Raw genomic sequence first — 121,896 nt, forward strand, 5'->3', positions numbered from 1 at the left:
TTTTTTTTACAAGTGTGTGGTCGCGTTCTAGTCAACTTGTATTTGCCGTACTCCCCATGAACTGTTATTGCTCAGGTTACTCCCTGAAGTCACCTGACCTGTTGCTCACTTCAGCCCAGCGTTTCCGCCAGGGGGGCGTCTGTAAGAAATTAAAATCAATGTTTATATGGCGTTGGCCCCTTATTCAGCTCGGAACGCTCTGAACTCGAGCCAAGGGCGTTCAAAAAAATAAATAATTTGAGAGAAGATCGCAAGTTTTTATCGCTTGAAAAGGAAAAAGGACAAGGACATCCCTCTGTTGGAGGGGCAAAGGAGTCTGGTGGGATTATTTTCGCCGCCAGCAAAGCACGTTCCTGTGACGAAAAAAAATAAAACACTGCAGCATCTTCCAAGGACCATGCCAGGAGGGGTGTACCTGTCGGCAGGGAGACGTAAAGAGATAGTATAAGGGACGGCGCAATTCAAAGTTGTGTGTGTGTGTGTGCATACGTAAAGAGATAGTAGGCTCGTTTAGGATGAACGAGACCTGCGCAATTGCGACCGCCGTCTTGCTAGTGCGTTGCATAATGGTTAGTAATTTTGTCCGACTTGCTCTGGAGGCTCGACTGCATGAGACGTTGAAATCTCGCGGGACAAAGACGCCGGCAGCCTTGAGAGCGAGGCGGAGCAGTTCCTCTCCACAAGCTGCAGAAGCGAAATGCTTGATGGGAAACGACTCGCTGGTATCTCGAGCTGAGCGCTCATTGGTGGTTTTTACCCCGTGCTGCTGATGAAACTCTCCAATTGGCTCGGCAAAGGTTTGTTGTTTTGTGTCAGTTTTACTTCACCACTTCCATTCACATTTTTCATCATTGTTCCACAACGTTTATCATCATGAAATGAATATCTATATATTTTATACTATACTTGCACTGCTTACCGTTTTCATACTTTATATATCTTAGCATATTCATACACACTGTTCATACTGCTCTCAGGCTGCTGTGTATATGCATACCCCTCACTCTTTATTCATCATTCAATTCATTCTATATTTTATTCTGTCTATTGTGTACATTATTTTTCACTTTACTGCTTTTTGCACTCCTGGTTAGAAGCTAAAATGCATTTCGTTGTCTCAGTACCTGTAATCTGTGCAATAATAATAAAATGTAATCTAATCTTGAGCAGGAACAAATGTGTTTACTTAGTACATATCTGACATTAACAATTAAACACATGTGTGCATTCTTTATAAATGCAAACCGAGTCAAGCCGACTCCGAGCTGTCCGACTTCAGGCGAGCCTTTTGAGACCTCCCCCGGCTGCAATCGGCTATTCTCGTCTACTTTCGAGGCGAGCCGCAGCACATCTCAAACAAGCCTACTATCTATAAGGGACGGCTCAATTCAAAATCCCCCCCCAGCTCTCGGGGTGGACGCCCTCTCAGCCCTGGTCTGGCGGAAACACAGCTTCAGCCCTTTATTGGTTTCAGCTTGTCCTGGTTTTCTGCTCGTTTTTGTCTGATCTTTTAACAGTATATCAGTGTATGTCATAAAACGTGTAGCAGTTATGTTACAAACCAAATGTATTTTCAGTTAAATGTTCCTGACTCCTGCACTGGTTCCACCTTGCTCCACTCCATCCTGCCACACACTGCTTCTGTGACCTATGATGCTCCTACACTCCCTTTAAGTGTAGCCCCCCCCCACCTCTTGTTAGTGCTCTTGGGGTATCTGTCATACTTACATGTGTAGTCGTCATCCATATTTAGCAGCCTGACATCTTTTCCACTCATTAAATCATTAACCAACAGACTCCATGACTGACGTCAGCGTGCAGGCCCCACACACTCTTGTGGTGTGTGAGTGTGTGTGTATGAGACACTGCAGGGTCCTGGTAGCTCGCTCACTGCTGATTGGGTCGAGAGGATAAGAGTGTGTGAACTCTGTGCACATTCCGCGGTTGCACCCTTTAAGAGGTTTTTTTTTTTTCATGAAGCGACACATATTAGGTGTTGAGACAGATCTTCACATGGGTGTCTTAAAGGGATTAACATGACACGCCAAGGCTGAACAGCAATAAAGAAGGGAACAAGTGGTGTGTGTGTGTGTGTGTGTGGTGTGTGTGTGTGTGTGTGTGTGTTTGTGTGTGTGTGTGTGTGTGGTGTGTGTGTGTGTGTGTGTGTGGTGTGTGTGTGTGGTGTGTTGTGTGTGTGTGTGTGTGTGTGTGTGTGTGTGGTGTGTGTGTGTGTGTGTGTGTGTGTGTGTGTGTGGTGTGTGTGGGTGTGTGTGTGTGTGTGTGTGTGTAAGAATAAGGGTGCAGGGCAGACTACTGTGTGGGGTTTTGTGAGTGTGTGTGCGAGTGAAGAGAAGACAAAGCGGGAAGGTTTTTTTGAGAGGGAGAATACGGTGGCCCTGAAGTGCAAGTCAAAACGTAGGATTACGTATGGTAACCCGTGTTATATAAGCACAGCGGAGCCCTCTACTGGACTCTGGGTAGTCCCCTCGATCCTATCTATGCACGCATTCTTTCACTGAGACTCATACCCATAGCCGGCCCCCTGGGCGGGCCTACCTGAATGCGCGCGCATCCACTGCATAAGAGGCGGCCTCGCCCGCTCACTGCTATCCCTTTCTCTTTTAGCTGAGCAGCATAGGCAGCAGTGCTCCATAAGTAGAGGGCTCCGCTGTGCTTATATAACATGGGTTACCATACGTAACCCTACGTTATATCTCTCACAGGCAGAGCGGGTATGCCTGCTGTCCCGCTCTTCTTCCAATTGATCGCAAATCCTAACTCGGTTAGATGTAGGATCAATTGAGCTGTATGACACATTGCCCGTTCCCTGGAGCATAACAATGTGGTCGTCTAGGTAAAAGAATACTCTCATGCAACGGCTGGAGTGCCACCTCCACGCACTTGCCTGGCTGCACCAGTTCCAATAACCGTTTCACAGTCAACATCTGGAACGTTTTGCGTACAATCTGGAGATTCAGACCACGGAGATCCAGAATGGGCCTGAATTCGCCTGTTTTCTTGGGCACCAGGAAATACAGAGAATAATGCCCCTTCTCTCTGAGGTCCAAGGTCGCACCAAGGTCTGAACCTCTGTTGAGAGAAAGCCTATCTCCCTTCGGGATGATAGCTTCGCCTCTTTTATGCCTGTAAACGGGGGAGGGGTGCTGGAAAACTGGAGTGAGTTTCAGCATCCTGTCCATCCACTCCGTTAACATGCATCTGCGTTTCCACTTCCCGTAACACTGCAGGGCTCGACATTAAGGACTGCCCGATGGCCCGGGGCCATCTAGTATTTAGCTCGGGCAATGAAGCCTCACCTGCTGGTTGCCCGATCGGGCAATCTATTATGCCAATATCATGCAGCTCGCGGATCCAGTAATGAGTGACCCGACAGTAAAACTAAAAATATCTATAACTAATTTAGGTAGTTTGAGAGGTAATTAAAATAGCTACGTGTGATATTCTAACCTGAAGTGTGTGTTTTGTCCGCTCACCGCTGCATGTGATCATGCAGAGCTGCGTGTCGACTCGTCAGCAGCAGCTGATCTCTCTCTCCCGTCAGATTAGACTTCACTCGTGTTTATGTCCATATCGATCAGATCCAGCTAGTTCTAGCTAATGATAGGACTACCTGCTTATTAAAAGACACCTAAACAATAAGTGTCGCTATGCAACTGGGTGAGGCCGCAAAGTATAGCGCAGCATTATGCATTTGTTTACATGCCCACCGGAACCCCGAGGCATTACCAACAGATCAACGCACAATCAACCCATACAGGACATCTCTTTCTCCACATTACGTGTAAGACATTAGAATTGACTATTCTTGTCTGTCACATATGCTTCTTGTCTGTCACATAAGTGGCGCAACTGAAGCGGTATTGCGCTAAAGGGAAATCATTTTGACCGGACACTTTGACCGAAGAGATTTAGATTTACCGGCTAACGGGAACTCTGACGTCGCCATTTTGTGTGCTTCGCGGATGCGCTCGGCTTCTCTCGACTGCTGCTCGGGTCTGCTCGGTCAGCTTCCGGATGAGGAGGCATTCGTTCGGCCAACTTACAGTAGATAACATTACAAACATTTTTAACAGGGGCCATAATAGTGTAAATAATGTTTGTTTAGGCAGTTATAACTGAATGTAATGTTTTCTACTTTTTTACATCTGGGAAGGCATTTGCCTTCATCAGATGAAAAGTGTCTTGACCAACAACTTAAGTATTTCTTATAGCTATGCAGGGCATGCAAGCGAGCAAACACAAACAAGAAAAAAAAAAAAAACAAGTGAAATGAAGAATAAAATTGAAATTGTACAATATAGTATTGTGGTGGTTCATCTTATAATTCAGTCTAGACTCTAGAGAATGCACCAGACAGCATCTAAGACCTGCAAAAATCTAAATGTTCTAGGGGGAGGCCCCCCAAACCCTTCGTGCGTCATTTCGTCCACGCGCATTTTTCAGGGCAATCTCTATTGGGCTCAGGGCCATCTGTAAATTAGCTTAGATGGCCCACAGGGCCATCTCCCAAAATCCTTAATGTCATGCACTGCACTGTGTCATTGGGGATGTGCCATTAATTGTGGGGCCCCAGCAATAAAGCTGTGATATTCCCTGATGACCCGTCCCGCCGCAAAATCTCCCGTGAAGGGAACATTTGCCCATGGGGGGTCGACACAGAAAGGGCCGACTCTCTACCGAGGTCTTTGAACACAGCATGGCGCACTCCCTCGGGAGCGTGCGCTCCGCCATGATGTTTTCACCCGAACAGTGAAAAACATCAAGCGGAGCCTGCTTTACTGAGGTCTTTGAACGCAGCATGGCGCACTCCCTCGGGAGCGCTTGCTCCGCCATGATGTTTCCACCAAAAAGCTAGCTAAAAAAAGTGGAGTCTTCACACTTGGTTTTAATTGTTTCCTAACCCTGTTACGCCTGCCATAATGTCCCTGTACCCGCATAGCGCGGTTTATCACTCTAACCCACGCATGCGCACTAGCTGCCTCCTCTACTGGAGATACAACCTGGGCAGCGAGTGGGGAAACTGTACTGAAAACATTACGTGGCTGTGTGGGTGTGTGGAAAGCAGAGACACTCAAACTGGAATACATTTGATCACTTTTATTGCAAAAGGATGATGTTACAACAAAAGGATCATAGAGGGAGGAGGCAGGATTTGCCCTCGCGTCCTGGCCGGAGAATTCCCCTCTCCCTGCCGAGACGCTTCCTCCCGCCGCCAGTCAACTCCTGGAGGATGGAGCTCCCCACCCGGTACCCCTCCGTTGCGGTGGCACCGGAGTGCGGACCGGAGGAGGAGCCCGACGGATTCTGTCAGTCTGTCCCTGCGGGGGTCGGCCCCGACCCAACACCTCGGGACGGACCGCGGAGGCAGAGGGCGCTCTGGGGACTCTCACCCGACGCCTCTCTCTCTGTCTTACCACCGCTGGACGCACTCCTCCTTGCGGAGGGGCCTGAGGGTGAGCCAGCAGCAACATGCAGCTGAGCCTTCTCTACTTCCAGGCGGTTGAAGCGCTGAGTGACCGAGGCTATCGATCCAAGAAGCCCTCCCATGGCAACGGGGGCCCCAAGGAGATCATCCCGGTCTTTCTTAGCCAGGGCGGTCAAACCTAACCACACGTGACGCCACGCCACGGTGGTCAGGGCCATCACCCGACCGGCCGGTAGCCATGCCGTGGACCAGATGATTCATCTGGCCCACGCAGCGGTCCGAATAATCGCTCCCGTCCTCAGACGGGGAGGCGGGAGCATCCTGCTGAGGGGAAATCAGCGACACTCCTAACACACCCAGATTATTGGCCGCCACCGCCATCTGCACCCCGAGCTTGAATATCTTATAGAGATACTCATCTCTCGGTCACGCGGCAGCGGGGGCAGGGGCCTTCTCTCCTCTGCCCACCCAGCTGCCTGCGGAAGCAGATGCGCCACCAGGCTATCCTCCAGCGGGGGCACACTGGAACACTCCGTGTCTGAGTGGCCCTCCGCCTTGAGGAATTCTGCCCAAGTAGCCACCGTAGCCTTAGTTTTCAGTGGCTGCCGCCACGTGGCTTCCATACACCGTCAGATGTCCAGCAGAGGGGGTGAAACGAAGGCCGGCTGTGCTGGACGGCCCGTGCCGTAGAAGCCCTGACGCAGGCGGCTCACCGGCCTCGGAGGTATCGGTGGGGAAGTGGCAAGCTTGCACGCTCCGCCGCCATTACTGCCGAGAAGTCCTGACGAGCCGACCTCTGCTGATGGCCTTCCTGGCGGTCAGCGGAAATCCCGGACGACGAGCTGTCATCATCATCGTCCTCCTCTCCGATGCCTGGACCCGTCCGGGCTGCTGGAACGGCGAAGACGAATGGCACTCCCTGCACGAGGTCCTCCATCTCCACCACGTCGAGCTCTGGGTCTTCCACCGGCGAGACGTAACACCCCTCGAACACCGCCACTCTGTAGAGGCGGCTGGACCGGGTCAACATCCGACAGGCGCTGCAAGTTGCAGATGGAGGCAGGTTAGCTGCTGCGTGGTCAGACCCCAGACACTCGATGCATCGAGTATGGGGATCATCACTCCCGATAGAACCCGGACACGAAAGACACGGGCGCTCCTCAGGTGAGTCCATATTCAATTTGTCCGAAGAAAAAAACTGTTTCTTGTTCTTTCTATCCTGTTTATCTCTCTTCTCTCGCTGAAAGAGAAAGGGATAGCAGTGAGGGCGAGGCCACCTCATATGCAGTGGATGCGCGCGCATTCAGGTAGGCTCGCCCAGGGGGCCGGCTATGGGTATGAGTCTCAGTGAAAGAATGCGTGCATAGATAGGATCGAGGGGATTACCAGAGGTGGGAGTAAGTCCTACATGTGCAAGTCATGAGCAAGTCTCAAGTCTTGACCTACAAGTATCAAGCAAGTCCCAAGTCACTGTGGTGAGAGTCAAGCAAGTCAAGTCAAGTCATTGCTCAGGTCAAGCAAGTCAAGTCAAGTCATACAACATTCTGATGAATAAGCCCAATTTCCACATTTAAATCAGTTAAAAGACAGTGGTTATGAAAATGGATTCAACCCAGACTATGATCTTCATTACATACACAGTTAATCATTTGAAATCTAATTTAGACCGATCACAATCATATTAGATTAATATTAACCCTAGAACTGCAGACAATATAGCTAGGACTCAATCAAAAAGTCTGTTCAAAAAGGCAGAATTCCAGGTAAGAAAATCATATGGCATTTGCCATATATTACATATTTAATTTAAATTTCTGTTAACACTAGAACCGCCAACAGCGTCAGCACCTACATAGATATCATTTTCACATCATTTAATTTGTTCCTCTTCATCATTTATTTTATAAACAAAGTAGGACGATTTAAAACTCAGTTAATTGGGTTAATTTAGAAATTGCTTCAGTTTATCATCATAACAGATCAAAAAGTTCAGATTCATTTTACAATAAATCAAGGAATGATGCACTTCTACAAACATAAACAACATAATTAAAACATTTAAACAAACTACTAAAAGTAGATTAACTACATTATTCAACAGTTTACAGTAACTTCTGATAACAACACAGGGGAATATAAACGAGGCATCTCTTTTCCTCTCTCTCTCTCCTGACAGCCCGTCAGTATCGGGGTTAGTCAAAATGTATCCCTTGGCGGTTCTAGTGTTAATTTACCGTTTTGTCTTCTCTTTGCAATGCTTAATCGATTTGAAACCAAGTCTAACGTAGCTTAAACTTAGCTTTCTAGCTAACACAACACATGCACGTACCTTTCTCTGTGGTTTTTTTTGTAGTGACGAATGAAGTTGGATGTTGTGGTGGTCGTGTCACTGATCGTTATGCTGCAGACCCTTCATACCGCTGTTCTCTTCTTATTACCTTCATCGACAACATAATCCTTGAATCCAAACTTCACTATTTTTGGAGTAAAGCTAGCCGCTGCCATGTTAACTGATGGCGCGTTTCCACTGCAGCGGGTAGCCCCGTTTAAGCGTCCTTAACCGTCCTCAAGCGGCCAGGCCGGTTTTTGGTGGCGTTTCCATATAGCCTAGTACCGGCCAGCGGGTACTTTTTCCCTCTTTTTCCGGCCTCATAAAATCGTGGTTCCCTCAGACCAGGGCCAGGGCTGAACTAGTGACGTCAACACTCTCGACTGCTGATTGGTCAGAGAGAATCGTCACAAGATTGCGCGCGAGTTCATCCCTAGCGTCGCATATATATCTAGAAGCAAGCTTGCAGCATTTTTCTAAACAGCATTTTGTAAACGGATGAGCTACAAAAATGGCTACGTCTAATAAGAAAAGCACACCGTGGTCGACCGAGGAGGTGACGACGTTCCTACATCTCATTGGGGATGATCAAATCCAGCGGGAGCTCGACGGAACAACTCGAAATGTGAACAAAAACAAAGCCGATCGCCCCGCCTACACTGCGTTGCTACCCCAGGTCCTAAACTGTAATGGAAATGCGCCACGGCCTGAGCCGGCCAGCGAGGCAGCCCGAGGCCAGAGCGAGGACGCCTAGGGACGCTTAAACGGGGCTACCCCACTGCAGTGGAAACGCGCCATGAGACTCCTGCCTTCTAGTGGGTTGCCAGGTTTGCGCGCATGGCGCTATAATCACGTTTTTCGAAAAAACTAGACGTAATATTTCACTACAAAAACAAACGCAAATATTTAATTTTAAACAGTCAAGTCCTTTCAAGTCATCTATCTCAAGCTTAAGTCAAGTCTCAAGTCATGAATACCAAGTCAAAGTCAAGTATGTTATCAATGTTAGTCAGTGGTGTAGTGGGCGTTGGACGCGGGGTACATTTCACAGTAATTAAAATAAAAAATAAAAACGATTTCCTTAAAAAAGTATGATTCATACTGACCCCGCGGTCACTGACCATAGTCACTGACACACCCACGGTGAGCCAGCTCGCCGCGCCTGCCGATTTTGCGGCAGCTCTTTCCCTCAAGAACACTACGAAAAAGCTCTATAATGGCAGGCTAACATGTTTTACTTGACTTATTTTCTAAAAAGAATATCATTCACAAGAAGAAAGAGGCTAGCAGCACCGAAGCTACAAGTGAAGCTGCTAGTAATACATCATCAGAAGAGCCGCCTAAAAACGTGGATAATGCTAGCTAACGTGCACGTTAGCTGCGCAAGCAACGTTCCACTGGCTAGCTCAAGCTCACCTTTCCCAGAGGTATGGACGGAGGAGATGTGGCGGAGGAAACAAGAGGCATACCCGTGGATAGACTGCAAAGCTGGGAAACTGGGCTGCAAAGTTTGTTCATCCATTTCGGATTTATCAGTCTTCAAAACCCAAGGTGTGTGTGTGTGTGTGTGTGTGTGTGTGTGTGTGTGTGTGTGTGTGTGTGTGTGTGTGTGTGTGTGTGTGTGTGTGTGTGTGTGTGTGTGTGTGTGTGTGTGTGTGTGTGTGTGTGTGTGTGTGTGTGTGTGTGTGTGTGTGTGAAAAGCAGCGCTGTCTGCTTATTTGCAATGTAGGCTAGGCCTAATCAGAATAATGTCAAGTCCAGATTCAATGTTGTTTGCATAAGTATGGTAGGACTAAGCATACCGGTAGTTGCTGTGGACCTGTCTGCCCGTTTTGTGAGTGCACTGCGCGCATGCGCACTTGTGTGGCATTGTTTGGGATGACCTAATTAAAATAGCGTCCCCCCAGTAAAAAAAATCCCCACTACACCACTGATGTTAGTCAAGCAAGTCTCAAGTCAAAAAATATGCGACTCGAGTTTGACTCGAGTCCCCACCTCTGGGGATTACCCATAGAGTCCAGTAGAGGGCGGAGCCTGTGAGAGATATAACAACATTTCACAAAATGCTACGGCATTTCACAAAACCCTTCAGCATTTCACAAAACGCTACTGCATTTCAAAAATTACTGAAAGGGTATTCCTTTAGGGAGAACACTTCTTGTTTGTGATTGGACAGAGCCAGCCGGAGAAGCACTGCTGTGATTGGTTGTTTTGCTGCCAGTCAAGAAATTACACTCCGTGATTGGTCAGCACCCGACAGCGCCACGTATTTCCTGTTTGGTAGATACCAACTACAACAAAATGAACATATTTTACCATGATTTAATTGTAATACAGAGCCGAAGTCCCTCCCTTTCCGGTGGAACTCCATGGGACCTTATTTCGTAAAAATTATGTATTGAGTCAATGGCGAGAGAAAAGTTATCTTTCGATCCCGTTTGAAGTGTGCCATGAATTACACATATGATGTTTGTCAATTTAAAAGATAATTCAAGAAAAAAAAAGTTTGTCGTAAAACTGCAAAGTAAGTTTATTTTTGTGTGAAACCGCTCCATGAACTACATCTCTGGTCTCGCACAATACACGTCACCAACACCAGAATGAGGCGAAAAGTATTACACGATGTGAAAATCATTACACGTCTGGGCATGTTGAGAGCTGCAAATACACAAAAGGGGAGTTAGTCGGTTCCGTAAGAGCCAGCATGCGGGACCGGCTGTACAAGGTTTCGGTGAGTGTTAAACGAGTGTAATGTGTAACATTAATGTCAGCTAGCTAACATTAGCTAACAAGGTACACTCCCGTGTTTTGTTTTAGCAACTAGTTTTCTCGTTAAGAACTGCGTGATTGCTGTGTATGCTTTGGATACCATTAGTGTTGTCAAGGACAAGGTACACAGAAAACTAGTTGCTAAAACACCTATAAACATCCTGGTCAGTAGCAGAGATTGTCTCTAAGATGTCTGTACATTCAAAGGAGAAGTCCTGGGTTTCAAATTTCATGTAAAAGTCATTCAGTTCATTTGCTTTTTGCAGGTCATCAGAGGTACAGAGTTTTTTTAGCTGGAGTCATATTTGTGATTGCCTTCATAGTGTCCCAAAGTTCCTTTGAGTTAATTGTAGAAAAGTTCTGTTCAATAATTTCCTTATGTCTCCTTCTAGCTTCTTTTATGATCTATGCAGTCCTTACCTCTTTAGTTATGGTTTGTTGTTGGGGTACACAGTTATTTCTTTCTGAGGTATCACATTGTCAACACAGAAGTGTGCTTTCATGTCAATTCGGCGAACATCTGATACATTAAATGATCGTGAGGATGATGATTACAAATCTTTTGTTTGAGCCGGGCTGGATTTCCTGATGAAAAAACATACAACATTATTTTGTTAAATAAAAACATGGTGATGTTTTGTAAATGATTACATATCTCTTATTTATCATATACCTGTACTGTAGATCTATCAGCTGTTTTCCAGAGTTCCAGTGTGGCAGCTTTTTAATCACTGCTCCCCCTGGTGGATCCATGATCCATTGCAGCTGGTTTCATTATAATTTTATTTATTTATCAAGGGGGCATATCAAGTCATGCGGGGGGTTTTCCTTTGCCGCCAGGGATTTTGGGCCCCATGAAAAAGATAATCACATTGGTTACTTCAACATTATTTTCTTAAGGTTCTACAATTGTTTGGGCCCCTGTCAGTCACGGGCCCTTAGAATCGTCTTAACTTTTCACCCCCTTACGGCGACCCTAGGTGGGGGCATAGTTTATGGGCGCTGTACGCAATATAGGTATAGTTCTGTTAAGATAAGATAATAAGATGTACTTTGTTGATCCCAAATCGGGGAATTTTACTGCCTATGCCCAGGGCCGGCCCTGAGATTCTCTTCTTCCATTCTTTCCAACTCAGTTTAAAGGTCCCCTATTATACTGTTTTACATCAATATTATAGGTCTCAGATATATACAAAACATGTCTCTGAAGTGATTGGCTCTAAACACCAAACAGATCATTGCAGCATCCCATAATCCCCTCTGTTTCAGCCCTGTTTCAAAAGTGCTGATTCTCTGTCTGTTACTTTAGATGAAAGTAAGGAGCCCCTCCCCACGCCCCTCTGAGAGAGATTTGGTTACAAAGAACTCAATGGTGCTCTAGGAGGAGATTCAGGTGATAAGGGGGGGGGGGGTTACCTTGGTTGGTGATTGGCTAATGGTTACACAAGCCAAAAAATCGTTATGACATCATAAAGTGGCCAAAATCTGATCAGCTCATTTTCAGACAGGTTTTTATATAAATGGACACACATGTTTATGTATAAAAGACATGCAAAAGTGGATTTTGCATAATAGGTGACCTTTAAAATGTGTGCAGATACAGCTGAATAGTACCAAACAGGAAATACGTGGCGTTGTCGGGTGCTGACCAATCACGGAGCGTAATTTCTTGACTGGCAGCAAAACAACCAATCACAGCAGTGCTTCTCCGGTTGGCTCTGTCCAATCACAAACAAGAAGTGTTCTCCCTAAAGGAATACCCTTACCCTTTCCGTAATTTCTGAAATGCTGTGGTGTTTTGTGAAATGCTGTAGCATTTTGTGAAATGCTGTAGTGTTTTGTGAAATGTTGTTTTGACTTGCACTTCAGGGCCACCGTAGAAGAAGGATATATTAAACAAATATATAGAGAGTTGTTTTTGAGCTGCGCCTTGGTCCAACCATTTATTTTGTCTTGTTTTGAATTGTGTTTTCACATTTTTGCCTTTCCCTGCTACCTCTCCTTGCTATTTCCTTTTCCATGGTGTGTTGGTATGTTAATCATTTCTAATAATAATGAGTGATAAATAAAAAGTAAATGAATTGCAATGAATGACTTAGTAAATACAAGATAGCAATAACAAATACATTCAAGAAAGTAAGCATGTACACAATCTGAGTACTTCTCCCATCTCTGATAATATCAGACTCTTAAACCTATAAACATAGGATAACATACGATTTAGATGCTATCTGAAACAACGACCTGTCTGAGGACCTAATATTTTTCACATGATTGCTTTGTTTATGATGAACAATAATTGGGTAGTTGTGTATCTGTTGAATCTCTGCTTCACAGGATAACGTTGATCATCATAGAACATACAGAGGAGCTAACCTGTCTTTCTCTGTGTCTCAAGTATACACACATAAAATGAGGTTAAAGCCAACATGGATTTCTAAAGACACTCATTATGTCATAGTCCCTGACCCTAACCCATGTGCAGGTCTGTGTGTGCAGGAGGTGGGACCAACACACTGTGGCTCTCAGCAGCAGAGTGGACATGTGGAGCCCCCTGTTGGAACATGAAGGAAACAGTGAGTGAAGATAAAATGAACCTTAATTATTTATATAATTCAGTTTTCACTCTGGTTTTATATTGTGTTTTTAACACCAGAAAAAGGTGTAATCAGTAACTTAATCTGAGAATCAAAATATAAAAGTGAACCGGATTACTTTTCCTGATTACTAACCTGTATCATTCTGTATTGTAAAATGTTACATTGTAATCCTTCTCGTAATCCCCCACTTTTTCTTTTTTAAATGTAACAGCAATCTGATAATGCATTTGTATGTGACTATCAGAGAATGCAGTTACTTTTGCTTTTGTATCCTGATTTCTTGTATTTCAAACCTGAGCAATATAAGGCAAATAACCATCAATACAAACATATGTGTAGATACTTTCAGGACATGATTTGAAAAACCCCATGACGATTATGCTTGAAACTTTATATCCTGAACTCTCCCTCTGTCCTGTAAGGTTTCTCTTCCTCTACAATCTTCATCTACTTCATTTATCATGTCTCTCATTCCCTTAATTTTCTAATTTCTCTTTCTCATAGAAATAGTAACATGATACACATTTTGAGCTAGATCGTGTTAAAACCTGTTTAAAATAAACTAAGTGAATGCCTTTTTTCTTCATTCTGGGAGCTGGAGGTGAGATTGTTCCGTTTTCGGTTCGCAGACGGTCAGGATCATGTAGCACAAAGAACAACATTTTTTATTTATATTTTATTTCTTCTTTCATTCCACCAAATTAGTTACAATAATCTGGGCATCATTTAAAAGATGAATTCACATTTTTGTACATCAGCTGGGCAACATTTGCAGTAAATGTTTAAATAAACGTCTTCATAAAATATGGGCCGGTCTATATTCTGCTGTAATAACATGTCATCACACATCCCCCTGCTTCCTATGGACTGTAAGCACTGTTGTGATGTCATATTGAGTTAACATTGGGCATCCTTGTCAAAGTTAACATGCCTTTATAAATGCTTTATCAACAGTCCTTAAACAGAGGGCTGTGACATGGAGACATAAGAAGCACTTATTCAGAGAGGCTGATTTAGAGTGTCAGTGTGTACAAAACACCAAACCAGACTCATTATGTGTCATCCATTTGTAAATGTGTACACTGTTCTTTAAATATGTCGATAAAAGATCCCACACTTTAAATATTCACGAACCTGAGCCCTCCAACTCTCTAAACATGATTCAAGAAAAGATTAAGAATAATTTATAGAGATCAAAGTAACCCCCCCAGTCTGTCCTGGTGAGAGGAACCACCCTGAGGGAGCTGAGGGCCATGATGTCAGCAGAGAGGCTGTACAGTGGGGGGGTGGGGGGGCTGACAGATCCTGACCCGTGACATCACTCGCATGACTTAAATAAATCCTGGGAAGAGGTACTGCAGCAGGAGGACGACCCCCACCACCATGAGGCCGCAGCAGAACAGCACCAGCCAGATAGGAAAAGATCCTGGAGGTTATGGAAAACAGACAATAAGGTCAGTAGGTCAGAGGTCATGAATCATGGCTGCTCATTGGATGTCGATGCAGGACTTACTTCGGTTGGGGACGGTGTGTATCTGGCAGCGGCTGTCCACGGCGACACTCAGCATGGCCGTTTCATTATTCCCTTTGATGTCTTTGCCTTTCAGCGAGTCAGGCAGGAAGGCCAGATCTGTCACCACAATGCCGTGTGACTCCTGCACGTAATACAGCTTCTACACACACACACACACACACACACACACGTCACACACACGTCACACAGAAGGCTTGGTTTACCTGACTTTCAGATGTGTGTATGCACTGTGTTTACCTGCAGGGAGAAAGCGATGTAGATAGCCACTGACCCTGTTACAGTTCCAAGGCCGAGAAATGTTCCGGAGTCACTGTCAAACAAACGGTTCAAGTTCAAATGTGAGCTGGAAGTTAAAGACCTTTCCAAACAAAATTACACTTTAAAGCAGTGGTTCTCAACTGGTGGGTCGCGACACACCCGTTTCGAGTGGGTCGCAGATGTGTGAGTGAAGAAAAAGAAAGGTTAAAAATAAAAATAATGTTTTTTTTTTTTTGGTTGGAAAAAGGTCAATCTTTTATTTTGAAGGCCCGATTTTCTAACGCTGTGCATGCAGTAGGCGTTGGACTGGAAGTACCGGAGACCATGAACGGTTTTGAAAACTTCTGTCACGTAGTGATCATCTTCTCAATAAAACATCTTTGCTGATGTTTTTTCGAGTCTTCTGGCCAATCAGAATCAAGATTGTTGCCGGAAGTCCCCACGGAGAATAACTTAGCGGTAGAACTCTTCTTTATACATCCATGGGTACAACTTCAGATAAAAATGAACACATAATGAAATATGACCCCCGGTTTGATGATTGACAGGTCACAGAACAATGGGAGCTATCTACCCTTACCCACAATTTAAAGTAATTCACACAGACTATCTCCTCTTTGCTCTTCTCTCTGTGAGGAGCAGCAAGTTCAGCTGTCAGAACAAAGTGAAAAACAAACAATATTAGTAATATGTCGGGTAGTAATAGATTCATTTATTTTCTTCTCAGAGTGTACCAGAATGCGTAGTTTATATGTTAGTAGTTCTAAAAATCTCCATCTCATTAAACCTTTTTTAAAAGCATACTTTAGTTCTGTGAAGGGATATATGCACTGTACTTCACTTTAATTAATATTGTATGCTGAAAAGCGTATATATTATAGCACGATTTTTTGTTGAATAGATTTGAGTCGTTGAAATTTTGGATCGCGATTTATTGGCAAAGGAAAAAGTGGGTCCCGAGGCCTGACCAGTTCAGAACCACTGCTTTAAAGTATAGTAGATTACACCATCCTTCCCATAGTGTCCAATTAAAAAGACTTCAGCTAGAAATAACATTCCTCACTTTCCGACTCAGGTAAACACTCTAGATCAGAAATGTACCCAATAAACAAATAGGACATATTGTGCTCATTTTCAGGGTCAATATTTGTATTTTGTGCTTTTTCTGTGATGTCACTATGTTAGGAGAGTAATCAAACGAGTCCAATGGAGGTGTTTCAGGCGGGGGGGGGGGGGGAACACAGACCTATATAACACACTACAGGAAAGGGGAAACCCCAAAAATAATAGGGCTTCTTTAAAGAATGTCATTTTAGAGTAGATAGTAGATTTTGTTGGTGTGTTCACACCAGAATGCTAACCTTTTGCTAAGTGCCATAACAAACACGTAAATGCTAAGATGACATTGAACACAGATTGTGGCAGGCGACTTGTTCATAATAAGAACTATAATTCTAGTGACTGAGTCGTGTCTGTACACCTCTCAGCTCATATGAACATGTTTCAATGAGTCCATAAACCCATCAGTCACCTGACTGCCAGACTGGAGATGACCTCAGAGCCGCAGGGGGCCGTCAGCATGGGCAGGAAGCTCTTTCCGTCCCACTTGGTGAGGTAGCAGGGGGGGGGTTTTCTGTCCCGTTTGTGGGGGATCTGCACGGTGTAAAGCCTCAGGGCGTCTTTTTGGTCTTCTACCTTTCCAAACCTGAAATACATTAGAACACAATCCTGTATAGTCACTGTCAAATCCTTCTGATGGATATGCCCAGAACAGCTGGGATGCTCTGATTTTTGTACCTGCATGCCATGTATCGATAAGTCTTCTCTGCTATTTGAGGTGTGGTCTCCAGCCAGTTGAGACCCATGGCCAGCTGACTGCCGCTCCACACGCTGCAGGAGAAGTCTCTGCCCACGGTCACCAGGTGCTGCGGCACAACACAAACAATAACACTGTTATCATCGTTATTTGGGTAGGGCTCAGCTCATCGGCAGTGCCAGTCTTTATTGGATATTAAACATCAAAATAGTGTCACCTTGTTCCCTGGACTCATATCCAAGTCTTCAATCTCCCCCTCATGTGCTTTGAAGTCATACTTCTTCTTCAGGGATGGAAACTTCAGAAGGACAGACGGACAGAGTCAACACATCGATGCAAATGTCCAGGAGGGGGGTTACATTTTAATTATAAATTGAAAATGGTTTCAAATGGGCTTTCAATATTCATCATAGAAAACAAAAGCAGGGTAAGTTGTATTCTCTTCATCACAACTTACTTTCCGTGCATGTAAGAAAGAAAAAAAACACAACGCATCTTGCTTAGATATACCAGGTATCACACTTGATAGCATGTAGCTAATGTGAAAATGTAAATGACAGTTGTATATCTTAACAATTCTATATATTATGATTCATAAATCATACTGTTGTTACTCAATATATATTTGTTAGAAATACTCATAATATTCAAAAGCTATAAATGGCTCCAATTCTTATTTAGTATAATTGCATTGTTTATATTTGCCTGTTAGTGGCCTCCGCCTGTAGAAAGAAACCCAGTGAAGACACTGTAGTGGTGACAGAATGTGGGCAGTGTTTACCTCCCACACCCGTATGTGTCCATCGGAGCCCCCCGTCAGCAGCAGGCTCAGGTCGGGGCTGAAGCGGACCACCTTCTGGAGGGGGTCCTTGGGGTTCAGGTCTGACTGCACCTCAGCCAGCGGAGTCACAGAGATGTGGGACGTCTCGTCCTTCGTGTCCGACTTGTCTCCAGATGCTGCCGCCTCATCCTGTCCTCTTCTGTCTCCTTTCCCCCCCCGTCGCCGGGCCGTCCCCTCGCTGTTCCCTGCTGCACCGTTTATTAAATACAACAAGTCAGGTCGACAGACACTATCAAGCATTTCTTTTGTTTTTCAGGTCTTTTATACGTTTCCTCTTTGCTTTGGTGGCAAAGAAATTCTTACTTTATTCAAACAGTTTTTATCTTATCATTATTCTTTGTACAGAAGAAAAACAGCATGTGTCTCAATGGAGTATGAATGGATAATCTGTTCATTTACAAGGCAGATGTATTTACTCACAACCTTGGCCTTACTTGTAATGTTAGGACTGTGACCCTGCAGTTGTGTGATTATATTGGATATGTTTCACCTTACTGAATGTCCCTTTTTGCTGCTGCTGAAACCTAATCAGCCCATTTAATGTCACCTGAGATACTATAACTGTACTCATAGTTCTGAGAAACTCCCTCTGGTGGGAACACAGGGATTTTAGCCTTTACAGACCATTTACATGCACAGAAACCTATGTTACACACTACAGGAAATGGAAAACCAAAAAAGCATAACAGGGCCTCTTTAAAAATAAATGCTGTATTGCAAAATGAAGATGCACACATTTGTGACTGCCATCAACAAATAAAAAAGTTGAACAAACATAATGCATGATATTATGTAGCATGCTTTTTGATGTGTGTGGTATACGGGTTATATTTCTGACCGTAGTCCTCACCCTGCTTGGACGCAGCGCTGTCCTCCTCTCTCTGCGAGCTGTGTCTGAACCTCATCAGGCTGCAGCTGCCGTCCTGCCCCGCAGCGATCACTCCGTCCCCCACCGCCAGGTTCATGGTGGCACGGGTGTCCGTGTCGTGAGCGTGGAGCAGGCTGGCGCTGTACTGCTGCTCTCCAACCAGCTGCAGATCCAGGAAGTGCTGGAAGAACAATCAAGAGTAAATACTGCAAACTCTCGCAAGGTCATCCAGATTTCAAACACACACTCAGAATAACATGTTACAGTGTTGACACTTAAATGTTACTTGTGTGTTAAAAATGTACTGTATACTTATGCAAGTTACAGTACATGCATAAAATACATATTTTGTTACGTCTACAAGAAAAACGTTTTGTGAGTAATTTCAGCTTCATTTGATAGTTGGAAGGTGTACATATAATTAGTGTTATTCTTATACTACTATTTTATTATTTACTTGGTTATTAGTTTACAGTCACCGGGGGAACTGGTCAGTGCGGCTTGTATCCGCCACAATGTGGTTGAAGAAATAGTCAAAACCTTGACTTAAAGGTGGGGTAGGTAAGTTTGAGAAACCGGCTCGAGATACACTTTTTGTTATATTCCATGGAATGCTCTTAACGTCCCGATAGCAATGAATATCTGAAGTGCTTTGACAACAAATCCATAAAAAGTGGAAGCCGTAGCGCTGTAAAAAGCACGACCAATCATCTGAGCCGGCCCGGCTAAAGTAACTGGATGGCCTACCTGCCTGTCAGCCTTCCATCTGTGCACAAACTTATCTCGTGCCCTCATTGGTCATGTGTGTGTTGGAGGAGGGGCTCTGTAAGGAAGTGGCAGATTTTTTCCGGTTGTGTATTTTCAAATTCTAGCTCACTCGAGCCGGTTTCTCCAAAATTACCTACCCCACCTTTAAGTAAAAGTAGTAATACTACAGTGTAGAAATACTCTGTTACAAGTACAAATCCTGCATTCAAAATTGTACGTACGCACAAAGTATTTAGAATCCAAATGTACTAAAAGTATTCCTTATGCAGAATATCTCTGGATTAATTTGATCATTTTGCAGCTGGTAAAGGAGGACTAAATCTACTTGGTTACTTTCCAACACAAGTTGAGTGTGTGACTGCTTAATGAAAACCTGGTAATATACAGTCAAACTAAGAAAATAGTTATACTGATATAGAGAGTAATTATTTATCCATGTGTACTAATTGTATCTTTTTGTCATTTGTAATTATTGATAGAAAGCTGTTTGTTAACTCTTACTGAGTTGAGCTTTGCTACAGAAAGCAGTCATTAGGAGTTGTTTTATTTGACAGTGAATTCAGTGTGACTGAGACCTGGCCCAAGGTCAATATTTGAAATGACATCTCAACTGTTGATGTTGTCAACCGCCCAAAACCTAAACACACCAGACTGTGCAGAGTTATCAGAGGAGTTTAAAAAGGGCCGGTATGAACTGTGCAAAGACATAGTCAAGAGAAGAGGCAAAAGCCCTTTACACTAATCAATACAATTTAAGAAAAACATGTTCAAATATGCAAATGGAGAGAACAGCTTCAGCAATTTGGCTGCTTATGCAAAGCGTTTGGAAAAAAGCACAAATACATAATGTGTAAAGGTCGATTTCCCTGTGTCTGTCTATGTGCATGTATCGGGCATTGCATTGCATCGAGCTCTCAGGTTCATTGTTATACAGTTGAACCACCTAAACATGACCCGCAGTACTTACCACAGCATTCTTAATGCCCGTCTTGGAAGCCCCGCCTCCTCCTGCTGTGATCACCAGCCCTGTTTTGGGGTCCACTTTAATGGTGTATAAGGGAAAGGGGGCTCTGTACAGATCTGGCACCCTCCTCCTACCCATTGTTGCTGTGCACGTCACTCACACTTCTTCATAAAACTGCTGCATTCAAGCACACCTGCAGGAAGACAGAGTGTTAGTTAATCATGTGTCCTCCATCGACTGGGGCGGAGAGTGCTTCAGCTCTGGAACAGCAAGCTTCAGGTTTATTACGGAGGCCTACAGTGGGGTTTACAACACTATCTTAGAACTGTTCCATACACATTTCAAGTCATTATGAATCCATAACATATTAGCTAGAGGAAACAAGATGATGGTTCCTGAACGAAGGAATCAATGAAGCCGAGTGTGTGTTAAATCAACATGAAGGCTAAATGCAAGAGCAATTGATCCAAGCAAGCCATGTGCAAAACGCACGAGGTCTGTCTTTTGGAATTTCAAAAAATGTGAATAATTCTTCAATCGACAACAAATTAATTTGCTGTTTTAAAAAACTACTTTGAAAACTATTTTAAACAAGTAAAGATTCTGGGTCTTGCTTTGCCAGTTAGGAGTTCTGCTGCAGTTTTTTTTAAATAATTGTAATACTACTGATATCTCTTGGTTCAAGCCTGTCTGTAGAAAGTCATGAGAGTTCAAGACATCTTGTGGGGCTCTGGGGCATAGTGGTAACTGGCAACTGAATATGTGTCGCCGTTTGATGTCTATGTCTGGACCGCTGCGTAAAGAGGAGGGTTTCTGCCCGTTACTTCTCCTCTGTTTTCTTGTCCCAGTCTGAAAAGCAAACCGTATGGAGTTTGCTTTTCAGCCCAACTGTATACAGTTAAATCGACCGGACTTCTTTCTGCAGATGTGAGCGTCCTTAACAACGGTCAATAAGTCCTTGCTGCACATTATCCCTTACATGTTTCCATCTTAAGCTTTGCTAGTTAGTTAGTTTCGTAACGGACGTAATGTAACAGTTAACGGTTGTAGCTGTTCTCAGACGCGGAGGGATACTGACTTGTTGTGAAAAGTAACTACACTTCTACCCGTGGTATACGCTCATCATATCACGGCTAAGAACCAATCAGATTGTTACATCCATAACATTCTGCTACTTAGTAATTATTTATCTATTTCCTAATATATCATTCAAATAGCTTGCATATAGACTCTTATTTCACTTCTTTTTTTTTTTAAACTATTCCTTTCTTTTTGCAGTTACTTTTAATATTTAATATTTACTTGCACTATATTTTTCTGTTTTTCTGTAATATTGTGTTGCACTGTTGGAGAAGCCTGTGACTTAAGAATGTCATCGACATAACTACTCTGTAGCTATGGTTGTATGACTAATAAAGAACCTTGAACCTTGAGATTGCTTGATTTGACTTGTCTGTGTTATAATTAGTTACAGCCCTAGTCTAGTGTAAAATAAAGCTATGAGAGTTGAACCCGAGTAGTAAGACTTGGAGTCTGTGGGGATCAAAATGAATCAGATGGGTGATCCCCAATATTGATATCACAATATGTGGTTTATAAATGGAGGAGTACAAGTCAGCTGTTTAGTTGAGGGTGGTCCCACTGATGTGTTATGAAAAGTCACACTGGAATAGCTGATATTCTGCATTCGGAAACTTGATCCATACTGGAGTTTTTTAGGCTGATTTATATTAAGAGTTCATACTTCTATAATAATTCATAATCAGATGAAATGCTTTGAATAAACTCATAACCAAGATAAATATCAGATAAATAGTGACTGTTGTGTTGCACTGCATTAGCTTCTGCTTGACCTGATCAACTGGGAGAATAATCCTATGACATTCTGTGACCATTAATGTTAATCAGGGAGTAAACAACAATAAATGCCTTTGCAAGAGAATGTAAGATATATTAAGGAATAAGGCTACGTGATTTTAAATGACACGTCTTATTTAGATTTGTTGTATCTCTTTGCTTTATGTTGAGCAGCTTTCCTCATCGAGCTATGATGCATATGAGCTCATTGTAGTGCTCAGCAGATAACATAACAAACACTGTCAACACCATAGGGTAAATACGAATGTAACACTATAAATATAAAAGCATTTGTTTTCCACAATAACGTAAAAAAGCGTAATGACACCCGTTAAATGTGTCAAATACGATATAAATACCGCGTACAGTAAGCTACTGGCTGCTATTAGCTCCTGCCGGTGGTTGATAAAGATAATGAGTCCCCTACCTGTGCAATAGGCTCGGTTCGTCTTCCTTTGTTATCAGACAGCTAACTTAGCACCCAACTGTTGGATTTCATATTGGTCTGTCAATGTTAAAGGCTTATGAAGAAGGGGAACATCAAGAGGTTCTGGCTACATGCTACCTCCACTCAACAGCCACTTCCTGACCTACACGTCAGCAGCATGCAGTGCGTTCTGACGTCACCACAACATTGCAAAAGTTGTATTCTTCTTCAGTGGTGTTAACGGCAGCTGGGATCTTTTATGTTGCGTTGCTGCCATCTTCTGGAAGTAATCCATCACTGCAGCCTCTCCATTTAGATCAGGGGTGTCCAAAACATTTTCACTGAGGGCCGCATACAGAAAAATATACTAAGGGCCACTCAGGTCAGGTATTATATTGCCTCATAAGTCAAGTTAAAAGTTAGCAAAATCAATCAAATGTAGGTAAATAATTCTTGATAATTTAATATGCTTAAAAAATCAGCCTACATCCAGCCAGTGGCGGCGCCAGGGTATGGCTGGGTAGGCTACAGCCATATCAAGAAATGGCTTAGCCCCACCATGAAAAATGATGTTAAAGTAAGCAAATTAAATTAAATAATAAGCAAAATGCTAAATGTTGAGAAAACGGCTTGCGAAAATATACGGGTCGTGTCCACAACACAGAAACTGATCCTAAAACAAGTGCACTTTTCTGATGGTCGAGACCATTTGGGCTTATGCTAGAAGAGGGGTGCAAGCAAGTAGTGGGGGAGTTTTATACACTAAAGGTGTGAAAATTCTCTGGCGTTAGAATTTCAGCGCGGATCAAAATGCCTCCGAATGCAATTTGAATAGACCTACAGCCAATCAGAGCAAGGAAACGTTGGGTCCTCGTCATGCCTTACTGATTGAGATAAATCGGAACCGCCATTCAGTATCCCCATTGGATCTTCAACGTGTAGGCTACTATCATACGTCACGTTCACAGTGATCCCCTTTTTATTTACTACAAGACAAATGTGCCGTTTTATTTCATACAGTTCCATTTTGATTGAGACAGGGAAATAATTTAAGCCTCACGCGTGGCGTTTCACTGTCAAGGGGGGCGATATAGCATGTATGTAATTACATTGCAAATACTGACTTGAGCCCCACCACTGTATGGGTTAGCCCTACCATTGATTACCCAACACAAATACTCTGGCGCCGCCACTGCCTACATCACAGCTTTCCAATAACGTTTAATTTATTTAGTTACAAAAAGTGTTGGCAGCTCATTCTTTAAAACAGAAGCTGGTGCTTCAAAGCCCCGTATAAAGGGGGGAATACGCAGAAATAGAAACGGTATATTTCTAACTTGTTATGCAAACTAAGATTTGTTAGAAAACGTTTTCAACTTTAATTGACTGAATGTATGATGCTTATTACAACTGACATATGTTGAATTGTAACGAAGGTAACTTCGACGCTGTGGACTAACGGCTTTGGGCCTTGTATATTGCACGTCTTTTATTTTGAAAAGTGTTCCCCCTCCCGTTCTTTCTGTTACTCCTGATTATGTTCACCTGGTGCCCTGTGTTGTCTCCTCCCCCATGTATTTAGGCTCTGTGTTTCCTGTTTGGTGGAGGCTGGTAGTCTGGGTGAGATCCTTGTGGCTGGTGACTGTGTTCACCTGGGCAGCAATATTGAGGCTGTACTATCCTGTACCACAGCGATGAATAAATGCCCACACCGGGTTATATTTGAATTCTCTGCCTCTGCCTCCTTGCTTGGTCGGGCCGCTCAACGGTCAGCTTCACATGAATACTGTATAATATATTTAACATTATATTTAAGAAGTATAAGACAAGCACAAGTTTCATGTGTGGGACATATTCCATTATAGCCTACTTTTAGAATTAGCTGCGGGCCGATAAAAAAATTACCATGGGCTGCAGTTGGCCACCTGATCGTATGGGCACCCCTGAGTTAGATCCCATTTCCAAAGTGGTGCCTCTCAAACAAGTCAAACAACTATATAGTTTTATTTCACTCTACCCCTGAAGCTTTTTATTGATGTTTATGTTAACTTAATTGTAGTTACCATCACTTATCTTTCTGCCCCATAATACTGTAGGTATTGAACTATTGGTTAAAACCAATACAACTTTTTGTATCTACTGATACTTGTACTTTACTTGAGTATTTCAATGTTATGCTACTTTGTACTTCTACTCCACTACAATTCAGAGGTAAATAGTTCACTTTTACTCCACTACATTTATTGAATACCTTAGTTACTTTACAGATGTGGATGAATAATGTGAAATATAACCAAGTGTTAAATCAGACTTTAGTTCCACCTGGAGTAAATCCACCAGCTACCCTGCAGTATACAAAGTCATTCAAACTAGCTGCACCTTTACCAGCTTTGAGAACACTTTCATGATCAATCATTATTATCCAAACACATCATATTACTCTGAAATAGACCAATCTGCATAATGAGTAATATTAATTTTGGGACTTTAAGTATATTTTGATTTAAATACTTTTCTACTTGTACTTGAGTTACATCTCCAAAACAGTTAAGCATGAATTCCTAATCTTAGAAATGGTAATCATACACAAGGGTCACTTCAACAAAATCTAATGGCCTTCAGCAATGGATGGAATGTAATCATGGAGACTTAAAGTGAATTTGTGAGACCTAATGCTCAGATCGTTTCAAAACAGTCTGAGTCCATTCTCCAGGAGCATTTTTTGTATTTAAACCAGTTTGCAGTGAGACCTGATCTTGTAGGATATGTGTCTGCAGAAGGCAGTAAAACACTTACAGTGGGATCATGTATTTGTGCAGCAACCTGTGTGACACCAGCTCCTCTCAATAACACCACGCTGCCAGTAGGCCTGTATTGATTGTTCCAATGAAAGCCTGTGAACATCTGATCATTACGCAGATTGTTGGCCATCGACCAGAAACATTTCATCAGCATCACCTCCCAGTTTCTGTGTCCCAAACACAGTGTCAAGGTCACACTGCTGAACAACAGAGTATGACTTGTCAATTAGTTCATGAGAAAAAAAAGCTAAAATATTCAAAAACATTTCTCTTAATATGTCGGATGTGAAATGCTGCAGCACACTTTAATCCAACACACAATCTGTCTCCTCCCTTTGTGTCCTGGTTCCTCATGTTGAAGCATACAGTTTATTCATCATGACGTGCGGGCTGTTCTTTGTGGGAATCCCACAGTAACAACATTACAGAATTCCAGAGGCAAATTAATTACTGATGATGTACTGAGACTCAGGCTTATTCAACATGGTCCCCAGACTGTAGTTGACATGTTGCTATCATGTTGTTTATCCTCTGTTGTTCAGCAGTGTGACCTTGACACTGTGTTTGGGACACAGAAACTGGGAGGTGATGCTGATGAAATGTTTCTGGTCGATGGTCAACAATCTGCGTAATGATCAGATGTTCACAGGCTTTCATTGGAACAATCAATACAGGCCTACTGGCAGCGTGGTGTTATTGAGAGGAGCTGGTGTCACACAGGTTGTGTTATGATTTCTTAAGCCCCGAGACTAGGATAAACTGAAAAGAGTACAAGGAAGCTTATAAAAGTGAACAGCATTTAATTAAACAAATGATGCAGCGATATACAATGACATTTGCGAGTTGGAGGCTCCCCCCCTCCCAGCTGTTGGTTTCAAAACGTATGGTTTGCCACATGCTAACCTTTTAAGGTATGTAAATAATACTGAAAACAATGAGTTCTTCATCTGAACATTGCATGGTACATAACTCATATAAAAAGTAGAAAATACAAATAGTAGGAACAATACATATTCATCATAAATATTAAGTTTTTCATTGTGCATAACTTCCAGCTTAATCCTTTAATGTCACTTCGTAAAATAGCAGCAATTAGCTTCGGAACACATCTAATTCCCTCCTTTCACATCATAAATCATCTTCATACTGTATCTGGTGTAAAAGCACTTGTTCTTTCACAAAATATAAGAAAGATTGAACTATCTGAAAATAGAAAAACATTACTCTTTATTTAAACAATCTAATCCTCTTCAGCTTTTGCATCCACCCCCTTTTTCAACTAATGTCTAGCGCCATTCTATCGGCCTGTTTTTATCTAACTGTTCGTGTCATTTTTTCTGCTGTCTATGGGGTGTTATGTAAGTATGGTTGATTTAAGATTGAGTTACAGCCCTTTGATTGTTCATTAGATTTTCTAGTAACATTTCATACTTTCACATGTCAAACACATGCTCTTTCATTTGCACTTTTCTCTTTAAATCTCACATTATTTTCAAGTTAAACAACTGAACTGCTGAAACAATTTCATAACATTCATCTGCTACTTAGTAATTATCTATCTATTATCTAATATATCATTCCAATAACTTGTATATAGACTCGTATTGCACTATTCCACTTTCTCACTTTTTTTAGAACTATTTTTCTTTTTGTATTACTTTTAATATAATATACTTTAATATTGCTTTAATATTGTCTGCTTATCTGTATTATTGTGTTGCATTGTTGGAGAAGCCTGTGACCTAAGATTTTCAACGACATAATTACCCTGTAGCTTGTTAGTTTGACAATAAAGAAGAAATAACACATTCTGTTAGCTAACTGTAAACTTTATTTTCTCCAAATTATCTTTCATAAAGTTAACATTTTGAATGCTGCGTTCAGTTACATTTTCAACATTACTTTTACTTTTCCTATACTTAAAGTGGACCTATCATGCAAAATGCACTTTTGTACGTCTTTTACACATGAATATATGTCCCCGGTGTGTCGGGGAACTCGCCAAGTGTCAGAAAACACAACCCTCTCTCTTTTCCTCCATACCCAAATCTCTAAAAACGGGGCTGCAACGGATCTGATACAGACTGATGATACAGATTTCAAAATTCTCTGACGTCAGGAACGAGGAGCTCCGCCTATATGGGCAACTCTCCACCTATCAGGAGGAGACAGCCACGGCCATTGCTGCTCGAAAGCGCTGGAGACGCTGTAGTACATATGCCAGGCCTGTAGGTGGCGCTGTAGTCTGCCACAAAAGCAGCGAAGAAGACTTCTCACAGATTCAGCCCTTGCAAAAACAGGGCTAAAAAAGAGCAAATAGAGCGAAATGAGGCATGGCTAAAATGCATGATCTGTTTGGTATTTTGAAAAAAAAACTTTGCAGACATGTTTTATATAGGTATGGCCCTACAATATATTATTCAAATATAGCATGATAGTTCCACTTTAACTTTGTGTTTAAACCACATGTGTGTCTTTTCTTATCTCTGTAAATTATAAATGGTGTGCTTATTATTTCTAATATTAATGTTTTCCAAATTAACTGTAGACCTTCTAATTTTCCAGTGCAACTTCAGAATCGTAATACTTGGCCTGTGCAACTGTTACAAACTAAATAAAACTCCAACATCTTCAGGTGAACTAAATCACATATTTCAATAGCTCTGAATTTCTGATGAGCATCTGTGTTATTCCTAAATAAAATCCTTGAAATCCTTTTTAAAATCTAAATGAACTACTCCTGTTTCTGGTAAAAAAAAAACACACACTAATGTTATGGATGCAACAACTACTAAAGTCATGTGTATCTGTCCTGTATGGTATATCATTCTCTGCTTGGATCGTGTGCAGAAATCCCATCAATTGCACCTGGCAATACTGCTTCTACCTGTCGTTTAATAAGCTGAAAAAATGAGTACAGTATTCCAATATACTGTCATCAAATGTCTTTCTATTATGAATTTAAATTACCCTTGTAAAACTAGTCTTGTGTTCATTTCTATCCCCATAATGACCTAAAAATAAAGTCTATGGCTTTTACTTCTAATTATTTACCAGGCTAGAGACAGGATGTTGTCTAAATTAAATTCCTTCTCATTACATTACTATGTTGTTAGCTTAACTTAACTGTAATATGTTCTTTCTACATTTCAAACCTAAGTTACTCTAATATCTTTTAAAATATTACAAAATGGTTTCATTATCACATGTCAACTTCTTTGGTATTCCCATTCTGGAATTACATCTCTCACAGTAGCCCCTTGGCCACTGATTCTGCATCTGTTTTGCCTGTTCAAAATGCAATCAATATTTAGAAACATGTCAACATTCAGCAAACAGTATGTTATCCCCAGATATGGAGCAGGTTCATTCTAAAACTATCATTCAATGGTCAGATTGAACATCTGGGTTAGGGCAGCAGGTTTCTTTCAATCCCTAAAATATTGTTTTTAATTTGGCAGCGTTGTTGACATTATACATTATACACACTCCCCCTTTTTACACATGAATACATGTGTAACATAATCCTGTAATGGGGAAAAAACGTTCAGGTTATCGTTTGTTATAGGGACATACCAAAAATTATTTACAATTTTACATCCATTATTTTTCCACTGTAAACACTCCAGTGCAATGAAGTGTTTCTCTCCGTCTTTCAGTCCTAAAAGAAACAGAATCTTCAGATTTTAGTTTGAGTTTCACATTTGCAAACCGCCACCTCCTGTGGGAGTAAAATAGCATCAAGTAGATTAGAAACGGGTCACATGTGCGGTTTCCCCTTTTTGTGGAATTTTAGGAAACCTCTCATTTCCCTTGGAGCTCCAAAAACATGCTTGGTTAGTTATTGTTTTAGAATCATGCAGTTACACTGATCACATGCAGACATACATTCACACTCACACTGTCAGGTTGTCAAGTCAGGTTTGATCAGTTACACCCCAGAGTCAGTCATTGACAGTGCTTTTGTCACACTGTCAGTCAGGGTCAGAGGTCATTTGGTCTCGGTCTTTTGGCCATGTCGTGCTCTGCAGAGTCTTTTCAGAGGTATTTCAGAATAGGCAGGTATCCTTTTTCTACAAAAACCTGTCATGCGGAGCGCCATTCCTTATCCATTCACGATTTCAACTATCATTTTCAAGATGGTTCTAACTTTTCATTGGGACATCTGCTTCCCATATTTCCTGAAACTTGGTACACAATTCACTTCCTTATAGTACTACTACTGCAGTTTATTTGTATTAAAAATGTCTAATAGATCTATTTCAGAAACTTGTGTAAATAACTATTATCTTGAGTCAAAACATTATTAGGATCTGTTATGTATTTCATAACTCATTATACTCATTTATCTTCAATTCTGGTCTACTTAAAGACCAATTGAAACCCCTTTAACAGTACGTGGAACCTTGGGTGTCTGAACATGTAACAATTACTCCCTACTTTATCAAGGATTTAAAAACAGAAGTCATTTCATCAATGGTTTGTAGTCGAATTTTAGGAATTTTCACTTATGGCAGGTATGTTTTTACTTTAAATAACATCTCTACATTTCAGGTCATCACTGATTAAATGGATGACCATTAGGAGCTGGTGGCGCTTGTCTTTTAAACTCATACTCTGGTGCCGTGCGCTCCCTGTGAAGCAGCAAGTATTTAAAACATCTGCAGGGTGGGTTGAGCGATAGGGCTGTGCATCTTCACTGGTCTCACGATTCGATTCGATTACGATTATCCTGTCAACGATTCGATTCAATTCGATATCCCGATGCATCACGATGCATCACGATTCATACCAATGCGTTGCATCCTCAATTTTCTATATTACTGCACATGGCTTATTGTTCATCAATGCATACATGCAGTAAATACATATGAACTCTCTTTTTATTATTTAGAAAGTGCTTCAGAAATCAATAACATAAATATCTTGACATTAATTTATAAACCAAAATAAATGAATTGTATAGGTCTAGCCTCCCTATATCTGTGTGTGAAGTTGTTCCATCCTCAAAAACAAAAAAAGAATGCTTCTGCAGTCTAGCTGCAGCTTCTAGCAACAGTCTTCGGTTAAAAAGGACACTGAATGTCCTGAATGTGGCATCACACACAGGACTTGAGTCTGAACGTTGTAGAGTTATATTTGTATTTATTCATGTTAGCAAACTATGGATAAGCTTAAAATGGGAATAATTTGGGTAAAACTGTGAGCTGCATTTGGGGCCTGTTGACATGTGTTTTGAGGACAAAGGAAGATGGGGGAAGGTGAGAGCATGTCCTGATTTGCATTCAACTTAGATCTAGCTACAGTGGTTGTGATATTAAGGGAGGTCCCTTGGGTTTCTCTGGTGGTTATCAACAGTAGCAGTTAAGTGAATACTGTTCAAACAATACCTGTGTTTGTGTTTTGTATTGATTTCTCTGTTTTATCCTTTCATAAATGTAAGGACTACAAATGGCTATAAACATTCTGGGCTGGTTGGAGTAAACAGGGTTTTATTGCTCTGTGGGGGAGGTGTAGGTATGCAGGCCTTGAGACCTTTTGTTGGAAAGTGAGCCTGTTTGGTTTCCTGCTGCGTTGCGTCTCCCAATGAGATGACCTGAAAAGATGACCAGCTGACCTAACACCAAACCCCTCCTTCTTACTCTGGTATATATCCGGTGGATCCCTGGCGTTCGGCCTCTTCTTCACATGCTGCCCTCGGGTGAAAGTAGCTCTGCAGTATGCGGACCAGGGCAGGAGTAAGCCGGCATTACTCCTTAAGCATTACAATATAACTGTAATATATCATGTTGTATTGTAATGATTGTATTGCATTGTCATATTGCCATTAAAGTAGATTAATTGTTTACTTGGTGGCACTGGATTTCTTCCTGTATTATAACCAGCTTCATAGGAACGCGCGGAGATTTGAAAAGCGGATCAGATATCCCTTTTAATCTCTAACAAAATGGTGACCCGACGTCTAGAGATAACGAAGCTGAGGAAGAATTCAGACGCTTTCAAACATCTCAGACAATCAGCAGGACTCTGCAACTTTGCAAATAAGGTAAGCAGACGATGAAAGTCGCCTGTCTGTAATTGGATACGCTAAAACTTTAGGATTGTCTGTAGGCGTTTCACAGTGTTTTTATAGTTTAAATGGAATATACAATGCATATTTTACTATGTTAGGAAAGTTATATACAAAACGTAAACGTTGATCGACAGGTAGACGAAAGTCCTGCGTGACGTAAAATAGAGCAGTTTGGCGTGGATCTGCAGGTAGATTATTCCTGAGTGGCGTAGAGATGGTGCAGTTTGTGTGAATGCGAGGTTTGAATCCTGCACGGCAAAACCTGGAAACTCGATAAATCAGATCGAGTCGCCGTTTAAAACTGGGGTTTAAATAACAGACCAATGCTAAAAGCTTAAAGCCAGAGGTCTGTTATATATTAAACCAAGGTAGAGCGTTTCCCTTTGTCTGGAAACTTCTGCTGCTGCCATCTAGTGGCTGAAAGGGGGTATCACACCCTTGAAACTTCTGCTGCTGCCATCTAGTGGCTGAAAGGGGGTATCACACCCTTGAAACTTATGCGAGCTTAGAGTTTAATCATTACATTGCTGGCCGGTATTGAAGACGGGAAGCACGTTCCCAGTATATTACAACGACAGCACCAGGAGATGAGTAAACTCAAGAATCTGTAGAGTGTAAATACATTGTGCAAAACACATTTTACACTCGAACTGTTTGCAAATGTAGACAATATAAATAAATGTTCAGAAAGAAGACATAGGCCTACACTTGATTCAAATTTCATTACTGTGATCCGATTGGTGTGCTCTGCAGGTTTACTATTGTTCGAAGTAACAGTGGGATTTAAAATGAGAGAAGATATGGAGATGTTCTTTCATAGTGTGTGGAATATGTGATGCTGGAAACATGTAAGTATTTCAGAGTTGTGTTGGGTAAATATGTAACAATGGATGAAACAATTTTTGGAGTGAGTTTTTGTAATATCATAAGTAGACATTAATTATGTTGTTTAGATGGCATTTAACAACTAAGACAGATAGTATGATTAGAAAGACACAGAGTGGAAAGGGTTGGATTTATTTAACATCAGTGTGCTAGACTTCTTATAGGTAATGTGTACCGGGACCTGGACTCCCCCTCTGAGTTAGAAAGGCTTTGATCCCGACCCTCCAAGCAGACAACGAGACCTAACCCAACAGGAGACTCCTCCTTCTCCATCGTACAGACAGAGAACCAGAGCTGAACCAACAACAACAACAAGACTACATCAAGACTGCAGCCAGAACTATCTCCACCTGTGGCATCCAGAACCAAACCAGCATGCTGACATACAGAGAGATACTCTCATCGGTCCCTCAAACAGGACATGAAGTTCCAAACTGCGCCGCGAGATTTGGCACAATAGACATGAGAGCAGAATCCGCCCTCCATAAAAACAGCAGAGAGACTGTAAAGGGGGAGTGCAATAACAGTGGCATGATGGGGCTGCAGATGTGACTGGGCCAATGGCTGCCTACAAAAGTTACAGCGGATGGATTCAACAGCTGATGGACTGAAGAGAAGACAGAATCAGAGGAGTTGGCATGGTCGATTAGAAGTGAGGAGGCCGGGGTCACGGCTTGAGAAAACCAGGGGAGGAGGAAAGGAGAACGGGAATGAGTGAGTTACACATAAACACACTTATTCACGAAACGCACATTTAAATAACTTGAATTAACTTCATAAATACGTAAAGACAGAAAGATTTATTAATCATTTGGTAAATTAAAAATAGCAGTAAAGAGGAAACTTAAAGTAAAATGATAATCATCCTAAAACACACTGACAGAGTAGAACCATATTCTTCAATATTTTCATCATGTTAACAATTCATTCTTTAAGACATTTTTATTCACGTGTGAATAAAGTAGTGATCTCATTGGTTACAATATTGATCACCATTAAAAGGATAGTTTTAGGAACCACTCTATAGGACAAATCTTTGTTTGTATTAATGGCTAGTGCCAAGCCACATATTAAATTCCAATCTAAAGTGTTGATTTCACCATTGTGGCATAGTTATTACCATCCTTGATAAAGGAGGGAGTAATTGTTGCATGTTCGGACACCCAAGGTTCCACACACTGCTAAAGAGTTTAACATCGTTTTTTAAGTAGACCAGAATTATAATGAGCTATGAAATGCAGAGCGACACAGATCCTAGTAATGTTTTGACTCAAGATAATATTTATTGTACAAAAGTTTCTGAAATAGATCATTAGACATTTTAATTAGTAGTGGTACTCGAAGGAAGTGAGTTTTGTACCAAGTTTCAGGAAAAGTGGGAGGCGGAAGTCCCAATGACAAGTGAGAATCATCTTGAAAATTATAGTTGAAATCGTGACATATTTTTGTAGACAAAGGATACTGGCCTATGCTGAAATGTCAAAGTCTCTGCAGAGCACGACACAGGGCCAAAAAAGACGGAGACCAACTGACCTTTGACCCTGACCGACAGTGTAACTTGACAAGGCACTGTGGATGACTGACTCTGGGGTGAACCTGACCAAACTTGACTTTACAACCAGACAGTGTGAGTGTGAATGTATGCCGACATGTGATCAGTGTAACTGCATGATTCTAAAACAATAACTAACCAAGCATGTTTTTGGACTAACATATTATTTTGGAGCTCCAAGGGAAACGAGAGGTTTCCTAAAAATTCCACAAAAAGGGGAAACCGCACATGTGATATTTTCCTCTCACATGAGTTGGCGGTTTGCAAATGTAAAACTACAATCTGAAGATTCTGTTTCTTTTAGGCCTGAAGGACGGAGAGGAACACTTCTTTTCACTGAAGTGTTCACTGTGGAAATAATGATAATAATGTTCGTTATGTCCCTAACCAATTACCTGACAGTTTTTGTTCCCCTCCCATTACAGGCTTTTGTTACACATGATTTCATGTGTAAAAGGGGGGAGTGAGTATAATGTATAAATGTCAACATGGCTGTAAAATTCACAATTTAAATTTTTCTTTTAAGGATTGACAGAAACCTTCCGCCCCAACCCAGATGTTCAAACTGAGCATTGAATGTAATTAACCTGCTCCATATCTGGGGATAAGATACTGTTTGATGAATGTTGAGATGTTTCTAAATATTGATTTGAATTATAGCAGGTAACAAAGAAGCAGTGGCCAAGGGGCTACTGTGAAACCGAAGAAGTTGACCTGTGATAGTTAAACAATTTTGTAATATTTTAACAGACATTAGAGTAACTGAGGTTTGAAATGTAGAAAGAACATATTACAGTTAAGTTAAGCTAAAACATAGTAATGTAATGAGACAGAATTTAATTTAGACAACATCATGTAACTAGCCTGGTAAAGAAGTAAAAGCCATATACTTTATTGTTTAGGTCATTATGGGGATATACATTTCATCTAAATTTATAATAGAAAGACATTTGATGACAGTTTGTTGGAATTCTGTATTCATTTTTTCAGCGTGATAATATCTAAGCACTGACAGGTAGAAGCAGTATCACCAGGAAATCATTCACTTTGTTAGCATCGTGATTTTGGTTGTTTTTGAATCCATAACATTAGTGTGTTTCTTTACCAGAAACATTAGCAGTTCATATTAGATTTGGATTTTAAATAGGATTTCATTTAAAAATAAACACGGATGCTTGTCAGAAATTCAGAGCTATTGAAATATGTTATTTAGTTTACCTAAAGATGTTGAGGTTCTTATTTAGTTGGCACAGTCCAAGTATTAAGATTCTGAAGCTGCACTGGCAGATAGGAGGTCTACAATTAATTTGGAAAACCTGTTCACAGACGGCTGTTGTTTCAAGACACCCCACCAAGAGGCTCCAAGTGGGGCAAAACAGCTGAGCGTAGGCTTGAGGGAGTTGTATCAGATTTCTCCACACAGGTCACTGGCGCCAAAAGGGGGACCCGAGAAGCACGAGGACAAAGTGGCTCAACCCCAGGCTCTCCGACCCCGACCGAGTGACCCAGCGGACCTCTTATGCCGTCTGCCTGGGAGAAAAGGGGGACAGCTCGTACCACGGGAGCCAGTGTGCGGCGGGGAAACCACCTGCTAGGACCAGGGGACGACATCAGGACGGACGTGGCCCTGGCAGACGTGGACTACTCGGAAGCAGCAGACTGGAGGAGCAGGACCCTGGAGACATCCTTACAGCAGACGACCCGGGAGGCATCATCAGCGGGCCGGAGAAGGAGGACCCTGGAGACATCTCTACAGCATCGACCCGGAAGCCGCCATCAGCGGGCCGGAGGACGAGGAGGAGGAAGACATCTCTCTAGCAGGCAGCCCAGAAGCTGCCGTCAGCGGATTGGGGGACAAAGACACGGCAAGCCAGGACGGCACAGGGAACTTTTCGAGGCAGCAGAGGAGTCTACTTCGCTCTGATCAGTTCTACCCGTGAAGGGCAAGCTGCATCTCCCCCTCCCTATTAGCTGTCCTTGTGGGCTATTCCTCCGGGGGGGGGGGCTGATGATTCTAGCACTCAGCTACCCCCTCATGGTTCCTTCACTGCCATGGAAAGTGGTGTTCGGTCTCCATGAAGGTTTCAAGTGCTCTAAATACCAGCTTCGGATGGATTTACGGACACAGTAGAAAAGAATGACAGTGGGTATATTTCAAAATGCCTTGTCTAAGTTTATCTCTGGAGAAGGAGATAAAAAGGGGGATTTGTAGAGTTATATTTGTATTTATTCATGTTAGCAAACTATGGATAAGCTTAAAATGGGAATAATTTGGGTAAAACTGTGAGCTGCATTTGGGGCCTGTTGACATGTGTTTTGAGGACAAAGGAAGATGGGGGAAGGTGAGAGCATGTCCTGATTTGCATTCAACTTAGATCTAGCTACAGTGTTTGTGATATTAAGGGAGGTCCCTTGGGTTTCTCTGGTGCTTATCAACAGTAGCAGTTAAGTGAATACTGTTCAAACAATACCTGTGTTTGTGTTTTGTATTGATTTCTCTGTTTTATCCTTTCATAAATGTAAGGACTACAAATGGCTATAAACATTCTGGGCTGGTTGGAGTAAACAGGGTTTTATTGCTCTGTGGGGGAGGTGTAGGTATGCAGGCCTTGAGACCTTTTGTTGGAAAGTGAGCCTGTTTGGTTTCCTGCTGCGTTGCGTCTCCCAATGAGATGACCTGAAAAGATGACCAGCTGACCTAACACCAAACCCCTCCTTCTTACTCTGGTATATATCCGGTGGATCCCTGGCGTTCGGCCTCTTCTTCACATGCTGCCCTCGGGTGAAAGTAGCTCTGCAGTATGCGGACCAGGGCAGGAGTAAGCCGGCATTACTCCTTAAGCATTACAATATAACTGTAATATATCATGTTGTATTGTAATGATTGTATTGCATTGTCATATTGCCATTAAAGTAGATTAATTGTTTACTTGGTGGCACTGGATTTCTTCCTGTATTATAACCAGCTTCATAGGAACGCGCGGAGATTTGAAAAGCGGATCAGATATCCCTTTTAATCTCTAACAACGTCTGAACACAGCAGACAACAGGAGTATTTACAACAGCATATAACAACTAAAATACTGCATGTGGGTGCACACTTACATTCTCTGTCTTACTGTTGCATAAATCCCATGAATGTATGAGATTAAATTAGCTTCATTATATCTCAGTGATTAAGTGAATAATAAAGTTTTTATCAGGTCACTATCAGCCTGTCACTCATTATTTTCAGGGAGGGGGCGGGGTTTGGAGGAACGGAGAGGAGACGGTGATCGCGGAAGGTTTTTTCCTCCTGCCTTCACAAACTTTACACACGTATTTATCGTCTGAAAATTGCTAGAGGACATTCATACTTTGCAATCCAAGACTTAATTAAATCCACCAAAAACCTGACATGATTGTAACGCGATTATTTTTGAAAAACATAAATCCCTGTGCCGCAGCGACACGGAGTGATTCAGAGCGGGCCCTTCTGCTGTTGGTTCTGGACTGGTGTTCTTGTGTTGGTGGATAAAGCAGACTGCTCCGTGTTTGGTGCCGCTGTGCGTCACGTCTGTTCCCTGATCTCTGCGTCACCGACCGATTTGATATTAAAGTGACAGAAAAAAAAAAACGTTATAGTAAAGCCGCGGCCGGAAAATCAGGAAGCAACGTTACTACGCTATAACCGATTATCTTCCGTCACTGCATCGAGACCGAATCGTCCACGTCCGCATCGCAATGCATCGTAGAAACGATTATTTTCAACACCCCTATTGAGCGACCCCTTCTCCCTGAACGATATTGGTTGTCAATAATATGCACCATTCCAATGAGTGATCCAAGGCCCCTTTTTCAAAATGTAATTTGCAATCGCTCTTTGCCCAGTGTCTTTTAAAACTCTACATCTTGGACGACAAATAAATGTTATTTCCACCTTAACAGTTCTCCTATGGTAATAACTATGCTACAATGGTGAAATCAATATTTTAAGATTTGGAATACCATATTTGGCTTGGTACTAGCTCTACCTTTAACATTTTCCATACAAATAAAGATTTGTCTGATCTTATAGAGTGGTTACTAAAACTCTCCCTTTAAACTGTAGATTAATACTGTAACAAATTAAATCACTACCAAATTCACACATGAATAAAAATCTCTTAAAGAATCATTTGTTAACATGATGAAAAGATTGAAGAATATGTTCTACTCTGTACTCTGTACTCTTGACTCCAAAACACCCACTGCTTAAAGTGTAGTGAATATTTCCATCATGTCTGTCCCCCTTTATCCCTCAGTGTGTTTTAGGATTAGTTTCTCATTTTTCTTTAATAGTTTCCTCTTTACTGCTATTTTTAATTAATTCATGGTTAATAAATCTTGTCTTTACGTATTTATCAAGTCAATTCAAGTTCTTTAAATGTGGTCCTTTTTTATGTGCGTTTGTGAATAAGTGTGTTTATGTACAAAACTCACTCATTCCGATTCCCTTCCCGTCTCCTGGTTGTCTCAAGCCGTGACCCCGGCCTCCTCACTTCTAATCGACCATGCCAACTCCTCTGATTCTGTCTTCTCTTCAGTCCATCAGCTCTTGAATCCATCCGCTGTAACTCTGTTAGGCAGCCTTTGGCCCAGTTACATCTGCAGCCCCAATCATGCCACTGTTCTTGCACTGCATTGCATTTCATCTCCTCCTTTACAGTCTCTCTGCTGTTTTAATGGAGGGCGGATTCTGCTCTCATGTCCCACACTCTGCTCTTGTGCCAAATCTCGTGGCTCAGCTTGGAACTTCATGCCCTGTCTGAGGGACTGATGAGAGTATCTCTCTGTATGTCAGCATGCTGTTTGGTTCTGGCTGCCACAGGTGGAGATAGTTCTGGCTGCAGTTCTGGATGCAGTCTTGTTATTGTTGTTGTTGTTGTTGTTGTTGGTTCAGCTCTGGTTCTCTGTCTGTTCGATGGAGAAGAAGGAGGAGTCTCCTGCTTGTTTTAGGTCTTTTGTCTGCTTGGAGGGTCGGGGTCTTAGCCGTCTGACGCAGAGGGATAGTCCAGGTCTCGGGACGCATTACCTATAGAAATTCTAGCACACTGAGGTTAAATAAATTCAACCCTTTCCACTCTGTCTTTTTCTAATCATACTATCTGTCTTGGTTGTTAATTTCCACCTAAACAACACAATTAATGTCTAATAATGATATTACAAAAACCAGTGTAACATATTTACTCAATAACTCTTTCAGGAAACCATTTTCTCCTATTAATTGAAATACTCACATGTTTCAAACATCATATATTTCACACACTACGAAAGAACATCTCCATATATTCTCCAATATTGTAAATCCCACTGTTACTTAGAGCAATAGTAAAAACCTGCAGAGCATACCAACAGACCACAGAAATGTAAATTGACTCAAGAGTAGGCCTACTTTCTATTATACTTATTACTTTTCGTGAACATTTATTTATATTATCTTAATGCCTTGTCCATAATCCACACATGCAAATTGTTCGAGTGTAAAAATGTGTTTTCCTCTATGTATTTATACTAAGGATTCTTGAGTTTACTCATTTCCTGGTGCTGTTTCTAAAAATGTTCCATTACTTATTGTTTTGTTCCAGCTTCTGTCAAATCAGTTAGAGCGGGTACACAATGTGTAAGATGGTACCAATATATTCCTGTTTTAATTTTTACCCGGAGTGCGTTTGGAGTGCGTTCTACAATTTCCCATGGTCCACTCCATTTCTCTTTGGTTTTTTACTTTTACCCAATCACCTGGTTCAACAGAAGTCTCTGATATTTTCTCTGCTGCCTGAACCTGTGTAGACACAACTTGGAAAATATTCGTCATGGCCCTGGCATATGCTTCCGCCTCAATTTTTCTAATATCTAACACTGGTTCTCCTCTGTATTGTGAGGTGCTAAATTCTGGTGGATATTGCCGGGAGGAACAGTCTCTGCTCCAATGTCCCATCTGTCCACATGTAAAACACCCATTGTTCCCTCTTCTTCTTGGGTGTCCCTACAATCCTCTGCTTTTACCATTGGGACCTCCCCTTTGTGTATGCTGTATGGATGTGTATACACAGGGGCGCCGCCAGGGATTTTGGGCCCCATGAAAATATATCACATTGGTTACTTAAACATTTGTTTCTTAATGTTCTAAAATAGTTTGGGCCCCTGTCAGTCACGGGCCCTTAGAATCGTCCTAACTTTTCACCCCCTTACGGCGCCCCTGTGTATACAGGTCAGTGGCGGCGCCAGAGTATGGCTGGGGTAGGCTCCAGCCATACCAAGAAATGGCTTAGCACTGTCACAAAGTGAATAAAGTCAGTATGTTAGACAGTGGGACGGATGGTTAAACCTTTTATATAATTGTTGCATGTTACATATAGTGTTGTTATTTTAATGTTGTGCGCTATTTAGCGATGAACTCTTTTTATTTACATGCTTGTTTAACCTCCTCAACGAACTGTCACAACAAAGACACAGACACTGCTGATTGACAAACCGGCACCCAGTGAAAATCAGCGATCTCATTCGCCAGTTGCCAAATCCACTCCCCCATAAATACGCCGACTACCTGCTAGACGGCAGCTATTCTTCTCTTGACAGTTGCTGCCTCACCTCGCCGCAGATCGGACCGGATCGGATCCCTCCTCCTCCTGCTCCTCCTCACCTCGCAGAAAATCGGACCAGATCGGATCCCTCCTGCTTCTCCTCACCTCGCAGCAAATCGGACCGGATCGGATCCCTCCTGCTCCTCCTCACATCGCAGCAAATCGGACCGGATCGGATCCCTCCTGCTCCTCCTTACCTCGCCGCAGATCGGACCGGACTCTCCTCTAACCATCGGATTCAACGCTGAAACAAACTCCAGATAAAGGGAAGTGGCTATTTCTCCTGCTTTTGGGCGTCTAGTTTTACGTCACGAAAGTTACATTGTTGTCTCCTCCCCTGAGTCTCCTTTTGTTGTTTACCGAGGGCTCCGCGACCAGAGGCTGACGGACAGAGTGCGGCGGGCCGGCAACGTGGAAATCCTGGCACTGGATTTCCTGGAAGGGACTTGAACCTTGCACTTCTGCCTGGCAAAAACCCGGAGTTGAGTTCGCTTCCAAGCGGACAGGACTTTCAGGATTTTATCAGCCCCTGCTAGAACTGTAATTCTTAAGTAACTTGTTTATATTTATTGAACATTATTTTAACCTTACGTTATTTTAAGTATTTATCAAAGGAGTGTTTTTAAAGTAACTTTGTACAAATAAACCATTTTACACCTATTGTGCTGTCCTTCTCGCTGTATTGGTGTGGCCGGGAATCCGAATCTTTTAATATAAATTTGATGTTAACAGGCCTCACTAGGCTGTTACATTAGTGGCGTTGTCGGCAGGATTCCTTTTCCACACCATACAGTGCAGAATGGCAGATGAAGAATATGAAGCTGCAAGGCCCAGTGGGTCATCAGAAAATGGGGGCAGGCTAGAAAATAGTCAGCCTGTGGTAAATGCAATGATGATGCCTTGGTTTATGGGTGTCCCATGGATCCCAAAGTTCAATGGTGACCGAAGCAAGATGTGTTTTTCTGAATGGCATGGGCAGGTTCAGGCAATGCTGAGGGCACAAGGGTTAAATGAGGAACAGAAAATTGATTTTATTTTTGGGGCACTTGAGGGTGACGCAAAAAGGGAGATGCGGCTGCTTGACCCCACCAAACTCTCAAGTAGCATAGCCATACTGCAGGAGTTAAAGAGACTGTATGGACGTGTAACCCCAGTAGCCCAGCTTCGGACGCAGTTTTTCAAATGTTACCAACAGGAAGAGGAAACTGCTGCTTCTTTCCTCCTTCGGCTCCGTGAACTATTCCACCAATGGGAAGAAGTTGAACCGGCTGGCTCAGCCCAGGATGAGAGGACTATCCGAGACCAGCTTGTCCTTGGTTTGAAGCCCGGTATGGTACAACAGGAACTTCAACGGCAGGTGCGTAGAAATCCTACAATGTCCTTCCGTGAGGTGTCTGGTGAAGTTAAAGCATTAGAAACTGAACTAAGGATGGAGTCTGCCTGTGCATCACGTGTTTCAGTGCCACAGCCACGACCGGCCATGGCACCACCTAGCCTGGAAGAATGGAGAGAAACAGTAAGAACTGAACTCAGGAAAGAAATGAAAGACCAACTGTCCATTATTACAGAGACTCTTACAGAAGAGATCAGACGCCAACTCTCACCACAAAATGCCCCAGTTGGGCACAGAGACTCTACCCCACCCCCTAACAGACTAGCTCAGAGAGGCCATAACGCATCCTCCCCCAGGCAACAAAGGTTCGAGTGGGACCAACGTGGCCAACCTATTTGCAGAGGCTGTGGGCAGGCTGGCCATATTCAGAGAAACTGCCAGCATGTAAGGGGGCCGTTAAACTAACAGCCTCAGCCACTGAGAGCCATGTGGTTGGGGAGGAGAATCAGGGAAACCAAGCAGACAGGCCCTCTATTTTTGGGGAGTGCCCAGGGGTTGACATACTAGTAGCAGGAGTAAAAATTGCCCTGCTTGCTTGATACAGGCTCACAAGTTACGCTGTTTAGTGAAACTTTCTTTCAGAAATGGTTGAGTGGAGAACAGAAAAGAAACCCACAAGATCTGCACTGGCTAACGCTCAAGGCAGCCAATGGACTAAAGATCCCCTACACCGGGTAAGCCATCCTGGATTTCTCAGTGGGAGGAGTCACTGTGCCAGGAAAAGGAGTCATCATTGTCAAAGATGAGTGTCTGAAGGCGGAAAGAGGTAGGGATGAATGTGATTTCACACTGCTGGAAAGAACTGTTTCAGGGTGTCCACCCCAGGCTGACTGCATTCGGAGCCACCATGTCCCAACAAGCCAAAGGAGAGTGGGAACGTGCCTTTGCTGTCTGCCAAAAGGTGTCACAAATCGATTCCTCGGATGGACCGGTGGGAGTGGCCAGGTTGACCCGCCAGGAATCAGTGGTTGTGCCTCCAAACAGCGAGATGGTGCTCTGGACACAGCTGTATGGGGCGGAGACCAAGTCAGATTTTTGTGCCCTGGTGGAAGGACCAGAAAGAGATGACGAGTGGCAGGTAGCCCGCACCGTCGCCTGGGTGGTGAAAGGACGGCTCCCCATAAGGGTATGTAACCCAAATCCTTACCCAGTCACAATACCCCAACAGCGCCCGTTTGCTAATGTCTTCCAAGTTGAACCAAGCCAGATTCGGGGAGAAAAGGACCTTGTACTGAAAGCCTCAGACCCAGGTGTAGTAGAGGTGGATGTTCATGTGAACCGGGTCCCCGTTGAAGGCCAGCATCCAGTCAACCTGCTAAAAGGGGAGGGATTGTTGACCGAACAACAGCAGAAAATTGACTCCCTGTTGCAGCGATGGCGGGATGTCTTTGCAGCAGGGGATGAGGATTTTGGTCAAACTGATGCAGTCCTCCACTCCATCCCCACAGGCTCTGCACCACCTAGCCGGGAGCGCTACAGGCCAAGCCCACCAACCCTCTACCCTGAGTTGAGGAGCCTCATCCAAAACATGTTGGACACAGATGTTATCAAGGAAAGCTCCAGCCCTTGGGCGGCACCCATCGTATTGGTAAGGAAGAAAGATGGATCCTGGCGCTTCTGTGTCGATTACAGAAGGCTCAATTCTCTGACTCACAAAGATGCCTACCCCCTGCCAAGAATTGAAGAATCCCTCACAAGTCTCAAACAAGCTGCTTGGTACTCCACTCTGGACCTCGCCAGTGGATTTTGGCAGGTGGAAATGGACCCAAAAGATCGGGAGAAGACGGCATTCACCACCCCCATGGGCCTCTACGAGTTCCAGAGGATGCCCTTTGGCCTTTGTAATGCCCTAGCGACTTTCCAAAGACTAATGCAGCGCTGCCTGGGAGGACAGGTCCAGGAGTCTCTACTGATCTATTTGGATGACGTGGTAGTATACTCCCCTGATTTTGACACCCACATTGAACACCTGGAGCAGGTTTTCGAAAAGCTGGCTGCCTGAAGTTGCAGCCCCATAAATGCCACTTGTTTCGGAAAAAGGTCACCTACCTCGGACATGTCATCTCGAAGGACGGAATATCCACAGACCCTGAAAAGACCGCCGCTGTAAGGAACTGGGCAACCCCTTCAACCATCAAGCAGGTACGTACGGTCATTCCTTGGATTTGTAGGATATTACCGTAGATTTGTGAAGGGCTTCTCCAAAATCGCTGCACCCCTTAACGCTCTCCTAGTAGGTTCTGCTAGCATGCGACAAGGGAAGAATGCCGTGGATTGGACTGCAGACTGCCAGGTGGCATTCGATGCTCTGAAGACTGCGTTGGTGAGTGCCCCAGTTTTGGCCTTTGCCGACTTCGCAAAGCCATTCCATCTCTACACTGATGCTAGCCTAGGAGGATTGGGGGCAGTGCTATCACAAGTACAGGATGGCAGGGAGAGGGTTATTGCTTATGCCAGCAGAAGCTTACATCCCACTGAAAGGAACGACAAAAATTACAGTTCATTCAAACTGGAGTTTTTGGCCCTGTCACTGTCACTGAGAAATTCAAAGACTATTTGTGGGGCAACAAATTCCTGGCTTTTACAGACAATAACCCACTTGTCCACCTGAACACAGCACACTTAGGTGCCACTGAACAGCGGTGGGCAGCCCAGCTGGCAAACTTTGACTTTGACTTGAAATATCGCCCTGGCTCTGCAAACCAGAATGCTGATCTTTTGTCCATGTTGCCACAAGACGCAGAACCCACCCAGCAGACCCAAGCAGAGACAGCAGTGGTGGAATTGGAGGACACCCCTGAAACTGAAGACCATTGGAAGCATTGTCAGGAAGGAGACCAGGCACTGGTCCAAGTGAAGGGGTGGGTGGCAAGAGGACACTTCTCACTACCTGAGGAAAGGAAAGCCAGTCAGCCTGCAGTAAAACGTCTCTTGCGAGAATGGAGCCGGTTATACATCCAGGAAGGTGTGTTGAAGCGGAAAACCCAAGAGCGTCATACTGGGCTGAACCTCTCCCAAATTGTGGTGCCCACTGGCAAGACACAGGAGCTGTGGGAAAAGTATCACCAAGCCTCAGGACACATGGGCATAGCCAAGATCGATGCCCTGCTGAGGAAGACTTTCTACTGGGTAGGGATGGGAACTGACCTACAGACATGGGCGTCCAATTGTGCGAGCTGCACCCAACAGAAAAAGGGCCCAGAGGTAAGAGCACCTTTGGTTCCTATCCTAACATCATACCCTTTGGAAATTGTCTCAATCGACTACCTGTCTCTAGGCCGGCATGGCGACACTTACCCTTATCTATTGGTTATGACCGACCTTTTCACAAAGTATGGATGGGCTATCCCTACAAAAGACCAGACGGTAGCCACCACAGCTCGTGTTCTCTGGCGACACCTCATCCAGCCATGGGGTTGCCCAGAATGTATCCTGTCTGACCAAGGGGGAGCCTTTGAGTCAAACCTGGTAACACAGCTGTGCAGCCTTTATGGGTGTGTGAAGGTCCGAACCACACCCTACAGGCCCCAAGGAAACTGGGCCTGTGAAAGATTTAACAAGACTCTGTTGTCTCTTCTAGGATCATTGAGCTTGGCGGACCAAGTACACTGGCCAGACCACTTGCCTTCTCTGCTCCAGATGTATAACAATACCACTCATGAGACGACTGGAATGACCCCACATTTTGTAATGTTTGGCCGGCATGCCCGCCTGCCTGTTGAAACTGCGGTGAGAGCACCACCAGAGACATGACCTGGTAGGCTGGGTACATCAGCATAACCTGACCTTGCAGAGAGTCTACAAACAAGTGGCAGCAAGCACCAAAGCAAACAGACTGCGAGACAAGGACAGGTACGATCGGAAAGCAAAGCACCTCCCCTTGTTACCCGGAGAGCGGGTGCTGTTGTGAAATTTCCGCCGCAGAGGGGAGGGAAAGTTGGCGCCCCACTGGCAGTCCCAACTCTATGTTGTTCATGATCAACTACGCCCCGGCCTGCCAGTTTTCCAGATCAGGCCAGAAGGAAAAGAAGGCCCTATTAAGACAATCCATCGTAACCATCTTAGGTCTTGCCCTTTCGATCCACCTGAAGTACCACATCATGCCCCAGAGATTGAAACAAACTCAATCTTCCCCAATTCGCTACTTCCCAGGCCCCTGTTGTTGCCTTTGACCCTTGTGCCCATAGCAATTGCTCCTCCCACAGGTCCCGTAGGAGAGGACCCTGTGGCCCCACAAGAGCAGAGAAATACATCACCCCTACGAAGGTCTCAGAGGCAAAACAGGGGTAGGCCTCCAGACAGGTATGGACAGTAAGATTGTCGGGACGACAACTGTTAAAGGGGGGAGGAGTGTCACAAAGTGAATAAAGTCAGTATGTTAGACAGTGGGACGGATGGTTAAACCTTTTATATAATTGTTGCATGTTACATATAGTGTTGTGATTTTAATGTTGTGCGCTGTTTAGCGATGAACTCTTTTTATTTACATGCTTGTTTAACCTCCTCAACGAACTGTCACAACAAAGACACAGACACTGCTGATTGACACACCGGCACCCAGTGAAAATCAGCGATCTCATTCGCCAGTTGCCAAATCCACTCCCCCATAAATACGCCGACTACCTGCTAGACGGCAGCTATTCTTCTCTTGACAGTTGCTGTCTCACCTCGCCGCAGATCGGACCGGATCGGATCCCTCCTCCTCCTGCTCCTCCTCACCTCGCAGCAAATCGGACCGGATCGGATCCCTCCTGCTCCTCCTCACCTCGCAGCAAATCGGACCGGATCGGATCCCTCCTGCTCCTCCTTACCTCGCCGCAGATCAGACCGGACTCTCCTCTAACCAGTGGCGTTTCTAGGTGTACAAAACTGGGGGGGCAGAAAGAGGTCGGGGGAGAGAGAGAGAGGGGGGGGGGGGGACAGAGAGGGAGGAGAGAGAGAGGGGGGACAGAGAGAGGGGGGGAGGAGAGAGAGAGGGGGAGTGTCAAATTACATACTGAAGACCACAGGAGCAACACTGTGAGCGCATACATTTACGTACACAGCGTGGGGATGTCATAGTAATGCACCTTCATACATGGAGTAAAGGTCACCATCACAAAGTAATTCTTAACAATAACAACAACCGTAATGCTTTAGCATTAAAACACCATAGACTGTAAATATAAGGAAAACACAGACACTCATCATCGAGGTCACAATATCAATCGATCCAGCAGAGGCAAAACACAGAAGATCAACAAAATATATGACATAAATGAACTTACCAAAGCTGAAGGCTCACTTGAAAAGAAAAGCGGCACGGCGGTCCTTCCTCTGACAGAATGTGTCTATCACTTTGGGGATGAAGTCCTGTAGTTGCTGGATCAACTGGCTTTCAATTGAAAGCATGGCCAATGCGTTAAGTCGCGGCTGTCCCATGGTGTTGCGAGTGAAAGTCTTTATCCTTTTGAGGGTGGAAAAGTTCCTCTCTGACTCGGATGTCGTCATCGGAGTTGTCACTATTATTTTGACCAAAATAACAGTCTCAGCAAACGTGTCCTCCAAGTTGTTCTCGTGAATGGATTTCAACAGAGACAGGGCAGTGTTTCCAGTGTGAAGCTCACTGTGGCGGTAGAGCGTGGTCAGCTCAGACTTCAACTTCTCCTTGTTTCCCAACGCAGGCCACAGTTTCACGGCGCAGTCAAGCTCAGGTGTAGGAAATGACAGGACATGCTGTGGGAAGAATGAGCTGTCAACAAGCTTTGCAGCGATCAAATGGTCACTCTGTGAGAACCTCTGTTCCACCTGTGAGATGACTGTGTCACAAGCCTCCTTCATCACCGGCGCTGTGCTGCTGACTCGTCGGCCTGGCTCGTCTGTTCCATCATGAGCAGTGGCGGCCAATGCATCAGTTTTCTGCCTCATTTTCTGAACATTTTCCTTGAAACGGCAGAGCGCGCTGTTGATCCCAGGTGCATCGATGCTTCGTTTTTGCAGAGTGTTGTATAGAACATCCACTTCTGGCATAAGCAACGAAAAAAACTCCAGGAGCTGCATAAATGCTCGGTCCCGCAGTTTCTTTGACAGGCCGTATGCCTCACTTATGGTGACCGCATCCCATCCTGGTTGTGCGCGTATATGCTTCATACACTGAAGTAGTGCATCTCGGGTCTCCCAAACCGCGTTCACAGTTCTGCTTTTAAAGTTCCATCTCACAGCCGGTGGCCGTGGGATGCGTCTCTGTGTTGCCTCTGCAAGAGCTGCAACACGTTTTGGAGCACCAGAGAAAAAAGTGGAAAAAGCAGTTAGATCTGCAAAAAACACCTTCAGGATGCTCATCCTTGCTGAACACAGTTGCTGCAGGGTCAGGTTCAGTTGGTGGGCGTAGCAGTGAACAAACTGAGCGTTTGGGTACGTCTCCTTCATCACCGTCTGTACCCCGCGCACGTTACCGCTCATGACGGCAGCCCCGTCATAGGTCTGAGCGATTAGCTTTTCTTTCAGCTTCAGGGGTTCCAGAACAGCCTTGATGCTGTTAGAGAGACCTACACCAGTTTTGTCCTTTACTTCCACAAACTCCAAAAAACGCTCTGTAACTGTGAGGTCAGGCATAATGTATCGCAGCACAATCACCATTTGCGATTTACAGGAGACATCGGTTGTCTCGTCGGCCTGAACGGCAACAAATGATGTGTTGTCCACTTGCTTGGCTATTTCCTCCCTGTACACATCATACATGCAGTCCAAGAGTTCATTCTGTATGGTGCTTGATGTCCCTTTGAAAACAAGCTGAGCTTCGTAGTGCCGTTGAAGCCTGGAATCGCCCTCACACTTTGTCTCGAAAATTGACCTGAATATCCCTGGATTCAGAGAGTCCGCCGACTCGTTGTGGCCCCGCAGTGCTGTCTCACATTTCCCACACAGTTTAATACAGGTGATGATCCGACCAAGCACGTACCTGTTTTCTTCCACCTTCCTATTATGAGAATCAATGCCGCGTCTGTAGGCGCTGTCAATCTGAGCTGCAACATTCACCCTTCCAAGTAATCCCAATTTTACGGCATTTTCCAAATGACTGTTGCTGCTCTCATGCTTCATTGTCCTCTCCGAAAGATGCTTTAAGTCCTTGTAACCTGTCCTCGACCAAGTACCTTGATCTTCACCAAAAAGCAGGCAAGGAAAGCAAAAGAGGGAATTCTTCTGGATGCTCGCCGTTAGCCATTTCTTTTTAGCAAACCACTCAGCGTTAAACCCACGTTTAACTTTGCCCGCAGTCTGGACCATTTGGAAATCCGGTGGATGGTGGGCTAAGTGTTTCAAATGTGTGCTCCAGTAAATGGTCAACTTCATTCATTTTCTTTCAGTTTTTTACTTCTTTTAATCGCTGGTGATGTTAGCTATATGCTGCTCTCTCCTCTTATGTCTCCTCTTCAAACTACACGTGACGTTTCGCAGCACTGCACACGTGAGTACTTACAGCCAATCAATTCTGAATTATGTGAGATGACGTATGGTGGGGATGGGAGCACTATGCCCCTACGGTCATTATTTTTTTGCCACACACATTAAATAGAAAAATACTCTGAGCATGCGCAGTGTAGTTTTTACAATCACCGTTCACTTAGACTGTGAGAGGGAGGGGCAGGATCGGGTTTTGTCCCACATGGCTCTAAACAGCTCAAAACGGCACTCTAGACACTAATTAGAAGAACACAGACTAAAACAGAAATGTACAGACGAATCAGATTATTAAACATGACCTTAAAATATATTTTATATGTTTTTTTATTTATTTTTTAGTATTTTTTTGTAATCATTATTTGTAATACTTTCTTCTGACACTAGGTGGGGCTGTGCCCCACCTGCCCCTAATGACCCGCCGCCACTGCCTCTAACCATCGGATTCAACGCTGAAACAAACTCCAGATAAAGGGAAGTGGCTATTTCTCCTGCTTTTGGGCGTCTAGTTTTACGTCACGAAAGTTACATTGTTGTCTCCTCCCCTGAGTCTCCTTTTGTTGTTTACCGAGGGCTCCGCGACCAGAGGCTGACGGACAAAGTGCGGCGGGCCGGCAACGTGGAAATCCTGGCACTGGATTTCCTGGAAGGGACTTGAACCTTGCACTTCTGCCTGGCAAAAACCCGGAGTTGAATTCGCTTCCAAGCGGACAGGACTTTCAGGATTTTATCAGCCCCTGCTAGAACCAGGCCCGGACTGGCCATCGGGAGGACCGGGAGGTTTCCCGATGGCCTGGCCTGCTAAGTGGCCTGCTGGCCTGAGGACTTTTTTTTTTTATGTAGGCCTATGTATTGTGAACGCAACGCTGCGCAAATGTGGGTCTGACTCTGCCTCACAGAGGGTGACTGGCTGTCTTCATGATGTGGCCTGCCGACATGGCCACTTTCATACAGATCATACTAATGCCCTCGATTGGTCTCTGTGTGTCATTCAAGCTCGGGAGGGTGTGTGTGTGTTATGTGTGACGCGAGCGAGTGAGATAAAGCATGCGCACCGGTTACGTGTATTGTTGTTGTTGTTAGCATCTGGTGCTAGCTAGCTGCGCTAACGGATATAAGGAGCTTTTTCAACAACAAGGTGGAGGAGATTCCTCTGCTGTCAGACTGAGAGACTGATAACTACAGCTCAGGTGAGGTAAAGGACTCTGAGTGTTTAGATAGTTAACTTAGTCTAAGTTATCCCAGTGGGTCTCAAACGGTTTGGTCACCATTTATGTAAACACATATTTCCATTTGAGGGGGGAGTGATTAGTAAAATATGCATGAATAATACAAAAAAAAAACGTTAACTAGGTGAAAAAAGGTAAGAAACTATTAAAACTTGTTGAGAGCTAAAACTAGTCTTTGCTTCTGCCTCAAAGAGGAGCAGGAGGGAGAGGGGGGAGACAGGAGAGGCTGGTTCAGGAGCACAGACACACTCACAACTATAAATGAACCAAAAACAAATAAATAAACAAGTTTCAATGTTTTTCCATATTGGATATGGTATGTTATTGGTTATGGCCATGTTCTTATGATTTTATGATTATTTAAATGTATTCAGTTATGTTTCATATGATATGGGTGTAGTCTCTTTATTTCCTCCTCAAAATGCACCAGATTGATGCATTTAAGTCCAACATTAAAAAAAAATCTTACCGGGGGAGCATGCCCCCGGACCCTCCTATAGGAGTTGAGGTCCACCCCCACTTAAAATATGTTCACATAGGTTCCTAAATAGATTTGCAATTTTTTTTAAATAGTAACCCATGTCCATATGTTTATTTTTGGGTAGTAGATTTAGAGGGCTATCACTACGGGCAGCAACGCTGTAAATATTGACAAATAAATCCAGCAAAATGGCACAAAAAACTGGTAGTGGCCTGACTGGGTGTATAATTCCCGGCCTGACTTATTGTCCCAGTCCGGCTCTGGCTAGAACTGTAATTCTTAAGTAACTGGTTTATATTTATTGAACATTATTTTAACCTTACGTTATTTTAAGTATTTATCAAAGGAGTGTTTTTAAAGTAACTTTGTACAAATAAACCATTTTACACCTATTGTGCTGTCCTTCTCGCTGTATTGGTGTGGCCGGGAATCCGAATCTTTTAATATAAATTTGATGTTAACAGGCCTCACTAGGCTGTTACAGCACCACCTTAGACCCACCATGAAAAAGTATGTTAAAGTAAGCAAATTAAATGAAATAATAAGCGAAATGCTAAATGTTGAGAAAACGGCTTGCGAAAATATACGGGTCGTGTCCACAACACACAAACTGATCAGCAAGTGCACGTTACTGATGCAATATGGTCGAGACCATTCGGGCTTAGGCTAGAAGAGGGGTGCAAGGAATAGTCTAAGTAGTGGGGGAGTTTTATACACTAAAGGTGTGAAAATTCTCTGGCGTTATAACAGCGCGGCCGCGGTCAGATCAAAATGCCTCCGAATGCAATTTGAATAGACCTACAGCCAATCAGAGCAACGCAACGTTGGGTCTGCGTCATGCATTACTGATTGAGATCAATCGGAACCGCCATTCAGTATCCCCATTGGATCTTCAACGTGTCGGCTACTATCATACGTCACGTTCACAGTGATCCCCTTTTATTTACTACAAGACAAATGTGCCGTTTTATTTCATACAATTCCATTTTGATTGAGACAGGGAAATAATTTAAACCTCACGCGTGGCGTTTCACTGTCAAGGGGGGCGATATAGCGTGTATGTAATTACCATAGACTGTATTTTTAAAGGTAATTACATTGCAAATACTGACTTGAGCCCCACCACTGTATGGGTTAGCCCAACCATTGATTACCCAACGAAAATACTCTGGAGCCGCCACTGATACAGGTGCTTGTGGCTGCTGGTTTTGTGGACATTCTCTGGACCAATGTGTCGGCTGACCACATATGGAGCACCCTGTTCCTCTTATTCGAAAACTTCCTCTTCCTCTTTGTTGACTTTGTATGCAGTCTGCAGTTGAGCCTGGCTCTGAGAATGCTCTTAACTTGGAATCTGTTAACGGCATATTTCTTAAATACTTGGATGGAATTATTACATTATCAAAGATGAATTACTAATCCACTGAATAGTACCTTTGTACTCCTTATAGACATATTCTATGTGTAATGCTTCAATGTGTCCACTAGAATTTATGAAAAATGTTATGTGGGTGCTTTTAACTGTTAGAAATCAAATGGAATTTATAATGTAAAAACACATTAATTGTAATGCATGAGTTCAAACAACAGTGTATCAAATGTATTCTCGAGTCTTGAAATAATATGATGTGCCATGTATTTTACGTAAAAATATGAATTGAAATGTAACTTTTCTAACGTTCCAGAATGTATTTAAATGTAATACATTAAATCAAACACCAGTGTGTTTATACACACTAGAGTTTATGAAATAATACCATGTGTAATGAATTTTAACTTTCAAATCTGAGAATCTGAAAATACGAATACTAAAAAGTATATTAATTATGAAAGATTAGAATGCACACAGAGTATCAATGTACACTAGAGTTTATGAACAAATATTATGTGTAATGCTTTTAACTTTTTAAAATCTGAATCGAGTTGGAAAAATATGAATAATGAAAATATAAACAGCGTATCAATGTACACTAGTGTTAATGAAACAATATTAATTTCATAAAATGTGTTGACTACAATACCTCAATTAAAAGACCAATGTTTTATGTATACTATAGTCTTTGCCAAAATAGGCTACTATGTCATTTCATTTCAAACCTTTATTTAATCAGATTGGTCCCATTGAGATCATAGATCTCTTTTTCAAGGGAGACCTGCAGCATATAGGTTCCACATGAAACATAAAACAATAAAGGACATCATACATTATATTTACAGGATACATTTATATAGTTATAGACATTTACAAGTGCCCATAGTATCAACGAGCATTTCATTTAGCCTAGCTTTAAAAACATGCAGAGGAATGAGATTGCTCAGTTTCAATTCTTGCTGAAGATTGTTCCAAGCAAGTGGAGCTGCGCACATAAAAGCTGTCTTACCTAAGACAGTCCTTGCTCTTGGCACATCTAACAATACTACATCATGCGATCTCAGACAATAGCTGCTTGCAACTCTGTGTGTTATCAGAGAGCAGATATAATACGGGAGTTTACCCAACAAAGCTTTATAAATAAACGTGTACCAATGACTGAGCCTCTTTACAGTAAGCGATGGCAAACCTGCCTTGCATACAGGGTACAGTGATGAGTAAGTGCTTTACAATTTGTGACAAATCTCAGTGCACTGTGATAGGCGGCATCTAACTTGTTCAGGCAATAGGCAGGTGTATTCATATACAACAAATCACCATAGTCCAGCACAGGTAAAAAGGTCACAGTGACTAGCCTTTTCCTGGCTTCAAAAGAGAAACAGGACTTGTTCCTGTAAAAAAAACCTAGCCTAACCCTCAGCTTTTTAAGCAGATTATTGACCTGAAGTTTAAAAGTGAGACAATCATCAAGCCAGATACCAAGGTATTTATAACAGGTAACCACTTCAAGTACTTGTCCTTGCATAGTAACAATATCTAAAACAGGCTGAGGTGTATTTTTAGCTTTTGAAAATAGCATTACCTTGGTTTTTATCAACATTTAAAAGAAGCTTAAACTCAGCGAGCTTGTGTTATGGATTCTAATTTAGAATTTAGAAATCACATGTAATCTTTATCTAAATGGTAAAGAATGTATTAACTAATACTTGAAATTAAACTCCAGTACATAATCGTAGTTCTGACTAAAATGTGTTATGTGATGCCTTTTTGAATTATTCCTAATGTGATATGCAACAATTTATGCCCCGGCCACACGAGGACGAAAACGGTCGTTTGCGTTACTGTTTAGTGTCATATAGACCGTTAGGCCACACGAGGACGACCGAATACGGCACTAAACGACTGCGTAAACGATAACGGGTCCCAAGGTGGATAGAACGGCATACGCAACGCTCTGGGGGGTCCAACGGCTCCGTGTGTACGCCCTATACGATCATGTTCTGATAATGATGAGGCAATAGCCCCGCCTCTCCCCACCTCTGCTGCTCACCCCCGCGTCAAAGTAAACTGCACACTGAATTCAGATTATTTATCTTTCTCTCGATATGGACCTAAACGCGAGTGAAGTCTAATCTGACAGGACGGAGACACGCAGCTCTGCTTACCTGCAGCTCCTCCCGCTGTGATGCGGCGGTGAACGGAGTAAAACACACATTTCAAGTCAGATCATCACCCTTAGCTATTTTAATTACCTCTCAAACTACCTAAACTAGATATAAATATGTTTATTTTTACAGTTGGCCGGGTCACTCATTACTGGATCAGCTGCTGCATGAAACAGACACTGGCGCTGTCCGAAGAGAGGGAGGAAAAAGAGAGGCTGCGTGTATTTTATTATTATAATATATAGATTCGTTATTCATTTGTTTTAAAGCTCAATAAATAACAAAGAAGACCTTTGACCGGCACTTTTATAATTTTGTCGGAAGGTTTAAACTTTAATACACGTTGACTGGCGAAAAACTCTGCCCGGTTCCCTCGGCCTCCACCGCGGAGAATAAACAGAAGGTCAACCATGACAACCATGCTTCTTCGCTGCTTTTGTGGAGGAAGTTACAGCGCCACGTACAGGCTCCTGCATATGTACTGCAGCTTCTCCAGCGGTTGGAGCTAAACGGAGCGGTCTCGTGTGGACAGACACTATCCGGATGACTATTGCGTGTGGACGGAAGCTTTTTTGCGATTGCGTTTGCGTTAATCCTATGCGTTTAGCCGTTTTCGTCCTCGTGTGGCCGGGGCATTAGTACAACCAGCAGTGCGCTGTTGTAATTCTCACTTCCATCCACCAGAGGGAGCTATAGTAAATCTAACTCCTATTTAATAGAAATAGATTTTAAAAATAACTTTTTGTAATGGCAGGAAAAATACAGTAATTCTGTTCAACTAGCTTAGCAATTATAGCATCTAATCACCCGTGAACAATGGAAACAATAAAACAAAAACACGCCAAAACACATGATGAACACTGATTTGAACAATCAGCCGGTCAATTTGGATAACTTGTACTCCAAAAGCTGACTCAATACACTACACAGTAGTTTAGTGATACAATAATCATTTTAGCAAACACAAAATTCCGCAATGTACCACACAACAACACTATTTATACCAACTATTCGGGCTAACTAAACCTGGTTTAGCAAAATGGACGCTTTTCCAATTTAAAGGGCCCATGTCATGCTTTTCCGGTTATTACCCATCCCCTCGTGTGTTATGAAGGTTTGTATGCATGTAAATGGTCTGCAGAGTCAAAAACCCTCAAAGTACACCCTGTAGCGAGTAAAACTCTAACACAGTCTATGCTGCCCCAAAACGCCTCGTTGGAGATTTCTCATTTTCCATTGTTTTCTTCCTGGGTACTGTGACGTGTGAATACCCAGAGGCCACACCCTCTGCCAGCATTTCACCAAACAAAGCTTCCCAAATCTTTCAGCGATTCATGCCGGATATGTACAGCGTAGGGCACTGAAGAACGATGCTGTTCCTTTGTTTGGACCAGTGGGAGATTCGGGTACACAACCTGTAAGTATTCATTGTTGTTTGTGTATTTATGATGTTTAAAACAAACAAGGTATCTACCACGACTGTTTAAATGGGTAAACGTTTTTTGGGCTGCTAAATTGGGATTGCGGAGAAATGCTCTCCGCAGACCCTCTCACAGCGTTATAAACCTTTTTCTTACTCAATATCAAGCCACACTTATTGTTTTTGCTTCGGCTGTGAGTGTTTGGATAGAAACAAATTAGTTCACACAAATTTTTTTGCAAATACACTTTTTTACAGTGGCAAGTGAAAAAGTATCTAAAAAATTGCATTTGCAAACAAATTTGTGTGAACCAATTTGTTTCTATCCAGGCTGAATCAATTCACCAGGGGCCATCTTCAGACTTAAAATGGTTTGTAGTAAGACCTGATCTTGTAGGATAGTGTGTCTGCAGAATGCTTTAAAACACTTACGTAGTCATGGCGCGGAGACCTGCAGGGCAAAACGGTGGGTCACGTATTGTAACCCAGTTATATAAGCACAGGCGGAGCCCTCTACTGGACTCTATGGGTACTACCTCTCGCTGAAGAGAAGTGTTGGATGACTGGAACGGGAGGCCTTATATACGGTGGGCTTGTGCACGCATTCGGGTAGGCCCGCCCCGGGGGCGGCTACAGTTATAAATATCTCAGTAAGTGAATGCTCGCAGTATGGTTGAGAGGTAGTACCCATAGAGTCCAGTAGAGGGTGGAGCCTGTGTGAGACATAACTGTTCCAACATGGCGACTTACACTGGGAACTTCATAGCACAAACTCACAAATGTGTATAATTTGAATTTTTAATAACCTATGCATGTTCAGATCACCTGTCAAACCGGAGAAAAAAAGATATATCAACAGAAGGCAAGTCTTAGACACGTGCGACCCACATACAGCATCCACTGCCACATATCAATCATTAAAAAGGCCCTCCACAGCTGTACTTCGCTGATGTTTAACATGTTTCTAGTAGAATCTATCCCCATGTAGCCTACTGCTCATGAAATTGTACAACAGTACTGACAGGACTTTCGATCTTGGTAGGTCAATAATGCTGTTTAGGAGGTTAAAGACCAAGACTAATCTTTGTCAAAGCAAATATAAGTATTATTAGCTAATGTTGTTTGCTAGTGCAGTTAGCCATTTTAGCCGAGCATTGAAACAGCGTGTAGAGCAACCATATCTTACATTTTACTTGGTGCATTAGAGTTAAAATGAATTGTTGTTTTACAATAGTCGTCAAGATTAACCGTTTTTGTCTGTTTGAATTTGCTAGCTTTGAGGAGAGCATATTAATTGTATGTTTTGTAAGATAGAGGGGTACAGTGACGTGCCCATACCCAAATGGACCCATTGGTCCATAATCCGAGTAACGTAACGGCTCCACGGATTTGGACCAAAATGGGTCCATTTGGGTATGGGCACGTCACTGTACCCAGGAAGAACACAATGGGAAAAGAGAAATCTCCAACGAGGCGTTCTGGGGCAGCATAGACAGGTATTTTCTGTGTTCGAGTTTTACTCACTACAGGGTGTACTTTGAGGGTTTGTGACTTTGCAGACCGTTTACATGCATAAAAACCTTCATAACACACAAGGGGACGGGTTATAACAGGAAAAGCATGACATAGGACCTTTAATAAAACAAACGCATGTTAAGTGAAGCTTATTCATTCATGTATTATTGACAATTCACGGAATGTGGTCCATTGATGTTTAAAGGGAGATGTGGACATCCTGTCAAGTTAGTTACAAAAGAAGCTGAAGTAAACAACGGGCTTAGATATTTACTTTCAAAATAAAAGCATGACAGAGAGTGGAATTTAAAATCTACAGAAGTGTCTAATATAATATGACATCCTTCCAAGCTTTCTGTAAAAGCTTGTTTGGTCTTTGAGATTATCCCAGCCTTTTTTAATGCAGCCATTGTTGAGTGTGTTTACTGTGGCTTTAAAGTGAAAATAAACATTTTTACATTAAAAAATGCAGGATAAACGCTCAACGCTGAAGCCCATTGTATTATGTTTAAAGCTTTCGAAAGGCTAGTAGGCAACTATTGTGATCAGTTTTTTTGTATGATTTCCATTTTCAAGATCAAGAATTAATGTTTATGCTCAACTCTGCCAAAATGTTGGGATCACCAAAACTATTCTCATTTAAATTTCAGGAACATATAACTTATGCATGATTGTAATTAACCTAACAACAGTATCCAATAATAATGTGTAATGCTAACACAGATTATCTTGCAAAACATGACTAGTTTTTCAGAAATATTTATTTTTATTTCAATTATGATGATAAGATTCGTTTTCATCTCAATTAGTCTACTGTATCCAAATTGATATGTTATATAACATAGCCTTTTACATGAAAATGCGATTCGAAGCCACTGATTCACTTTTAAATACATTAATATTGATAAGTACATGTTTTTTTATATATAACTTACTCGTAAAAAAAGTGAAAGTGCTAATTTGTCTTATTTTGAAAGTGACCGGAAGTGGTGCTTGAAATGCTTGTAGCTAGACGGCGAAGCGGTTTCTTTTGCGGAAAACACCCAGGACAGAAGCGGGACTCGGTGTACACGTCGAGGCGACTTTTTAAAAGCCTGTTTTTTTATTATTTCGTCAAGACTATTTCATTTATGTAAACCTGGCTGCTTTTTTCGGGAGTACTGAGGGAATCACCGCTGCACGAGGGAACCACCGTCAGCACCTAAAGGAGACGACATCTGTCTTCACATGGTGAGCATCAGCAGCCTGTAGATAATGGACATGGCTCTCACAGCATCTGGAAGAACGGGGACACATTATCCCCGTACAGCATGTCAGGTGAATGAAATTAGACACCACCATTAGAAACATTCTTATTGGACAAGCCGAAGTAAATATTAAACATAATCACATCATTAATAGTCAAATATAGCCTACACAATTTAAGGCTTAAGGCAAGCATTAAAACAGGTTTGTCGGATAAGTCAGTGGCATTGGAGACAGCTCAGGAAATGAGCTTATTGTGGAATTGAACAGTGCGGACAGTGAAGTGTTTTCACAGCCTGTGTATTCAACACAGCGCAACATGTAGCTAGGTAGGCCCGCAGCACAGAGCCCGGTCCATGTGACAGACCCTGGGAAAGCTGCTAATATAAGGAAACCTATTCAATTCCGCATACATATGACACATGCCAGCTCCAAACGTGTGTTTTTAATGTATTTATTTCTGCCAGCTGCCACACACGCCATTAAAATATGAAAATAAACAGCAGAGCAGATTTTGCCATGGATGCTGGCGTGACTGTGTCTCTGCAGAGAAGAAGGGCCAGCTGCAGGGATCAGACTGCTCTACCTGATCATCAGCTGCTGTTGAACATATGCCTCTGTTTGTTGAGAGATTATGGTGAATGTATTCCTTATTTGTTCTCTTTTATGCAGGCCATGTGAAGAGGGACTATGGAAGGCCAAAATGCAATAAACAGTCCAAAACAGAGGAATGATGGAGACAGAGGGAGTCGTAGAAACAGCAACACATTCGATCCGATTCTAATGAAATCAACAACTCTTGCTGCACAGCTGCCTTGTATAAAGGTGGAAAGGAGCTGGTGAAACGTTCATAGTTATAAAGCTGAATGAGGAAACTAGAGGTGCACATTATTAGGATCACGTTGCTGCAAAAATGAGTAGGCGTACTGGATGTGTGCATATGACACAGGACTAACTGAGTCAACTGAAAGCGCTGGAAGGAGTGACCACAGACGTAGCTATGTAAGAAGACTTCTCTCCGATGCACGGGTCCTGACAATCAGCACACTACTGTGATTCATGGCACATATGTGGTACCTCAGGGGGATACATCGGTTCATTAGCAGAAGAGAAACAAGCAGATGATGAATACATGAGATTTCTCAGCGTTCGTCCTAAGACAAACAGGTTTCCATTTTTTTGATTGAAGGAAGCACGGTTTGAATGGGCACCATGCCTAGGAACCGAGCCTTTTCCGAGCCAGAGTACTCTGCGGAGTATTCTGCAGACTGCTCTGTGACGCTGCCCTCTGACCCCGGGCAGGCGGTTGGGCGAACCCATGAGGTCACGGTTCGGAGCTCAGGATGCTGCCTCTGCCTGCCGCGATTCATGCGCCTCACCTTTGCACCTGAGTCTCTGGAGAACCTCTACCAGACCTACTTCAGACGGCAGAGACACGAAACCCTGCTGGTGCTGGTCGTCTTTGCCGCCCTCTTCGACAGCTACATCATCGTCATGTGTGCGGTGGTCTACACCACTGACAAGCTGGCTTCTGTTCTGGTGGCATCATTGGGACTGGCGGCCGATATTGTCCTCTACGTGCTGTGCCGCTTTGGGCTGCTTCCAGACCGCATATCGAGGCGGGTGGTGCCCTACGCCCTGTGGGTGCTCATCGCGGCTCAGATATTCTGCTACCTGGGACTAAACTATGCCCGCTTCCACCAGGCCAGTGACACGGTGGGCTGGCAGGCTTTCTTCAGCTTCTCTTTTTTCCTGACTCTGCCTTTGAGGCTGACACCCATCGTGCTCATCACCACTGTGTCCTGCGGGGTCCACACCCTGGTTCTAGGCGTCACCATCGCCCAGCAGCAGCAGGAGCACATCCAGGGGGCCGCACTCGGCAGACAGGTAAGAGTGGGATGGGAGGAAGGGAGGTGGTGTGGAGAGACAGTAATTGGTTGTCCTGAATGCTTTTACTAGTGTGACCTCATGTAGCGAGACCTCCACTCATCAAGAAGTAGGAATACAGTAGAAAAAGTTTCACATTTAGGATGGACTAATAGTTTTTTGATACCCAACTCTAGGAATTATCAACATTGATTTGTTTGACAAGTCATTTTATAATGACGTTTTGCCTTTATTTGATATTATGATATCAAAAGCGACAGGTAGGAAAGTTGGTGAGGGAAATGACATGCTCGAAAATAATGAAATACTAAGTACGTTGCTAATATATGGAACATATGTGCCTTATACAAGTTTACATCAGGTGTTGATTGGGTGTAATACAATTAGCGTAACAAATATTTGGAAAGGAGATCATCGGTGTATGCTTTTAATCAGCTCAGTAGTTAAAGTTAATGAATATGCAAGGAGTGCAGACTGGAAGAAGTCCACCCTTTTTCTCGCTGCACAAACCATGTGTGCATAATATAAGCATTGAATTACCGACATGGATAAGAAGATGCACATTTTGATGCAGAATGCTGTGAATTGCACAATTCATGGGCTGTTTAAAATGTTAAAAGCCCAAATATTCACAGAGCTGTTTATATTCCAGTGTTTTGCCATTGCTTTGGCTCAATGTCTGCCACATTTTCTTCTATGAAAGAAGTTTGGACTCAAATTCGATACAAATTAAAACAATTGTACAAATTAGGTTCACTAATGAATCCTATGTATCAATCATTGCATTTGGAGTGGGTGGGGTGACCTAAACTGTAGCAGTGGCCCATCGAGATGTTTGGCTTCACTTTTGGAGAGCTTCCATTTTCACCATCTTGATAGCTATTACGCCTCTGCAAATGGAACTACTTCTACTCTGAAAACCACCACAAAAACTGCTTATCAACCAAAAACCTCACAAACTCACACACATACATACATTCATGTACCACAGGGAGAAATAAAGGAGCTTAATTTGATGGGAACTTCCCCATGATACAGCTAGCAAAGTGCTAAAGAGTGGTGCTGAGGTGACGTATTTTTTTAGTTTTTGAAGTTAGCATCGCAAGGGCTGCCTGGACAGAAAGCAATGGGATTTCTCCATTGGATTCCAGTATGGTGCAAAGAAACACTAATAATAATTACCACGTTTTGTTCAGCAGGATAATCTCCTCATATTAACACCACTTTGTGATTTTTAAAGCGCAAATGACAAACAAAATAAATCACGGTCGCATGGTTGCTCATCACCACAGCTAGGTAGACACGTGTTGACCTGATAATGTTTAGTAGTTTATGTAGTCACTTGTTAGCAGTCACCAATTTTAAGACACAGAAGATTCACCAGTGGAGTATTTCATGCGTATTTATGTTTTAGAACAAAACGTTAAAATATCTTATATACCTTATTTCAGGTTTCTAACCACAAAGACTTTCGAAACGAGTGAACTGTAAGTGGTAAAACTCAAAGTAATTTACGGGGTTATAGGACTCATTCCTGCGCCGCCACCACTCAATGTTCTACATACTTGATTCCTGTAAAAAAGGAAGCTATGTATAATGGGTGGGACCGTTGTTGAAGTTGAGAGCCAATAGCCAATATTAGGCGGTGGTTTTGGCGCAGTGGTTAGAGCGTTGATCATCAGATCAAGGGGCGTTGGGGAACTCCAGTTCGAAACCCGCCTCGGCCGCCACTGCGTCAGGCCGTTGTGTCCTTGGGCAAGACACTCTATCCGCATTTGCCCCTGTGGGTAATGTCCACAGTATTGACCTTTACAATTGTAAAGCGCTTTGAGCACCTGTAAAAGCGCTCTAATTAAAAAATGTAATCCATTATTATTATTAATAGCGCTGAATACGCGTAACGTCCATCGACATGCAACTGGCATTGCTATTAGCTGACTGACAGGCAATTTGATGACTCGGTAATGAGGGTTTTTTCTTGCTGAATTTAGCTCTTGAAACCCCTGGCTGTGGTTGAGTCATCTGATAGGGTCGCTAGTTGCATCGCTAACTTAGCCAACTACCTAACAGCACATACAGTTAGCAGTAATACGCTCTTTAGCAACAAGTAAAAGTATCTGTCTATCACTCCATAAATATCTTGATACTGTATATGTGTTTGTCAAACTAGGTTTATGACATTTAATGACATTTTAATGAAAGTCCAAATGGTACCACTGTAGTTAAGGGCAAGAAAATACTTATGATAGCCAATGTCAAAACCAACTGTGGGTCATGTCATGCACACCCCTTTAAATAAAGTAAAGAGCTGGGGTAGGTAATTTTGGAGAAACCAGCTTGAGTGAGCTAGAATTTGAAAATACACAGCCGGAAAAAATCTGCCACTTCCTTACAGAGCCCCTCCTCCAACACACACGAATGCACACATGACCAATGAGGGCACGAGATAAGTTTGTGCACAGGTGGAAGGCTGACAGGCAGGTAGGCCATCCAGTTAAAGCACTTAAGATATTCATTGCTATCGGGATGTTAAGAGCATTCCATGGAATATAACAAGTGTATCTCGAGCCGGTTTCTCAAACGTACCTACCCCACCTTTAAGTTGTATGATATCTTATCTTATAACTGTGTGGTCCTGACTATACTTACCATAATGTAACTTGAAATAGACGTTACTGAACTATGTCAACATAACTGAAAGCTGAATTACCCATTTCATAAAATAGCTTGCTTATGCAGTAAAAAAAATTCAAATAATAAATCAAATAATCTGCAGCTACTATGAGTACTGCTTTGTGTCTAATCTTCACAGAGTAACTTGTTAAACAGGTTGTTCCATATTTACGCAGTGAGACTTCACAACCTACATGCATGATTTCTTCAAATCATCTGTATAAACATTGTAATTGCATAGAGCCACATGATAGTTCTCTAAGGGTAAGGGTATTTACTACTAAAGCAAAAAAAGACACAAACTCCATACGATGTCCTCCATCAGAGTAAAAGGTTTCTTATATACTGAAGTTGTGTCAGATGATAATGTGGTCACCCTAACGTGACTTCCTGTAGATAACAACACTGTCCTGATGCTGCTGTGTTGTCTGAAGCATAACACCTGTAATAACTTCCTGGTTTCATATACTGTGAGGACAGTCCGCTACAGGAACACCTCAGCAAGCAGGAGCTTCAGGACCAGGCAATCTGCCAATAGATCTATAGATGTGTACTTAAATGAAGGTGAAGCTTTCATCAGGGCGTGTGGTAAAGGAAGTAATATCAAGATGGTTCAGATTTACAAAAGAAAAAGTTATAGTTTGCTACAGCTTCATCTCAAATGTGTAATTATGGCAACGGCCAAATAAAAACGTTCAAAACGAGTTGTTTTTCAGCAGCAACACACACATACCAGCAAGGATTCAAGAGAAGAAGGGACCAACTGTATAGTCTGTTGGTGGCTGCTTAACATAAAGTGAATCCATTTGGTCTACACATACAGATTCATAAAGGCTTTTTTATTTGTTCTTGCCAATTGAAGTAGAATTTAGATTTCCTCCTGCACGTGTATTTGCCCAAATTACAAGCATGGAAAACGGCAGTCAGTGTAAATGTAATTCTGTCCTTCTGTTTAGACATAACATAACATGGAAGCATTGTAGCCAGACTTCTCCAAATTGCTGTAGTGTCCTATTATACCCTCAATGTGCATGTGTTCATTAAATGATGGACCCTAACTGTTACATTATTTTTTCCAGCTACTAGCCAACATAGTGATCTATGTCTGTGCCATCACTGTGGGCGTCATGTCGTACTACATGGCTGACCGCAAGCATCGGAAGGCCTTTCTGGAGGCCAGACAGTCCCTGGAGGTCAAACTGAACCTGGAGGAGCAGAGCCAGCAGCAGGTCAGAGGTCAAACTGAGCACTCTGATGTTTCCATGTGTCAGTTTAAAAACATTTTCACTGTGGGGGGGGGGGGGTTGTATATTTGTGCCCAAAGTCAGAACAGTTCTAGTATAATTTCAAAGTGTCCAGTGTTGGCTTTTATGGTATGAGCAAACAAATATTAATTATATTTAGAACAAGTCACCTCTTTTTACTCTCGCAAGGATCCTGGAGGGGGCCTGGGAGTACGCTTATCCGGTCTACATGTGTTTTGTAGACTTGGAGAAGGCGTATGACCGAGTTCCCAGGGAGTTACTGTGGGAGGTGCTGCGGGAGTATGGGGTGAGGGGGTCTCTACTCAGGGCCATCCAATCTCTGTACTCCCAAAGCGAGAGCTGTGTCCGGGTTCTCTGCAGTAAGTCGGACCCATTTCCGGTGAGGGTTGGCCTCCGCCAGGGCTGCGCTTTGTCACCAATCCTGTTTGTAATATACATGGTTCGGATTTCGAGGCGTAGTCGTGGGGGAGGGGGTCTGCAGTTCGGTGGACTAAGGATTGCACCACTGCTTTTTGCAGATGATGTGGTTCTAATGGCTTCATCGGTCTGCGACCTTCAGCACTCACTGGATCGGTTCGCAACCGAGTGTGAAGCGGCTGGGATGAGGATCAGCACCTCCAAATCTGAGGCCATGGTTCTCAGCAGGAAAACCGATGGACTGTCCACTTCAAGTAGGGAATGAGTCCTTACCCCAAGTGAAGGAGTTCAAGTATCTCGGGGTCTTGTTCTCGAGTGAGGGAACAATGGAGCGTGAGATGGGCCGGAGAATCGGAGCAGCGGGAGCGGTACTGCAGTCGCTTTACCGCACCGTTGTGACGAAAAGGGAGCTGAGCCAGAAGGCAAAGCTCTCTGTCTACCGGGCCATTTTCGTTCCTACCCTCACCTATGGTCATGAAGGATGGGTCATGACCGAAAGAACGAGATCGCGGATACAAGCGGCCGAGATGGGTTTTCTCCGCAGGGTGGCTGGTGTCTCCCTTAGGGATAAGGTGAGAAGTTCGGTCATCCGGAAGGGACTCGGAGTTGAGCCGCTCCTCCTTCGCGTCGAAAGGAGCCAGTTGAGGTGGTTCGGGCACCTAGTTAGGATGCCACCTGGGCGCCTCCCTAGGGAGGTGTTCCAGGCACGTCCAGCTGGGAAGAGACCAAGGGGTAGACCTAGGACCAGGTGGAGGGATTATATCTCTTCGCTGGCCTGGGAGCGCCTTGGGATCCCCCAGTCAGAGCTGGTTGATGTCGCCAGGGAAAAGAAAGTTTGGGGCTCTCTGCTGGAACTGCTACCCCCGCGACCCGACCACGGATAAGCGGGAGAAGAAGATGGATGGATGGACAAGTCACCTCTTTGTAAAAGGGTCAATTTATAGCCAGTTTATGTAGTCTCATAAAATATACATAACTATGAATCATTGTAATCATTGTTTACCTACTGCCGTCCTCAGTCAGAAAGAGTCATGTGTCCAATTTATGGTTACAAGCTAATAACTGCAAATCTACATTCTACTCAGAATGAGCTGTACTTGTTGTGTGCTAAAGTATTAGCATGCTAACATGCTAAACTAAATGTGGTTAACATTCTACCTGCTGCATGCATGTTTTGTTCGTCTTGCAATGAGGGTTAGGTAACCTGAAAATCAGCCTCAACTTGTTTATGAGTTGTGAGAATTGAATAAAAAATGTGCCTGATTTAACTAAGTATTACAGTTTTACAGCATCTTCATCCGGTCCTCTTTAGATTTGTTATTGGCCTATCATGCAGCTTGTGTGTGTGTCAGTTGGACGATTCTAATCACATGTTCACACAGAGGAGTTTAGGCTCCTCATTGAACCAATGCTAGTGTTGGAATGCTTCTATACAGCACTCCTTGGCAGTGCCTGATCTAGTTCCAACCCATCAGGGACTTGAACTGGTGACCCTCAGGTTCCCAAGCCAAGTCTCTACAGAGTGCCCTGCTGGTTTGTTTGGGCTGGTACTCTCAACTGTCTTCTCCCCTCCTCTCTTCACATCTGTGGCCACTGGGCATTCTCCAACACGACTATTTATGGAACAGATGTTTTGCCCCACGGAGGAGCAAGGGAGCCAGGAAAAAGCCAGAGAATGCTTATGGAGGAGAGTAAAGGAGAGAGTGAAGGTATTGTGAGAAGTGGAAAGAGACAACAAGAGAGCTGATAAAACCATGAGTGGGATAAAACTCTCAGAATACTAATGGAGAAGCCCGGGCTGCGGGGAGACAAGGGCCGCCAACCAATCAAGAGGCATCCGGTGGCTGCTGGTTAACATAGCAACGGGCCTCCTGAGACGTTGTCAGCTGTAATCACAGAGCAGACGCTGGTCGCTTCTCTGCCTCTCTGCCAGTTTTGATAAGAATATTGGAAGCTGCCCCCTCTTTCCATGTACACGGTGTGTGTGTTTGTGTTCACAGGTCCAATGTGCCTGTGTGTGCGATGAAGATTTTTTCTTTGTCATTTAAGTGTGTGTGTGTGGGCCTGTGTCACTGCGCAGGATCTCTGTGACACGCTGATGACAGTTTGATGCCATTCAGCAAAGAGTACACTCTGTACACCTTCTGTATTCACCAGCACGTACTCCTCCCTGATATCACTTTATTTGTGTTTTTTTTGTACAAGGAACTGAAACATGGCACCATCACCATTGCATTTGTTCTAGCTGTCACCTTTGTTTACACTATTTGCAATAGGAGTCACAGCAGAGAGTTGTCTGTTAGGACAGTTCCGAAAAAACATTCCGCAAAGCCCCTTTTTATTTCATAGTTGGAAAGGTTCCAACCAAACTATGAACGCTATAATAATTATTTACAAATCATCATTTAAGTTGAGACAAAGGGAGGGAAAAAATACTAATTACAGTTAATAAGTAAGGTTAATGCCTACAACATGTCAGCAATGATTGCTATCGATCAAAGATTTGGGGCTTTTGCGTTCTGTTTCTCTTTCTGAGACTGACTAGCTGAACAGCCAATCAGAGTGCTTGGCAGCTAATTCAACAGACAACTTAACATACTTAGTTGAAAAGGTGCCATCAATGGTGCGGGACCGGATAAACTAGATCCACAGACACTCACTGAAGGCCCCACATTGGCCCGGTGTTACACTGATAAAAAACAGGCACGGAGTAAGAAGCCTGCTAACAATGTTGTAAGCATTATTGACACCAGCTAAAGACCAGCCACAGTTCGTTGCTTTTTGGATGACATTATGCTGCAGTCAGGTCTGAAGTGATGCAACCAGAAACACAATTCAAAGTAAAATCATCAAGCTTGGCAGCTTCATGCTTAACTTCAATTAAAGCCAGTACACCGCCGCTTTCAGGCCTTTTGCTAAAGTAGGCCAACAACCTGTCTCAAGATATAAAATGGTTGTAATAACAGTTCCTGAAAGGAAAAGTGATTTTTGAAAGAAGTATGGTCCCTGTTTTTTCCTAAGCTGTGTATGATGTCCTCTGTCTCCGTCCTTCACAGGAGCGTCTGCTGCTCTCCATCCTTCCAAAGCACATAGCTGATGAGATGCTTCAGGACATGAAGAAGGAGCCCAGTCAGAAAGAGATGCAGCAGTTCAACACCATGTACATGTACCGACACGAGAACGTCAGGTAACGTGCATGATTGCTCAGTCTGATTGCTGTTCACAGATTCTAACCAACTTGTTCGTGGATGATCCTGTTAAGTTACTGTCGCAGCATGATATCATCACTAATGTCTCCTGTCGCCCTGCAGTATTCTGTTTGCAGACATCGTGGGCTTCACTCAGCTGTCGTCGACCTGCAGCGCTCATGAGCTGGTCAAACTGCTCAACGAGCTCTTCGCTCGCTTCGACAAACTGGCTGCAGTGAGTTTCATCAATTATCTCATTTACATCACGGTTACAAGAAATGCTAAATATTCCGATTTTTAAATGTTTGTATCCATCTTTTTTTTTACATTTGTGATTGTATTACGTATCCAGCTAATGGTGATAAAGCTTCTAATATTTAACTCAAATGATCATTTTATGTACAGATTTATATATCCAAAAACAAGTTGGGATGCTGGAAGCTGACTTTTGTTGTTGTTGCACTGCTTGTGCATTAAAAGACACCTATTATGAGTCCGATGCAGGAAGTGATAGGTTTACAAATGAATGAAGCAGAACTAGTTCTGTACTGTATCCGATCTGCCAAAGGCATGTCGATCACATGGACTAGATTTGTGCATCCTCAAAAACAATCCAAAAAGGAAAGGTCACTCATTCATTTGTAACGATACACGCTGAAAAAAAAGATTGCGGGTGTATTTATCCCTGCATTGGAAACATGTTGGCTCCATCTCTCTCTTCTTATCTTGTCTACCCGTCAGAAATATCACCAGCTGAGGATCAAGATACTGGGAGACTGCTACTACTGTATCTGTGGGCTGCCTGACTACAGGGAGGACCACGCTGCATGCTCCATCATGATGGGGCTGGCCATGGTGGAGGCCATCTCGTGAGTACAGGGGAGAGGAGAGGGACTCTGTTCCAACAGTCGGATGGGTTGGGTGGTCAACAGTTTGGAATCCACCACTGATAGACTGATGCTTTCTGTGGAGCACACTTGTGAAGTGCACAATGACAATTAAGCTGAAATAGATTACAATTTCATTTACTTTTGATGCCCTTTGTTGCTCTTCATGAGATATCTTAGAGACTTTGTTGAGAATGTATTGTAAAATGGACAGACGCTAGTTGTGGTTTTGTTTACTCTGGCTGTTTTTCTTAAACCATCCACAGGTACGTCAGAGAGAAAACTCAGACAGATGTTGACATGCGAGTGGGAGTGCACAGTGGGACCGTCCTGGGGGGGGTTTTGGGACAGAAACGCTGGCAGTACGACGTCTGGTCCACGGACGTCACTGTGGCAAACAAAATGGAGGCTGGAGGGATACCAGGGTGAGAACTCTATTTAGCACATGTCTTGTGATCAGGTGTTTCAAATAAAAGCACTTATATCCACAAAAATGTCATATAACATTTCAAAGTGATGTCTATGTTGCTTTCAGTCCATTACTTTGTGTTACATAAAAAGAAAACACCATTTGAATTATTGCCTTTAAAAATACATAGATCACACTTCAACAGACACAGCTCAACATTATCATTAGTGTTAGCATTAGCATTAGCACTAGCAACATTCACAGTGGATTCATCAGAAAATAGATGCTGCTGCTGGAGTCGTCGGTCATAACGTAGTATATCGTAGTTTGTTTTCTAAGGAAAGAAGAAGGCACACTGCAGCAACCAGACATTTCCACTCAGTGTTGTTCTTCCGTAACAGGTGACTGGGTTATTAAGGACATTTACATCAAATGCAAATGTGTCTTTGGCACTTGCAAATAAAACTACACTCACCGTACAGAGCACAATGTGCAGTTCACACAGAAAAAACTAACATTTGCATCTTAAGGTCAAAAAGTGGCAGTCATAAAGAAAATGCTAATTGGATTATTCTTTGACTGCCATGTAGTCCATAAGAAAATCCTGACTGATCAAGATACTCATCAATATCATCATTTCTAAGCGTTTGACCAATCACAACAGAGCTGGCCAGCTAACCAATCAGAGCAAACTGGGCTCTGGTTTTAGACAGAGGGTGAAAAGAGCAGTATGAGAAAAATAGTCCCAGTCACAGTAGAGGCACACAATACTAATATGAACATGACATTTAGCAGAATATTTCCTCTTTAAGGGGCTTTTGACCAAATTCAAACAGCAGCATTATACCACCATTTTTTAATTATTAGAAAATAACGATGCTATTATAATTTTACAGAAGCAGTTAACGCAATGACATTTCAATCTCTAACCCCCCCCTGTGTGTGTGTTGGCCAGGCGCGTCCACATCTCTCAGAGCACCATGGAGTGTCTTCATGGAGAGTTCGACACAGAGCCAGGAAACGGAGGAGACCGCTGCGACTACCTGAAGGAGCGCGGCATCGAGACCTACCTGGTGGTTGTCCCTAAAGTACCTGTGGGGAAGAACGGCATCAACGGTGTAGTGAGTCCAAGCTCCACACACCCACACTGCAAATATTTGGATATTCAAATGTTGGCCTCACATTCAGCCAGCAGATGCACAGGGACATTCATTATACAGGATGTAACATGTGAAATCACATTTAACTGTTAAACATACTCAAAGCTGGATTTAAATGTCCTTTACATTGATGCAAATAAGGAAGATAAGTTAAACTACTTTTTGTAGTAATGTGCTCTGTGTTTGCTTGTTTACATTAGAAGCTGTCTGTAACCTCGTCCAATGGAAACTCCCCTCTGTTGATTAACACCACAGAGTGTAACGGCAGCGTTAACACCGCCTGCACCACCCCCGAGGAACCAGAGGAACTGGACACAAGGGTAAACAACGTCACTTCTTCAATTACAGACAGAATGACATTAATATTAGTTGGTTGTTCCCAAATAATTCAAATGTTGTTTTGTCATTATAATAAATACTCGTTTGTTATAGGGTCACTAAATGCTTTTGCATAGAGTCTGACTTTACTTTTTGATGAACTTTGATACATGAATGGGTGCCATTCTCCATTTGCACACTGTCCTGGCTAATGTTAGCATATTTCTGTTTAGCTGCACCATATTCACCATATCTGGCTAGGGTAAAGGTCATAGTGATTACAATCAATATCCCTTGGGTAGATTACCATGAGTTGTTCAGATCATATTGATTAGATGAGACTATGACACCATCTTGTGTTCAGAGTTGGAAGAAGTACTCAGATAAGTCAAAGTGTAGAAATACTCTGTTACAGGTAAAAGTGTGGTATTCAAAAATATACTTAAATTAAAGTACAACAGTATCGGCATCAAAATATATTTAAAGTACCAAAACTGAAAGTATTTATTGTAGATAATGAAACATTTTCGGATTATAATTAGTGGTCCATTCGTGTGTTCATCATTTTTATTTTGCAGCTGGTAACGGTGAAGCTAGCTTTAAAAAAGGTATAGTAATCCATAAGAGTACATCATAATTCATTAGTTTATTTTTGTATTAATCATTTGAACATGCAAAATGACTAGTCAGTAATCATGTCATTTCGTCAGAGTACAATATTTGCTTCCAAATGGTAGGATAGTAAAAGTAGGAAGTAGCATAAAATACTCGATAATATAAATTCCTTCCGGGGACTTCAGGTGGTCAATCCGTCCTTCCCGAACCCCCGGAGGAGGCTGCGACTGCGGGACCTGGCAGAGAGGGTGATCGACGCTCAGGAGAACGAGCAGGAGCTCAACAAGCTGCTGAACGAGGCTCTGCTGGAGAGAGAGACCGTGCAGGCGTGAGTATCCTGTCATCATACTATATCAGTATCCCTGTGACTGTGCTGTTCACACTGTAAGAAACCCCAAAACATCTCTGTCCAATCAGGCGGTTTATAAGAATGACCAGACGATGACACATGTTGTTCTTTGTTTGAATTACTTGTTGCTAAGGTCCCATTTCTGTTCGTATGCAAAGTAAAGTTTGATAGCTGTGTTGACTTTGTTCAACACAATGCGTGTTAAGTGAAGTAGACTGCATCAGTGTTCCATGGTGTGAACCATTTTGGGGCATGAGATGACCCAAAACTGCAACATGTGTGATGTAATACCAATATTTGACATTTGATCTAATGCCGAGGCTCTCTTGTGTTCAGTCTGAAGGGGAAACACACCAACAGGCTCTCCCTGAGGTTTGTAGATCCGGAGCTGGAGACACGTTACTCCGTGGAGAAGGAGAAGCAGAGCGGAGCGGCCTTCTGCTGCTCCTGTGTGGTGCTGCTCTTCACCGCAGCCATGGAGGCCCTCATAGACCCCTGGTCAGTTCACACACTCTCACAATGTGGCCATCATACTCAATATTAGACATCTTTCTAAAAAGCTAAATGAATCGTACCTTCGCTCTCTCTCTTTGGAGTACCAGAGATACTTCTGAGATGTTTCAAGATGTGTCTGTGTGTTTGAAACAGGCTCATCGCAAACTACATCACCTTTGCAGTGGGAGAGGTGCTGCTGCTCATCCTGACCGTCTGCTCTCTGGCAGCCATCTTCCCTAGAGTGAGTTACAACGCAACTTTTAGACTGTTTTCACTACAGTAGCAGTAAACAGGTAGCAGATGTTGTGACTTCCTGCTGTGTCAGGAGGATCGTCTGATGGAGAACATATTGTGGCTTTCCTTCGGAGGGCCTGTTATGGGAATTACACTGTATATTCCGTTTTTTTAAAGTGGGAACATTGGTGTCAATGTCCTGTTAATTCTGGAGCTGCAGTCAGTAGAAAAGTAGTTAGGCTGCTTCGATCCAAGGTCAAAAATGCAGCATCTGGCCTACTGATGAACACGTGTCGGCAAACCTTTAAAATGTGTCTGGAGCCGCAAAACATTCAATTCAATTTAACACCTTAAACAGTTTTATATATAGTTCTACTATACATACAAAACCTATAGTTTGTTAATTAAAGTATAGAACTGTTATTACACTGGCATATGAAGGCCTACTTTGAATGAAAGTATGCCATTCAATAACAATATATCAATATTGTTCATGTTTCTTTCTCATCACAGATGATTGAGTATAATGCAGCTGAATAAATGTTTTCATTTGACCGTCTTTCCCGACATGTCTATTATCTCTGAACAAGTTCACTTTTTCTCGCTCCTCAGCTTTCTGCTGCAGCTCCTAAATCCATCATTTTCTATTTGTTTTTATTTATAGAAATGTACATTTAGTGTACAAAAGGCAGGGGTCAGAAACTCATAGCTGTAGTAGGATGTGATTCCGGTTGTTTTTATTTCAGTGTCACATTTTCACCTATAACTGCGATAAGACATGTTCTTAACCAAATATAGTCCACTGTTTTAATACATAGCTGTTTTGATTGTACAAAACATGGGCTAACATCACAGTAATATCAATGTCCTCATCTCTCTAAGAGGAAGCAAAGCAAATTGGCATATTTCCCTTTTCCACATTTGGAATGGACGTGAAGTGCTTTTGATCCTTCGTCATGGAAATACCGATGCATTGATTTCAGGAGGCGGCCGGTATCGAGTGCTGCTGTCAGCTCAGGTCATTCAGTGAGACAGTCATCACATGGACAACGCAGAGCCATTGTAAAGAAGGCCCGGGGCTCTTCAGTGTTTATCAATACCACATCAAATATCACAATGTCATCACGCCACAGTGCACATCACTGTCCATTAACAGTGATCATCTTCTCTGCCACAGCAGAATCAATGTGTCTCACTTGTCTTTTAGTGGTCGAAAGGCTAAAAAGTGCTCTAAAAAAAAGTATATTCACCATTTAAATATCAAACACCTGACCTTTTTATGAGTGGGGGTCCTGGGCCTCGTTCATGAGGCCAGTGGCTGACAGGAAGAATCTGTTCTTGTGGCGAGAAGTTTTCCTGATGAACCTCTTGGAGGAGAGTGGGAGTGAGAAAAAGTGCTTGAATCCCATCCCTATAAAGCTTGTAAATGGAATACAGCTTTAGAATGAAATGACTTGGGACTAAATGAACTGCAGCGTGAGAGAAACTATGTGCTGATACATTCTTTATTGGAATGCTGTTGGTTTCAGGTCTTTCCAAAGAAGCTGGTGTCGTTCTCCACCTGGATTGACCACACCCGCTGGGCTCGGAACACCTGGGCCATGGCGGCCATCTTCATCCTCACTATGGCCGACATCATGGACATGGTGAGCTGCTCTCTGCTGCTCCTCACAATCGCAGTGTGGGATTTGTGTTTATTCCTTGAGTGTCTTTTTGACATTAGTGAGCTTTACCCGTGCAGTTTGAGAAATGATCTTAATGATAGCACTGAGCTCATGACTTTCTGTCTCTCCTCGGTCCAGCTGAGTTGTCTGCCTCCAGCTCCAGACTCAGGCAGTACCACAGCGCCCCCCCCCCTCCTCCTCCTCCCTATCAGGCCCGGGCGGTTGCCTGTACAACCCCAAATACTACAGCTACATCGCCGTGCTGGCGCTGATGGCCACCACCATGCTGGTTCAGGTCAGCCACATGGTGAAGCTCACGCTGATGCTGCTCATCACGGGGGCCACGGGCATCGTCAACATCTACAGCTGGAGGGACATCTTCGACCGCTACGACATGGCCCGCTTCCAGGACTACAGGTGAGGCAGAGCCAGATCTGTGGAACACTTCCTCACACACCAAGTGTATCTGTAGATTCAAACGTAGCCTCGGCACCACTTCTTGACATATTATGCTAATTCTTCGGTTTCATACTTGTATTTCTATACTGTGACATGTTTCCTAGTTTGAATGTTCAAAAAGCTCTTTATTCTTCTCATACTGATTGGTTAGCTGGCCGGTCTGTTGTGATTTTTCAACCGCTTAGGCACGTTCTGCCCCTTATCGTATCAAGTGCAATGTGTTGGAGCGCTAGCCAATAGATAGAATAGATCACACAAGTGTTACATGGTGATGTCATGAGGAAGTAAACAAAGGAGTCCAACGGAGGCGTTCAGGCAGGAGGGAGTGTGTGGGAGAGAAACTCCCTCAAATACCTATTTAACACACTACAGGGAAGGACAAAGCATGATATGCTCTATTAAAATATTGTTGAAAGCTCAAAACGTGTAAGTTATACAGATGCTATCCATTTGTTGGTCTTGGTTGTTTCCTTTAAATGTTGCGGCCATCATTGTGGGACAGCATTACCTCCTTACCTTTCATAAAGTGAATATGATAATGAAGGAAGCGTAGAAGCCCCTTTCCTATCATCTACAAAATATGAACAGCTCTTATCGGGCTGCCACTCAGCTATATCCGGGTCCTAACCACCAACACTTTTGAACCACAACCTAACCATCTACTGAAGCAACACACCTGGGTGCATGCTCAAGTATTGGGGTCTTATATGTCATCATACTTACACTAACTGAATGTTAAAGATATGTAATGTTGGGGTCATCTAAAAGCTGGTATTACAGGAGAAATGTCAATTGTTAATGTTTCTTCTTTGCAGCACATACCTGGTGCCCTCCAAGTTCACAATGACAATCATGATCTTCATTATGATGGTCAGCTTCTATTATTTCTCCAGACATGTAAGTAAACTTCTATCGATGCATTTACAGAATATCCCAGAATACAGAACTCAAAAGTAACAAGTCTAGCAAAGTGGTGATGGTGTTACTACACTAGGTAGGATACGCTGTGTCCTCAGAGCGCTGTTGTTGTGTGATATAGAGAACGTTTTTTGAAAGGATGCTGAATAGTCTTGTTTTTTCTAAAGTCGCAGGAAACTTGATTTAGACCTATTGTTGTTGGAATACTGTGATGTACTGGGCTAAGCATTTAACATTGTCTACCAGCAATGTATTTAATTACTAATGAAAGTCTTATATTTGATATCTTATTCACAATTGAGACAAGAATGTATATTAACCTGAAGTAATGGACGTTGTGTGCAAACTAATGATGATGAACACAATATTCAAACATTCTAAATAGGAGTGGAAGAATGCCACAAATCCTCTTTACCCCACTTTACAACAACTCATTGTCCTTTACTTTAAACCATAATTGTACTAATGTTATTGTTCAGAATCAAACTATGGTAGAAATGTTGTTTTGATAAATAGCTTCCTGACATTGTGTCACTTAAAGATCCAAAGATGATTCATTGTCATTAAGCGACAGAGGGTTACACATTTGGCATTAGCATGGCTATGTGAGGGTATCGAGTATGAACAAGAGATCAGAAGTCATATCTGTTCACATGTACTGGTCAAACGCGGACTCAGTCCCTCTTGCTGCCTGCAGGTGGAGAAGCTGGCCCGCACCCTGTTCCTGTGGAAGATAGAGGTCCACGAGCAGAAGGAGAAGGTGTATGAGATGAGGCGCTGGAACGAAGCCCTGGTGACCAACATGCTGCCGGAGCATGTGGCCCGACACTTCCTGGGCTCCAAGAAAAGGGACGAGGTAAGACCCTCCTTACTATTCAATATTTCATCAACGTTCAAGTGTGTTCCTCAAACTCTGATGTCTTACTCGACACACTCTACCTGACTCTTCCCAGGAGTTGTACAGCCAGTCCTACGATGAGATTGGAGTCATGTTTGCCTCCATTCCTAACTTCTCTGACTTCTACACGGAAGAGAGCATCAATAACGGAGGGATCGAATGCTTACGCTTCCTCAATGAGATCATCTCAGACTTTGACAGTGTAAGCTGAATTCTTCCCTCTGCTGTGTGTTTCAATATCAATATGGGCACTGAAGTAACTCACAACAACATGACACATTCTACAGTTACATCGATTTAAAAGTCATACACAAATACAAGTGATGTTGCTATTTTAGAGCTGGTGACAGAAAATGGTAGATATATTTTGAAGTGGATGGAGATTGAGTCCCTGTGGTTCCAATTTCACTTCCGTTTAATCTTAGATTCAGGTTCAGGTTATTTATTTGTTACCGTAGGTAGATTTGGTTTGTAGTTTAAAGACAAGGGATCCATTGTCAGACACGCTTTTTGAATCAACACAGACAACACGCAAATCTTTAAAAAAGTACCCCAAAAAAGTACCCCAAAAAAGTACCCCAAAAATAAAAACCACAAACGGGTAAATAAATACATAAATAGCCATTGCCTCCATAGCCTCTGTGTGACGCCGTTACAACTTTTTCATATGAACGATGGCTGCTGGAACGTCTTTGGACTATTAACCTCCGGCCCCAAGAAATCTGAAATTCAATGTGCGAATGGTGGGAGTCGTTGAATAACCTCAGTCTGCTAGAGAACTTAACTTCTGACAAACTGTTTCTGATCTAGACAGGTGACCTAACCATGACACTAACACAAAATAAACGACAGAATGGACTCAATAAAATCACCATGAAACAAGACCAGTGTGACCAAACTAACGCTGGTGCCCCTTTTTGCACACAGCTTTTACGGTTTGCTTTAAAAGTTACGTTTTACGTCAATTATTGTCCTGAGATTTGAGTAAGTTTGCACACATCCCACTGTCCCCATGTTTTTGGTTTTACATGTTCAGTCGTATATTGGACTTCTCAAACCACCTGACAAAGTCGTCAATGTCCATGCCATGGCTGGTCTCATTGCCCTGGAGCCTACTAACAATACCAGAGTCACCTGCATACTTTACAAATCTTCCCCTTATATCCATGGCAGCTGCTGGATGAGCCTCAGTTCCGCTGCATCACAAAGATAAAGACCATCGGCAGCACCTACATGGCCGCCTCAGGAGTCACCCCAGACGTCAGCAACGGCTACAGCTGCATGAAGGTCAGACTGTTCACCTGACTCTGCAGTGTGTGTGTCTGCTCTCACTAAAGAACATCTCAGTTGTGTTTCAGCAGTCCTGATGCAGCTGGTGTTGAGCTGCGTTTGTGTGTGTGTGCAGAAGGAGGAGCAGTCTGACAGAGAGCGCTGGCAGCACCTGGCAGACCTGGCAGACTTCGCTCTGGCCATGAAGGTCACACTCATGAACATCAACTACCAATCATTCAACAACTTCATGCTACGCATCGGTACGTGTGTGAGAGTCTGTGTGTGTGTAACAGCAATGCAACTTACAATGATGGCAGCACTGATCAAGTTTTCCTGTAGCTCTTAAAGTTCACATAAACAGTCTTTAAACACTGCCAGAGCCCATACTGTGCTCCCTTTAGTGTTTACTTCCTGTCTGTTTTATCCTATACATCCATGGTTGTATTCTGCTGTTCCCTTTAGAGTTTACTTCCTGTCTGTCTTCTTCTGCTGTTCCCTTTAGAGTTTACTTCCTGTCTGTCTTCTTCTGTTGTTCCCTTTAGTGTTTACTTCCTGTCTGTTTTATCCTATACATCCATGGTTTTATTCTGCTGTTCCCTTTAGAGTTTACTTCCTGTCTGTCTTCTTCTGCTGTTCCCTTTAGAGTTTACTTCCTGTCTGTCTTCTTCTGTTGTTCCCTTTAGAGTTTACTTCCTGTCTGTCTTCTTCTGCTGTTCCCTTTAGAGTTTACTTCCTGTCTGTCTTCTTCTGTTGTTCCCGTTAGTGTTTACTTCCTGTCTGTCTTCTTCTGCTGTTCCCTTTAGAGTTTACTTCCTGTCTGTCTTCTTCTGTTGTTCCCGTTAGTGTTTACTTCCTGTCTGTCTTCTTCTGTTGTTCCCGTTAGTGTTTACTTCCTGTCTGTCTTCTTCTGTTGTTCCCGTTAGTGTTTACTTCCTGTCTGTCTTCTTCTGTTGTTCCCGTTAGTGTTTACTTCCTGTCTGTCTTCTTCTGTTGTTCCCGTTAGTGTTTACTTCCTGTCTGTCTTCTTCTGTTGTTCCCGTTAGTGTTTACTTCCTGTCTGTCTTCTTCTGTTGTTCCCGTTAGTGTTTACTTCCTGTCTGTCTTCTTCTGTTGTTCCCGTTAGTGTTTACTTCCTGTCTGTCTTCTTCTGTTGTTCCCGTTAGTGTTTACTTCCTGTCTGTCTGTTTTGTGGCCACCACTGGCATTAAATAGACAGGACTTCTTTCTGCGGATTGATATGACCTCACATAATCACTTGATGATAGCTTTCTTAGCAATTGTCTGATAGCGAAAAATAGCAAACCTCTGAATTTCCAAATTGACCAAACAGAATTGAGTATTCAACTAAGCTGTGTAATACAAGTTAAAGTAATAGTTTGTATGTACATTGGCAGTATTCTGGCAATTGTTGTTATGAATTAGTGATGTCATTAATACTCAATAAGGTAAACGGGTAAATATGGGGTTTTGAGTTTGGAATAAAGTTGCATTATTAGTGCATATGTTGTGTTGTGTTAAACATGGGGCAGCAATTAAGCAATTAAAGCACATGAGAACATAAATTGAGTTTCATATCCTATTTTAAAAGTACAAAACCATATCCAAAAATCTAAAACCCAACAGGCCAAATCCCAAGCTATGTTGTTCAGTGCTGTATGTGATTAACAGTGAATATTCTAAAGTCACATGACTCACGTGAACTCTCCCCCCCAGGTCTGAATAAGGGCGGAGTGTTAGCAGGAGTAATCGGTGCCCGGAAACCCCACTACGACATCTGGGGCAACACTGTGAACGTGGCCAGCCGCATGGAGTCCACGGGGGTGATGGGAAACATCCAGGTACAGCACTGAGACCCACTAAAGGCCTCTGCATCACTCAACACTGTTTAGACTCTACTAATGTGCCGGTATAAACTACTCGGATGCAGAATCATCCAATTTTCCATTTAAGTGATCAAAACAAGTAGAAGCTATATCACTGATTTATAAAAGTGTGCATACAAAAAGATTTAGATGTATGTAAAGCTCAAATAAGACATCTTATTATTGGTCCATTTGGTATACAGTACTGAAGAAAACTGCTGTCACTAAAGAAGATACTGACTTTAATCTGTGCAAATCAGATAATGAAACAAACCACTATCATTAGCCGCTGGACTTGCTTGAAATATTTGTATACATTTTCAGCCTTTAGCAGCTAAAGTTTCCCCAAAACTCAGAGGGACCAAAACAAGAGCTAAATGGGACTCGTATTGCACTTACATTAATCGTGTGGAACAAACAGGACTCCAAATAAATGATTACATATGGACGACGACGTATGTTCTTTGTGTCTGCTGGATGAGTACATGTGTAATTGTTTGTGACGCATTTATCATAACAAAACGTTACTATTTAAAGCACAATATGAATGAATTCAAAATGACATTTCTTTATTTTTGCATGTTCGGAATATATGAACAGTAATATTTGCCACATTTATTACATTATTTATCAAACATTGTGTTGCAACAAATATAACATTCTGCTTTGCTTAGTTTCTGAATGTGTGTGTGTGTGTGTTGCCCCCAGGTGGTGGAAGACTGCTACAACATTCTGAAGGAGTACAGCTTCCGCTTTGTGAGGAGGGGGCCGATCTTTGTGAAGGGAAAAGGTGAACTGCTCACGTATTTCCTGAAGGGAAGAGACAAACAAGGCTCATTTATCAACGGCTCCTCTGTCACTCTGCCACACCAGGTGGTGGACAGCTAAGGACGCACACACACACACACACACACACACACACACACACACACACACACACACACACACACACACACACTCCCTCCCCAGCAGTTACATCCAGTGTGTAATGATTGCAGAGTGAGAGAGTTTCTGGAACGAGAAGTAATTTGCCAAAAAGCACTCCGGTACCTGGTATTCAACCAAATGTTTACAAATTACAGAACCACTACACACTTCATACACACCTCTGACAACACCATTACTGAACACACACACACACACACACACACACACACACACACACACACACACACACACTTGTTCCCTGTCTGTGGAAAGATATAAATGCCTGTAGATATTGTATTTGAATTCAAGTTTCACCACGGAGCTCAAAACATGAATCAATTTATATAAAATTGAATTATTCAAAATCTAGAGACACAACAGACATCCAAATCGGACACTATAGATTAAATATTACAAATACAAATAATTAGACTACAGTACATCAAGTCAAACTTAAGTGACACAAGATGGCCACATTTTCATATTTATGGTAGTTTTTCAGAAAAACAGAGAAATGCAATTACTTTCAGTGTAAACAAAGAGAAGCTGTGTTCCCCCCACCTAATGGAATTAAGATGGAGGTTAATGACAATGTGTTAGTAACTGGAGTACGCTGGGTGTGTGTTTTCACATTCTCCAGCAACAAAAAGTGATATGAAGGTTTCTTCAACATTCTCCTGCTACAAATATTCACACCTTCAGACACACTCTCCTGCAGCTCATTTAAAAAAGACAAATCCACTCCAGCAGCTTTTTATCCAACCATGGACGTTGGCACCCTAACCATTCAGATATCACCATGTATACCTATCATTTCAATCCAATGTCATCCATTGCCGAACAGCAAGAGGATAACTCATTCAAGCTGGTGTTATTTAATTTAAATACAATGATAGGTTTTATTTCTTTCCAGATGAAAACATTGATCTCTCACACACACACACACACACACACACACACACACACACACACACACACACAAACACAAGGCCTTTCGCACCTGACCACATTAACACAACGTAGCTTTTGGACGCCCGGCCTAAATTCTGGACCGCTCCACGTGTACAAAATCCTTCCATGAACGGAAAGCTGATCTGAAAGCTGATCTGAGCTCAGCTTCATCAGACTGTCTCTGATGAAGAAGAGGATTTGGAAGTGGACCAATGAGAGGCCAGAAGTGACAATAGAGCTGCTGCCAATGTGTGCGCATAGTGTTTTCCTGCTAAATCAAAGTATTCTCTCTCCTCGTGTGTGATCTGGGGACAGGTCGCTCCTCCGTGTTCACGCCTCTGTACGGAGAGACACAGGTGTCAGGTCAGAGGGTAGCACACATGGCAGAAATATTTTTCACTCTGATTGTGGATTGATGGAAGTGCCTATCACAGCTGTGATGTTTTCATGAAGTTAAAGGAGTCCATAGCCTTCTACAGGTAGGGGAAAGTCTTTGAGTCTTTTCACATTGCTGTGTGGGGATAATTCAAGTTTACTTCAGCAACTCTAAGATCTGGAACATGATGAAATCAACCAAAACAGGTCTGTGAATGGTTTGGAAACAAAGCAACAGGGAGCCTTATTCAAAGATAAAGTATGCACTGTAACATTATTACCCATATTTTCACATCACAGTTTATAAACCCACTGCCTGCCTAAACGTTGACATACTGTACCTACCAAGCCCCCAGGAAGAGTGGCGGCCATTAAAGCAAATGTTTCTAGTGGCCAAACAATGGTACTACAACGTCCTTGTCAGTTTGTGACGTCATTGGGCCAAAAGAAGACTTTTTCCCATTGACTTACATTGGGAAAGAGACGTCTGTAAATAATTGTATAATTCTTTTATAGTTTAATTTACTACACAGGAGTTACTTTCCCTCTCCATTTATTTAACTGAGCCGAAACCCGGCAGATTAGATTAGAATGAACGCCTCAGACGCAGTTCTCTTAATACACCCATGGTGCCAATGTTTTCTTTGGATTATTGTCAGCATTTTAGGTGTGCTCACTTTCAGTTTAATCACCAATGATGGTTCGGACTATCATCAATGTTGTCTAAATATAAGGCTTATTTTGTTTTTATAAATCGGCCTAACCGGTTTTACTGTAATGGGTATTTTCATTTGATTTATTTTTACCAAAAAAAGTTATAAAAACATTCTAGTAAATGATTTGGCTTCCCCCTGCAGACACTCTCAGTACCCCTAGGGGTCACGGACCCCCTGTGGGACAACTTCTACTCCTGTTTCTGGATCCATTAGAGACCTCTTTGTGACATTTGATCTCAGCAATTAGCTTGCTTGAGTGTGTCAGAAAAGGACAGAGGCTGTAATAAACTGGAGTTTCCTTTCATTGCATGTGGAAAAACAAGAGACTTCAATCAATCTAGAACGTATTAAACATGTATTTCAATGTGTCAAAAGACGACAGCGACAAACGGTTCAATACATGAACTTGTTGCAGCCTTCCACATCGTTTGCACACGATTTGAATCAAGCCCATTTCTATCTGGTATTAACATGTGTGGAAAGTGTCGATAGGCCTTTGAATTCACACCTCGCGCTTTGACGCTGCTGTCCCCAGTGCTACTGAGGAACGGTCTCCACCTTGCTTCATGGACGAGTTCATTTATTGCCACCCGAGTTAGCAGAATTGGAATCTGTGTGCATTAACCCCTGCATTACAAAGCAGATTCACTGATCCAGATACAGATCTCATGTTAATACCAAGTGGACTCGGGGTCTAACTTTTCTCTTGAGTTTTGTCCTGAAGTTGGCTATCATCTGTGTGTTTGTTAGTCTCTGCTTGTTGGACATGTACAGCAGACACCACAGGGTTTTTCATACACCAATGTGTTTTCACGTGCAGTTGGCAGATGGGCCCAAAAACATTTTGGTTCATGTGAAAATCTGCAAGAAGTTCTCACTGAAGCTGCATTCACATGATACGCGATTTGCTCTTCGCCCACCTTGAGTTTGGGCACAGAGTCTTGCGGGCGACAAAAGCTAGTTAATTTTGTTTCTATGGTAACCTCTCCTGCTAGTTTGCACCACTTCATGCCGCTGTCATCTTATTGGTTGCACGTTGAAAGGTCAGCAGTAAACGAGTTAAAGGTTTCAATAATTTGAACGCAGTGCTCCTCGCCCCCAGGAAGTGCACCAACAAATGTAGTAGTGGCCAAACATTTGTACTACAGTCCCTTTCTTTTTTCCATTGACTTGAAAAACTCAAGTGCTTATTCTCGCTGGGCAAAATCCCCTAATTGATCCAATACCTTTTGAATCTACAGTCGCTCCATTTAGGGATTCATGCTCCACTGAGGACATTTCATAAGAATGAACAGTGCCCCGCCTCCGACCAGTTCTCTTTATACATCAATGTGCGTGACTCTAAGTGTAGTGAGTCACCTATTCACACCGCTCTCTCTATTGAAACATAACAGCAACACAATAATAATAATAATAATAACTTAGATTTATATAGCGCCTTTCACCCTAGGTCGCTTTACAGAAAAACTGAATGTCAGCGCAGAGCAGTTTTCCCGCCTATCATGTGAATGCAGCTTAAGAGACCTGGCCAGGTGAGAAAATATGGACAGACAAGAACACCAAACAAAATCGGACTTTATTATTTCAAATGTTTGGAGTAATTGCAGGCAAACCATATTCTGAGGGAAGCCTGTAGGTCTGCCTCGACAGTCTTCTCGCACGCAGGGAATGAGGCATGTCATGGTGCTTATTTTTACATCATTTTGCCAAATTTGTTGCAATTAGAGAAGCTCTGACAAGACTCCCCAAACGGAGAAAAACGCTTGTATTTTGGATGTCCACATGAAGGCAGGACACGCAGTAGAAGGAGCGCCCCCACCTGGCAGGAAGCAGATGTGCTGGGTGAGGGTTTTGGGGATATGATTATGTATACATCTCTTTCCTCCGCTGATTGTAAAGCCCATTAATGATTCAGTAGAATGGGATGAAAGTGCAATAGTTTCTTCTTCTACAAAACCTGACATGCTCCTCTCTTAAGGAAAGGTTCAATCATTCCTTCCCCTTTAATTCATATTTTTATAACGTTATGTACAAGTTTTGTTCTATTTAAGGAGAAGGAAAGAGGACTGAGTATGTCCTAGTTGTATATAGACTTTAGAAGGTGTTTATGAATCAGATTTATTTATTGGAAATGACAGGGACATTGTTTTTGTGGTTGTTTTTTTACACAGATGTGAAAGTGCCAATGATAAAAGGAATTACTTTAAATGTTAAAAGCCAAAAAATGGACCACGGCTGTTTCCTGATTTATATTTTAAAAGAATCTCAGGCTTGGGAACAAAAATGGAATAATGTGTCATGATTCCAGGTTTTGACTGCGACAGAATCTTTTTTTTTTTTTTTTTTTTAAAGCTAAGCAGCAACACAGAACAGTGAACGCCATCTGGAGAGCCAGCAGGGCCAGCCGATGATGAAGTCGACAAAATGATTTAATCTTGTGGGTCTAGTTGTTGTTGTCGTTCCATTTTGTCCGGATTTGATTCAAAACTTTGATTCCTCTGCACATTTTTTGTGATTTTTAATTAGATATACTGTAGATTCCAATTCTGGTTTTGAAGTATTTCTCATTCTGTGTACCCTCCTTCATTTCAACTGTCATCGTAAGGTGAGTTGATTAAAAAAATCCAATAAAGATGAGTCTCAGTGTCATGATTACTGCACAGTAGGTGGACACTGCGGCACAGTGGATGTCTCAACATCTCCGTAGGTGGAGGCTGACAAGAGCAGCAGAGGTGAGTCATTCAAACACTCCAACTGTAATAAAGTGTAGAAGCAAAAACTCTTATCGTCACAGATGCTGCACTTCCCTGATTTAAGCCATCATTTAATTGTCTTCATTTTGTTATACATTGGTGCTTTGAAATAAAAGCAAAGAAGAAGAACCTAGTCTAACAACTAGGACCATTATTCACCTGTAAATATATAGATGACATTATAGCATGCTGTACCAATACTCAGGGTTGTGGAGGGATACTCTAAAAATGTATTCCATTAACATTACAATTGACCTGTTAGACAAATTAAATCATTAACATGGTCTGAGTATCAAAATATACCTCAATATCAAATGCAATGCATAGAGAAATAATCAACAAGATGTTTTTTTATTTAAGTGTATTATGTAAGACAACAGAACAATGTGACCTTAAAAAAGAAGAAACCAAGATATTTATTATCAAAAATGTCTCTGCTCAGTGATTTTGTTTATAGGAAAACCTGCCATTCATTCAGCATATTCAGGCAGCAGTCTGTACACCAACAATTAAACACATGAGCACATACTACAATTTAAAGAAAAAAAAGAAGCAGAAATGAAATCTGAAAAGAAATGCTCTGTTTTAGTTTAATACACACAGTTCAGCTCACACACACTATTTTATGAACATAGGTTCACGTCCTGAATTAAAAAAAGAATGTCACATTGACATTATGGATTACTAGCACCACTACAATGCTACACAACATTTTAAATAGAGAACAATATGTAGGCTACTAGAGCATATTGTCTTTTTTGTGAAAGTTGCAGATTTTATATTTGCTTTGTCAGTCCCTCACATTGTTGTGTAGGCCCATACTTTAGGGTGGAATCTATACGCCTTCTGCCTGAATATTAATAATGGTTTTCACTTTCTTTGGTTCTTAAATTTTTTTTTATTCAGTAGGTGACCCTATGTTCATAACATAGCGTGTTTGAGCTTAACTTTTATTAAACGAAAATTGAGCAATTTATGTTAGCTCTGATTTTACTTTGTGATCTTTTAAACTGTAGTCTGTGCTCATGTGTTCATTGTTTGGTCACCATTTTTAAAGGTAAGCCAAATGAGAGGGACAGCGCCCCTAGCGGCGACGCAGCGCGCGCAAAAAGACGTGGAGGAATTTCCGCTGACGTCACTGCGTATGTCAGGGCTGCAGCTGTCTTAGAGCAACAATAACAAGCTCTGCCACATTAACTTAGCACGGCTTTAACGCTCCCTGACAGCGCCAGATAACACAGAATCTCGTCAAAATGTGGCTCTCGGAATAACTTAGACCTCTGTTTCCTCGTCGTCCGAGTCGAACACCGGGGTTACCGTCTCCGCCACCGCCGCTCCAGACCCGGAGAGTCGGTCGCAGGGGGAGCAGGGCAGGCAGGGCTGCATCTGGGTCAGTGGGCCTGTCGGCGGCAGCACCGGTGTTATCCCCGCGGGCTCACATTGCGCCTGTCATTCGTTTTTATATAGCCTACATACCCGCATAACCCGCGGTAACATGCAGGGGGACGGGGCAGGACAGGACCAAGACTCAGAACTGTCCTGCCGAAACGGTGCGCAGAACGGCGAGTCGTCCTCCACCGGAGAGGCTCACTCCAACGGGCTGGAGTCGGTGACTAACAATGGAAACACTGTCAACAACAACGGAGTGTCAGCACCGCCGGAGTCCAGCAACAGCACGGTGGACACTAGGAAGAAGAAGCGCCTGTCTCAGTGCGAGGAGGACGTCATCAGGCTCATCGGACAGCATCTCCACGACCTGGGGCTCAAGTGAGTGAGAAACAGAACCGAGTCACCCCCCACCCTGCCGAACCATCACACAGTTTGATGCAGCCATAACAATATAAATATAATTAAATACGATGTCAATGATGTGCTCGTAGGTGAATTTGTCTTTTACATAACAAATGCATTCCCATTGTTTTCACTCTACACTGCAGGACTGTGCTCGCAGTGGATGAGACAGGCACAGGATTTACGTTTTCTATGGAGTTCGCTTCCTGTTTGTTCAACACAATAGAACGCCAGGCCCATTAAATAAAGACTGGTCAATATATTCAACACAATAAAAGAATGCTCCTGCATATTAAGAAAACAAAAGATGTTGAGTTTGGATTAAAAGTTATTTGGCTTTGAGTTTGGGTGAGAATCTTAGTCTTTAAATAAGTTTGTACTCCATGTTATTGAATTCTGCACATAGTTAGATTGTGATAAGATGACCTGTTGAAGGATACAGGAAGTCAGAAATAGTATTATTTTCCTGATTATTTAATAAACAAGTTATTTCTTTCTGGTTCAATTCGTAATGTTTCAGCCTGTAGAATCTCTGAACATCTTGAATAAGACCAGTTTTTAATATAAGTTTTTAATACCAGTTTTTAGAGCTCAACTTGACTTCTTAAAATATGTGTTTGTGTCATTCCACCAGGCCTGAACATAAAACAGTGATATTAAACAGATTCTAAATGACACGGAGAGAAGCTGCAATCACAGATTATAATGGTACAAACAACCATTCATTTTCTGTCGGCTAAATGATCAACTCAAAAAGCATGGGAATGGTTCAAACCACATTTTTGTATCTCTTTCATAAGTTTGTGTCTAAATCATGTTATGTATCAGTTGGTCACATGAAAAGACTTCAAGACAAGTATTGAAATTGATGATAAGTGCTGAGAGAGTCATCGTCATGATGCTGATTGGTTCTCCTCCGCTGCGTTCATGTCCCCAGTCAGACGGTGGACCTCCTGATGCAGGAGTCAGGGTGCAGACTGGAGCACCCCTCCGCCACCAAGTTCCGCAACCATGTCATGGAAGGAGAGTGGGACAAGGTGGAGAGACGTTTGTACTGTCCATACTGTTTTGAGTTTTTTATAGCAGTAATCTAAGCACTCAATTTAGACCCAGTAGGAACGATTGTTACAGTGCTTCAAATCTGTTAGTCAGTGACTCTCTAGGTTTAAGAGTTTATTCATTGTGAACAGAGGTGGGAAGTAACTAAGTACATTTACTCAAGTACTGTTCTTATGTACATTTTTAAGATACTTGTTATGCTACTTTGTTCTTCTTCTCCAGTACAATTCAGAGGTAAATTGTGTACTTTTACTCCACTACATGTATGTAATACCTTTAGTTACTTTGCATATTTGGATTGAAATATATTCAAGTGTTGAATCAGACTTTAGTTCCACCTGGAGTGAATTCACAAGCTACCCTGCAGTATACAAAGTCATTCAAACTAGCTGCACCTTTACCAGCTTTGAGAACACTTTCATGATCAATCATTATAGCATATCATCATATATATAATACCAATCTTAGTATATTGTTATGCTTATACTTGATTAACATTTTGAATACTGGACTTTTACTTGTAACAGAGTATTCCTACAATCTGGTATTTCTACAAGATCTGAGTACTTCTCCCACCTCTGACTGTGACACCTGTCCCTCTTCGTGTTCTTTATGCTTACCCCCTTCCTTTATTCAGGCTGAGAGTGACCTGAATGAACTGAAGGCATTGATGCATTCTCCCAGTGCTATAGTGGTGAGTAGCAGTCCTCAGATCAGCTGTCTCTATGCTCCGTCTCATCAACATGTCATGTATGGTGCACAAACACTGCAGCCAGAGGCACGAAGCTCTGACTAAATAATAGAGACCACCAGTTATTAGTGCGTCAGTACTACATTTAAAACAATTTGAATACATGATGATTATAAATGATGATATGTCGTCTGTGAGCAAACATATCAAACATGTCCAGGCAGTGTATATCGTCAGCCCTGGGGAGTACTGGGAACAAAAAGAAATCTTAATACTGGTACATTTAAAAAATTGGGATTACTAGCAGGATTACAATGTTACAATCAATTTGAAAACAATGAGCTGCTGGGCCCCCTTTAAGCCTCTATCCCCTCTAGTTTCTGTGCAGGGTTTAAAGATGTCTACTTGTGTAGTAATTCGATTTATTACATGAACTCATTACAGCTGTTCGTGATCCAGATTGTTGTGTACAATTAGATCATAAGACATTTTAAAATAAGCAATCCTATAAATAATAACAGTAACAAAATACATCTGTAATCAAATACACTTCAAAATATGTTTTGCTGCTTCTTTTCTCAATTTACTGTAGGTTATTTGTATTAGATTGAGGCAGTTGTCATTATAAAAGTTCCCTTTTTTCAGAAAAAAACAAAGGCAGTTTGGTGTCAATCATCTCCAAATATACTAGATACTAGATGAAAATGTTGCCAAATATCATGTTACCAGGAGTAATTTGCATATTTGTATACCTCTAGCAAAAGAAGCATTCAGGTCATTGCTCTTCCAAGTCAGTGCAAAGTGTGTTCCATTACTAATGTAAAGAACAACAGGTTCTGTACTGAGTTCTAATGACAACATCACCAAATACAATGTTTCAATTGACTAGAAAATAAACACTCACTGTAATGGTCTGCTGGTAAAGACACCTTGGTTTTCTAGAACCTTCTGTCTTGGTAAATGTCTTGGCCTCTGCTGATGTCCTCTCTGCTCTGTGTTCTTGTGCTACTGAGCAGCGGATGAAGTTCCTGCTGCTGCAGCAGAAGTACCTGGAGTACCTGGAGGACGGGAAGGTTCTGGAGGCCCTGCAGGTGCTCCGAGCCGAGCTCACTCCTCTCAAGTACAACACGGAGCGGATCCACATCCTGAGCGGGTCAGTCCACACAGGGAGCTCTCACTGAACATCCACGGAGCGGGGTTATCATTTAAGAGTATCCACTACTTACAATGTGTAATGTGGTGCGATGTTAGTTACATGTGTACCCCCTATCACAATTGTCAGCACAGTACACCCAGATATGCAATTCTTGAAACAACTAAGTTGTGCATTTTCCCTTTATTTCTCTAAATAAAAAGTAACAAAATATCCAAACATTTAAATACATTTTATAATTAATCCACGAACTGTGCGTTACAAAGAAACATTTGACTATTAAAACTCATTTAAATGCATGTCTCATGCAGCTTGCTGTATCTACAAATGATTGAAACTGAAGAATATAAATACTTCTAATTAGTTTAGCTAGTTCAACAGGTAGATAAGATTGCTTAATACGATAAGATAAGATAGTACTTTATTGATCCCAATCTGGGAAATGTTTGTGTTCATTAATGGCCTAACTAGAATCATGTGTTTGGCACCGCTCTCTGGTCCCGTCACACTGCAGCTGCTGTGAGATGCGTGGCCGCTGTCAGCAGAAGCCTGAGACCGGACCATTGAGCTCTTTCCCGATTCTCGCTCACTCGTGTTTATGTCCTTATCTATCAAATCTAGCTCGTGATATGACAGCCTTCTTAACAATCTGTCTAAACAAAAGGCATTGCTAAGGCAACCAGGTGAAGCGCCAAGGTTTAGCACAACATTGTACAGCGGTTTCAATGAGGGGTGAACACTACCCCGTTAGCGTTTCGGAAAAACACTGATTGGTTTGCTTGGGGTGAACCCCAAAAAGAGCCTCTTTAAATACAGGCATCCTGCTGGTTTTTGGAAGTAAATGTGAAGAGGGAGTATTTGTAATGAGTTGTAGCACAGGGCCGGCCCAGAAGGATACGCTGACAAGGTGATAAATGTGTGTGAGCAGCTGTGAGTCTGTCTGCAGCTGTGAGTGTGTCTGCAGCTGTGAGTGTGTGAGCAGCTGAGTGTGTCTGCAGCTGTGAGTGTGTCTGCAGCTGAGAGTGTGTCTGCAGCTGTGAGTGTGTGAGCAGCTGAGAGTGTGTGAGCAGCTGAGAGTGTGTCTGCAGCTGTGAGTGTGTGAGCAGCTGTGAGTGTGTCTGCAGCTGTGAGTGTGTGAGCAGCTGAGAGTGTGTCTGCAGCTGTGAGTGTGTCTGCAGCTGAGAGTGTGTCTGCAGCTGTGAATGTGTGAGCAGCTGAGAGTGTGTGAGCAGCTGTGAGTGTGTCTGCAGCTGAGAGTGTGTGAGCAGCTGTGAGTGTGTCTGCAGCTGTGAGTGTGTGTGAGCAGCTGAGAGTGTGTCTGCAGCTGTGAGTGTGTGTGAGCAGCTGTGAGTGTGTCTGCAGCTGTGAGTGTGTGAGCAGCTGAGAGTGTGTCTGCAGCTGTGAGTGTGTCTGCAGCTGTGAGTGTGTGTGAGCAGCTGAGTGTGTCTGCAGCTGTGAGTGTGTGTGAGCAGCTGAGAGTGTCTGCAGCTGTGAGTGTGTGTGAGCAGCTGAGAGTGTGTGAGCAGCTGAGAGTGTGTCTGCAGCTGTGAGTGTGTCTGCAGCTGTGAGTGTGTGAGCAGCTGAGAGTGTGTCTGCAGCTGTGAGTGTGTGAGCAGCTGAGAGTGTGTCTGCAGCTGTGAGTGTGTGTGAGCAGCTGAGAGTGTGTCTGCAGCTGTGAGTGTGTCTGCAGCTGTGAGTGTGTGAGCAGCTGAGAGTGTGTGAGCAGCTGAGAGTGTGTCTGCAGCTGTGAGTGTGTCTGCAGCTGTGAGTGTGTCTGCAGCTGTGAGTGTGTGAGCAGCTGAGAGTGTGTCTGCAGCTGTGAGTGTGTGTGAGCAGCTGAGAGTGTGTCTGCAGCTGTGAGTGTGTCTGCAGCTGTGAGTGTGTGAGCAGCTGAGAGTGTGTCTGCAGCTGTGAGTGTGTCTGCAGCTGTGAGTTTGTCTGCAGCTGAGAGTGTGTCTGCAGCTGTGAGTGTGTCTGCAGCTGCGAGTGTGTGAGCAGCTGAGAGTGTGTCTGCAGCTGTGAGTGTGTGAGCAGCTGAGAGTGTGTCTGCAGCTGTGAGTGTGTGTGAGCAGCTGAGAGTGTGTGAGCAGCTGAGTGTGTCTGCAGCTGTGAGTGTGTGTGAGCAGCTGAGAGTGTGTGAGCAGCTGAGAGTGTGTCTGCAGCTGTGAGTGTGTCTGCAGCTGTGAGTGTGTGAGCAGCTGAGAGTGTGTCTGCAGCTGTGAGTGTGTGAGCAGCTGAGAGTGTGTCTGCAGCTGTGAGTGTGTGTGAGCAGCTGAGAGTGTGTCTGCAGCTGTGAGTGTGTCTGCAGCTGTGAGTGTGTGAGCAGCTGAGAGTGTGTGAGCAGCTGAGAGTGTGTCTGCAGCTGTGAGTGTGTCTGCAGCTGTGAGTGTGTGAGCAGCTGAGAGTTTGTCTGCAGCTGAGAGTGTGTCTGCAGCTGTGAGTGTGTCTGCAGCTGCGAGTGTGTGAGCAGCTGAGAGTGTGTCTGCAGCTGTGAGTGTGTGAGCAGCTGAGAGTGTGTCTGCAGCTGAGAGTGTGTCTGCAGCTGTGAGTGTGTGAGCAGCTGAGAGTGTGTGAGCAGCTGAGAGTTTGTCTGCAGCTGAGAGTGTGTGAGCAGCTGAGAGTGTGTGTGAGCAGCTGAGAGTGTGTCTGCAGCTGAGAGTGTGTCTGCAGCTGTGAGTGTGTGAGCAGCTGAGAGTGTGTCTGCAGCTGTGAGTGTGTCTGCAGCTGTGAGTGTGTGTGAGCAGCTGAGAGTGTGTGAGCAGCTGAGAGTGTGTCTGCAGCTGTGAGTGTGTGAGCAGCTGAGTGTGTGTCTGCAGCTGTGAGTGTGTGAGCAGCTGAGAGTGTGTGAGCAGCTGCGAGTGTTTGAGCAGCTGAGACTGTGTGAGCAGCTGCGAGTGTTTGAGCAGCTGAGTGTGTGTCTGCAGCTGTGAGTGTGTGAGCAGCAGTTGTGAGTGTGTGTGAGCAGCTGAGAGTGTGAAATGAATTTCAGCGCGCCATTTTGAAGGACGTCTCATTTCTCTAAATGCACATCGAGGATCGAGCATCGAGCGTCGAGGAGGCTCTCTGGAGGAGCTATAACCGAGGATACACTGATGGTTCCTCCACGGCTCCTCCGCGGATGCATTTCCGGGAACGGTGGAGGCGTGACGCACGGCCGGACTTATCTCAGCCAATGACAGCTCTGCATGCATCCCCTGGATATTATTTTAGAAACTGCTTTCATCGCGTCGCGATGTTTCCAGAGAGAACAGCTGTGAGGTCCGTGCAGAAAGCAGAGCAGTGTGTATAATATATATCACTCAGTATAACAGGCCTACTCTCTTTATTTGCTTTAGTTTAGTAGATATCTACAAACAAAGAGTCGATATTTTTCTAAGACCATTGCTTCACATAATAAAATACACAACGGCTTATGCTTTAGGAGCTGTAGGTGTGTGTGGTACAGTGTGTAGGTGTGTGTGGTACAGTGTGTAGGTGTGTGCTGTACAGTGTGTAGGTGTGTGTGGTACAGTGTGTAGGTGTGTGTGGTACAGTGCGTAAATGCGGCGGACAGACGGGTCTCAGTTGGTTTGGTGTCCTCTGCTTACTTTTAATAGGCCTACTTGTAAATACAACTTTTGGCCCGTAATTTCAATTCCCCATTTCAGCGACCAGAGAGAGGGGGGGATATATCCAGTCTCTGATTGTGTTACGTTATTATGAGAGTGCTCTCATACTTTAAATTGTATATATTTATATAAATATATTTGTGTGTGTGTGTCCGCATCTGTAGCCTGTTATTGTCTCATTATACCGCACTCTCAATTAATTCAAAGTAAATATGTGGGGGAACAATGTTCAGCTGATCTAACAGAGATACAGCGCTATGACAAAACACTCGACAGCTGATGCAGCTGTTGCCAAGTAATAATGAACGGACGTCTCTTTAAAATGACCGCTCAGAGGAGAGGAGTTCTCATTTCTTTAAACGTCTGCTGCTTCCCCTCCTCTCTCCTCGGTTCCCCTCCTCGGTCCTCCGCTCGCATCTCCTGTGGGCGGGTCTAAGTCTCGAGGAGGGGAACCGAAGAGGGGAGTCGAGGAGGGGAAATTTGAGTATTGAGAAGCCTCTTGTGTCTGCAGCTGAGAGTGTGTGAGCAGTTGTGAGTGTGTGAGCAGCTGCGAGTGTGTCTGCAGCTGCGAGTGTGTGTGAGCAGCTGCGAGTGTGTGTGAGCAGCTGAGAGTGTGTGTGAGCAGCTGTGAGTGTGTCTGCAGCTGAGAGTGTGTCTGCAGCTGTGAGTGTGTCTGCAGCTGAGAGTGTGTGAGCAGCTGAGAGTGTGTGAGCAGCTGAGAGTGTGTCTGCAGCTGAGTAATGTCCTTCTGTGTTCTGCAGGTACCTGATGTGCAGTCATGCAGAGGACCTGCGAGCCAAAGCAGAGTGGGAGGGCAAAGGCACGGCGTCCCGCACCAAGCTGCTGGACAAGCTGCAGAGTGAGTGCACACTTTAAACAGCATTACCAGTGCAGAATAATTATTGTGCATACAGTATGTTTTATAATGTTGCCTCTCCTCTAAAATCCACTGCTTTCTACATCACTTATTATGTACTATTGGCCATTATGATCTTAGTAAAGTATTATTATCTCGATAACATTATCAGTAAATATGATTTTCAAACATCATGTAGCCATTTGTATACTTACATTGTTCTCCTTTAATGGATTCTAACCAAACAGAAGCTTTTCACAGAGCAGTAATTGTTGACATTGACGTTGTCTTGGGTCATATTTACAGCATGGATCACATTACATTACATTACATTGCAATTAGCTGACGCTTTTATCCAAAGCGACTTACAATAAGTGCATTCGACCAGGAAGACACAACCTTGAAGAAAACAGAATCATATAAGTACATCAGGTTTCATAGAGCCAAACATTTCAAGTGATACTCAACTGGCTTTAGATAAGCCAGTCCTTTATTAGTATATAAGTGCTCTGTTAGTAATTATATCGCTCGAAGTGGAGTCGAAAGAGATGAGTTTTCAGTTTGCGCCGGAAGATGTGCAAGCTATCTGCTGTCCTGATGCCAATGGGGAGCTCATTCCACCATTTTGGAGCCAGGATAACAAACCCACGTGTTTTTGCTGATGGGAACTTGGGTCCCCCTCGCAGCGAGGGTGCAGCGAGCCGTTTGGCTGATGCAGAGCGAAGTGCACGCGCTGGGGTGTACAGTTTAACCATGTCCTGGATGTAGGAAGGGCCAGATGCAAGTACCATTGTTTTGAAGTGGATTCTAGCAATTACTGGAAGCCAGTGAAGGGAGCGGAGGAGCGGAGTGGTGTGGGAACATTTAGGAAGGTTGAAGACCAGACGAGCCGCTGCATTCTGGATGAGCTGCAGAGGTCGGATGGCACATGCAGGTAGACCAGCCAGGAGGGAGTTGCAGTAGTCTAGGCGTGAGATAACGAGAGCCTGGACCAGAACCTGCGTTGCTTTCTGGGTCAGCTGGGGACGTATCTCCTGATGTTGTAAAGCGTGTATCTGCAGCAACGGGTTGTAGCAGCTATGTTTGCAATGAAGGACAGGTTGTTATCTAGGGTCACACCCAGATTCCTTGCAGTCTGAGTCGGGGAAACAACTGAGGTGCCGATGTTGATTGTTAGGTCAAGAGTGGGACAATATTTTCCCGGAAGGAAGAGCAGCTCAGTCTTGTCAAGGTTGAGCTTGAGGTGATGAGCAGACATCCACTGAGAGATGTCAGCTAGACAAGCAGAGATGCGTGCGACGACCTGGGTCTCTGAGCGGGGAAAGGACAGAATGAATTGGGTGTCATCAGCGTAGCAGTGGTATGAAAAACCATGCGGGCTAATGACAGATCCGAGCGAGTTTGTGTACAAGGAGAAGAGGAGGGGACCAAGAACAGAGCCCTGAGGGACCCCTGTAGTTAATTGACAAGGGTCGGACTGCGACCCTCTCCAAGTAACCCTGTAGGTGCGGTCTTTGAGGTATGAGGTGAGGAGGGAAAGTGCAGAGCCTGAAACTCCAAGTTTTTGGAGAGTGCGAAGGAGGATCTGATGATTCACCGTGTTGAATGCAGCAGACAGGTCCAACAGGATGATGACAGAGGAGAGGGATGCAGTTTTGGCAGTGTGCAGTTCCTCCGTGACAGCAATGAGAGCAGTTTCTGTGGAGTGACCTGCCTTGAAACCAGACTGGTGCGGATCCAGAAGGTTGTTCTGATGGAGATAACAGGAGAATTGTTTAAAGACAGCGCGTTCAAGTGATTTAGACAGGAATGGGAGGAGAGAGACAGGCCTGTAGTTTATAACATCAGACGGGTTGAGAGTGGGTTTCTTTAGGAGAGGGTTTACTCTTGCCTCCTTGAGACTGTTTGGAAAGTGACCAGAAGTTAGAGAAGTGTTGATGAAATGGGTGAGAAATGGTAGAATATCAGGAGCGATAGTCTGAAGGAGGTTTGAAGGGATAGGGTCCAGAGGACAGGTGGTAGGGCGGGCAGAGGTAATGAGGGTAAGAACCTCACTTGGAGAGAGAGGGGAAAAGGAGGTTAGTGTGTTGGTGGAAGGAAGGTCTGGTGACCCAGCGGTGAGTAAAGGTGAGTCAGAAAAAGAAGAGCGAATATCATCAACCTTTTTTTCAAAGTGGTTAACAAAGTCGCTTGACAGAAGTGAGGAGGGGGGAGGGGCTTTGGGAGGGTCCAAGAGGGTGGAAAAGATTGAAAATATTTTTTGGGGATTGGAATAGGAAGAATGGATCTTATCTTGAAAGAAAGTGCTTTTTGCCTGAGAGATCGAAGCAGAGAAAGAGGAGAGGAGAGCCTGATAGGTTAGGAGGTCGTCACGGTGTTTGGATTTCCACCGTTTCCGCTCTGCTGCCCGAAGGACGGTTCTATTAGCACGCAGTGCGTCATTTAGCCAGGGAGCAGGAGGGGACTGACGAGCCTGCCGAGATGTGAGAGGACAGAGCGAGTCCAGAGAGGATGAGAGAGTAGAGAGGAGAGTTTCTGCAGCAGAGTTTGGAGGCAGGAGTTGGAACGAGTCAGAGGAAGGGAGGGCTGAGAGCACCGATGAGGCAAAGGTAGAGGGAGAGAGGGAACGGACAGGCGGACAGGTGCAGGATGAGAAGAGATTAGTTTGTTATGTTTGGAAAGGGATAAAGAGAATGAAATGAAGAAATGATCGGATGTGTGAAGCGGGTTTACAGAGAGGTTAGAAGTAGCGCAGTTCCTTGAGAATATGAGATCAAGGACATTGCCAGCTTTATGAGTTGGTGGGGATGGAGACAGTGAGAAAGCAAAGGCGGTTAACAGAGATGTTAGTTCATCTATCTTCCCTGTCTGGAGGTTGAAGTCTCCAAGAAGTACAGCGGGAGGGCCAGTTTCAGGGATGAGTGAGAGGAGATGATCTAATTCCTCCAAGAAGTCCCCCAAGGCGCCTGGTGGACGGTAGAGAACAACAATGGTTAATTGTATAGGATGGGTTACTGTGACGGCATGGAATTCAAAGGTGGAAGGAGTAAAGTTAGGTAGCTTGAAGAGGGAAAAGCTCCATTTGGGAGAGAGCAGGAGACCAGTGCCACCTCCTCTGCCAGTGGGTCTGGGTGTATGGGAGAAGGAATATGCTTTGGAGAGAGCTGCTGGGGTGGATGCTGGTAAACACATACTGGTCTGTGTACATCACATACACATACAGTATACATCACATACTGGTAAAACCTCATGGTGGTTGTGGAAAATGTTCAAATATCTGGACAGCTTCGACATTGTAGGCTTAACCATTGATGCTTTCACCAAGTATTTACACAATGATCATTTGATAAATCATCATCAGTAATGTGGGCTTATTGATTTAGTGGGTAAAGGCAAATAATAGAAAAGCTACAGGTCTGGTTAGTTTAGAAAATGACCTAATTGTATTGTATGAAAGCCAGGTAAAGACACACACTTATATCAATCAACAACCTACAGTTGTAGCTGTCATATCATGACTAGTAGCTTAGTCCGTAAGGACTTGGCTTGGGAACTGAAGGGTTGCAGGTTCGAGACCAGATCAGACCAAAACTCAGAGTGTGGGCTGGTAGCTGGGGAGGGGCCAGTTCACCTCCTGGGCACCTCTGAGGAGGGCTTCACTTCACACACCTCTCCACCAACGCATGTGTATAGGTCCTGTGTATTTTGGTCCATTTTTAAAATGTTATGTAATTTAACCAACACCAGGGTTAAACAATGTATTGGAATAATGGAAGTATCTCTTTTTCTGAGTCATATCTCAAAATAAAATGTCGATCAATCACCCAGCCATAATTGATGTGTGTTGATGTGTGTCCAATCTTTGATATGTTTTACTGTTTGTGTGTTTGTGTGCAGCATACCTGCCCCCCTCAGTGATGCTTCCCCCCCCGGCGCCTGCAGACCCTCCTGAAGCAGGCGGTGGAGCTGCAGAGGGAGCGCTGCCTGTACCACAACACCAAGCTGGACAGTGGGCTGGACTCTGTGTCCCTGCTGCTGGACCACGCCTGCAGCCGGTACCCGCTCACTCTGCTGGGAACACACTCATATTTACACATCAAACCAGTTCTGAAGCTTGATTGACGTTGACTATTCTGGGATAATTGGTTTCCTTTCTGTGTGGAAACAATATTAAGTCCACTGAACGTTCTCGATAACCATCTTCATATTCAAAGTTCCAATCATGTTTTATTGCCCTTGAGAATAGAATTGATCAAGTCTGCAATCATTGAAAATGGGCAATTATTGGTAAACCCTTGTATCTGACCATAAACACTAACGTTATGTCTTATAACAATATTGGTACTGTGTGTCCTTATCGCTCTCTTTAGGAAGCAGTTCCCCTGCTACACTCAGCAGATCCTCACTGAACACTGCAATGAAGTCTGGTTCTGCAAGTTCTCCAACAACGGCACAAAACTGGCAACTGGGTCCAAAGACACGACGGTCATATTGTGGCACGTGGACACGGTAATCAAAAGTTACCTATGATCAATGTCACCTCAGAGCAGGGGGAATGTGATTTTTGACTGGTATAACTGTTGGTCAACAGGAAACCCAGCAGCTGAAGTTGATGAAGACTCTGGAGGGTCACGCTTACGGGGTCTCGTACCTGGCGTGGAGCCCTGACGATACGTATCTGATCGCCTGTGGACCTGATGACTGCTCTGAGCTGTGGCTGTGGAACGTTCAGGTACAGCCTCTCTCTGTCAGCTGTCTAGATTGTGTGCAGGGATTGGACGGTTACTTAAAACATTTATTCCATTACCTTATCTAGTTAGTAATGAGTAACCTTATCTAATTTTTACAAAATTAAAGTAATGTAACCTAATTATGTTCCGTTAGACCTTAGAACATTTGAAACCAAGATATTTACAATCGAAAATTATTTTTTTGTATTTGAGTTTTTACTAACATTGTAATCCTGCTGGTAATCCCCAATTTGTACAAATATGCCATTCATCTGATTACTGTACATGTTTGTTCAATTAACTGCAAGGCAATACAGTTAATTTGTATCCTGATAACGTAATCCTATTACATGTAACCCGTTACTCCCTAAGCCTTGCTTTGGTTCCAATTTGTTGCACAGAATCAGGAAATATTTTTCAGTGTAGTTGCACTAAGAAGGATTAACTTCACTACTTGCATAAGCACAAGGAATACCGATTAGTGGTCAGATATGTATGAGAGTTTTGTATTAATACATACTTGTAAAATGTGAGCCTTTCCTTTAAATTCTACTTTTGAATGAATAAGGCACCTGGACCCTGTAAATGCAGTAGGGTGGTCCTTGGTGACATATACATTTTCGAATAGATTTTTGTTAAGCTCCAACCACTGGAAGTTGTTATGATAGTCAAGATTGCTCTCCTGGTGAATTTTATTAAAATTCCAACAACATTTACCCCTCCCACTGTAGAGGAAACTTCTGTGTAGCTATGCAGTGGGAGTCACCGACTCAGGAAGGAGACACGGTAGGAGCAGTAGCTTTGATGTCAAACACATGATGGTTTATTTGGAGTTACGGCCGGAGGATTCACATCACAAGTCCAAGAGTCAGAGGTTCTGACTTCACGGTAGAGTTGCCACGTCAATTCTGGAGAGCCTCTCTCTTGCCAGCCCATCTAACTGGTTTCGCAGAGAGTAAACAACATATTTGAGAAGATAGCCTAAACAGTGTGGGAACACTGAGTTACTTGCGTCGGACACTTATGACCTCGAAGATTTCACCTTGGAGTCCACAAATACAGAGAAGGAAGTGTCCCAGTGTACCCACAACACAGACCATCTGTGACCCAGTATTGACCGGTCACAGAATGGGAACAATAACATTATTGGCTGAAACAGCCTGTGTCCTTAAAGGAGGTAAACAGACATCAAGGTTTGTCCTGTATGTCACATCTTGGCGTCTATGACAATTATTTCCATAACACCCACATCAACCTTGAAGTCCTTCAAATTGAAAGTCGGAAAGTCTAAGCTCCAACCCAATTCACCAGGAGAGTTTTCTTGACTAATAGAAGGAATTCTGGGGGTTGGAGCTTAGACTTTCCGACTTTCAATTTTAACAACCACCCTAAGGTACAGTATACTGCATTCTCATTGCATTCAACCCAAACCCATGGCAACCTGCAGTGAGAAAAGGGGGAACAGTTTCACCCGATGAGAGATGTGCTCTGAGTGTGTTGTCTGATTCATGTTTCTCTTTCCTGGCTTCTGTGTTGTAGACGGGGGAGTTACGCACCAAGATGAGTCAGTCTCATGAGGACAGCCTGACCAGTGTGGCCTGGAACCCCGACGGTAAACGCTTCGTCACCGGGGGCCAGAGGGGCCAGTTTTACCAGTGTGTGAGTATCTCTCACAACTTGGTACTATGCATACACTGCAATTACATCACACACAATATCTTATAAAGGTGTGTAAAGCACAGAAGCTTAATACAGATGTTTTCATTGCCTACATGCTGCTTGAATGTGTATATGTATTTTAAATGACATTCTGATACACACTGTAGTTGAGAAGTGAGCCATGTCATGGGAAATGTGTAATTTCTGGCTTACAAGATGGACGACGAGTCATAATGTATTGAAAGAGCAGTGTTGTGCGTTTTACAGGTACACAAAGATCTTCCAGACTTCAAAGTGTCTGTAGAAGTTTTCCAGACTGTGTGTGTTTCAAGTGTTGTTATTCTACAATGGCGACAACACGTTTTGCCTAGACCCCGCCCTAAACTAATTCTATTGGTTTCCCCTAAGTATAGATCATACTGAGAACACACGGGAGGCACAAGGACACATGAATCACTACACATGAATTTCAATATAGTGTGTAGCAAATTGTTAATGTAGTGATTTCGAAATATTTTTTATTAAACTGGACTGTCAATAGGGAAAAGTAGGGACACTTTCGTTAGTCAGGATTTCAATTGTATTGACAGCTATTTGACTAAATGGTGAGAGCTAGCTAACTAGTATATAGCTAATAAGGTTAATCGTTTAACTTTTGGCTGTTGTGTAGTGTTATGTGACAAGTTAACTAGTTTCTAAACAAGCTAATGCTATGCTAACTATTACATATTACATTACATGTCATTTTTTATTTTTTTTGTTAGACGCTTTTATCCAAAGCGACTTTCATACATTCAGTACTGTGGACAATCCCTACAGGAGCAATTTGGGGTGAAGTGTCTTGCCCAGGGACACAACGACATGCTGGACATATATTACAAACCATAATCAGTGGAGGCCATGTGGCAAAAAGCAGGAAGTTGTAAATGTTATGGTTCCTGCTGTTGCACAATGTCTTAATGTTTTTAAGAACTGATACATTTAATGAAAATATTGACCTTAGGTAAAATATGAAATGATGTGTGATGTACCTATGTTTAAAAAAATGCATATTGTCTGCTCCTGACTGCAGGACTTGGATGGGAACCTGTTGGACTCCTGGGAAGGGGTCCGGGTTCAGTGCCTGTGGTGTCTGAATGACGGCCGGACCATGCTCGCATCCGACACACACCAACGCATTCGTGGATACAACTTTGAGGACCTGACGGACAGGAACATGTGAGTCCCCAGCAGCCCGCTCTGTGGAGAATCAACAGCCTCCTCTTTCTCTTTCTCCATGTCTTTTCTGTGGATATTATATATATATATATGTACATGTACAAATATGTACATATATATGCATATATATATGTACATGTACAAATATGTACATATATATGCATATATATATGTACATTTACAAATATGTACATATATATGTATATATATGTACATGTACAAATATGTACATGACAAATATACACATATATATATATATACAGTATATGAACCTACTAATGCATGCATTTTTAGTGACAAATCTATTTGTTCTGCTGTGTTGAAGCAGTCGTCCTGTGCAATACTCTGTCTGTAGTGATGTGTGTGTGTTCTGTGGTTGCAGAGTGCAGGAGGACCACCCCATAATGTCCTTCACTGTTTCCAAAAACGGACGGTTAGCTCTGCTCAATGTCGCAACTCAGGTGAGCTACCTAACCATATTAGAATACATTTAAATAGGAGATTTTGTATAAATCAACTTGAATCATAACACATGTTCCAGTGACTTAGACTCTCAATAAAACCCATAATAATGCTACAGTAGGAGCACCACAATATGCCTAACTTTCATTTGAACTTCAGCTGGTTAGATTTAGGTTTTGAAATGTGTCTTTGTGTTTATAGGGAGTGCACCTATGGGACCTGCAGGACCGGGTGCTGGTGAGGAAGTACCAAGGCGTGACCCAGGGCTTCTACACCATCCACTCCGGCTTCGGAGGGCACAATGAAGACTTCATCGCTAGTGGCAGCGAAGGCAAGACAGAATCATGTTTCAGGGTCTTTGCATGAAAAGCTGTTTTTCTGTCAGTGGCCCACCCTGAAGCTAGAGCTGTTGTTGCTGCTAGCTTCAGGGCTAACAGACCCCCTTCACTTTGGTGTTGGTTGGGCTATGCTCAATAAAGTCAATGGGCACAAATTGACACTGAAATGTTCAAGTTAAAAATAAAGTTTAAAAGTAAAAAAAATGTTGTGGAATTACTGAATTAGAAATTCCCAAGTATTAAACATACAGCCAAACATTCATCTCATCACTATGGTGAAGCAATGTTCATCCTGAGCAGTACTCCACATGAAAACGTATTTTCATGTACATAATTGCTAGTGATGATTTAAGTGAGTGAAACTCCAATCAGCTGACAGCCTGTCCTGCCCCTCCTCAGATCACAAAGTTTACATCTGGCACCGGCGCAGCGAGCTGCCCATCGCTGAGCTGACGGGGCACACCCGCACCGTCAACTGTGTGAGCTGGAACCCTGTCCTGCCCGGGCTGCTGGCCAGCGCCTCTGACGATGGGACCGTCCGCATCTGGGGCCCCGCCCCCTTCCTGGATGTCCAGGAGGCAGACGGCCTCAATGGTAAGAACACGAAAACTAGTGTGTGTACTTATTATGAATGATGGTGGTGGTGGTGGTGGTGATGATGATGATGATGATGATGATGATGATGATGATGATGATGGTGGTGGTGGTGGTGGTGGTGGTGGTGGTGGTGGTGGTGGTGGTGATGATGATGATGATGATGATGATGGTGGTGGTGGTGGTGGTGATGATGATGATGATGATGATGATGATGATGATGGTGGTGGTGATTATGTGGTGATGATGGTGGTGGTGATGATGATGATGATGATGGTGGTGGTCATGATGATGATGATGATGATGATGATGATAGTGGTGGTGGTGATTATGTGGTGATGATGGTGGTGGTGATGATGATGATGATGATGGTGGTGGTCATGATGATGATGATGATGATGATAGTGGTGGTGGTGATGATGATGGTGGTGGTGATGATGATGATGATGATGGTGGTAGTCATGATGATGATGGTGGTGATGATGATGATGATGACGCCTCCTCTGTCTCCCGCTCCGTCAGATTGTAGCAGCATGGACAGCTGATGGTGTGCGCTGAGCCTGAGGAGCATTGAGACTCTGAACTCTTTGAACTGATGAAGCAGGAAGTGCTCCCGTCGTCAGGCAGCAGCTTCCTGGAGACGGCCCGCGGTGCTGCATGTCAGGATGTCACCACACAGAGATGTCAGAGCAGGCACATCATCCAGAGCAGAGCCGGACACATGAAGCTCTGACCATCATCACCACCACCTCCTCCTCCTCCTCCTCCTCCTCCTCCTCCTCCTCCTCCTCCTCCTCCTCCTCCTCCTCCTCCTCCTCCTCCTCCTCCTCCTCCTCCTCCTCCTCCTCCTCCTCCTCCTCCTCCTCCTCCTCCTCCTCCTCCTCCTCCTCCTCCCTCTCCACCACCCAGGACCACCAACCTTCTCTTATTTATTATCAACTACATTATTTATTCATGAGTAGTTTACTGACTTGTGCTAGGCTGTGACATAGCGGCGCCTTGTGGACGGTGTGTTCTAGGTTTGTTTTCTATGAGCTGCTCACACCAAGCAGCAGAACCCCTTTCCCTCCTCACCTGCAGAACCTATTTAGAGATTTGAACCATCCAAACATTTGATGGATGCACCCACTTGAAGAGAATCTTAATATCCTTGTCTTTTCTTTCATTCATACGTCCTGCTTCATCTCTTCAATCCGCTGTGTCGATGCCTTCTGAGAGTAAGCAGCAGCTAATGTGTGGAAACCTGTAGAGTTCAAGGGACCTTCTGTCAACACAGAGGATCTCTGTAGTTTCCCTCATGCCATCAGTGGATTTGTATCTTTATTTTTCCCTTCAGTATTTACTCTTTGATTCATCTTTTCCTGCTTACAAACAGCATATGAATTTCACTTGGTTTGGTTTAGTTACATGTTCTGAGTTTAATGGCGTTTGTTTGGATTTACTACAAATGGAGATATAATGTTTAAAGAGACACTCTGATGTATTGCTTTACCTTCAACATCACGGCTCAGTGTGAAGTGTTTTAGAGATGAGGCTGGTGTTATATTTTATATTGTTAAAAAATCTAATGCAGAAACCATCAATGTGTGTGTTCAAGGTGATGAAGAATATGTTACCCAGTGCAACTGTGATACAGAAGGAATAATACATATCAGGCGTTGATACACACACAAAACTTCCTAGAAGATACCGTTATTATTTTTGGTCTCTGCATTAGATTGAATTATGCTACAAATAAATACAAAATTGCCAGCCTTCTCCTTTTATTTGAACACACCCCAGTGAGCTGACACACACAGTAACACTGATGGATCTGTAACAAAACACGTTTGTACACAATTGTAAAATATGAAGTGTAAAAGAGCAATTTTGCCTACTATGATATTCTATGATGTGCTGTATATTTATTTGTTATGGCATGTATTATGCGGCTGTGTAGAGTGGCAGGATGTCGGGTGTGTTCAGGGTTCCCATGCCGTTTTCTTTTACTGTCAAATTCAGAAAGCTTTCAGAGCTTCGCACCAAATGTTCCTGACTGAAATTCACAAACTGTGGAGCCAAACATACATTTTGGATATTTAAAATGGATCATTTCGTGACATATTTTCCAAACCGCTTCAACAGAATATTATTTTTTAAGGCTTTGAAGTGGATAAGTGCAGGAGCGTGGGAACCCTGTTCATCATCAGCAGCGCCTCCATCACAGAACACACACGCTAGTGGAACACAACAATAGATGTCTGACTCACACAAACTTGATCTACTCACAGACGTGGTGTTCTAGTGACTTTCTTTGTTTAATCGGAGTATTTCTGGCTTCTCGCTGTAAGAAGCCACAGTAGGAACTTAGTTTGCTTGCAGGCAGTTTCTGCCAGAAAACCATTTTACGTTTTAAATGTGTTACTACAAAAAAAGTGATTGTACTGTTCTGTATTGTATGTAGAAGAAGTGTTATGTATGCATATTTTAAATAAAGAATTCAGGGTTTTAAAATGTAATTTACCTTTCTTTCCTTGATTTATACTTGGTTTCTGCGTTCAAGGACGTTTCTTTGTTTCAGCCACTGAAAGCTTTGTTTTTAAAGTTGACTTTTGCCAATGAAACAGACCCTATTATGCATTTTGGGGCTGTCCCTTTTTTGTGGTGTGTTGTGTTTTTGTGCATGTAAATGGTCTGCAAAAGCTAAAATCCCTGTGTTCCCTCCAGAGGGAGTTTCTCTCCCACACTCCCCCACCTGCCTGAAATGCCTCCCTTGGACTTCTTTTACTTCTGTAACATAGTGACATCACTATTTAACACTCGCGCTTCTATAGAGTGGTGCAGGGATGACGTATTTACCCGGAAGTAAACTGTGCATGGGTTCCCTCGACAAAAAAGCAATGGGGTTTCTCCATAGGATTTTGGAAAATACCTCGAAATAAGGTCTGTGGAAAACGAACCTGTTTGATACACGTTTTGTTCAGCCGGATAATATCCACGTCTACCCTACTTTTATAATTTTCTAATCATAAATCTAATCGTCAGAAGCAAAATGCTAACGTTATGCTATAAAGCAGGGGTCGGCAACCTTTTTGATATGAAGTTCCATTAAAAAAATTAAATCTGATTAGTGTGCCGACGTCCGAGCCCGGTCGTCAACGGCCCGCTGGTAGGGTGACCAGATGTCCCGCTTTGCGCGGGACTGCACAGCATTTTCACGACTTTTGGTCATAGGCGGATTTTGCGGGGGATCAGGGGGTGCATTGCCCCCCCTAGTTGCTGAAATATGTTACAGCATTACTACGTCGAAAACTGTTCCAATACAAATATTTCGTATATCAATATTTTAATAAGGTAGGACACTGGTTAATAATATTGTAGCGTGTTCAAGTAACCAAGGGATATAGTAGTTGTCAAATAAGTATAAGATGTGCACAGTTATGATAAGTTGTACAGTTATGTAATGCACTGTTGTTGGGGGGAGAGACCGCCCCTTCCATATGAGTGTGTGTGTACGGCGGGCATGGAAAAGTCATACTCAGTGCGGTGAGCGCTGGCTTTATTGCTACTGTATCCGTAGCACCCCATGCAATAGTTGGGACTGTGTACTGACGTCAGTAAAAAAGGTTTGCCCCCCCAAGCGCAAATGTCAAACTCCGCCTATGTTTTTGGTGCGTCCCGCCGCAAATTGAGACCATGTCCCGCATATTTAATTTTGATAGGCTAAAATTCTTTTCTTAAAATCAGATTTATCCAATGGCTGTTGAGAAAGCAGGGAAGGCTATCATCACGGGGGTGTGTTTGCTGGCAATCAAACTGTAACACACGGCGGGTGCTGGTCAAGTGTTAACCAATGAGAGTAACTCACTCACACACACCCCCGCCCCCGCCCCCCCCCCAATGGAAAATGGAGGAAACTGAAACTACAGCTAAGAAGAAAATAAGAAGCACATACAACAAAGACTGGGAAGACACTTACCCGTGGGTGAAGCCAGTGCAGGGCGACACTCAGAGGGAGTTTTTTGCAATCTTTGCAATAGTAATTTTTCAATTTCACATGGCGGTGAATACGACGTCAAAAGACACCGAGAATGCGATTCTCACAAGAAACGTGTCGCTCAAAAAGAGACATCCCACTCTATGGAGACATTGCTACTCAAACCACCCTACCCACTGGCGACCGGCTCGGTTCGTTGACGACTGGACGTACTGTGATTCTCTAGAACACACAGTTGGCCAGTCCGCCCCTGTGTAGCATATTATTTTCAATGACAGATGAGCAGATCGCCACTGGGCTTTCAACTAAAGACACAGCCACGCAAAAACTGTGGCATGTACAGCTCCTTATAGGCTACTGCAATGAGTGAAGTGCGCTATACCCCTGATCGTTTCACCATGGAGGAAAGCAGCAGAAAGTCGACTGGAGTTAAAGACAGCGGGGCATAGAAGTTATCCTGCGCTGCGTTGCGTGGCTTCCTTCTACAGGGGGAGACGCGCTCTGCCGGCGGTCTCGTTCCGAAAAATATAATTTAAATATTTGTGCACACTTATTCCTAGTGTGCCACTGGTTACAGTCCTGGTTACAGTCCCCGACCCCTGCTATAAAGGAACTACAGCCGCGCAGCAGGGCCGCACGACTTCAACGTCACGCCAACTTAAGATCGATATTCAAAAATACAGATTCAAAATTGTACAAGTTGAAGCGTTTGTTTTAACAGTTTGCAAGAGCGCAGGTACTTGCTTTCAAGCAGAACAGGGGCAAACAAACTTAGCGGGCGTGTTTACGTGTTCGGCGTAATGACGTAGAACGTCCTCGACAACTTCTGTAGTCCTATTCAGCCACTTGCTAACAACCATCGTTTTCAGACACGAAAACTCTTCAAAAATCCCCAGTGGGGTCACTGCTAATGTATTTAATGTTGTGGAACAAAACATGATCCGTCTCTTAAATGGGTGTCAACCACATACCTTATTTCCAGCTATTTTCCAAAATCCTATAGCGAAATCCCATTGACTCTGAGACGAGGGAACCGGTAGTGGTAAAATGCTAACTCACTTCCGGGTTATATCTCACACAGGCTCCACCCTCTACTGGACTCTATGGGTACTACTCACAACCATGCTATGCGAGCATTCACCTCGCGCAATACCCCTGCTATACGTAGTTGTATAAACGTAGCCGGCCAATCGGGGCGAGCCTACCTGAATGCGCGTGCAGGCCCACAGTATATGGCGGCTACGCCTCCTGACTGTCATCCTTTTCTCTTCAGCGAGCAGGACAACACCTGACAGAGGAAAGTAAAACGTTTGAAAGAAGAAGAAATAAGTTATCATACCTGTCCTTCGTGCCCTGGCTTAATAGCGGGCGCTGATCCCCACCACCTCTGCTTTGAGTGTTTGGGGGACCAGGATATGGCCGAGGTGGTGCCATTCACGTTCGCCTTTCACGTTCGCCATTCAAGTGGGGCGGATGACTCCGTTTGCCGGGGAGGAGGTAGACGAGGACTTCTCGTTGTCAGGCACTTCCGGGTCCGGCGTCCATGGAAGTCCACTGCCCAGGTCTGTCCGCCCCCTGGTGATGACCATGGCGGCGGAGCGTGGCAGCCCATCTGCTCCCACAGGCAGCAGGCTGGGCAGAGAACCTCTGACCTCCGCAGAAAATCTGCCCTTTTAATGTTGGTTCCCCATAAGCCAATCTTCCTTTCGGTTTGGCGGAGGAGGGCCACCAGGGAGTGCTACAGCTTCTTAGCTGCGACTCCGCAGGTGCTTGCAGGTCCCCTAAACACAGTTTTATGGGGAATGGAAGCTCAGCTGTGTACTGACAGAATGGATGGACAGGACCCTGAAACTGGGGTACTCACTCCAGTTTTGCGGCATCCCTCCTCCATTCAGGGGCATAAGAGAGGCAAATCTATCATCCCAGGAGGAGACAGGTTTCCTTTCAACAGAGATTCAGGCCCTGTTGCAAAAACAGGCTGTGTCTGTTGTGCACTCTCATGACAGAGAAAAGGGGCTTTACTCCATGTACTTCCTGGTTTCCAAGAAGACAGGAGAGTTCAGACCCATTCCGGATCTTCGCAGCCTGAATCAGCACATTGCCTGCAAAAAGTCTCATATGTAAAACAATTACTGGAACTAGTGCAGCCGGGCGATTGGTTCACAGCCATCGACCTGAAGGACGTTTACTTTCATGTCAAAATTGCTCAAAATCACCGAAAGTAGTTTGCGTTTTGCCTTCCAGGGGGTAGCCTACGAGTACAAAAGACTACCGTTAGGCTACTCCCTATCCCCACGCACGTTCAGCAAATGTGTGGCCACAGCGCTTCAGCCGCTTCGTGACCATGGCATGAGGGTTTTCTTTTACGACCTCATAGTCATGGCCAGGTCCAGGGAAGGGGCAAACACAGCCCAATTGATGCAAGTGGGGTTTGCGGTCAATTGGAGGAAGAGCAGTCCCATACCTCACCAGCAGGTGGAGTATCTGGGAATTCTGCTCGATGCAGGCAGAATATGTGCCACCCTGTCAGAGAGCAGACAGGCATCCCTGCTTCAGGCAGTTTGCAGACCGTGACAGGGGGCAACGTGACAGCTTTGACCATCATGCAGACTCTGGGTCTCATGATGGCTGCTCACCTTGTGGTACCGCTGGGGTTACTGCATATGCGTCGCCTGCAGAGGTGGTTTGCCGGCCTTCGTTTAGATCCCAAGAGGCACAAACGACGTCTGGTGACCATCCCCCCCCCCCCCCCCCCCCCCCCCCCCCCCCCTCAGTGGAGGGCAACCTCCGATACTGGGGGTTCCCAGAGCATCTGCGGAGGGGAACTCCACTGGGGCAGGTGACCTTCTACATCACGGTGTTCACAGATGCATCCGTGACAGGATGGGGGGGGACCTGCCTAAAGAGAGCTATAGGTGGTGGCTGGCCTCTGACAGAAACTACCCACTCTGGGCCAACCTCTCCAGGATTGGCTCCTGAGAGGGACAGGCCGAGAAGGGGTGGACTGTCTGAGAATGTTATTCAGACTATCCAGGCAGCAAGAGCAGGATCCATCACAGCCTGTTACAGGACGAAGTGGTCGGGATTCCAGCGGTGGTGGGAAGAAAGGAGTCTAGAGCCTCTATCATTTACGGTGGGCTCTATTCTGTCCTATTTACAGATACTGGTGGACAGGGGGCTTGCTCATTCCACAATTAAGGTGTATGCAGCAGCCACCTCGTCCTGCAATGAGGGATTTGGCGGCAGGTCAGCCTTTAGTCAACTGCTTATGGCACGTTTTTTGGTCAGGAGACAGCACCCAGTGGTGCATGTCTCCACCCCGCAATGGGATCTGCCGTTGGTGCTCGAGGCTCTGGTCACAGAACCATGAGCCTCTGGAGCTCTCCTCCCTGAAGGCACTATCATTGAAAACAGCTTTGCTGCTTGCCTTGACTTCGGCCAAGAGAGTGTGCGAGCTGACCACTCTGTCGGTGCACCCGGGTTGCCTTTTGATTCGGGGTGACCGTAGCGGGGAGACACTCAGACCGAACCCCTCCTTTGTTCCCAAGAACCTAAGGAGTTCGTTCAGGTCGAGGGCTATACAGTTGAACGGCTTTAGTCTTCCACCCCATATTGGGGACAGGGAGTCTAAATTGCACCTCCTCTGCCCGGTGCGTGCGCTGGCATGTTATGTAGGGTGCACGGCTTCCATTAGGCGCACTGAACAGCTGTTTGTGTGCTTTGGGGATGGTGTGGCCGGTAAAGCTCTGTCCAAGAAACGCCTGACAGGATGGCTGTGCGAGTGCATTTCACATGTCTATGGACAGGCGGGGAGAACCTTCCCCACTGGGGTCCATACACACTCTACACATGGTATGGCTGTATCAACAGCCTTGTTCTGCGGCGTGAGTGTGGAGGACATACATATATGTACGGCGGCATCTTGGTCTACGCCAGGCCCCTTCATAAGGTATTATCTCTTGGACATGTCTGGCTCCTTTTCACCGTCTGTGCTTGCTGGGGCAACACAGGACTGGTGAGAGGGGGGGGGGGGGGGGGGGGCCTGTGGGTCAGTAGGTATCTGACCCCCCCCATAACATAATGCACTTATGTTTTCCCATGCTCCTTAGGGACCCGGGAAACATGGTGCGCAGTAAGCCCCATACAGGCCCCATAAAGGGTCCATGCACACTCTGCACGAGGTAAGCGTGTGAGTGTGGGGGACATAGTGCACTTGCGTTCTTCCCGTGCTCCTTAGGGACCTGGGGGAACGTAGTGCGCAGTGTTAGTCACTTGCGCTGGCACCTGCAGGGTGGAGCTATGGGCTTGTTCAGACCAATTAGGCTTTACCCAGCCAAGTAAGCTGCGGCCCCGACTTCTCCACGGTCACAACCGGATGAGAGGAAGTTGGGGTGCGGTGGCTGTTAACCAAAGGCCGGTCAGGGGCAGTGTGATGGGTCGATGTTGTTGGACGACAGGGCGTTTATCCATCAGGGCTCCACCCACTGTACCCATAGAGTCCAGTAGAGGGCGGAGCCTGTGTGAGATATAACGGGGGGTTACGTATTGTAACCCTAGTTATATAAGCACAGGCGGAGTCCTCTACCTAGGGGCCCTGTCTTTCCTATGCCGCTCGCTGAAGAGGGTGTAGGATGACAGTCAGGAGGCGTAGCCGCCTTATATACTGTGGGCCTGCGCACGCATTCAGGTAGGCTCGCCCCGATTGGCCGGCTACGTTTATGCAACTCAGTAGGTGAATGCTCGCATAGCATGGTTGAGAGTAGTACCCATTGAGTCCAGTAGAGGGCTCCGCCTGTGCTTATATAACTTGGGTTACAATACGTAACCCCCCGTTTTAGGACTCGTCACTGCACCACTCTATTGGCCAGTGCTCCAACACATTATACGTGATAGGCTAAGGGGCGGGACATCACTAACTGGTTGACCAATCACAACAGAGCCGACCAGCTAACCAATCAGAGCAGACTGGGCTCTGGTTTCAGACAGAGGGCGAAAAGAGGTGCTGCAGCACAGGCAGTGTGAGAAAATAAAGAGCTTTTTGAACATTAAAGCATGGAGACATGTCACAGTAGAGGCATTCAATACAAATATGAACCTGAAAAGGAGAATAATATGTCCTCTTTCAATAGACTCCAGTTAACTATTCAAGGTTAAGTCGACTTCACTTCAAGTGGAGCATGTCGCAACCTCAGCAGCATAGACAGACAAAGCTAAACAATAATTATCTGTTGTTTTATGAAATGATCTGAAGGAACGTTGTTTTAATGTGTTGGATTCACCTCGTAAATTATCCTGCTGAATAAATAAGTTAAGGTTATAGCTGCTGCTATGACAACTGCTCCATATAAACATGATTCAGCTTTGTAGAACTGCACAAATGTGTCACGTCATGATACAGACAAAACGATGAATCTGTCATCCAAGAAACCTTTTACATGCTTTAAATTATTAATTATTATTTATAAATGAATTGATCTCTCGTTCCTTGACAGATTGTATTAATAAAGATATCCTTAAAGTGGACCTATCATGCTATATTTGAATAATATATTGTAGGGCCATACCTATATAAAACATGTCTGCAAACTACCAAACAGATCATGCATTTTAGCCATGCCTCATTTCGCTCTATTTGCTCTTTTTTAGCCCTGTTTTTGCAAGGGCTGAATCTGTGAGAAGTCTTCTTCGCTGCTTTTGTGGCAGACTACAGCGCCACCTACAGGCCTGGCATATGTACTACAGCGTATCCAGCACTTTCGAGCAGCAATGGCCGTGGCTGTCTCCTCCTGATAGGTGGAGAGTTGGCCATATAGGCAGAGCTCCTCGTTTTTGACATCAGAGATATTTCAAATCTGTATCAGTCTGTATCAGATCCGTTGCAGCCCCGTTTTTAGAGATTTGGGTATGGAGGAAAAGAGAGAGGGTTGTGTTTTATGACACTTGGTGAGTTCCCTAACACACCGGGGACACATATTCATATATAAAAGACGTACAAAAGTGCATTTTGCATGATAGGTCCCCTTTAAGTTAACTGTATTCGTCCAATCCAATGGACATGAAATACAGATACAGGAGCAACATAACAATGTATTATTATTCTGAAAACATCTTTTCACTTAAACTGTGTAAGAGTTTGTTGTTTTTTCACTTTTGAGCATTACGTTAACTTGTATGAAAGAGATTTTAGAAAGGCATTGATTACAAAGTGTAAACTCAATGCCACATGGAAAACAGATAACTCACACTTGTCTTTCACTTTTATTTATGAAACACTCCGACCCCAAAAATAGATAGACAGTTGTGTGAATAAAACAGGAACTTGTTCACTAACAGTACCCCCCCCCCCCCCCTTTCATAATACAGTCAGTCAGGGTGTGAGACCCCGCTGCTCAGGGAACATTAACATACAGTACAGTGCGTTCAATGCAAAGTCAGTTACATCAGTGCATGACTGAGGTCAAATTCAATGATTCAAAATGAAACTCAGATTTAACACAACAGCCGTCAGAAACACACAGGCTTTCCAAACAGAACACTTGACCGGACAGCATCCAGCTCTGTGAGGGGACGTCCCACAGACCACCCACACAGAGCAACGCTCCTCATACATAAATATGACTGAATATGAATCAGATGGTGTGTGTGTGTGTGTGTGTGTGTGTGTGTGTGTGTGTGTGTGTGTGTGTGTGTGTGTGTGTGTGTGTGTGTGTGTGTGTGTGTGTGTGTGTGTGTGTGTGTGTGTGTGTGTGTGTGTGTGTGTGTGTGTGTGTGGGCTGAGCTGGCGATCAGGGAGGAGTGTAATGCTCCTGGCTGTATGCATAAAGTCTCAGAACAGTCTCATTGGTGAACAATAACTATTCTCTCTACACTTTAATACTACACTAAATCTCTGATTTCAAAATTGAGATTTTTTACCAATTACGCCAATTAAGGAAAAAGGAGCAACAGATCAGAACACTGAAGCACAGCATGAAGAGACATCCAGAAATAATGACAAATGATGAGAATCATTAGGAATGGCCTTCAGTCAGCTGATCAGCTGTGGGACATTTTAAAGCAATGTCTTTGTTAAGCTCCCTCTCACGCACTCACCAATTCAGTTTCTTTTAAAATCTCTTCTTAAAGGCCCAGTGAGTAGGATCCTAAACTCAATGTTGTCCTATGGCTTCTTCCTACCAGTTTTTTTTTTTTTTAATCTGTTGATGAAATTGTTGCCTTTTCTTTTACTTTGTTACTATTTGAAAGGCCAAACAGAGAGACCCTACTGGCCCACGATGTCTTTGTTATGGAGTCGGAGACAGAAAGTATATCAGTTAAGACCGCCAGTATTCTTCTTAAAAATGTCAAGATAAATTAAACATGCATCTAAGCAGCTCACACACTGATGGGAGGAGTTACACATCCTACTGATTTCAAACAGCTGGTCTTTAAAGCCCGGGCAGGAAGTCAATCACTGCTGCTTTATGTCAGGTTTGGCTGATAGAGGGCCAGCAGCCAGGATGTACCACAGCTCAGAATATCAGAATACACACTCAGTAGCCATCAGGTACATCTACGTGTGTATGTCATCATCAGTCCGTCACCAATCATGTGAAAGCAACTCAATGCACACAACAGGCCTAGTTGTTGTTCACCCCATGAGTCTGGATTTTGCTTCAGGCTGGTGTGATTCCATCACAATACCGTCTCTAGTTGTAGGAGATTTTGTTATGAAGTGTTTATTTTAAATATTAACTGTTGCATTTTATTAAATCAGGTCTAACATCTCAAATCAAGCTCAGTAAACCAGTGAGAGAAAACCTTCTCTGAGCTGTTCTGAAAGACTGTATGGATATAGTACAGGAGCAGGATGTAGGGGGGGGGGGGGGGGGCAGCAGAGTTGTATTTTGGCACCCTGCTGGGCTCTTCAGTCGTTGATCAGAGCCAGGATCATGCTGCAATAAAAGGGGGGAGATGTGTTAATACAGAAGTGACGGCTGTAGGTGTTGAACATGTCATTACATGTTGTGTGCTTGCATGTGTGTGTGTGTGTGTGTGTGTGTGTGTGTGTGTGTGTGTGTGTGTGTGGTGTGTGTGTGTGTGTGTGTGTGTGTGTGTGTGTGTGTGTGCGTGCGTGTGTGTGTGTGTGTGATCTCACCTATACAAGTAGATGAAGAAGCAGAGCAGGTGGTACCCCAGTTTGATCATGGCCTCCTTCATGTGGGACTTGAGCTGCCCTCGGTTGTGGATCTCAGTGGGGTCAAACACGCCCATGTTTCCCATGGGAACCTTCACGTACCTGCAGGGAACAGAGGAGAGCGTGTCATATACATTTATTCAAATATATGCAAAGCTCAGACTTCATGTATAATATAAATATCTCTACAAGAACTATGTCTGCTGGAAAAAGACGTTCTCAAACTGAACTGTGACAAAACTGAAATGGTCATCCTTGGCCCAAACTCACTTACCTGGTCCACTCAGGATTTTTAACTGAACATTGACCATTCACTCACGTCTTTAACCTTGGCATTGTCCTTGACCCCACCCTCCCCTTCCTCACAGAAACGGACTTCTTCCACCTAAAGTACATTGCCTATATCGATCCTCCCCCTTCTTCATTACCGATAAAACTGATTCATGCATTCTTTACATCTAGACTTGATTACTGCAACAGCATTCTCGATGATTCACCTGCTAAAAAAACTTCTAAAAATGTCAATATGTCCAAAACTTGACCTCTGACAACATCATCTCTATTCTCCATTGTCTTTATTGTCACACTATATATTGTCATTATACCCAACCGTACAGACAGATGACAATGCAGATAATAATTGTAAGCGTCTTTGAGCATTAGGCAAAGAGCTATACAAATCCCATGTATTATTATTATTATAATAGTATGAGCGTACCTATAAATGTTCCAGGCTGCTACAGGCAGGTTGAGCAGGAAGACGAACCAGTGCATGGAGACCAGCATCAGCATGGTGGAGAGACACTGGCCCACCATCTCTGGAATTACCCACTGGAGACACAAAATGTCAAACATACAAACATCAAAATCATACATCAGCATTTCATCAAAATAAATAAAATGGCACTACAAACAAAATACATCATAAAATAAAAAGGAACCATCTAACGTGACTCACTTTGTTCAGCTTGGAGCAGCAGGCTCTGGCGTTGATGTAGTCACATTCTAGATCAGACAGGGTGATGATCTGAGCTGTCAGTCAAGGGGCCTCCAGCTGTCAATCACAACCTTATAGTGCTGAATGTTTTCTGTGAACGCTCTCTTTCCCTGCTTCTATCGGCTCCATTTAACTGGACAATAAAGACACACAGTGCAGCTCCTTCAGTTACAGGCTGCTTCACCAGAGGCCTGTACGACGAAGCCGGTTCAACATAACCTGGATATGTTTGAGTTAGCCGGTTGGCCTAATCCAAAACATACGCGCTCTCGCTAAACGGTCCTACGACGCGGGTTATCAAGTGGATCGCTCAAGCCAGCCGTGTCCTATCTAGTTAGGTGCGCGTTCACATGAAAGGGGTGGTATCTGGAGCATTCGACCAATCAGAAACATGGAGAAGCATACTGACAGCGCAGCGTCATACTTCCTGAATGAAAAGTCAACTATAATATTAGACATATGAAGAAGTTAAACTTTAAACATCCATGACTTAAACACTTTATCCAGGATCAAAGCCACAGAGCTGCACCTGCAAGGTGAATACAGCTGGCAAAAGAAAAAGTGTTTGAATGCGTAACAGGTTTATGATATCACGGCCCCGTCTAAGACACGATCTGACTTTAATTACATTTGACTCGAGTGTTTCGTCAACTTAATGTGTTGCTTAAAATAATACTTCAGCATACAGTATGAATGATAATGGGACACATCGACGTCTGCACTCACAGTGCTGTGGACTGTACTTAATGTTACTCTGATCCGGTTACTTATGTTGTGGCAGATATTTAAGTAGGCTTTCTTAACGCTAATGTTATAATAGTCAGATTGCTCTGAAGATGGAGGTGATATTCTATTAATGTTCACGTTCACAGTCGGTGATTTTTGCCGGCCGTCTTTCCTGCAACGGCAGTTTAAACTGTATTTCCTTTATCCTGTAATATGACTTGATAGCTTTAAACTCCGCACACGGAGCTCTGATTGGTCAGCAGGCAGTGCTTTCACTGGCTTGATCTCTTAGGCCCGGACACACCAATCTGACAACAAAGAACTCACACAGACGGACCCCCGACTATTGCGTCGCCTCACGTCTCCTGCGTCTTGGCCATGTGTCGCACTGGAACACACCGCAAAGACTTCAGCCGATGGCCAAGAAGCACGTACGAACGGCGCATTCGTGAGTGGCAATAACTCTCCTTACCAGCAGGCGGCGGTAGTGTGTATTCGTCATTCAAAAGAGGCAACAACCGGAAGACAGACTGCGTGATAACCGAGAGAAGAAGAACAGACTGCGTGACATAAACAACAAATAGTGTGTGCGTTCCATTTTCACTCTACAGCGAGAAGCTCATGGGGCTTTCCCGAACCTGTGTCGAGAGCTGGAGTCAAATGAAATCTCAGATTTGCCTTCTTAATAGTTTGTTTGGGTCCCTCACTTCCGTTTTGCTTCTCATGCACTGATTCGCTAGCTGAACAGCCAATCAGAGTGATTTATTTTGCCGACTGCCTGCCGATTCAATGTGTTTCGGCCGAAAAGGCATCGGCCCGGCTGAAAAGACCAGACGGTGCGGGACACACCAATCTGAGTAAGGCGTGTCGACGCTCATCGTCGGCCTGACGCCCACCGACGCCGATAATTGGCCTGGTGTGTCCGTGCCTTTAGCCTGCAACCTAACCTGCTCCGGACCAGGGGCCTGTACTACGAATCTAGTTCAACATATCCTGGATATGTTTGAGTTAGTTTAGTTAGCTCTGATTGGTCAGCAGGCGGTGCTTTCACTGAGTTGATCTCTTATCCTGGAACCTATCATGCTCCGGAGCAGGCTACCCGCTCAGCGTAAGTTATCTAGCCCTCTAAAAAGTGAACCAGCTCCGTAGGACCGGAAATCCCTGAAGTTAGCTTACTAAACAAAAATCCTGATTCGTAGTATAGGCCCCAGGTTAGCCGCTCAGCATAAGTTACCATGGAGATCTAGCCCGCTAAAAAGAGAACTAGCGTCGTCGGACCGGAAACCCAGAGTTTTCCCTGAAGTTAGCCCGCTAAGCGAAAATCCGGCTTCGTAGTACAGGGGCAGCTATGTGGCTTTGATCCTGGATAAAGTGTTTAAGTCATGGATGTTTAAAGTTTGACTTCTTCATATTTGACTAATATTATAGTTGACTTTTCATTCAAGAAGTATGACGCTGCGCTGTCAGTATGCTTCTCCATGTTTGTGATTGGTCGAATGCTCAAGATACCACCCCTTTCATGTGAACGCGCACCTAACTAGATAGGACACGGCTGGCTTGAGCGATCGAGTTGATAGCCAGCGTCGTAGGACGGTTTAGCGAGAGTGGGTTTATTTTGGATTAAGTCAACCGGATAACTCAAACACATATCCAGGATAGGTTGAACTAGATTCGTAGTATAGGCCCCAGGCCTCTGCTGCGTCTCAGAGAGATAATGCAGGTCCTTCCTTCCTGCAGCTGTTAGACTTTAAAACCAACACGGCCCCTGGCAGACCACAACCCAATACAATCCTGTGCAATATACCTTTGTTTGCATTCTAATATTGTTATTCTGGTTGCTTCTTCACGCAGCAATAGTGCAATAATCACCACTATGCGCAATACATGCATTATATGCATCTTAACACCTTTATGCACTTGTTTTTAACCATGGATGACTAATTATTTGTCTTGATTTTTCATGTTGATATCTCTACCTATTATTTTAGGTGTGCCATTTTATCTGCACTGTCACCTTTAATGTAAAGGATTTCTGATTCTGATAATGATGCGTTTATCAGACATGTTTGCTATTGAGAGGTAACGCTTAATCTAATGTGCAGTGTATGCTAGTTCTGATATAGATTTTAAATATATATTTGCAGCAACTTCAAAGCATAGATCATTATGCATTTGACAGCAACATTAAATGCCCAGAACACAGACGAGTTGCCATTACATAATGCACATTGTTACTATAGAATGTTAATCTAAACTAGTAGTATATAGGTAGGTGATCTAACCTAATTATTATTTTTAGGAATATTGTAAGAATATCTTCATCAGTGGTATCAATAATAGCGACAGCAACGAAAGCAAGCTAACGATTTGTTTTGTTTACCTGCCACTATGGTTATGATGAGATAAAAATAATGTTTTTAACTTTTATTTTGTGACTAGGTTTTTGTTACCACACCTTGTCATCCGGGTACTCTGCTGTTGACACAGGTCCAGGTGAACTTAGTTCAGGCTAGCCTGTCACTGACTCTGTGAGAAGGCGGTTAGCTAACAGTTAGCTCGTTAGCTCTAAAGTACAGAACATAATTCCCAGGAGCTGCGGTCCGCGGGCCGTTGGGAGCGACAGGCCGCACACTGCGAACACCCGCCGGAAAACACACAACCGAAAAGGATACAAAGTACACCGAGAGGAAAATCAGTGCACAGCAGTCCACCAGTGACAGAATGAACACTGCCGCCTCCATTTTTTTTCTTCCGTCATTGATATGCTTTTATTTCCGGCCTGTTCTCTTTCAAGTGTTCCCGCCGCAGACAGTGATATTTGACGTGCTGCCACCTAGCGGACCGGAGGTCAGCTGATGAAACACACATGATAACATGACCAGAAATGTAATATTAAGAGCATGTTTTAGAGGCTAAAATAAGACTTTATAGATAAAAAGAAAACAACGGATGTGGTCAGGGGATCACAGTGTACAGGGGAAATGGGGAGGAGTGGCTTTTATTGTACAGTGCATCACATCAGTGTGCATGTTAAAAGAATCAAATCAAATACTCAGAGAATCCGGTGAGAAAACATGAAATAACAATCAGGCTCATCCCTCCTCTAATTTTGTGAGCAATCTCCAGCTTCAAAACTATTAGTCATTTTAATATTTTTTCGCATTTTAAGAAATGGTTTGATTACAAGGCATGCACTTAGATACATAGAATCACTATATAAAAATGCACAGATCAGAAAAAAAAGAAAAAAAGAAACTCAAATTGATAATAACTTATTAGGTATAGCTTAGGTAATGGATATAACATTAATACTCATACATCAATTGTCAGTTCTTACCACCTGGTCATTATAAAGGTTTCGTGTTCTATAACTTCTCCCATCTTTCATCAATGATATTAACTTGGTTTGTGATTCTCATGATCACTCTGTGAACAACATATTCTAAAAAAGAATAGGGTCAAAAATAATAATCTTTAACCCTCTGGAGTCTAAGGGTATTTTCTCGATTTTTAGATGTTTTCTTAAATCACCTTTTAAATGTATTTCTTCTAACATGGCACCCCGTGTGTGACATATCAAAATGTTCAGGACAATCTCTGGTCTTGCTATATATGCATATTACTCACCTTGGAGCACTGTTTGATGAGATAAGTAGCTCAAAATCTTAAAATTTGACTCCGATTTTCGTAAAATCTTCAAAACTCTTGTGAAAACACAAATGTACTCATGTGATCGAATTGTTTTGATGTTTTAGATTTGGTTACCATAGTCCTAGGGTCACAAAAGCAGTGACATATTTGAATTACACTGTATATAAATGTGTTATTATGAAAAACAGGTGTTTATCACTCTACTTTCACCACAGCAGGGACTGAGATACATTAGGACTGAATAATGACTTCATATTACATACCAAGGTTCATGTGATGTGTACAAATCCAAATTGAGCATTCAACCTTTTTTTTTCAACCAACAATTTATTATAAATATGTTTTTTTCAACCAACTATTTATATAAATATAAGAAACTGGAAAATCTAACTATTTACAATATTGAACATCAGAACTTTCAACCAACTATTCATTATAAATGTCAAGACAGTGTCAAGGTCTTTGTCTGTCTTCCAAGACAGTGGGTCTGGCTGCTGTGTAGGTGGGGTGTACAAGTGCTATACGAGACCTCCACGAGACCTCCTTGCTGGCTGGGTTGAAGGTGATGGCTGTGGTGGAGCCTTTGTGCTGAGGTGTATCTTGACCTGGTGGCAGCCGCAGATGGAGGTGGAGGCAGCTGTAGTGATGCTGGTCTGCTGGTCCTTGGTGGTGATGGCTCTGGTGAAGGCCCTTGAGCCACAGTAGATCTTGACCTGGGGCCGGCACAGATGGATGTTGTGGCTGCTGGATAAACGCCGAATGTGTAGGACAATAATTACAACTAATTTCATTGAAATAAAGTTCAAGTAAAATGTTGCTCAAGCACAAATAACAATGCACACATAAAAATAAAGTTTAGGAGGTTG

The 121,896-nt window shown here is 43.4% G+C and overlaps 4 protein-coding genes across 5 annotated transcripts; 2 read left to right on the forward strand and 2 right to left on the reverse strand.

Annotated features, from left to right (window-relative positions):
• Positions 1 to 13,805: 13,805 nt before the first annotated feature.
• On the reverse strand, positions 13,806 to 22,677 carry preb (prolactin regulatory element binding). 2 transcript variants are annotated; one of them, XM_034227790.1, is made up of 10 exons: positions 22,478 to 22,677; positions 20,197 to 20,386; positions 18,444 to 18,642; positions 17,534 to 17,781; positions 16,970 to 17,050; positions 16,734 to 16,861; positions 16,468 to 16,641; positions 14,916 to 14,988; positions 14,658 to 14,817; positions 13,806 to 14,570 (listed from the first exon to the last, which is right to left on the reverse strand). In XM_034227790.1, exons 2-10 carry the CDS (start codon positions 20,329 to 20,331, stop codon positions 14,476 to 14,478), a joined length of 1,293 nt encoding a protein of 430 aa, XP_034083681.1. In that variant the 5' UTR covers positions 20,332 to 20,386; positions 22,478 to 22,677; the 3' UTR covers positions 13,806 to 14,475. The 2 variants fall into 2 exon arrangements, with proteins under 2 accessions (XP_034083681.1, XP_034083672.1); XM_034227781.1 differs by having other exon boundaries at positions 18,432 to 18,642.
• Positions 22,678 to 58,390: 35,713 nt separating this feature from the next.
• Positions 58,391 to 85,224, forward strand: adcy3a (adenylate cyclase 3a). The gene is given in 22 exon segments (XM_034228259.1): positions 58,391 to 58,725; positions 59,326 to 60,540; positions 64,293 to 64,442; positions 67,952 to 68,082; positions 68,207 to 68,318; positions 68,825 to 68,952; positions 69,237 to 69,395; positions 70,335 to 70,500; positions 70,740 to 70,859; positions 71,658 to 71,800; positions 72,158 to 72,319; positions 72,470 to 72,557; positions 74,080 to 74,196; positions 74,353 to 74,402; positions 74,404 to 74,631; positions 75,489 to 75,570; positions 76,289 to 76,447; positions 76,545 to 76,691; positions 77,663 to 77,776; positions 77,895 to 78,021; positions 79,475 to 79,599; positions 80,332 to 85,224. Coding segments are annotated over 21 exon segments (3,372 nt in total). The 5' UTR covers positions 58,391 to 58,725; positions 59,326 to 59,856; the 3' UTR covers positions 80,512 to 85,224.
• A 1,254-nt stretch (positions 85,225 to 86,478) lies between these two features.
• wdr26a (WD repeat domain 26a) lies at positions 86,479 to 106,002 on the forward strand. Its single transcript, XM_034228686.1, is given in 15 exon segments — positions 86,479 to 87,112; positions 88,074 to 88,173; positions 88,833 to 88,889; positions 89,903 to 90,039; positions 94,409 to 94,506; positions 98,401 to 98,426; positions 98,428 to 98,558; positions 98,874 to 99,012; positions 99,095 to 99,235; positions 100,773 to 100,892; positions 101,965 to 102,110; positions 102,493 to 102,571; positions 102,774 to 102,903; positions 103,310 to 103,504; positions 104,027 to 106,002. Coding segments are annotated over 15 exon segments (1,794 nt in total). The 5' UTR covers positions 86,479 to 86,840; the 3' UTR covers positions 104,050 to 106,002.
• A 7,717-nt stretch (positions 106,003 to 113,719) lies between these two features.
• Positions 113,720 to 120,154, reverse strand: cnih4 (cornichon family AMPA receptor auxiliary protein 4). Its single transcript, XM_034227840.1, has 5 exons — positions 120,052 to 120,154; positions 116,615 to 116,683; positions 116,375 to 116,487; positions 115,618 to 115,758; positions 113,720 to 115,414 (listed from the first exon to the last, which is right to left on the reverse strand). Exons 1-5 carry the CDS (start codon positions 120,118 to 120,120, stop codon positions 115,387 to 115,389), a joined length of 420 nt encoding a protein of 139 aa, XP_034083731.1. The 5' UTR covers positions 120,121 to 120,154; the 3' UTR covers positions 113,720 to 115,386.
• Between the last annotated feature and the right edge of the window lie 1,742 nt (positions 120,155 to 121,896).

Source organism: Gymnodraco acuticeps, unplaced genomic scaffold, assembly GCF_902827175.1.
Source record: "Gymnodraco acuticeps unplaced genomic scaffold, fGymAcu1.1, whole genome shotgun sequence".
Taxonomy (NCBI): domain Eukaryota; kingdom Metazoa; phylum Chordata; class Actinopteri; order Perciformes; family Bathydraconidae; genus Gymnodraco; species Gymnodraco acuticeps.

What these genes read in the sequence shown, in the direction of transcription:
- preb (XM_034227781.1), bottom strand. Translation starts at nt 20,331, where the DNA reads ATGGGTAGGAGGAGGGTGCCAGATCTGTACAGAGCCCCCTTTCCCTTA. An exon ending in GACACATACGGGTGTGGGAG is followed by an intron (nt 17,051 to 17,533) that starts GTAAACACTGCC and finishes GTCCTTCTGAAG; the next exon opens with TTTCCATCCCTGAAGAAGAA. An exon ending in ACATCGCTTTCTCCCTGCAG is followed by an intron (nt 14,818 to 14,915) that starts GTAAACACAGTG and finishes GTGTGTGTGTAG; the next exon opens with AAGCTGTATTACGTGCAGGA.
- cnih4 (XM_034227840.1), bottom strand. Translation starts at nt 120,120, where the DNA reads ATGGAGGCGGCAGTGTTCATTCTGTCACTGGTGGACTGCTGTGCACTG. An exon ending in GCTGCTCCAAGCTGAACAAA is followed by an intron (nt 116,488 to 116,614) that starts GTGAGTCACGTT and finishes TTGTGTCTCCAG; the next exon opens with TGGGTAATTCCAGAGATGGT. An exon ending in GCAGCCTGGAACATTTATAG is followed by an intron (nt 115,759 to 116,374) that starts GTACGCTCATAC and finishes TGTTCCCTGCAG; the next exon opens with GTACGTGAAGGTTCCCATGG.